At 41.4% G+C, this 144,179-nt stretch overlaps 3 protein-coding genes across 3 annotated transcripts; 2 read left to right on the top strand and 1 right to left on the bottom strand.

The window, feature by feature from the left end:
- Window positions 1-54,207: 54,207 nt before the first annotated feature.
- Window positions 54,208-60,428, bottom strand: mesd (mesoderm development LRP chaperone; the record flags this gene model as incomplete). Its single annotated transcript, XM_079217605.1, has 3 exons — window positions 54,208-54,873; window positions 57,299-57,531; window positions 60,267-60,428. 3 exons carry the CDS (start codon window positions 60,426-60,428, stop codon window positions 54,606-54,608), a joined length of 663 nt encoding a protein of 220 aa, XP_079073731.1. The 3' UTR covers window positions 54,208-54,605.
- A 9,859-nt stretch (window positions 60,429-70,287) lies between these two features.
- tlnrd1 (talin rod domain containing 1) lies at window positions 70,288-71,722 on the top strand (the record flags this gene model as incomplete). The annotated part of the gene is made up of 1 exon (XM_079216659.1): window positions 70,288-71,722. The coding sequence occupies one exon, from the start codon at window positions 70,288-70,290 to the stop codon at window positions 71,350-71,352; it is 1,065 nt and encodes a 354-aa protein (XP_079072785.1). The 3' UTR covers window positions 71,353-71,722.
- Window positions 71,723-86,870: 15,148 nt separating this feature from the next.
- il16 (interleukin 16) lies at window positions 86,871-141,409 on the top strand (the record flags this gene model as incomplete). Its single annotated transcript, XM_079217439.1, has 30 exons — window positions 86,871-87,226; window positions 87,786-87,873; window positions 88,055-88,104; window positions 88,270-88,460; window positions 97,190-97,433; window positions 99,176-99,374; window positions 100,344-100,480; window positions 100,924-101,026; window positions 103,536-103,679; window positions 103,763-103,871; window positions 105,118-105,257; window positions 106,152-106,262; window positions 106,739-106,853; window positions 109,109-109,182; window positions 111,052-111,301; window positions 121,849-121,966; window positions 124,147-124,279; window positions 124,929-125,016; window positions 125,556-125,764; window positions 125,891-126,028; window positions 127,881-128,033; window positions 129,119-129,175; window positions 130,712-130,799; window positions 131,656-132,743; window positions 133,547-133,695; window positions 133,982-134,147; window positions 136,859-136,960; window positions 139,937-140,168; window positions 140,280-140,408; window positions 140,971-141,409. 30 exons carry the CDS (start codon window positions 86,871-86,873, stop codon window positions 141,153-141,155), a joined length of 5,346 nt encoding a protein of 1,781 aa, XP_079073565.1. The 3' UTR covers window positions 141,156-141,409.
- Between the last annotated feature and the right edge of the window lie 2,770 nt (window positions 141,410-144,179).

The following is a 144,179-nucleotide window of genomic DNA, read 5'->3' as shown; positions in this document are numbered from 1 at the left end:
AAACACTTAGATTCTATGATTTCCTGCATTTAATGCATCATAGAATACCAGACATTCAAGTTGTACTATATTGTAAGAGTACCTGATGCTCTCATCATGTTTTACTGCTTTAAGTTGCATTTCCAACTTTTATGCTCCGAAAAGGCTTTTCAGCCTCAACAGAGTCCAAAAGTGCATTTTGTTGTCAAACACTTAGATTCTATGATTTCCTGCATTTAATGCATCATAGAATACCAGACATTCAAGTTGTACTATATTGTAAGAGTACCTGATGCTGTCATCACGTTTTACTGCTTTAAGTTGCATTTCCAACTTTTATGCTCCGAAAAGACTTTTCAGCCTAAACAGAGTCCAAAAGTGCATTTTGTTGTCGAACACTTAGATTCTATGATTTCCTGCATTTAATGCATCATAAAAAACCAGACAGTCATGTTTCATTATAATAAAAGAGTACCTGGTGCTCTCATCACGTTTTACTGCTTTAAGTTGCATTTCCAACTTTTATGCTCCGAAAAGACTTTTCAGCCGCAACAGAGTCCAAAAGTGCATTTTGTTGTCAAACAGTTAGATTCTATGATTTCCTGCATTTAATGCATCATAGAATACCAGACATTCAAGTTGTACTATATTGTAAGAGTACCTGATGCTCTCATCATGTTTTATTGCTTTAAGTTGCATTTCCAACTTTTATGCTCCGAAAAGACTTTTCAGCCTCAACAGAGTCCAAAAGTGCATTTTGTTGTCAAACACTTAGATTCTATGATTTCCTGCATTTAATGCATCATAGAATACCAGACATTCAAGTTGTACTATATTGTAAGAGTACCTGATGCTCTCATCATGTTTTATTGCTTTAAGTTGCATTTCCAACTTTTATGCTCCGAAAAGACTTTTCAGCCTCAACAGAGTCCAAAAGTGCATTTTGTTGTCAAACACTTAGATTCTATGATTTCCTGCATTTAATGCATCATAGAATACCAGACATTCAAGTTGTACTATATTGTAAGAGTACCTGATGCTCTCATCATGTTTTACTGCTTTAAGTTGCATTTCCAACTTTTATGCTCCGAAAAGACTTTTCAGCCTCAACAGAGTCCAAAAGTGCATTTTGTTGTCAAACACTTAGATTCTATGATTTCCTGCATTTAATGCATCATAGAATACCAGACATTCAAGTTGTACTATATTGTAAGAGTACCTGATGCTGTCATCACGTTTTACTGCTTTAAGTTGCATTTCCAACTTTTATGCTCCGAAAAGACTTTTCAGCCTTAACAGAGTCCAAAAGTGCATTTTGTTGTCAAACACTTAGATTCTATGATTTCCTGCATTTAATGCAACATAGAATACCAGACATTCAAGTTGTACTATATTGTAAGAGTACCTGATGCTCTCATCACGTTTTACTGCTTTAAGTTGCATTTCCAACTTTTATGCTCCGAAAAGACTTTTCAGCCTTAACAGAGTCCAAAAGTGCATTTTGTTGTCAAACACTTAGATTCTATGATTTCCTGCATTTAATGCATCATAGAATACCAGACATTCAAGTTGTGCTATATTGTAAGAGTACCTGATGCTCTCATCACGTTTTACTGCTTTAAGTTGCATTTCCAACTTTTATGCTCCGAAAAGACTTTTCAGCCTCAACAGAGTCCAAAAGTGCATTTTGTTGTCGAACACTTAGATTCTATGATTTCCTGCATTTAATGCATCATAAAAAACCAGACAGTCATGTTTCATTATAATAAAAGAGTACCTGGTGCTCTCATCACGTTTTACTGCTTTAAGTTGCATTTCCAACTTTTATGCTCCGAAAAGACTTTTCAGCCTAAACAGAGTCCAAAAGTGCATTTTGTTGTCAAACACTTAGATTCTATGATTTCCTGCATTTGATGCATTATAGAATACCAGAAATTCAAGTTGTACTATATTGTTAGAGTACCTGATGCTCTCATCACGTTTTACTGCTTTAAGTTGCATTTCCAACTTTTATGCTCCGAAAAGACTTTTCAGCCTCAACAGAGTCCAAAAGTGCATTTTGTTGTCGAACACTTAGATTCTATGATTTCCTGCATTTAATGCATCATAAAAAACCAGACAGTCATGTTTCATTATAATAAAAGAGTACCTGGTGCTGTCATCACGTTTTACTGCTTTAATATTATTTCCAACTTTTATGCTCCGAAAAGACTTTTCAGCCTCAACAGAGTCCAAAAGTGCATTTTGTTGTCGAACACTTAGATTCTATGATTTCCTGCATTTAATGCATCATAAAAAACCAGACAGTCATGTTTCATTATAATAAAAGAGTACCTGGTGCTCTCATCACGTTTTACTGCTTTAAGTTGCATTTCCAACTTTTATGCTCCGAAAAGACTTTTCAGCCTAAACAGAGTCCAAAAGTGCATTTTGTTGTCAAACAGTTAGATTCTATGATTTCCTGCATTTAATGCATCATAGAATACCAGACATTCAAGTTGTACTATATTGTAAGAGTACCTGATGCTCTCATCATGTTTTATTGCTTTAAGTTGCATTTCCAACTTTTATGCTCCGAAAAGACTTTTCAGCCTCAACAGAGTCCAAAAGTGCATTTTGTTGTCAAACACTTAGATTCTATGATTTCCTGCATTTAATGCATCATAAAAAAACCAGACAGTCATCTTTCATTATAATAAAAGAGTACCTGGTGCTCTCATCACGTTTTACTGCTTTAAGTTGCATTTCCAACTTTTATGCTCCGAAAAGACTTTTCAGCCTTAACAGAGTCCAAAAGTGCATTTTGTTGTCAAACAGTTAGATTCTATGATTTCCTGCATTTAATGCATCATAGAATACCAGACATTCAAGTTGTACTATATTGTAAGAGTACCTGATGCTCTCATCATGTTTTATTGCTTTAAGTTGCATTTCCAACTTTTATGCTCCGAAAAGACTTTTCAGCCTCAACAGAGTCCAAAAGTGCATTTTGTTGTCAAACACTTAGATTCTATGATTTCCTGCATTTAATGCATCATAGAATACCAGACATTCAAGTTGTACTATATTGTAAGAGTACCTGATGCTGTCATCACGTTTTACTGCTTTAAGTTGCATTTCCAACTTTTATGCTCCGAAAAGACTTTTCAGCCTTAACAGAGTCCAAAAGTGCATTTTGTTGTCAAACACTTAGATTCTATGATTTCCTGCAATTAATGCATCATAGAATACCAAACATTCATGTTTCATTATGATATAAGAGTACCCGATGCTCTCATCACGTTTTACTGCTTTAAGTTGCATTTCCATCTTTTATGGTCCGAAAAGACGTTTCAGCCTCAACAGAGTCCAAAAGTGCATTTTGTTGTCAATCACTTAGATTCTATGATTTCCTGCATTTAATGCATAATAGAATACCATACATTCAAGTTGTACTATATTGTAAGAGTACCCGATGCTCTCATCAAGTTTTACTGCTTTAAGTTGCATTTCCATCTTTTATGCTCCGAAAAGACGTTTCAGCTCCAACAGAGTCCAAATGTGCATTTTGTTGTCAATCACTTAGATTCTATGATTTCCTGCATTTAATGCATCATAGAATACCAGACATTCAAGTTGTACTATATTGTAAGAGTACCTTGATGCTGTCATCACGTTTTACTGCTTTAAGTTGCATTTCCAACTTTTATGCTCCGAAAAGACTTTTCAGCCTTAACAGAGTCCAAAAGTGCATTTTGTTGTCAAACAGTTAGATTCTATGATTTCCTGCATTTAATGCATCATAGAATACCAGACATTCAAGTTGTACTATATTGTAAGAGTACCTGATGCTCTCATCATGTTTTATTGCTTTAAGTTGCATTTCCAACTTTTATGCTCCGAAAAGACTTTTCAGCCTTAACAGAGTCCAAAAGTGCATTTTGTTGTCAAACAGTTAGATTCTATGATTTCCTGCATTTAATGCATCATAGAATACCAGACATTCAAGTTGTACTATATTGTAAGAGTACCTGATGCTGTCATCACGTTTTACTGCTTTAAGTTGCATTTCCAACTTTTATGCTCCGAAAAGACTTTTCAGCCTTAACAGAGTCCAAAAGTGCATTTTGTTGTCAAACACTTAGATTCTATGATTTCCTGCATTTAATGCATAATACAATACCAGACATTCAAGTTGTACTATATTGTAAGAGTACCCGATGCTCTCATCAAGTTTTACTGCTTTAAGTTGCATTTCCATCTTTTATGGTCCGAAAAGACGTTTCAGCCTCAACAGAGTCCAAAAGTGCATTTTGTTGTCAATCACTTAGATTCTATGATTTCCTGCATTTAATGCATAATAGAATACCAGACATTCAAGTTGTACTATATTGTAAGAGTACCTGATGCTCTCATCACGTTTTACTGCTTTAAGTTGCATTTCCATCTTTTATGGTCCGAAAAGACGTTTCAGCCTCAACAGAGTCCAAAAGTGCATTTTGTTGTCAAACACTTAGATTCTATGATTTCCTGCATTTAATGCATCATAGAATACCAGACATTCAAGTTGTACTATATTGTAAGAGTACCGGATGCTCTCATCACGTTTTACTGCTTTAAGTTGCATTTCCATCTTTTATGCTCCGAAAAGACGTTTCAGCTCCAACAGAGTCCAAATGTGCATTTTGTTGTCAATCACTTAGATTCTATGATTTCCTGCAATTAATGCATCATAGAATACCAAACATTCATGTTTCATTATGATATAAGAGTACCCGATGCTCTCATCACGTTTTACTGCTTTAAGTTGCATTTCCATCTTTTATGCTCCGAAAAGACGTTTCAGCCTCAACAGAGTCCAAAAGTGCATTTTGTTGTCAATCACTTAGATTCTATGATTTCCTGCATTTAATGCATAATAGAATACCAGACATTCAAGTTGTACTATATTGTAAGAGTACCTGATGCTCTCATCACGTTTTACTGCTTTAAGTTGCATTTCCATCTTTTATGGTCCGAAAAGACGTTTCAGCCTCAACAGAGTCCAAAAGTGCATTTTGTTGTCAATCACTTAGATTCTATGATTTCCTGCATTTAATGCATAATAGAATACCATACATTCAAGTTGTACTATATTGTAAGAGTACCCGATGCTCTCATCAAGTTTTACTGCTTTAAGTTGCATTTCCATCTTTTATGCTCCGAAAAGACGTTTCAGCTCCAACAGAGTCCAAATGTGCATTTTGTTGTCAATCACTTAGATTCTATGATTTCCTGCAATTAAGGCATCATAGAATACCAAACATTCATGTTTCATTATGATATAAGAGTACCTGATGCTCTCATCACGTTTTACTGCTTTAAGTTGCATTTCCATCTTTTATGCTCCGAAAAGACGTTTCAGCTCCAACAGAGTCCAAATGTGCATTTTGTTGTCAATCACTTAGATTCTATGATTTCCTGCAATTAAGGCATCATAGAATACCAAACATTCATGTTTCATTATGATATAAGAGTACCTGATGCTCTCATCACGTTTTACTGCTTTAAGTTGCATTTCCATCTTTTATGCTCCGAAAAGACGTTTCAGCTCCAACAGAGTCCAAATGTGCATTTTGTTGTCAATCACTTAGATTCTATGATTTCCTGCAATTAAGGCATCATAGAATACCAGACATTCAAGTTGTACTATATTGTAAGAGTACCTGATGCTCTCATCACGTTTTACTGCTTTAAGTTGCATTTCCATCTTTTATGCTCCGAAAAGACGTTTCAGCTCCAACAGAGTCCAAATGTGCATTTTGTTGTCAATCACTTAGATTCTATGATTTCCTGCAATTAATGCATCATAGAATACCAAACATTCATGTTTCATTATGATATAAGAGTACCCGATGCTCTCATCACGTTTTACTGCTTTAAGTTGCATTTCCATCTTTTATGCTCCGAAAAGACGTTTCAGCCTCAACAGAGTCCAAAAGTGCATTTTGTTGTCAATCACTTAGATTCTATGATTTCCTGCATTTAATGCATAATAGAATACCATACATTCAAGTTGTACTATATTGTAAGAGTACCCGATGCTCTCATCAAGTTTTACTGCTTTAAGTTGCATTTCCATCTTTTATGCTCCGAAAAGACGTTTCAGCTCCAACAGAGTCCAAATGTGCATTTTGTTGTCAATCACTTAGATTCTATGATTTCCTGCAATTAAGGCATCATAGAATACCAAACATTCATGTTTCATTATGATATAAGAGTACCTGATGCTCTCATCACGTTTTACTGCTTTAAGTTGCATTTCCATCTTTTATGCTCCGAAAAGACGTTTCAGCCTCAACAGAGTCCAAAAGTGCATTTTGTTGTCAATCACTTAGATTCTATGATTTCCTGCATTTAATGCATCATAGAATACCATACATTCAAGTTGTACTATATTGTAAGAGTACCCGATGCTCTCATCAAGTTTTACTGCTTTAAGTTGCATTTCCATCTTTTATGCTCCGAAAAGACGTTTCAGCTCCAACAGAGTCCAAATGTGCATTTTGTTGTCAATCACTTAGATTCTATGATTTCCTGCAATTAAGGCATCATAGAATACCAGACATTCAAGTTGTACTATATTGTAAGAGTACCTGATGCTCTCATCACGTTTTACTGCTTTAAGTTGCATTTCCAACTTTTATGCTCCGAAAAGACTTTTCAGCCTCAACAGAGTCCAAAAGTGCATTTTGTTGTCAAACACTTAGATTCTATGATTTCCTGCATTTAATGCATCATAAAAAACCAGACAGTCATGTTTCATTATAATAAAAGAGTACCTGGTGCTCTCATCACGTTTTACTGCTTTAAGTTGCATTTCCAACTTTTATGCTCCGAAAAGACTTTTCAGCCTTAACAGAGTCCAAAAGTGCATTTTGTTGTCAAACACTTAGATTCTATGATTTCCTGCATTTAATGCATCATAGAATACCAGACATTCAAGTTGTACTATATTGTAAGAGTACCTGATGCTCTCATCATGTTTTATTGCTTTAAGTTGCATTTCCAACTTTTATGCTCCGAAAAGACTTTTCAGCCTCAACAGAGTCCAAAAGTGCATTTTGTTGTCAAACACTTAGATTCTATGATTTCCTGCATTTAATGCATCATAAAAAACCAGACAGTCATGTTTCATTATAATAAAAGAGTACCTGGTGCTCTCATCACGTTTTACTGCTTTAAGTTGCATTTCCAACTTTTATGCTCCGAAAAGACTTTTCAGCCTTAACAGAGTCCAAAAGTGCATTTTGTTGTCAAACAGTTAGATTCTATGATTTCCTGCATTTAATGCATCATAGAATACCAGACATTCAAGTTGTACTATATTGTAAGAGTACCTGATGCTCTCATCATGTTTTACTGCTTTAAGTTGCATTTCCAACTTTTATGCTCCGAAAAGACTTTTCAGCCTTAACAGAGTCCAAAAGTGCATTTTGTTGTCAAACACTTAGATTCTATGATTTCCTGCATTTAATGCAACATAGAATACCAGACATTCAAGTTGTACTATATTGTAAGAGTACCTGATGCTCTCATCACGTTTTACTGCTTTAAGTTGCATTTCCAACTTTTATGCTCCGAAAAGACTTTTCAGCCTTAACAGAGTCCAAAAGTGCATTTTGTTGTCAAACACTTAGATTCTATGATTTCCTGCATTTAATGCATCATAGAATACCAGACATTCAAGTTGTACTATATTGTAAGAGTACCTGATGCTCTCATCACGTTTTACTGCTTTAAGTTGCATTTCCAACTTTTATGCTCCGAAAAGACTTTTCAGCCTCAACAGAGTCCAAAAGTGCATTTTGTTGTCGAACACTTAGATTCTATGATTTCCTGCATTTAATGCATCATAAAAAACCAGACAGTCATGTTTCATTATAATAAAAGAGTACCTGGTGCTCTCATCACGTTTTACTGCTTTAAGTTGCATTTCCAACTTTTATGCTCCGAAAAGACTTTTCAGCCTTAACAGAGTCCAAAAGTGCATTTTGTTGTCAAACAGTTAGATTCTATGATTTCCTGCATTTAATGCATCATAGACTACCAGACATTCAAGTTGTACTATATTGTAAGAGTACCTGATGCTCTCATCATGTTTTATTGCTTTAAGTTGCATTTCCAACTTTTATGCTCCGAAAAGACTTTTCAGCCTTAACAGAGTCCAAAAGTGCATTTTGTTGTCAAACAGTTAGATTCTATGATTTCCTGCATTTAATGCATCATAGAATACCAGACATTCAAGTTGTACTATATTGTAAGAGTACCTGATGCTCTCATCATGTTTTATTGCTTTAAGTTGCATTTCCAACTTTTATGCTCCGAAAAGACTTTTCAGCCTCAACAGAGTCCAAAAGTGCATTTTGTTGTCGAACACTTAGATTCTATGATTTCCTGCATTTAATGCATCATAAAAAACCAGACAGTCATGTTTCATTATAATAAAAGAGTACCTGGTGCTCTCATCACGTTTTACTGCTTTAAGTTGCATTTCCAACTTTTATGCTCCGAAAAGACTTTTCAGCCTCAACAGAGTCCAAAAGTGCATTTTGTTGTCGAACACTTAGATTCTATGATTTCCTGCATTTAATGCATCATAAAAAACCAGACAGTCATGTTTCATTATAATAAAAGAGTACCTGGTGCTCTCATCACGTTTTACTGCTTTAAGTTGCATTTCCAACTTTTATGCTCCGAAAAGACTTTTCAGCCAAAACAGAGTCCAAAAGTGCATTTTGTTGTCAAACACTTAGATTCTATGATTTCCTGCATTTAATGCATCATAGAATACCAGAAATTCAAGTTGTACTATATTGTTAGAGTACCTGATGCTCTCATCACGTTTTACTGCTTTAAGTTGCATTTCCAACTTTTATGCTCCGAAAAGACTTTTCAGCCTCAACAGAGTCCAAAAGTGCATTTTGTTGTCGAACACTTAGATTCTATGATTTCCTGCATTTAATGCATCATAAAAAACCAGACAGTCATGTTTCATTATAATAAAAGAGTACCTGGTGCTCTCATCACGTTTTACTGCTTTAAGTTGCATTTCCAACTTTTATGCTCCGAAAAGACTTTTCAGCCTTAACAGAGTCCAAAAGTGCATTTTGTTGTCAAACACTTAGATTCTATGATTTCCTGCATTTAATGCATCATAGAATACCAGACATTCAAGTTGTACTATATTGTAAGAGTACCTGATGCTCTCATCATGTTTTATTGCTTTAAGTTGCATTTCCAACTTTTATGCTCCGAAAAGACTTTTCAGCCTCAACAGAGTCCAAAAGTGCATTTTGTTGTCAAACACTTAGATTCTATGATTTCCTGCATTTAATGCATCATAGAATACCAGACATTCAAGTTGTACTATATTGTAAGAGTACCTGATGCTGTCATCACGTTTTACTGCTTTAAGTTGCATTTCCAACTTTTATGCTCCGAAAAGACTTTTCAGCCTTAACAGAGTCCAAAAGTGCATTTTGTTGTCAAACACTTAGATTCTATGATTTCCTGCATTTAATGCATCATAGAATACCAGACATTCAAGTTGTACTATATTGTAAGAGTACCTGATGCTCTCATCATGTTTTACTGCTTTAAGTTGCATTTCCAACTTTTATGCTCCGAAAAGACTTTTCAGCCTTAACAGAGTCCAAAAGTGCATTTTGTTGTCAAACACTTAGATTCTATGATTTCCTGCATTTAATGCATCATAGAATACCAGACATTCAAGTTGTACTATATTGTAAGAGTACCTGATGCTCTCATCACGTTTTACTGCTTTAAGTTGCATTTCCAACTTTTATGCTCCGAAAAGACTTTTCAGCCTCAACAGAGTCCAAAAGTGCATTTTGTTGTCAAACACTTAGATTCTATGATTTCCTGCATTTAATGCATCATAGAATACCAGACATTCAAGTTGTACTATATTGTAAGAGTACCTGATGCTGTCATCACGTTTTACTGCTTTAAGTTGCATTTCCAACTTTTATGCTCCGAAAAGACTTTTCAGCCTCAACAGAGTCCAAAAGTGCATTTTGTTGTCAAACACTTAGATTCTATGATTTCCTGCATTTAATGCATCATAAAAAACCAGACAGTCATGTTTCATTATAATAAAAGAGTACCTGGTGCTCTCATCACATTTTACTGCTTTAAGTTGCATTTCCAACTTTTATGCTCCGAAAAGACTTTTCAGCCTTAACAGAGTCCAAAAGTGCATTTTGTTGTCAAACAGTTAGATTCTATGATTTCCTGCATTTAATGCATCATAGAATACCAGACATTCAAGTTGTACTATATTGTAAGAGTACCTGATGCTCTCATCATGTTTTATTGCTTTAAGTTGCATTTCCAACTTTTATGCTCCGAAAAGACTTTTCAGCCTCAACAGAGTCCAAAAGTGCATTTTGTTGTCAAACACTTAGATTCTATGATTTCCTGCATTTAATGCATCATAGAATACCAGACATTCAAGTTGTACTATATTGTAAGAGTACCTGATGCTGTCATCACGTTTTACTGCTTTAAGTTGCATTTCCAACTTTTATGCTCCGAAAAGACTTTTCAGCCTTAACAGAGTCCAAAAGTGCATTTTGTTGTCAAACAGTTAGATTCTATGATTTCCTGCATTTAATGCATCATAGAATACCAGACATTCAAGTTGTACTATATTGTAAGAGTACCTGATGCTCTCATCATGTTTTATTGCTTTAAGTTGCATTTCCAACTTTTATGCTCCGAAAAGACTTTTCAGCCTCAACAGAGTCCAAAAGTGCATTTTGTTGTCAAACACTTAGATTCTATGATTTCCTGCATTTAATGCATCATAGAATACCAGACATTCAAGTTGTACTATATTGTAAGAGTACCTGATGCTGTCATCACGTTTTACTGCTTTAAGTTGCATTTCCAACTTTTATGCTCCGGAAAGACTTTTCAGCCTTAACAGAGTCCAAAAGTGCATTTTGTTGTCAAACAGTTAGATTCTATGATTTCCTGCATTTAATGCATCATAGAATACCAGACATTCAAGTTGTACTATATTGTAAGAGTACCTGATGCTGTCATCACGTTTTACTGCTTTAAGTTGCATTTCCAACTTTTATGCTCCGAAAAGACTTTTCAGCCTTAACAGAGTCCAAAAGTGCATTTTGTTGTCAAACAGTTAGATTCTATGATTTCCTGCATTTAAAGCATCATAGAATACCAGACATTCAAGTTGTACTATATTGTAAGAGTACCTGATGCTGTCATCACGTTTTACTGCTTTAAGTTGCATTTCCATCTTTTATGGTCCGAAAAGACGTTTCAGCCTCAACAGAGTCCAAAAGTGCATTTTGTTGTCAATCACTTAGATTCTATGATTTCCTGCATTTAATGCATAATAGAATACCAGACATTCAAGTTGTACTATATTGTAAGAGTACCCGATGCTCTCATCAAGTTTTACTGCTTTAAGTTGCATTTCCATCTTTTATGGTCCGAAAAGACGTTTCAGCCTCAACAGAGTCCAAAAGTGCATTTTGTTGTCAATCACTTAGATTCTATGATTTCCTGCATTTAATGCATAATAGAATACCAGACATTCAAGTTGTACTATATTGTAAGAGTACCGGATGCTCTCATCACGTTTTACTGCTTTAAGTTGCATTTCCATCTTTTATGCTCCGAAAAGACGTTTCAGCTCCAACAGAGTCCAAATGTGCATTTTGTTGTCAATCACTTAGATTCTATGATTTCCTGCAATTAAGGCATCATAGAATACCAAACATTCATGTTTCACTACGATATAAGAGTACCTGATGCTCTCATCACGTTTTACTGCTTTAAGTTGCATTTCCATCTTTTATGCTCCGAAAAGACGTTTCAGCCTCAACAGAGTCCAAAAGTGCATTTTGTTGTCAATCACTTAGATTCTATGATTTCCTGCATTTAATGCATCATAGAATACCAGACATTCAAGTTGTACTATATTGTAAGAGTACCTGATGCTCTCATCACGTTTTACTGCTTTAAGTTGCATTTCCAACTTTTATGCTCCGAAAAGACTTTTCAGCCTCAACAGAGTCCAAAAGTGCATTTTGTTGTCGAACACTTAGATTCTATGATTTCCTGCATTTAATGCATCATAAAAAACCAGACAGTCATGTTTCATTATAATAAAAGAGTACCTGGTGCTCTCATCACGTTTTACTGCTTTAAGTTGCATTTCCAACTTTTATGCTCCGAAAAGACTTTTCAGCCTCAACAGAGTCCAAAAGTGCATTTTGTTGTCAAACACTTAGATTCTATGATTTCCTGCATTTAATGCATCATAGAATACCAGACATTCAAGTTGTACTATATTGTAAGAGTACCTGATGCTGTCATCACGTTTTACTGCTTTAAGTTGCATTTCCAACTTTTATGCTCCGAAAAGACTTTTCAGCCTTAACAGAGTCCAAAAGTGCATTTTGTTGTCAAACAGTTAGATTCTATGATTTCCTGCATTTAATGCATCATAGAATACCAGACATTCAAGTTGTACTATATTGTAAGAGTACCTGATGCTCTCATCATGTTTTACTGCTTTAAGTTGCATTTCCAACTTTTATGCTCCGAAAAGACTTTTCAGCCTCAACAGAGTCCAAAAGTGCATTTTGTTGTCAAACACTTAGATTCTATGATTTCCTGCATTTAATGCATAATACAATACCAGACATTCAAGTTGTACTATATTGTAAGAGTACCCGATGCTCTCATCAAGTTTTACTGCTTTAAGTTGCATTTCCATCTTTTATGGTCCGAAAAGACGTTTCAGCCTCAACAGAGTCCAAAAGTGCATTTTGTTGTCAATCACTTAGATTCTATGATTTCCTGCATTTAATGCATAATAGAATACCAGACATTCAAGTTGTACTATATTGTAAGAGTACCCGATGCTCTCATCAAGTTTTACTGCTTTAAGTTGCATTTCCATCTTTTATGGTCCGAAAAGACGTTTCAGCCTCAACAGAGTCCAAAAGTGCATTTTGTTGTCAATCACTTAGATTCTATGATTTCCTGCATTTAATGCATAATAGAATACCAGACATTCAAGTTGTACTATATTGTAAGAGTACCGGATGCTCTCATCACGTTTTACTGCTTTAAGTTGCATTTCCATCTTTTATGCTCCGAAAAGACGTTTCAGCTCCAACAGAGTCCAAATGTGCATTTTGTTGTCAATCACTTAGATTCTATGATTTCCTGCAATTAAGGCATCATAGAATACCAAACATTCATGTTTCATTATGATATAAGAGTACCTGATGCTCTCATCACGTTTTACTGCTTTAAGTTGCATTTCCATCTTTTATGCTCCGAAAAGACGTTTCAGCCTCAACAGAGTCCAAAAGTGCATTTTGTTGTCAATCACTTAGATTCTATGATTTCCTGCATTTAATGCATCATAGAATACCATACATTCAAGTTGTACTATATTGTAAGAGTACCCGATGCTCTCATCAAGTTTTACTGCTTTAAGTTGCATTTCCATCTTTTATGCTCCGAAAAGACGTTTCAGCTCCAACAGAGTCCAAATGTGCATTTTGTTGTCAATCACTTAGATTCTATGATTTCCTGCAATTAAGGCATCATAGAATACCAGACATTCAAGTTGTACTATATTGTAAGAGTACCTGATGCTCTCATCACGTTTTACTGCTTTAAGTTGCATTTCCATCTTTTATGCTCCGAAAAGACGTTTCAGCCTCAGCAGAGTCCAAAAGTGCATTTTGTTGTCAATCACTTAGATTCTATGATTTCCTGCATTTAAGGCATCATAGAATACCAAACATTCATGTTTCATTATGATATAAGAGTATCTGATGCTCTCATCACGTTTTACTGCTTTAAGTTGCATTTCCATCTTTTATGCTCCGAAAAGACGTTTCAGACTCAACAGAGTCCAAAAGTGCATTTTGTTGTCAATCACTTAGATTCTATGATTTCCTGCAATTAATGCATCATAGAATACCAAACATTCATGTTTCATTATGATATAAGAGTACCCGATGCTCTCATCACGTTTTACTGCTTTAAGTTGCATTTCCATCTTTTATATTCCGAAAAGACGTTTCAGCCTCAACAGAGTCCAAAAGTGCATTTTGTTGTCAATCACTTAGATTCTATGATTTCCTGCATTTAATGCATAATAAAATACCAGACATTCAAGTTGTACTATATTGTAAGAGTACCCGATGCTCTCATCACGTTTTACTGCTTTAAGTTGCATTTCCATCTTTTATGGTCCGAAAAGACGTTTCAGCTCCAACAGAGTCCAAATGTGCATTTTGTTGTCAATCACTTAGATTCTATGATTTCCTGCATTTAATGCATAATAGAATACCAGACATTCAAGTTGTACTATATTGTAAGAGTACCCGATGCTCTCATCAAGTTTTACTGCTTTAAGTTGCATTTCCATCTCTTATGGTCCGAAAAGACGTTTCAGCTCCAACAGAGTCCAAATGTGCATTTTGTTGTCAATCACTTAGATTCTATGATTTCCTGCATTTAATGCATAATAGAATACCAGACATTCAAGTTGTACTATATTGTAAGAGTACCTGATGCTTTCATCACGTTTTACTGGTTTAAATTGCATTTCCATCTTTTATGCTCCGAAAAGACGTTTCAGCTCCAACAGAGTCCAAATGTGCATTTTGTTGTCAATCACTTAGATTCTATGATTTCCTGCAATTAAGGCATCATAGAATACCAGACATTCAAGTTGTACTATATTGTAAGAGTACCTGATGCTCTCATCACGTTTTACTGCTTTAAGTTGCATTTCCAACTTTTATGCTCCGAAAAGACTTTTCAGCCTCAACAGAGTCCAAAAGTGCATTTTGTTGTCAAACACTTAGATTCTATGATTTCCTGCATTTAATGCATCATAAAAAACCAGACAGTCATGTTTCATTATAATAAAAGAGTACCTGGTGCTCTCATCACGTTTTACTGCTTTAAGTTGCATTTCCAACTTTTATGCTCCGAAAAGACTTTTCAGCCTTAACAGAGTCCAAAAGTGCATTTTGTTGTCAAACACTTAGATTCTATGATTTCCTGCATTTAATGCATCATAGAAGACCAGACATTCAAGTTGTACTATATTGTAAGAGTACCTGATGCTCTCATCATGTTTTACTGCTTTAAGTTGCATTTCCAACTTTTATGCTCCGAAAAGACTTTTCAGCCTCAACAGAGTCCAAAAGTGCATTTTGTTGTCGAACACTTAGATTCTATGATTTCCTGCATTTAATGCATCATAGAAGACCAGACATTCAAGTTGTACTATATTGTAAGAGTACCTGATGCTCTCATCACGTTTTACTGCTTTAAGTTGCATTTCCAACTTTTATGCTCCGAAAAGACTTTTCAGCCTCAACAGAGTCCAAAAGTGCATTTTGTTGTCGAACACTTAGATTCTATGATTTCCTGCATTTAATGCATCATAAAAAACCAGACAGTCATGTTTCATTATAATAAAAGAGTACCTGGTGCTCTCATCACGTTTTACTGCTTTAAGTTGCATTTCCAACTTTTATGCTCCGAAAAGACTTTTCAGCCTAAACAGAGTCCAAAAGTGCATTTTGTTGTCAAACACTTAGATTCTATGATTTCCTGCATTTAATGCATCATAGAATACCAGACATTCAAGTTGTACTATATTGTAAGAGTACCTGATGCTGTCATCACGTTTTACTGCTTTAAGTTGCATTTCCAACTTTTATGCTCCGAAAAGACTTTTCAGCCTTAACAGAGTCCAAAAGTGCATTTTGTTGTCAAACACTTAGATTCTATGATTTCCTGCATTCAATGCATCATAGAATACCAGACATTCAAGTTGTACTATATTGTAAGAGTACCTGATGCTGTCATCACGTTTTACTGCTTTAAGTTGCATTTCCAACTTTTATGCTCCGAAAAGACTTTTCAGCCTCAACAGAGTCCAAAAGTGCATTTTGTTGTCGAACACTTAGATTCTATGATTTCCTGCATTTAATGCATCATAAAAAACCAGACAGTCATGTTTCATTATAATAAAAGAGTACCTGGTGCTCTCATCACGTTTTACTGCTTTAAGTTGCATTTCCAACTTTTATGCTCCGAAAAGACTTTTCAGCCTAAACAGAGTCCAAAAGTGCATTTTGTTGTCAAACACTTAGATTCTATGATTTCCTGCATTTAATGCATCATAGAATACCAGACATTCAAGTTGTACTATATTGTAAGAGTACCTGATGCTGTCATCACGTTTTACTGCTTTAAGTTGCATTTCCATCTTTTATGCTCCGAAAAGACGTTTCAGCCTCAACAGAGTCCAAAAGTGCATTTTGTTGTCAATCACTTAGATTCTATGATTTCCTGCATTTAATGCATAATAGAATACCAGACATTCAAGTTGTACTATATTATAAGAGTACCCGATGCTCTCATCACGTTTTACTGCTTTAAGTTGCATTTCCATCTTTTATGCTCCGAAAAGACGTTTCAGCCTCAACAGAGTCCAAAAGTGCATTTTGTTGTCAATCACTTAGATTCTATGATTTCCTGCATTTAATGCATAACAGAATACCAGACATTCAAGTTGTACTATATTGTAAGAGTACCTGATGCTCTCATCACGTTTTACTGCTTTAAGTTGCATTTCCATCTTTTATGGTCCGAAAAGACGTTTCAGCCTCAACAGAGTCCAAAAGTGCATTTTGTTGTCAATCACTTAGATTCTATGATTTCCTGCATTTAATGCATAATAGAATACCAGACATTCAAGTTGTACTATATTGTCAGAGTACTGGATGCTCTCATCATGTTTTACTGCTTTAAGTTGCATTTCCATCTTTTATGCTCCGAAAAGACGTTTCAGCCTCAACAGAGTCCAAATGTGCATTTTGTTGTCAATCACTTAGATTCTATGATTTCCTGCAATTAAGGCATCATAGAATACCAGACATTCAAGTTGTACTATATTGTAAGAGTACCTGATGCTCTCATCACGTTTTACTGCTTTAAGTTGCATTTCCAACTTTTATGCTCCGAAAAGACTTTTCAGCCTCAACAGAGTCCAAAAGTGCATTTTGTTGTCAAACACTTAGATTCTATGATTTCCTGCATTTAATGCATCATAGAAGACCAGACATTCAAGTTGTACTATATTGTAAGAGTACCTGATGCTCTCATCATGTTTTACTGCTTTAAGTTGCATTTCCAACTTTTATGCTCCGAAAAGACTTTTCAGCCTTAACAGAGTCCAAAAGTGCATTTTGTTGTCAAACACTTTGATTCTATGATTTCCTGCATTTAATGCATCATAGAATACCAGACATTCAAGTTGTACTATATTGTAAGAGTACCTGATGCTCTCATCACGTTTTACTGCTTTAAGTTGCATTTCCAACTTTTATGCTCCGAAAAGACTTTTCAGCCTCAACAGAGTCCAAAAGTGCATTTTGTTGTCGAACACTTAGATTCTATGATTTCCTGCATTTAATGCATCATAGAAGACCAGACATTCAAGTTGTACTATATTGTAAGAGTACCTGATGCTCTCATCACGTTTTACTGCTTTAAGTTGCATTTCCAACTTTTATGCTCCGAAAAGACTTTTCAGCCTCAACAGAGTCCAAAAGTGCATTTTGTTGTCGAACACTTAGATTCTATGATTTCCTGCATTTAATGCATCATAAAAAACCAGACAGTCATGTTTCATTATAATAAAAGAGTACCTGGTGCTCTCATCACGTTTTACTGCTTTAAGTTGCATTTCCAACTTTTATGCTCCGAAAAGACTTTTCAGCCTAAACAGAGTCCAAAAGTGCATTTTGTTGTCAAACACTTAGATTCTATGATTTCCTGCATTTAATGCATCATAGAATACCAGACATTCAAGTTGTACTATATTGTAAGAGTACCTGATGCTGTCATCACGTTTTACTGCTTTAAGTTGCATTTCCAACTTTTATGCTCCGAAAAGACTTTTCAGCCTTAACAGAGTCCAAAAGTGCATTTTGTTGTCAAACACTTAGATTCTATGATTTCCTGCATTCAATGCATCATAGAATACCAGACATTCAAGTTGTACTATATTGTAAGAGTACCTGATGCTGTCATCACGTTTTACTGCTTTAAGTTGCATTTCCAACTTTTATGCTCCGAAAAGACTTTTCAGCCTCAACAGAGTCCAAAAGTGCATTTTGTTGTCGAACACTTAGATTCTATGATTTCCTGCATTTAATGCATCATAAAAAACCAGACAGTCATGTTTCATTATAATAAAAGAGTACCTGGTGCTCTCATCACGTTTTACTGCTTTAAGTTGCATTTCCAACTTTTATGCTCCGAAAAGACTTTTCAGCCTCAACAGAGTCCAAAAGTGCATTTTGTTGTCGAACACTTAGATTCTATGATTTCCTGCATTTAATGCATCATAAAAAACCAGACAGTCATGTTTCATTATTATAAAAGAGTACCTGGTGCTCTCATCACGTTTTACTGCTTTAAGTTGCATTTCCAACTTTTATGCTCCGAAAAGACTTTTCAGCCTTAACAGAGTCCAAAAGTGCATTTTGTTGTCAAACAGTTAGATTCTATGATTTCCTGCATTTAATGCATCATAGAATACCAGACATTCAAGTTGTACTATATTGTAAGAGTACCTGATGCTCTCATCATGTTTTATTGCTTTAAGTTGCATTTCCAACTTTTATGCTCCGAAAAGACTTTTCAGCCTCAACAGAGTCCAAAAGTGCATTTTGTTGTCAAACACTTAGATTCTATGATTTCCTGCATTTAATGCATCAGAGAATACCAGACATTCAAGTTGTACTATATTGTAAGAGTACCTGATGCTGTCATCACGTTTTACTGCTTTAAGTTGCATTTCCAACTTTTATGCTCCGAAAAGACGTTTCAGCCTTAACAGAGTCCAAAAGTGCATTTTGTTGTCAAACACTTAGATTCTATGATTTCCTGCATTCAATGCATCATAGAATACCAGACATTCAAGTTGTACTATATTGTAAGAGTACCTGATGCTGTCATCACGTTTTACTGCTTTAAGTTGCATTTCCAACTTTTATGCTCCGAAAAGACTTTTCAGCCTTAACAGAGTCCAAAAGTGCATTTTGTTGTCAAACAGTTAGATTCTATGATTTCCTGCATTTAATGCATCATAGAATACCAGACATTCAAGTTGTACTATATTGTAAGAGTACCTGATGCTCTCATCATGTTTTATTGCTTTAAGTTGCATTTCCAACTTTTATGCTCCGAAAAGACTTTTCAGCCTCAACAGAGTCCAAAAGTGCATTTTGTTGTCAAACACTTAGATTCTATGATTTCCTGCATTTAATGCATCATAGAATACCAGACATTCAAGTTGTACTATATTGTAAGAGTACCTGATGCTGTCATCACGTTTTACTGCTTTAAGTTGCATTTCCAACTTTTATGCTCCGAAAAGACTTTTCAGCCTTAACAGAGTCCAAAAGTGCATTTTGTTGTCAAACACTTAGATTCTATGATTTCCTGCATTCAATGCATCATAGAATACCAGACATTCAAGTTGTACTATATTGTAAGAGTACCTGATGCTGTCATCACGTTTTACTGCTTTAAGTTGCATTTCCAACTTTTATGCTCCGAAAAGACTTTTCAGCCTCAACAGAGTCCAAAAGTGCATTTTGTTGTCGAACACTTAGATTCTATGATTTCCTGCATTTAATGCATCATAAAAAACCAGACAGTCATGTTTCATTATAATAAAAGAGTACCTGGTGCTCTCATCACGTTTTACTGCTTTAAGTTGCATTTCCAACTTTTATGCTCCGAAAAGACTTTTCAGCCTCAACAGAGTCCAAAAGTGCATTTTGTTGTCGAACACTTAGATTCTATGATTTCCTGCATTTAATGCATCATAAAAAACCAGACAGTCATGTTTCATTATTATAAAAGAGTACCTGGTGCTCTCATCACGTTTTACTGCTTTAAGTTGCATTTCCAACTTTTATGCTCCGAAAAGACTTTTCAGCCTTAACAGAGTCCAAAAGTGCATTTTGTTGTCAAACAGTTAGATTCTATGATTTCCTGCATTTAATGCATCATAGAATACCAGACATTCAAGTTGTACTATATTGTAAGAGTACCTGATGCTCTCATCATGTTTTATTGCTTTAAGTTGCATTTCCAACTTTTATGCTCCGAAAAGACTTTTCAGCCTCAACAGAGTCCAAAAGTGCATTTTGTTGTCAAACACTTAGATTCTATGATTTCCTGCATTTAATGCATCAGAGAAAACCAGACATTCAAGTTGTACTATATTGTAAGAGTACCTGATGCTGTCATCACGTTTTACTGCTTTAAGTTGCATTTCCAACTTTTATGCTCCGAAAAGACGTTTCAGCCTTAACAGAGTCCAAAAGTGCATTTTGTTGTCAAACACTTAGATTCTATGATTTCCTGCATTCAATGCATCATAGAATACCAGACATTCAAGTTGTACTATATTGTAAGAGTACCTGATGCTGTCATCACGTTTTACTGCTTTAAGTTGCATTTCCAACTTTTATGCTCCGAAAAGACTTTTCAGCCTTAACAGAGTCCAAAAGTGCATTTTGTTGTCAAACAGTTAGATTCTATGATTTCCTGCATTTAATGCATCATAGAATACCAGACATTCAAGTTGTACTATATTGTAAGAGTACCTGATGCTCTCATCATGTTTTATTGCTTTAAGTTGCATTTCCAACTTTTATGCTCCGAAAAGACTTTTCAGCCTCAACAGAGTCCAAAAGTGCATTTTGTTGTCAAACACTTAGATTCTATGATTTCCTGCATTTAATGCATCATAGAATACCAGACATTCAAGTTGTACTATATTGTAAGAGTACCTGATGCTGTCATCACGTTTTACTGCTTTAAGTTGCATTTCCAACTTTTATGCTCCGAAAAGACTTTTCAGCCTTAACAGAGTCCAAAAGTGCATTTTGTTGTCAAACAGATAGATTCTATGATTTCCTGCATTTAATGCAACATAGAATACCAGACATTCAAGTTGTACTATATTGTAAGAGTACCTGATGCTCTCATCACGTTTTACTGCTTTAAGTTGCATTTCCAACTTTTATGCTCCGAAAAGACTTTTCAGCCTTAACAGAGTCCAAAAGTGCATTTTGTTGTCAAACACTTAGATTCTATGATTTCCTGCATTTAATGCATCATAGAATACCAGACATTCAAGTTGTACTATATTGTAAGAGTACCTGATGCTCTCATCACGTTTTACTGCTTTAAGTTGCATTTCCAACTTTTATGCTCCGAAAAGACTTCTCAGCCTCAACAGAGTCCAAAAGTGCATTTTGTTGTCGAACACTTAGATTCTATGATTTCCTGCATTTAATGCATCATAAAAAACCAGACAGTCATGTTTCATTATAATAAAAGAGTACCTGGTGCTCTCATCACGTTTTACTGCTTTAAGTTGCATTTCCAACTTTTATGCTCCGAAAAGACTTTTCAGCCTAAACAGAGTCCAAAAGTGCATTTTGTTGTCAAACACTTAGATTCTATGATTTCCTGCATTTAATGCATCATAAAAAACCAGACAGTCATGTTTCATTATAATAAAAGAGTACCTGGTGCTCTCATCACGTTTTACTGCTTTAAGTTGCATTTCCAACTTTTATGCTCCGAAAAGACTTTTCAGCCTAAACAGAGTCCAAAAGTGCATTTTGCTGTCAAACACTTAGATTCTATGATTTCCTGCATTTGATGCATTATAGAATACCAGAAATTCAAGTTGTACTATATTGTTAGAGTACCTGATGCTCTCATCACGTTTTACTGCTTTAAGTTGCATTTCCAACTTTTATGCTCCGAAAAGACTTTTCAGCCTCAACAGAGTCCAAAAGTGCATTTTGTTGTCGAACACTTAGATTCTATGATTTCCTGCATTTAATGCATCATAAAAAACCAGACAGTCATGTTTCATTATAATAAAAGAGTACCTGGTGCTGTCATCACGTTTTACTGCTTTAATATTATTTCCAACTTTTATGCTCCGAAAAGACTTTTCAGACTCAACAGAGTCCAAAAGTGCATTTTGTTGTCGAACACTTAGATTCTATGATTTCCTGCATTTAATGCATCATAAAAAACCAGACATTCATGTTTCATTATAATAAAAGAGTACCTGGTGCTCTCATCACGTTTTACTGCTTTAAGTTGCATTTCCAACTTTTATGCTCCGAAAAGACTTTTCAGCCTAAACAGAGTCCAAAAGTGCATTTTGTTGTCAAACAGTTAGATTCTATGATTTCCTGCATTTAATGCATCATAGAATACCAGACATTCAAGTTGTACTATATTGTAAGAGTACCTGATGCTCTCATCATGTTTTATTGCTTTAAGTTGCATTTCCAACTTTTATGCTCCGAAAAGACTTTTCAGCCTCAACAGAGTCCAAAAGTGCATTTTGTTGTCAAACACTTAGATTCTATGATTTCCTGCATTTAATGCATCATAAAAAACCAGACAGTCATGTTTCATTATAATAAAAGAGTACCTGGTGCTGTCATCACGTTTTACTGCTTTAATATTATTTCCAACTTTTATGCTCCGAAAAGACTTTTCAGCCTTAACAGAGTCCAAAAGTGCATTTTGTTGTCAAACACTTAGATTCTATGATTTCCTGCATTTAATGCAACATAGAATACCAGACATTCAAGTTGTACTATATTGTAAGAGTACCTGATGCTCTCATCACGTTTTACTGCTTTAAGTTGCATTTCCAACTTTTATGCTCCCAAAAGACTTTTCAGCCTTAACAGAGTCCAAAAGTGCATTTTGTTGTCAAACAGTTAGATTCTATGATTTCCTGCATTTAATGCATCATAGAATACCAGACATTCAAGTTGTACTATATTGTTAGAGTACCTGATGCTCTCATCACGTTTTACTGCTTTAAGTTGCATTTCCAACTTTTATGCTCCGAAAAGACTTTTCAGCCTCAACAGAGTCCAAAAGTGCATTTTGTTGTCGAACACTTAGATTCTATGATTTCCTGCATTTAATGCATCATAAAAAAACCAGACATTCATGTTTCATTATAATAAAAGAGTACCTGGTGCTGTCATCACGTTTTACTGCTTTAAGTTGCATTTCCAACTTTTATGCTCCGAAAAGACTTTTCAGCCTCAACAGAGTCCAAAAGTGCATTTTGTTGTCGAACACTTAGATTCTATGATTTCCTGCATTTAATGCATCATAAAAAACCAGACATTCATGTTTCATTATAATAAAAGAGTACCTGGTGCTGTCATCACGTTTTACTGCTTTAAGTTGCATTTCCAACTTTTATGCTCCGAAAAGACTTTTCAGCCTAAACAGAGTCCAAAAGTGCATTTTGTTGTCAAACACTTAGATTCTATGATTTCCTGCATTTAATGCATTATAGAATACCAGAAATTCAAGTTGTACTATATTGTTAGAGTACCTGATGCTCTCATCACGTTTTACTGCTTTAAGTTGCATTTCCAACTTTTATGCTCCGAAAAGACTTTTCAGCCTCAACAGAGTCCAAAAGTGCATTTTGTTGTCGAACACTTAGATTCTATGATTTCCTGCATTTAATGCATCATAAAAAAAACAGACATTCATGTTTCATTATAATAAAAGAGTACCTGGTGCTGTCATCACGTTTTACTGCTTTAAGTTGCATTTCCAACTTTTATGCTCCGAAAAGACTTTTCAGCCTCAACAGAGTCCAAAAGTGCATTTTGTTGTCGAACACTTAGATTCTATGATTTCCTGCATTTAATGCATCATAAAAAACCAGACATTCATGTTTCATTATAATAAAAGAGTACCTGGTGCTGTCATCACGTTTTACTGCTTTAAGTTGCATTTCCAACTTTTATGCTCCGAAAAGACTTTTCAGCCTAAACAGAGTCCAAAAGTGCATTTTGTTGTCAAACACTTAGATTCTATGATTTCCTGCATTTAATGCATCATAAAAAACCAGACAGTCATGTTTCATTATAATAAAAGAGTACCTGGTGCTGTCATCACGTTTTACTGCTTTAATATTATTTCCAACTTTTATGCTCCGAAAAGACTTTTCAGCCTTAACAGAGTCCAAAAGTGCATTTTGTTGTCAAACACTTAGATTCTATGATTTCCTGCATTTAATGCAACATAGAATACCAGACATTCAAGTTGTACTATATTGTAAGAGTACCTGATGCTCTCATCACGTTTTACTGCTTTAAGTTGCATTTCCAACTTTTATGCTCCCAAAAGACTTTTCAGCCTTAACAGAGTCCAAAAGTGCATTTTGTTGTCAAACACTTAGATTCTATGATTTCCTGCATTTAATGCATCATAGAATACCAGAAATTCAAGTTGTACTATATCGTTAGAGTACCTGATGCTCTCATCACGTTTTACTGCTTTAAGTTGCATTTCCAACTTTTATGCTCCGAAAAGACTTTTCAGCCTCAACAGAGTCCAAAAGTGCATTTTGTTGTCGAACACTTAGATTCTATGATTTCCTGCATTTAATGCATCATAAAAAACCAGACAGTCATGTTTCATTATAATAAAAGAGTACCTGGTGCTCTCATCACGTTTTACTGCTTTAAGTTGCATTTCCAACTTTTATGCTCCGAAAAGACTTTTCAGCCTTAACAGAGTCCAAAAGTGCATTTTGTTGTCAAACAGTTAGATTCTATGATTTCCTGCATTTAATGCATCATAGAATACCAGACATTCAAGTTGTACTATATTGTAAGAGTACCTGATGCTCTCATCACGTTTTACTGCTTTAAGTTGCATTTCCAACTTTTATGCTCCGAAAAGACTTTTCAGCCTCAACAGAGTCCAAAAGTGCATTTTGTTGTCGAACACTTAGATTCTATGATTTCCTGCATTTAATGCATCATAAAAAAAACCAGACATTCATGTTTCATTATAATAAAAGAGTACCTGGTGCTGTCATCACGTTTTACTGCTTTAAGTTGCATTTCCAACTTTTATGCTCCGAAAAGACTTTTCAGCCTCAACAGAGTCCAAAAGTGCATTTTGTTGTCGAACACTTAGATTCTATGATTTCCTGCATTTAATGCATCATAAAAAACCAGACATTCATGTTTCATTATAATAAAAGAGTACCTGGTGCTGTCATCACGTTTTACTGCTTTAAGTTGCATTTCCAACTTTTATGCTCCGAAAAGACTTTTCAGCCTAAACAGAGTCCAAAAGTGCATTTTGTTGTCAAACAGTTAGATTCTATGATTTCCTGCATTTAATGCATCATAGAATACCAGACATTCAAGTTGTACTATATTGTAAGAGTACCTGATGCTCTCATCATGTTTTATTGCTTTAAGTTGCATTTCCAACTTTTATGCTCCGAAAAGACTTTTCAGCCTCAACAGAGTCCAAAAGTGCATTTTGTTGTCAAACACTTAGATTCTATGATTTCCTGCATTTAATGCATCATAAAAAACCAGACAGTCATGTTTCATTATAATAAAAGAGTACCTGGTGCTGTCATCACGTTTTACTGCTTTAATATTATTTCCAACTTTTATGCTCCGAAAAGACTTTTCAGCCTTAACAGAGTCCAAAAGTGCATTTTGTTGTCAAACACTTAGATTCTATGATTTCCTGCATTTAATGCAACATAGAATACCAGACATTCAAGTTGTACTATATTGTAAGAGTACCTGATGCTCTCATCACGTTTTACTGCTTTAAGTTGCATTTCCAACTTTTATGCTCCCAAAAGACTTTTCAGCCTTAACAGAGTCCAAAAGTGCATTTTGTTGTCAAACACTTAGATTCTATGATTTCCTGCATTTAATGCATCATAGAATACCAGAAATTCAAGTTGTACTATATCGTTAGAGTACCTGATGCTCTCATCACGTTTTACTGCTTTAAGTTGCATTTCCAACTTTTATGCTCCGAAAAGACTTTTCAGCCTCAACAGAGTCCAAAAGTGCATTTTGTTGTCGAACACTTAGATTCTATGATTTCCTGCATTTAATGCATCATAAAAAACCAGACAGTCATGTTTCATTATAATAAAAGAGTACCTGGTGCTCTCATCACGTTTTACTGCTTTAAGTTGCATTTCCAACTTTTATGCTCCGAAAAGACTTTTCAGCCTTAACAGAGTCCAAAAGTGCATTTTGTTGTCAAACAGTTAGATTCTATGATTTCCTGCATTTAATGCATCATAGAATACCAGACATTCAAGTTGTACTATATTGTAAGAGTACCTGATGCTCTCATCACGTTTTACTGCTTTAAGTTGCATTTCCAACTTTTATGCTCCGAAAAGACTTTTCAGCCTCAACAGAGTCCAAAAGTGCATTTTGTTGTCGAACACTTAGATTCTATGAATTCCTGCATTTAATGCATCATAAAAAAACCAGACATTCATGTTTCATTATAATAAAAGAGTACCTGGTGCTGTCATCACGTTTTACTGCTTTAAGTTGCATTTCCAACTTTTATGCTCCGAAAAGACTTTTCAGCCTCAACAGAGTCCAAAAGTGCATTTTGTTGTCAAACACTTAGATTCTATGATTTCCTGCATTTAATGCATCATAAAAAACCAGACAGTCATGTTTCATTATAATAAAAGAGTACCTGGTGCTCTCATCACGTTTTACTGCTTTAAGTTGCATTTCCAACTTTTATGCTCCGAAAAGACTTTTCAGCCTTAACAGAGTCCAAAAGTGCATTTTGTTGTCAAACAGTTAGATTCTATGATTTCCTGCATTTAATGCATCATAGAATACCAGACATTCAAGTTGTACTATATTGTAAGAGTACCTGATGCTCTCATCACGTTTTACTGCTTTAAGTTGCATTTCCAACTTTTATGCTCCGAAAAGACTTTTCAGCCTCAACAGAGTCCAAAAGTGCATTTTGTTGTCGAACACTTAGATTCTATGATTTCCTGCATTTAATGCATCATAAAAAAACCAGACATTCATGTTTCATTATAATAAAAGAGTACCTGGTGCTGTCATCACGTTTTACTGCTTTAAGTTGCATTTCCAACTTTTATGCTCCGAAAAGACTTTTCAGCCTCAACAGAGTCCAAAAGTGCATTTTGTTGTCGAACACTTAGATTCTATGATTTCCTGCATTTAATGCATCATAAAAAACCAGACATTCATGTTTCATTATAATAAAAGAGTACCTGGTGCTGTCATCACGTTTTACTGCTTTAAGTTGCATTTCCAACTTTTATGCTCCGAAAAGACTTTTCAGCCTAAACAGAGTCCAAAAGTGCATTTTGTTGTCAAACACTTAGATTCTATGATTTCCTGCATTTAATGCATCATAGAATACCAGACATTCAAGTTGTACTATAGTGTAAGAGTACCTGATGCTCTCATCACGTTTTACTGCTTTAAGTTGCATTTCCAACTTTTATGCTCCCAAAAGACTTTTCAGCCTTAACAGAGTCCAAAAGTGCATTTTGTTGTCAAACACTTAGATTCTATGATTTCCTGCATTTAATGCATCATAGAATACCAGAAATTCAAGTTGTACTATATCGTTAGAGTACCTGATGCTCTCATCACGTTTTACTGCTTTAAGTTGCATTTCCAACTTTTATGCTCCGAAAAGACTTTTCAGCCTCAACAGAGTCCAAAAGTGCATTTTGTTGTCGAACACTTAGATTCTATGATTTCCTGCATTTAATGCATCATAAAAAACCAGACAGTCATGTTTCATTATAATAAAAGAGTACCTGGTGCTCTCATCACGTTTTACTGCTTTAAGTTGCATTTCCAACTTTTATGCTCCGAAAAGACTTTTCAGCCTTAACAGAGTCCAAAAGTGCATTTTGTTGTCAAACAGTTAGATTCTATGATTTCCTGCATTTAATGCATCATAGAATACCAGACATTCAAGTTGTACTATATTGTAAGAGTACCTGATGCTCTCATCACGTTTTACTGCTTTAAGTTGCATTTCCAACTTTTATGCTCCGAAAAGACTTTTCAGCCTCAACAGAGTCCAAAAGTGCATTTTGTTGTCGAACACTTAGATTCTATGAATTCCTGCATTTAATGCATCATAAAAAAACCAGACATTCATGTTTCATTATAATAAAAGAGTACCTGGTGCTGTCATCACGTTTTACTGCTTTAAGTTGCATTTCCAACTTTTATGCTCCGAAAAGACTTTTCAGCCTCAACAGAGTCCAAAAGTGCATTTTGTTGTCGAACACTTAGATTCTATGATTTCCTGCATTTAATGCATCATAAAAAACCAGACAGTCATGTTTCATTATAATAAAAGAGTACCTGGTGCTCTCATCACGTTTTACTGCTTTAAGTTGCATTTCCAACTTTTATGCTCCGAAAAGACTTTTCAGCCTTAACAGAGTCCAAAAGTGCATTTTGTTGTCAAACAGTTAGATTCTATGATTTCCTGCATTTAATGCATCATAGAATACCAGACATTCAAGTTGTACTATATTGTAAGAGTACCTGATGCTCTCATCACGTTTTACTGCTTTAAGTTGCATTTCCAACTTTTATGCTCCGAAAAGACTTTTCAGCCTCAACAGAGTCCAAAAGTGCATTTTGTTGTCGAACACTTAGATTCTATGATTTCCTGCATTTAATGCATCATAAAAAAACCAGACATTCATGTTTCATTATAATAAAAGAGTACCTGGTGCTGTCATCACGTTTTACTGCTTTAAGTTGCATTTCCAACTTTTATGCTCCGAAAAGACTTTTCAGCCTCAACAGAGTCCAAAAGTGCATTTTGTTGTCGAACACTTAGATTCTATGATTTCCTGCATTTAATGCATCATAAAAAACCAGACATTCATGTTTCATTATAATAAAAGAGTACCTGGTGCTGTCATCACGTTTTACTGCTTTAAGTTGCATTTCCAACTTTTATGCTCCGAAAAGACTTTTCAGCCTAAACAGAGTCCAAAAGTGCATTTTGTTGTCAAACACTTAGATTCTATGATTTCCTGCATTTAATGCATTATAGAATACCAGAAATTCAAGTTGTACTATATTGTTAGAGTACCTGATGCTCTCATCACGTTTTACTGCTTTAAGTTGCATTTCCAACTTTTATGCTCCGAAAAGACTTTTCAGCCTCAACAGAGTCCAAAAGTGCATTTTGTTGTCGAACACTTAGATTCTATGATTTCCTGCATTTAATGCATCATAAAAAACCAGACAGTCATGTTTCATTATAATAAAAGAGTACCTGGTGCTGTCATCACGTTTTACTGCTTTAATATTATTTCCAACTTTTATGCTCCGAAAAGACTTTTCAGCCTCAACAGAGTCCAAAAGTGCATTTTGTTGTCGAACACTTAGATTCTATGATTTCCTGCATTTAATGCATCATAAAAAACCAGACAGTCATGTTTCATTATAATAAAAGAGTACCTGGTGCTCTCATCACGTTTTACTGCTTTAAGTTGCATTTCCAACTTTTATGCTCCGAAAAGACTTTTCAGCCTAAACAGAGTCCAAAAGTGCATTTTGTTGTCAAACAGTTAGATTCTATGATTTCCTGCATTTAATGCATCATAGAATACCAGACATTCAAGTTGTACTATATTGTAAGAGTACCTGATGCTCTCATCATGTTTTATTGCTTTAAGTTGCATTTCCAACTTTTATGCTCCGAAAAGACTTTTCAGCCTCAACAGAGTCCAAAAGTGCATTTTGTTGTCGAACACTTAGATTCTATGATTTCCTGCATTTAATGCATCATAAAAAACCAGACAGTCATGTTTCATTATAATAAAAGAGTACCTGGTGCTCTCATCACGTTTTACTGCTTTAAGTTGCATTTCCAACTTTTATGCTCCGAAAAGACTTTTCAGCCTTAACAGAGTCCAAAAGTGCATTTTGTTGTCAAACAGTTAGATTCTATGATTTCCTGCATTTAATGCATCATAGAATACCAGACATTCAAGTTGTACTATATTGTTAGAGAACCTGATGCTCTCATCACGTTTTACTGCTTTAAGTTGCATTTCCAACTTTTATGCTCCGAAAAGACTTTTCAGCCTCAACAGAGTCCAAAAGTGCATTTTGTTGTCGAACACTTAGATTCTATGATTTCCTGCATTTAATGCATCATAGAATACCAGACATTCAAGTTGTACTATATTGTAAGAGTACCTGATGCTGTCATCACGTTTTACTGCTTTAAGTTGCATTTCCAACTTTTATGCTCCGAAAAGACTTTTCAGCCTCAACAGAGTCCAAAAGTGCATTTTGTTGTCAAACACTTAGATTCTATGATTTCCTGCATTTAATGCATCATAGAATACCAGACATTCAAGTTGTACTATATTGTAAGAGTACCTGATGCTGTCATCACGTTTTACTGCTTTAAGTTGCATTTCCAACTTTTATGCTCCGAAAAGACTTTTCAGCCTTAACAGAGTCCAAAAGTGCATTTTGTTGTCAAACACTTAGATTCTATGATTTCCTGCATTTAATGCAACATAGAATACCAGACATTCAAGTTGTACTATATTGTAAGAGTACCTGATGCTCTCATCATGTTTTATTGCTTTAAGTTGCATTTCCAACTTTTATGCTCCGAAAAGACTTTTCAGCCTCAACAGAGTCCAAAAGTGCATTTTGTTGTCGAACACTTAGATTCTATGATTTCCTGCATTTAATGCATCATAAAAAACCAGACAGTCATGTTTCATTATAATAAAAGAGTACCTGGTGCTGTCATCACGTTTTACTGCTTTAATATTATTTCCAACTTTTATGCTCCGAAAAGACTTTTCAGCCTCAACAGAGTCCAAAAGTGCATTTTGTTGTCGAACACTTAGATTCTATGATTTCCTGCATTTAATGCATCATAAAAAACCAGACAGTCATGTTTCATTATAATAAAAGAGTACCTGGTGCTCTCATCACGTTTTACTGCTTTAAGTTGCATTTCCAACTTTTATGCTCCGAAAAGACTTTTCAGCCTAAACAGAGTCCAAAAGTGCATTTTGTTGTCAAACAGTTAGATTCTATGATTTCCTGCATTTAATGCATCATAGAATACCAGACATTCAAGTTGTACTATATTGTAAGAGTACCTGATGCTCTCATCATGTTTTATTGCTTTAAGTTGCATTTCCAACTTTTATGCTCCGAAAAGACTTTTCAGCCTCAACAGAGTCCAAAAGTGCATTTTGTTGTCGAACACTTAGATTCTATGATTTCCTGCATTTAATGCATCATAAAAAACCAGACAGTCATGTTTCATTATAATAAAAGAGTACCTGGTGCTCTCATCACGTTTTACTGCTTTAAGTTGCATTTCCAACTTTTATGCTCCGAAAAGACTTTTCAGCCTTAACAGAGTCCAAAAGTGCATTTTGTTGTCAAACAGTTAGATTCTATGATTTCCTGCATTTAATGCATCATAGAATACCAGACATTCAAGTTGTACTATATTGTTAGAGAACCTGATGCTCTCATCACGTTTTACTGCTTTAAGTTGCATTTCCAACTTTTATGCTCCGAAAAGACTTTTCAGCCTCAACAGAGTCCAAAAGTGCATTTTGTTGTCGAACACTTAGATTCTATGATTTCCTGCATTTAATGCAACATAGAATACCAGACATTCAAGTTGTACTATATTGTAAGAGTACCTGATGCTGTCATCACGTTTTACTGCTTTAAGTTGCATTTCCAACTTTTATGCTCCGAAAAGACTTTTCAGCCTCAACAGAGTCCAAAAGTGCATTTTGTTGTCAAACACTTAGATTCTATGATTTCCTGCATTTAATGCATCATAGAATACCAGACATTCAAGTTGTACTATATTGTAAGAGTACCTGATGCTGTCATCACGTTTTACTGCTTTAAGTTGCATTTCCAACTTTTATGCTCCGAAAAGACTTTTCAGCCTTAACAGAGTCCAAAAGTGCATTTTGTTGTCAAACACTTAGATTCTATGATTTCCTGCATTTAATGCAACATAGAATACCAGACATTCAAGTTGTACTATATTGTAAGAGTACCTGATGCTCTCATCATGTTTTATTGCTTTAAGTTGCATTTCCAACTTTTATGCTCCGAAAAGACTTTTCAGCCTCAACAGAGTCCAAAAGTGCATTTTGTTGTCAAACACTTAGATTCTATGATTTCCTGCATTTAATGCATCATAAAAAACCAGACAGTCATGTTTCATTATAATAAAAGAGTACCTGGTGCTGTCATCACGTTTTACTGCTTTAATATTATTTCCAACTTTTATGCTCCGAAAAGACTTTTCAGCCTTAACAGAGTCCAAAAGTGCATTTTGTTGTCAAACACTTAGATTCTATGATTTCCTGCATTTAATGCAACATAGAATACCAGACATTCAAGTTGTACTATATTGTAAGAGTACCTGATGCTCTCATCACGTTTTACTGCTTTAAGTTGCATTTCCAACTTTTATGCTCCCAAAAGACTTTTCAGCCTTAACAGAGTCCAAAAGTGCATTTTGTTGTCAAACACTTAGATTCTATGATTTCCTGCATTTAATGCATCATAGAATACCAGAAATTCAAGTTGTACTATATCGTTAGAGTACCTGATGCTCTCATCACGTTTTACTGCTTTAAGTTGCATTTCCAACTTTTATGCTCCGAAAAGACTTTTCAGCCTCAACAGAGTCCAAAAGTGCATTTTGTTGTCGAACACTTAGATTCTATGATTTCCTGCATTTAATGCATCATAAAAAACCAGACAGTCATGTTTCATTATAATAAAAGAGTACCTGGTGCTCTCATCACGTTTTACTGCTTTAAGTTGCATTTCCAACTTTTATGCTCCGAAAAGACTTTTCAGCCTTAACAGAGTCCAAAAGTGCATTTTGTTGTCAAACAGTTAGATTCTATGATTTCCTGCATTTAATGCATCATAGAATACCAGACATTCAAGTTGTACTATATTGTAAGAGTACCTGATGCTCTCATCACGTTTTACTGCTTTAAGTTGCATTTCCAACTTTTATGCTCCGAAAAGACTTTTCAGCCTCAACAGAGTCCAAAAGTGCATTTTGTTGTCGAACACTTAGATTCTATGATTTCCTGCATTTAATGCATCATAAAAAAACCAGACATTCATGTTTCATTATAATAAAAGAGTACCTGGTGCTGTCATCACGTTTTACTGCTTTAAGTTGCATTTCCAACTTTTATGCTCCGAAAAGACTTTTCAGCCTCAACAGAGTCCAAAAGTGCATTTTGTTGTCGAACACTTAGATTCTATGATTTCCTGCATTTAATGCATCATAAAAAACCAGACAGTCATGTTTCATTATAATAAAAGAGTACCTGGTGCTCTCATCACGTTTTACTGCTTTAAGTTGCATTTCCAACTTTTATGCTCCGAAAAGACTTTTCAGCCTTAACAGAGTCCAAAAGTGCATTTTGTTGTCAAACAGTTAGATTCTATGATTTCCTGCATTTAATGCATCATAGAATACCAGACATTCAAGTTGTACTATATTGTAAGAGTACCTGATGCTCTCATCACGTTTTACTGCTTTAAGTTGCATTTCCAACTTTTATGCTCCGAAAAGACTTTTCAGCCTCAACAGAGTCCAAAAGTGCATTTTGTTGTCGAACACTTAGATTCTATGATTTCCTGCATTTAATGCATCATAAAAAACCAGACAGTCATGTTTCATTATAATAAAAGAGTACCTGGTGCTGTCATCACGTTTTACTGCTTTAATATTATTTCCAACTTTTATGCTCCGAAAAGACTTTTCAGCCTCAACAGAGTCCAAAAGTGCATTTTGTTGTCGAACACTTAGATTCTATGATTTCCTGCATTTAATGCATCATAAAAAACCAGACAGTCATGTTTCATTATAATAAAAGAGTACCTGGTGCTCTCATCACGTTTTACTGCTTTAAGTTGCATTTCCAACTTTTATGCTCCGAAAAGACTTTTCAGCCTAAACAGAGTCCAAAAGTGCATTTTGTTGTCAAACAGTTAGATTCTATGATTTCCTGCATTTAATGCATCATAGAATACCAGACATTCAAGTTGTACTATATTGTAAGAGTACCTGATGCTCTCATCATGTTTTATTGCTTTAAGTTGCATTTCCAACTTTTATGCTCCGAAAAGACTTTTCAGCCTCAACAGAGTCCAAAAGTGCATTTTGTTGTCGAACACTTAGATTCTATGATTTCCTGCATTTAATGCATCATAAAAAACCAGACAGTCATGTTTCATTATAATAAAAGAGTACCTGGTGCTCTCATCACGTTTTACTGCTTTAAGTTGCATTTCCAACTTTTATGCTCCGAAAAGACTTTTCAGCCTTAACAGAGTCCAAAAGTGCATTTTGTTGTCAAACAGTTAGATTCTATGATTTCCTGCATTTAATGCATCATAGAATACCAGACATTCAAGTTGTACTATATTGTTAGAGAACCTGATGCTCTCATCACGTTTTACTGCTTTAAGTTGCATTTCCAACTTTTATGCTCCGAAAAGACTTTTCAGCCTCAACAGAGTCCAAAAGTGCATTTTGTTGTCGAACACTTAGATTCTATGATTTCCTGCATTTAATGCAACATAGAATACCAGACATTCAAGTTGTACTATATTGTAAGAGTACCTGATGCTGTCATCACGTTTTACTGCTTTAAGTTGCATTTCCAACTTTTATGCTCCGAAAAGACTTTTCAGCCTCAACAGAGTCCAAAAGTGCATTTTGTTGTCAAACACTTAGATTCTATGATTTCCTGCATTTAATGCATCATAGAATACCAGACATTCAAGTTGTACTATATTGTAAGAGTACCTGATGCTGTCATCACGTTTTACTGCTTTAAGTTGCATTTCCAACTTTTATGCTCCGAAAAGACTTTTCAGCCTTAACAGAGTCCAAAAGTGCATTTTGTTGTCAAACACTTAGATTCTATGATTTCCTGCATTTAATGCAACATAGAATACCAGACATTCAAGTTGTACTATATTGTAAGAGTACCTGATGCTCTCATCACGTTTTACTGCTTTAAGTTGCATTTCCAACTTTTATGCTCCGAAAAGACTTTTCAGCCTTAACAGAGTCCAAAAGTGCATTTTGTTGTCAAACACTTAGATTCTATGATTTCCTGCATTTAATGCATCATAGAATACCAGACATTCAAGTTGTACTATATTGTAAGAGTACCTGATGCTCTCATCACGTTTTACTGCTTTAAGTTGCATTTCCAACTTTTATGCTCCGAAAAGACTTTTCAGCCTCAACAGAGTCCAAAAGTGCATTTTGTTGTCGAACACTTAGATTCTATGATTTCCTGCATTTAATGCATCATAAAAAAACCAGACATTCATGTTTCATTATAATAAAAGAGTACCTGGTGCTGTCATCACGTTTTACTGCTTTAAGTTGCATTTCCAACTTTTATGCTCCGAAAAGACTTTTCAGCCTCAACAGAGTCCAAAAGTGCATTTTGTTGTCAATCACTTAGATTCTATGATTTCCTGCATTTAATGCATCATAGAATACCAGACATTCAAGTTGTACTATATTGTAAGAGTACCTGATGCTGTCATCACGTTTTACTGCTTTAAGTTGCATTTCCAACTTTTATGCTCCGAAAAGACTTTTCAGCCTTAACAGAGTCCAAAAGTGCATTTTGTTGTCAAACACTTAGATTCTATGATTTCCTGCATTTAATGCAACATAGAATACCAGACATTCAAGTTGTACTATATTGTAAGAGTACCTGATGCTCTCATCACGTTTTACTGCTTTAAGTTGCATTTCCAACTTTTATGCTCCGAAAAGACTTTTCAGCCTTAACAGAGTCCAAAAGTGCATTTTGTTGTCAAACACTTAGATTCTATGATTTCCTGCATTTAATGCATCATAGAATACCAGACATTCATGTTTCATTATAATAAAAGAGTACCTGGTGCTGTCATCACGTTTTACTGCTTTAAGTTGCATTTCCAACTTTTATGCTCCGAAAAGACTTTTCAGCCTCAACAGAGTCCAAAAGTGCATTTTGTTGTCGAACACTTAGATTCTATGATTTCCTGCATTTAATGCATCATAAAAAACCAGACATTCATGTTTCATTATAATAAAAGAGTACCTGGTGCTGTCATCACGTTTTACTGCTTTAAGTTGCATTTCCAACTTTTATGCTCCGAAAAGACTTTTCAGCCTTAACAGAGTCCAAAAGTGCATTTTGTTGTCAAACACTTAGATTCTATGATTTCCTGCATTTAATGCATCATAGAATACCAGACATTCAAGTTGTACTATATTGTAAGAGTACCTGATGCTCTCATCAAGTTTTACTGCTTTAAGTTGCATTTCCAACTTTTATGCTCCGAAAAGACTTTTCAGCCTCAACAGAGTCCAAAAGTGCATTTTGTTGTCAAACACTTAGATTCTATGATTTCCTGCATTAAATGCATCATAGAATACCAGACATTCAAGTTGTACTATATTGTAAGAGTACCTGATGCTGTCATCACGTTTTACTGCTTTAAGTTGCATTTCCAACTTTTATGCTCCGAAAAGACTTTTCAGCCTTAACAGAGTCCAAAAGTGCATTTTGTTGTCAAACACTTAGATTCTATGATTTCCTGCATTTAATGCATCATAGAATACCAGACATTCAAGTTGTACTATATTGTAAGAGTACCTGATGCTCTCATCACGTTTTACTGCTTTAAGTTGCATTTCCAACTTTTATGCTCCGAAAAGACTTTTCAGCCTCAACAGAGTCCAAAAGTGCATTTTGTTGTCGAACACTTAGATTCTATGATTTCCTGCATTTAATGCATCATAAAAAACCAGACATTCATGTTTCATTATAATAAAAGAGTACCTGGTGCTGTCATCACGTTTTACTGCTTTAAGTTGCATTTCCAACTTTTATGCTCCGAAAAGACTTTTCAGCCTTAACAGAGTCCAAAAGTGCATTTTGTTGTCAAACACTTAGATTCTATGATTTCCTGCATTTAATGCATCATAGAATACCAGACATTCAAGTTGTACTATATTGTAAGAGTACCTGATGCTCTCATCACGTTTTACTGCTTTAAGTTGCATTTCCAACTTTTATGCTCCAAACATTCATGATATAAGAGTACCCGATGCTCTCATCACGTTTTACTGCTTTAAGTTGCATTTCCATCTTTTATGCTCCGAAAAGACGTTTCAGCCTCACAGAGTCCAAAAGTGCATTTTGTTGTCAATCACTTAGATTCTATGATTTCCTGCATTTAATGCATAATAGAATACCATACTTTCAAGTTCTACTATAATGTAAGAGTACCTGATGCTCTCATCACGTTTTACTGCTTTAAGTTGCATTTCCATCTTGTATGCTCCGAAAAGACGTTTCAGCCTCAACAGAGTCCAAAAGTGCATTTTGTTGTCAATCACTTAGATTCTATGACTTCCTGCATTTAATGCATCAGAGAATACCAGACATTCAAGTTGTACTATATTGTAAGAGTACCTGATGCTCTCATCACGTTTTACTGGTTTAAATTGCATTTCCATCTTTTATGCTCCGAAAAGACGTTTCAGCCTCAACAGAGTCCAAAAGTGCATTTTGTTGTCAATCACTTAGATTCTATGATTTCCTGCAATTAATGCATCATAGAATACCAAACATTCATGTTTCATTATGATATAAGAGTACCTGATGCTCTCATCACGTTTTACTGGTTTAAATTGCATTTCCATCTTTTATGCTCCGAAAAGACGTTTCAGCCTCAACAGAGTCCAAAAGTGCATTTTGTTGTCAATCACTTAGATTCTATGATTTCCTGCATTTAATGCATCATAGAATACCAGACATTCAAGTTGTACTATATTGTAAGAGTACCTGATGCTCTCATCACGTTTTACTGTTTTAAGTTGCATTTCCATCTTTTATGCTCCGAAAAGACGTTTCAGCTCAACAGACTCTAAAAGTGCATTTTGTTGTCAATCACTTAGATTCTATGATTTCCCGCATTTAATGCATCATAGAATACCAAACATTCATGTTTCATTATGATATAAGAGTACCTGATGCTCTCATCACGTTTTACTGCTTTTAGTTGCATTTCCATCTTTTATGCTCCGAAAAGACGTTTCAGCTCAACAGAGTCTAAAAGTGCATTTTGCTGTCAATCACTTAGATTCTATGATTTCCCGCATTTAATGCATCATAGAATACCAAACATTCATGTTTCAGTATGATATAAGAGTACCTGATGCTCTCATCACGTTTTACTGCTTTAAGTTGCATTTCCATCTTTTATGCTCCGAAAAGACGTTTCAGCCTCAACAGAGTCCAAAAGTGCATTTTGTTGTCAATCACTTAGATTCTATGATTTCCTGCATTTAATGCATCATAGAATACCAAACATTCATGTTTCATTATGATATAAGAGTTCCTGATGCTCTCATCACGTTTTACTGCTTTAAGTTGCATTTCCATCTTTTATGCTCCGAAAAGATGTTTCAGTCTCAACAGAGTCCAAAAGTGCATTTTGTTGTCAATCACTTAGATTCTATGATTTCCTGCATTTAATGCATCATAGAATACCAAACATTCATGTTTCATTATGATATAAGAGTACCTGATGCTCTCATCACGTTTTACTGCTTTAAGTTGCATTTCCATCTTTCATGCTCCGAAAAGACGTTTCAGTTTCAACAGAGTCCAAAAGTGCATTTTGTTGTCAATCACTTAGATTCTATGATTTCCTGCATTTAATGCATCATAGAATACCAGACATTCAAGTTGTACTATATTGTGAGAGTACCTGATGCTCTCATCACGTTTTACTGCTTTAAGTTGCATTTCCATCTTTTATGCTCCGAAAAGACGTTTCAGCCTGAAAGAGTCCAAAAGTGCATTTTGTTGTCAATCACTTAGATTCTATGATTTCCTGCATTTAATGCATCATAGAATACCAAACATTCATGTTTCAGTATGATATAAGAGTACCTGATGCTCTCATCACGTTTTACTGCTTTAAGTTGCATTTCCATCTTTTATGCTCCGAAAAGACGTTTCAGCCTCAACAGAGTCCAAAAGTGCATTTTGTTGTCAATCACTTAGATTCTATGATTTCCTGCATTTAATGCATCATAGAATACCAAACATTCATGTTTCATTATGATATAAGAGTTCCTGATGCTCTCATCACGTTTTACTGCTTTAAGTTGCATTTCCATCTTTTATGCTCCGAAAAGATGTTTCAGTCTCAACAGAGTCCAAAAGTGCATTTTGTTGTCAATCACTTAGATTCTATGATTTCCTGCATTTAATGCATCATAGAATACCAAACATTCATGTTTCATTATGATATAAGAGTACCTGATGCTCTCATCACGTTTTACTGCTTTAAGTTGCATTTCCATCTTTTATGCTCCGAAAAGACGTTTCAGTTTCAACAGAGTCCAAAAGTGCATTTTGTTGTCAATCACTTAGATTCTATGATTTCCTGCATTTAATGCATCATAGAATACCAGACATTCAAGTTGTACTATATTGTGAGAGTACCTGATGCTCTCATCACGTTTTACTGCTTTAAGTTGCATTTCCATCTTTTATGCTCCGAAAAGACGTTTCAGCCTGAAAGAGTCCAAAAGTGCATTTTGTTGTCAATCACTTAGATTCTATGATTTCCTGCATTTAATGCATCATAGAATACCAAACATTCATGTTTCATTATGATATAAGAGTACCTGATGCTCTCATCACGTTTTACTGCTTTAAGTTGCATTTCCATCTTTTATGCTCCGAAAAGACATTTCAGACTCAACAGAGTACAAAAGTGCTTTTTGTTGTCGAACACTTAGATTCTATGATTTCCTGCATTTAATGCATCATAGAATACCAAACATTCATGTTTCATTATGATATAAGAGTACCTGATGCTCTCATCACGTTTTACTGCTTTAAGTTGCATTTCCATCTTTTATGCTCCGAAAAGACGTTTCAGCTCAACAGAGTCTAAAAGTGCATTTTGTTGTCAATCACTTAGATTCTACGATTTCCTGCATTTAATGCATCATAGAATACAAACATTCATGTTTCATTATGATATAAGAGTACCTGATGCTCTCATCACGTTTTACTGCTTTAAGTTGCATTTCCATCTTTTATGCTCCGAAAAGACGTTTCAGCCTCAACAGAGTCCAAAAGTGCATTTTGTTGTCGAACACTTAGATTCTATGATTTCCTGCATTTAATGCATCATAGAATAGCAAACATTCATGTTTCATTATGATATAAGAGTACCTGATGCTCTCATCACGTTTTACTGCTTTAAGTTGCATTTCCATCTTTTATGCTCCGAAAAGACGTTTCAGCCTCAACAGAGTCCAAAAGTGCCATATTCCGTGAGTCATATTCCGTGCCACGATGTCACTCAAACGCTTTCACACGTACTCTAGACTGCTACGCTTCGACGACCGCGAGACGAGAGCCGCGAGACGCCAGACGGACAAACTAGCAGCCGTGAGAGAGCTCTGGGACGCCTGCGCGGAGCGGCTGCCCCTCCTCTACAACCCGAGGCCCGAAGTGACGGTACATGAGCAACTGGTTCTGTTCAGAGGTACAGGTGCTAGCTCTGCTTTTCGTTATAATAATAATAATAACAATAACAATGACGATGATATAACGCTCACGTTCTCTGCCCTCCTCTGCTCTCCTCTGCTCTGCTCTCCTCTGCACTGCTCTCGTCACCGCTCGCCCCTCTCCTATCCTCACCTCTGCTTTTCTCTCTCTCTGCTCTGCTCTCCTCTGCTCCCGTCCCGTCTCTTTTCTCTCCTCTCTTCTCCTCTCCTCTCCTCTCCTCTCGTCAACTCTCCGCAAACAGGCCACTGTCCTTTCCGGTCGTACATGCCCAGCAAGCCGACGAAATACGGGATCAAGTCGTGGGTGGCCTGGGACGCCAGATCCAGCTACGCTTGGAAGATGCAAGTCTACACCGGAAAGCCGAGTGGCGGACGCCCAGAGAAAAACCTGGGGTTGTGGGTCGTGCTCGAGGTGACGAAGGGGCTGACTGGGCGCAACGTCACGTGCGACAATTTCTTCACCACCTACGAACTCGCGCGGCGGCTCCTGCTCAGGAACAACACCGTGGTCGGCACGGTTCGGAAAAACAGGCTAGAGCTCCCGGCCGCGCTGCTCTCGCTGGTGGTCTTCCACAACATCCTTGACGTGTCGGCCTACAACGCCTTCATGATATGGAGAGAGGTCAACCCCGACTGGATGCCCGGCAAGCGGACCAAGAGGAGGGTGTTCCTCGAGCGGCTGGGAAAGACGCTCGTGGCTCTGTTCATGGCAAGAAGGGAACGTCTCCCCCGCATTGAATCGTCCGCCGCCGTCGTGAAAGCCGCGCAAAGAACGCATGACGGGCCCGAGGATCGGGCCGCCCCGGCCGCCGCAGCCGTGCCGCACGGGGCTGCGAGCAAGCGGAAGAGGTGTGATTGATGTCCACGGTGCCTCACACACGGTGCCTCGCAGTCTGGAGGTTAAATTGCTGGTTGGCTTACTTTCACAGTGTTAGTTAGAATTTCAGGACCAAGAGATAACACTTGGCAAAAACTGAAAGTATTCCTGAAAATCAGTCAGAGTCCCAAAAAGAACCAGAGTTCCGAGTTATGGACCCAGGAAAACTTTTCATCAAGAAATACCCGTTATTTTGGGTTTTATGACCTCGGTAGAAAAAAAATATTCGTGAAAATCAGTCAGGCCCCAAAAAAAAAAACTCGGAAATATTTCTTTCTTTGTTTAATATATTTCTGATACCAAAAAAAAAAGAAAATCCTCAAATGAACCAGAGTCCCGAGTTATGGAACCGTGGCAACTTTTCATAAAGAAATACCCGTTATTTTGGACTTTACGAGCGTTAAGATAAGCAGCCGTGGCCTCCGCTAGGTCAAGTACATTCCAAGGTCCCTGGTCTGGGAGTGAAAATAGCCACTGGGCCCTCTCCAGACCGACCCCGGGGTCAAGTACATCCACTTTTACAAACGGCATTACCCACGTTATGTGTTTTCCGACCATTTGAAAATGGTCCTGTGGCCCTCGGCTGTGAAATTGTGCACATTTTGTGAGCTGTTCTGGCCGTGAAAAAACGTGCCTCTATCCAAATCAAACTATTTCTCTCCAACCAAGTCAATGGGGGCCTGACATGACTAACGTTACTGCTGTATGACATCGCTAACGTTGCTGCTGTGTGACATGACTAACGTTGCTGCCGTGTGACATGACTAACGTTGCTGCCGTGTGACATCACTAACGTTGCTGCTGTGTGACATGACTAACGTTACTGCTGTGTGACATCACTAACGTTGCTGCCGTGTGACATCACTAACGTTGCTGCTGTGTGACATCACTAAGGACAGCGTGATGTCATGTCAACGTGATGTCAGGACAACGTGATGTCAGGACGGCGTGACGTTACGTCAACGCCACGTCAACGTCACGTTGACGTTTATTCACACATTGTTATGTGTGAATAAAGAGCTTAGCGCTGTTCACCCTCCCTCGGTGTGCTCGCGCTAATCGAAGGCTCCTTAGCAAAGGCAGTTTGACCCTGCAGGACACGGGGTGTATACGGGATGAGTAAAGGCCTACACGAGGGTTAATTCATACAGCGCTTTTCCAAATGCTCAAAGACGCTTGACAGACAAACAGAACAAAAACAAAAGAACAATTATAACAGTATAATTACAATAGAGCAAACAAAACAAACAATCCCAAAAAAAAAAATTTAAAAAAAAAAAAAGTTGAAAAATGCTCAAAGACGCTTGACAGAGAAAAACTGTACAAAAACACAACAGAATTATAGTAGTATGATTACAATAGAGCAAAAAAAAAAAAACAATCCCACACAAAAAAAAAAAGACGCAAAAAAATGAAATAAAAAAAGGCAGTTCAGATGAGTCTCCTTCGGGATGCAAACCACCAACCATTGGGTTAGGTTCCAAGATTGGGTTGGTTTAGGATAATTCTGTGTGCTTAGACCACTCAGCTACAGATGGAACTATGGAAATGGGAAACTTGCAATAGGGTATTTATATAAGTCATTGGACCGTGGCTACTTGAAACTGGGCTTTTAGATGAGTGGATTATCTTCGGCTTGTTGCGGGTTTTTTTTTCTGAATGTCGCACAGACTTGAAAGTCGGCTCCCCCACTAAAATGACCAATGCAATTCCAACGGTACCATCCGCGAGCTAATAGGACGTTGGCAAGGCACTTTTCTGATTGCTAATTGAGCTTCTAACACTTTTGTTTGATATTGACATGAGGTTATGTGTTGATGGGCGAGTGGTTGAGGTAGAGGAAGAGGGATTGGGAAAGTACATTCTGGAATAGTTCATATGCAAGAATATACACATCAACTGAGGCAAAACACTGCTAACTCAAGATGGTTCAAATGAGTCTATCTCAAGGTGCTATGCTCTGATCCTCAGTTTCTAAGAAAGAAAGAAAGAGATATATATTGCTCTGACAGCAGGGTTCCTAAGGTTTGATCCCAAGGTTCCATGCTTTGATCCCAAGGTTCCATGCTCTAATCCTCATGTTAACGGTCAGTTGGGGGAAAAATGACTTCCAGGGCATACTTTGTCATACGTTACCCAGGTTTGAGGTCACGTTCTCTCGGTACAAGTTGGGGAAATGCCCCTCTCCAACTGCATTGAACTAACAAGTCCCACTATCAAAGCACCAGGGACACTTGGGAACTTAACGGTCATTTGGCGGAAGATGACTTCCAGGGCCCACATGGTCTAAATGTACCCAGGTTTGGGGTCACGTTCTCTGGGTACACGTTGGGGGAAATGACCCTCTCCAACTGCATTGGACAAATAAGTCCCACTAGCAAAGTACCAGGGACACATGGGAACTTAGCGGTCATTTGGCGGAAGATGACTTCCAGGCAATGTTCCCTCTGATTTCTTTTTCTTTTTCTGAGCGCACATTTCAGCACTGTGAGCAATTCGCAACCACGCGACCTGCCGAAAATGACCACAAACCTGCGTTAGCCATAGGGGATTCAAAGAGATGACAGCAAATGCATCAATATATATACAAGGTTGATATTGATTCAATATCCTTTATAATGGCTGGACTTTGGGAACATTTTAATGATGGTGTTTTACCAGTCAGTTTAGTTGAACTTAAAGGATCTTTGTTGAACTTCAATAAGGGGAGGTTATGACTGGTTCACCGGTTATGACTGATAATGATATATATAAAAAAATAAAAGTATCAAAGGTGTTTAGTCATTTCTCAGCAGGTACAACATTTAAGTGGAACTTCATTGAAAGAAAAATGCTTATGCAGTGCTTAACAATAATGTTAGGCCTATTAAATTGACATGATGTCATTTTTCCTAAAGGTAGCCTATATAAACAATTTAATAACGTCATATTCTTCATATTTAAATATGTCTGAAAGTGTCATCCTACCTGTGGCAGTTTGGACTATTTCATCTAGCCACTCATGTTTGAACGTTAGGCAGACCTTTTTCTGGGGCACCTGCTCTGCCTTTCTTTTTGCCATGGTAGCCTATAACTGCTGGAGCAGGGCCCGCCAAGAGTAGCCTAAACAGCGCTGGCCCTAGCTCAATGTGGCGCTCTGGGCGAGCTTCACTCCTGGCGCCCGGAGGAGGACAGCAGGGGTGGGGGCTTCTACCGGAGGCAGAGCACTAGCAGAGGTACAGAGAGCGCGTGTCGAGAAATGGGACGCTGATTGGCCAAGAAGACTCGACACGTCACATCAAAGATCTTATTATTGTGGAGATGGCTCACTCCTATCTCAGAAACACTTGCGCAAAAAAGATTTTTAACCCCTGAAAAAAAATTGTTTGTGCGGTCTGAAAAATGTGCGCGGTCTGAAAAATCTGGCAATCAGAAAAATCCACTTCGACTGGCCTGCGCGGCCGTGCAAGCGCACAGCTTAGAGGGAACACTGCTTCCAGGGCACACATGGTCTAAATGTACCCAGGTTTGGTGGTGGTTTAAGGCTCTGGGTGCTTAAGAGGTTAAATAAATCAGTCTATAGGATTACAATTTAACACACTAATGACTGAGCACACTAGCCAGAGGAATGCTATTATTCCTTACCAGTTTCTCAATGAGTCTGGAAATTGTGTTCCACTATTTATACTCATTGGTCAAGCAGCTGCTAGACATACCCTTCATACCGGTAGATCTGTCTTTGTGCACACAAGATTTGTGGAATTTGAAGGACCACTGGAGGGATCTAGAATACACTGTTGACGTCATCTGTATTGAGTGTGGAATTGGCCATTTTAGATTGTAATTAGCTATTTATTGCATTACATGTTGAATCTTTAATATAATTGTGCTATTAATACAGAATGTCAAGTATATATTTGTGTTAGCAAATTTTACATACATTGTATCATCTTATTTAAAATAAAAATTGTACCTGTCACTTCTGTCTTTTCAAATCCTGGGAAGTAGTTTCATATTTCTGAGTCTGTTTAATGTTTTTTTGCAAAATTATCTGATGACATTGTAATATAAGCATATGCACTTACATGCAAGTAATCTGGCAGTAATCCATGTCCCTATTCTTGATGAAAACCACTACACCACAAATTAATATTCATTAGCTGATATTCCTCGACTCGATGTTACTGTAACACTTACCACTTTATTGAATAAAGGGCATGAAAAGGAGAACAACAAAATAAAATATCAGAAAAAATTAAATAAATAATAAATAAAATAAATGCAAAATACTCAATATATACAACAAAACAAAACAGTAAAGCCTAATAATTTAGGAAATGAAACAATAAAGAAAGTGCAAAAAGGCAAAGTATGTGCAGTGTATATGAAGTGTATAAAGAATGTACAGTGACTAACTAGACAACAAAAGCGGTGCAAGGGCTGTTGTTGATGTTGTTTATGGGTCAATTTACGGAGGATCTGGCTAGGGGTGACTTATTGTAAAGCCTAATAGCAGTGGGCAGGAATGTTTTTCTGTATCTGTCTATATATATTTACAATTTATATTTACAATATGCCCGATTATTTGCATGACAAGCTAAACTATATACAATACAATACCCAAATATGTCCATGTAAATCTAAAATACTAATGTTCCACCTTGTCAGAGGTGAAGTGTTCATAGATGTTGAACACTGTGTTCCAGACCTTTGGACGTGGACATCAACTTAACAGGGCAGAAAGTCTTTCTCTTCTTATACTTTTTATGTCCCTGGGTCGGTTGGCCACAGCACGAACAGACGGGGAGATTGTGCACCCGCAACACCTTGACTCCTACTGCTGAGGGCTGTTCCACACCCTTGCGCTTGTACTGCGTCGATTTTACCGAGGATGGCGAGCTTAAATCTTGTGCAGCAGGCGTTGTGGGCAGAGTTGGAGGGATGGATGGAGTTTGCAAGGCAGGCAGTGTGGGCCGTGTGGAGGGGCTGATGGAGTAAGTAAAGCAGGCAGTATGGGCCGTGTGGAGGGGCTGATGGAGTAAGTAAAGCAGGCAGTATGGGTCGTGTGGAGGGGCTGATGGAGTAAGTAAAGCAGGCAATATGGGCCGTGTGGAGGGGCCAGCAGTCTCAGCAGTTGCTGTGGATGCAATGAGGCAGGGCACAGGTCTGGTGATGGTACAGGTGGCAGGTTCTTTTTGAGGTGATGGTAGGACAAGTGGGAGTGGTGGTTGAGACCGGGAGAGTGGCATTAATATGTATGTCTTTTCCTTCAACCCTTTGGTCCCTGCAGTGCTGGGTGTGGGCACATACATCAGAGGGTAGAGGGGTGGAGGGAGGACTGCCGGCTGGTGTGGTGCTGGAGGGAGGGCAGCAGATGAGATGGAGGCCGTTTTTGTGACCATGGAGGACTGCTTGGTGGCGTTGAGGTTCAGGAGGCGCTCTTGGCTACGGATGAAGTCGCAGAGGAATGTCCACTTTGCAGAGGATTGGATCCTCCACCAAAATTCGGTGCTGTACTCTGTTGTACGCCTTTAAGGTTGTGTTCTTTTTAGGACTGCCGCGAGAGCCTTGAGGTGAGCGCAACCACAGCAGTTTCACCAGCGTGTACATCAGCCTGTTGTCCTGAGTACTGACATATTGTTGTGCTGGTGCGTAGCTGGTGCGTAGCTTAGCCACTTTTAGCCTCTGTATCACCGCAGCATGAACAAGATTGTCCCTCTTTGTGCGGCAGTACAGGGTGTGTCCTGTACAGCTGGTTGAACTGCTGCAGCTGCTTGTCATCCTTTTTCCTCTGCTCAGTGGAAAGAGTCAGCTTGTCCTCTATCAGGCTAATTTCCACCAGAGCAGAGCAGAACCTCTCGAACCTTTCGAAGTCAGGAAGGGGGTTTGAACTGCAGGCATCCTCCTGTTGAAAAGTTGTCATATAAATATGATAAGTTCAAATGTATTACATTTCATTCTACCAGATCCACAGTTACTACAAAGGCCGGAGGGTTAACAGTGGCGGTTTCGTCGCTGGTGAGTGTAATGTGGGGCAGGATGGCATCCAACACGTCACCATGTGCTTCCCCGTCGCTCTGGTACGCCTCGTCGGCCTCTGGGTTTGGATCGGGCTGCCCATACTGAACCACCTCCTCCTCTGGTCCATTGTTCACCATGTCCTTCAGAGAGAAGGGTTCAGAGCCACCCGTGCTCTGACTTAACAGGTATTCCAACCCGAGCAGCTCGTCTGAAGCAACATTGGCAGGGGCTCGGAAATTCTCCTCCACAGTCTCCGAACAGCTGGCGACAGCGGGTGTTGAGTCGGCCGATCGGCGGTGGTCCTGTGGTGCCGTCCTTTGCCACCAAACATGGCATCTGAGCTCCTGTCTGAATTCCACCGTGCGATGCCACTTAACAGGTAAAACTGACAGGGCCGTGCTGCGCAATGGGGACCTGAGTCCAATAGAACGGAGCAAAGTTCAGCTTCAATGAAAACTACACATAAACACAAGCACACAGTTATCTTGAGGTGAGCAAATTAAACTGTGTGCTGGCATGGTGGAATATAATTTAGTACATGTAATAGAGTACTGTACTTAAGCACACATTATTTTTACTTTACTAGAGTTTTTCCATGTTATGCTACTTTATACTTCCATACCAATACATATCTGAGGCAATTATTGTACTTTTTGCAAGTTTCCTGGACAGCTTTGGTTACTTTTCAGACTATAATGTGTCATCTCCATCCTGTCCGGGGGAAACCACGTTTCTCCAGATGTGTTACTGTCGCATGTTTGTTGTACATTGTAGGATGAATTGTTCGTTTATGTTTCATCAGTTAATTAGGCCCTTGTGCATCTCTTTCAGGTGTCAAGTTGTTGCTTGTTGAACATCACAATAAAAAGGTAATCGAATAATGACAAAGTCACATGATTCATTTAACTATTCTTCAGCACTTGGAATCACCTGGAATCATGTGTGGCAGAGATTTATGGAATCCCTCCAGGCTTCGACGCAGACATTTGTAGTCAGGCACATCCACATTGTTGATGGTGGTGGTACGCACCACCCTGTACATGTGTATGCCTAGTGGATCCTGGAGGCTGCTGCCCTGCCCACATCTCATCCATAGCCTCTGTAAATACACATGCATAAAGTGTGTTATTTTCACTTTGTATGCAACACAATCTGTATTAATGTTCTAATAACTGTTTTTGGATGAGGTCTTTTGTACTTTTTACTACTAAGATAAGCATATTTCAGGCTTCCTATGGGATAATAAGCAAACGTGGATAAGTAAAGTGATGCTACAAAGACATCGATCTCTTCCTAATTTCAGATATTACTACTGGGCAGCAAATATACAGAAAATAATATACTGGATTAAGCTCCCTCAAGTTGTTAGCTTGTTCCCTTGTTAGCAGCATGTACAACTAACCTGGTTAGCAGAATGTTAAGTAACCTGGTTAGCAGCACATAAAACTAACCTTGTGAGGAAGAGGTCTGGTTAGCTCTAACTCTCGGCTGTAGTTTTACGTGATCGATTTGAACTATAAACACGTGAAGGTTCAGAGAAACAAGCAAACCTTCCGCATGCTAACAAAGGGAGGCTACATGTCCACACCCACGCGTCACAGCGGGGCGGGGCTTCTCTCATGCGCTCTATCCACCCGAGAGAAGTATAACATGTGATTTAATAACCAGAATGTCGGGATGATGAACATTTTTAAGTTTGAATGGAGTTTCTACATGAATGGTACCTCAGTAGTAATGACTTCATGAACTTCTTCAATGGTAAGATTCTGGCTATTAGAGACAGGATCGGTGATCTCCTGCCCTCGACTACTGCCGGTCCATCCTCAGGTGGGATGGCCATGGAGGAGGCTGTGGGCCTTGTTGTGTGTCTGGATGGATTTTTTTACCATCAACCTCGACCAACTGTCTTCAATGGTTTCTACTTCTAAATCGTCTACCCGTCTCCTGGACCCTGTTACGACTAAGCTGTTTAAGGAAGTTTTACCTTTAGTTAGTGCCTCTCTACTAGATATTATCAATGGGTCTTTACTAATGGGTCATGTACCACAGTCTTTAAAGTAGCTGTAATTAAACCTCTTCTTAAGAAGCCCACTCTGGATCCAGAGGTGTTGGCTAACTACAGACCTATCTCTAACCTTTCCTTCCTCTCTAATATACCGGAGAAGGTAGTCGCAAACCAGTTGTGTGACTTTTTACGTAAAAATAGTTTATTTGAGAAGTTTCAGTCAGGATTTAGAAAGCATCATAGCACAGAGACAGCACTCGTGACAATTACTAATGATCTTCAAGTTGCATCAGATAAGGGACTTGTCTCTGTACTGGTCTTGTTAGACCTTAGTGCAGCGTTTGACACCATTGACCATGACATCTTATTACAGAGACTAGACCAGTTGATTGGTATTAAAGGTACAGCACTAAGATGGTTTAAGTCGTATTTATCAGATCGATCTCAGTTTGTATTTGTAAACGATGAGGCCTCGGTTACCACTGCCGTTCGCCATGGAGTTCCACAAGGTTCTGTGCTTGGACCAGTTTTATTCACCTTATATATGCTTCCTTTAGGCAATATTATCAGAAAACACTCCATAAACTTTCACTGTTATGCCGATGATACTCAACTATATCTGTCGATCAAGCCAGATGAAACCCACCAGGTCGCCAAACTTCAAGCGTGTCTTAAAGACATCAAAACCTGGATGACCTGCAACTTCCTGCTGCTGAACTCGGACAAGACTGAAGTTATTTTATTCGGACCAGAACACCTCAGAAATCAAGTATCTGATGATATGGTTTCTCTGGATGGCATTGCTCTGGCATCTACCACCACCGTAAGGAATCTCAGAGTTATTTTTGACCAGGACCTGTCCTTTGGCTCTCACGTGAAACAGATCTCAAGGACCGCCTTTTTTCACCTACGGAACATTTCAAAGATCCGGCACATCCTGTCTCAACGCGATGCAGAAACATTGATCCACGCATTTGTTACCTCAAGACTGGATTACTGTAACTCTGTATTATCAGGCTGCTCCGGTAAGTCCCTTGGTCCCTCTCCAATTGATCCAGAATGCTGCAGCTCGTGTACTAACGAGGACGCGGAAGAGAGATCACATTACTCCTGTACTAGCTGTTCTCCACTGGCTTCCTGTAAGATCGACAATCATATTTAAAATCCTTCTCCTTACCTCCAAAGCCTTAACTGGTGATGCACCATCATATCTTAAGGACCTTATAGTGCCATATTACCCCACGAGAGCATTACGCTCACTGAATGCAGGGTTACTTGTGGTTCCCAGAGTGTTAAAAAGTAGGTTCGGGGCTAGAGCTTTCAGTTATTGGGCTCCTCTTCTGTGGAATCAGCTTCCACTTTCAGTCCCGGGGGCACGCACAGTCACTTCATTTAAGAGTAGACTTAAGACTTTCCTCTTTTGATAGCGCTTATAGTTAGGGCTGGCTCAGGTTTGCCCTGGTCCAGCCCCTAGATATGCTGCTATAGGCCTAGACTGCTGGGGGACATTTTAGGATACACTGAGCTCCTCCTCTCCTTCTCTTCCTCTTTCGCTCCTCCTCTCCTCTTCACCTCTTCTTTCTCTCCTTCTGGATAAATGATTGTCTCTTCAATGCATATTACTAACTCTACTTTCTTTTTCCATGGATTTGTGGCTGCCTGGAACCAAGTGATGCAACCATGGCCCTGCTGATGCAACTGGCCTGGAACCGGTCCTGCCTACTACCATGGCCCTGCTGATGGAACCGGCCTGGAACTAGGCCTGCCAGCTGCCATGGCTCTGCTTTCTCCTCCCACTGCCCCTTGGATGCCCCTCCTCTCTACCTCCTTCTGCTTAATGGATCATGGCTATCTGGATCATGGACCATGCCTACTACTCATTATATGAATAATTTCTGTCACATTCATTGAATGTGCTGTAACTCCGTTACGTTATTCATTCTGGCCAAATGACATCTATTGCTTCTGTCCATCCGGGGAGAGTGATCCTCCTCTGTTGCTCTCCCTCAGGTTTCTTCTCCTTTTTTCCCTGTGAAAGGGTTTTTACTATCTTCATTGGGGGAGATTTTCCTGATCCGATGTGAGGTCCCGGGACAGGGATGTCATGTGTACAGATTGTAAAGCCCTCCGAGGCAAACTTGTATTTGTGATGTTAGGCTATATAAAATAAACTGAATTGAATTTAATTGAATATATGACTGAGTAGATAGAGGTTGAAAATCCATGAAAATATGTGTATCATCAAACATCCAATATAACCTAGTCACCACACCATTTAGGGGACAGCATGTGTATACATATTATTTGGATTCTTGCAGCTTTAAACCAACAACAGCGTCACCACTAGAACACCTTCAGCTCAACGGGGCCAGACGCCATGTGACGGCGGTTGAGATCCATCATGAGCGGTTTTAGATAATGCTGGGCCATACGATGATATATATTGACAAAACGATATAAAAATGTCTGTGTTTGCTATTTTCCAATATCGTTTCTGTCGTTGAAAAACTTGCGGCAATATGTATTCATTTTGGAATTATTACATTGTGTTAGACACGGGCCAGAAAGCTTCTCCTGCTAGTCAGCCGCACAGAGGCGCCTCCATGTTGACGCTGTCGAGGAGAAGGAGACCCGAGGGAACCTCCAGGGCTCCAGACTATGACCAAATGGTTGCATTTTGCGCCTAAAATTAGACACAGTGCTAAATGTTTCATCTACTCGCGCGTGCGCGACCAGTAAATTAGCTTTTTTTTTGTTTTTGTTATTAAATATTTTTGTTGCTGACAAACTTGTTCTACACTTCAGCCCACTATAGTTAGCGGTAATGCCTGAATGATTGGTTTCCCAACCAACATTAACTCCAGAAGAAGAAAGGAGACGAAAGCAGAAGAAGAAGAAGAAGAAGGCTGGCCAATGTGTGAGAGCGAATGACCACTGTGATCGGCTAATGTGTGAAAAGAGGCGGGTCTTGGGGGTTATCCCGCGAATCTACAGATTTCACATAGCGGTGTCTCCTGTAAACAATGGTGAAGCGGACTATCAGTTCGTACTTTCTTCCTAAACATAATGATCTAGAGAAGACAAATCCCGAGATTGAGTCTGACTCAGATTGTGAGGAAACAGTTGTGGCGAAAAAAGGCAGGAAATTCAGCTTTCGCGATGAGTGCCTGCGCGAGTTCACCTGGCTGAGGCGTTTCAGGGAGACAAATTCAATGAACTGCAAATTCTGCTGTCGATACCTACAACATGCGGGGAACACGAAATTTGTTGATTAGACTGGCACTACACAATTAAAACACGACACGCTGATCAAACACAACGGCAGTCAGAAACATAAAATGTGCCGCGACCTGTGCAATGAAAGTGCAGCTCCACTCCCAGTAGCTAATTACAAGGGCTGGCCAACACAGGCACCTTATCCCCCACCAAGGGGCGATCTTTTGTAGGAAGTGTTAATGCACAAGTTATGTCTACAACTTGTTCTGTTGTTGTCAGTAGAGCATAAATATTAATTTTGTATTTTTAAGCTGTATAACTGGTGTATGTTATTACAACTATTGCACAAGTTAATAAGATTGTAGTTTATGCATGTATTGTCAAAGTATTTATCAGCAATACAGTGAAAATGATAGAAAAACTTTGCAAGTCGATTTATAGTGTGCGCCCCTACATTTTCAGCTTGCGCCCCTAAAATTTTAAGTTTGGGGCCACTGTGCTCCTCTGGAGCCCTGACCTCATATCCAAGTTCTGCTTGGGCCTTTCAAATCGAGGGACACTGTGTAAGATGTGGTGATTTGCAATGTTAAACTCCTCATGGGGGCCAATACATATTGTTCTATTGACATAACCAATTAATGCACTTTTTTTCACTTTAAAATAATATAAGTTGATGTAGTTATCAGTTGGAGCAAAAAACATACTGAAATTCAAATCTAAGTTCAAATGATCATAATTAAGATTACTTAATTATTGAGTTGTTAAGCATCTGTGGCATGAGTAAAATAGAGATTGGTCTGTGATTTGAAAACCTGGTTAGATTTACATTTGTTTACTAATTGAGATAATTTGTGATAATGCAGAGAACATGACTAATGTGGAGATGGGTGAAATGTGTGAGAAGTCTCAAGCTGTCTGCATTCCTCTGAATACACTGACTGCTCAGTGAAAGACACTCTCATGACTGAACATGAAAACACATGGTGAACCCTGAGTGTTAATGGAGTGTGTTCACAAAGCCTCCACAGGAACTACTTCACTGGCCTCATTGACGTAGCACAGTTGGTCAGACATGAGCTGTATGCATGGTACCACTAGAGGGCAGCGTAGTCCTGGGCATGTCTCATCTGACCCTTTACAGCTTACCATAACATGTGTGACAAAAGCAGATGTGTGAAACGGTTTCACTTGAACTGGTTTGACTTCACATGGAACGCCTCAGTGATTAATTAATGAGCATTGAGCATTACAACAACATCGTCAAAGTGAAACAGAAACCCATTCAATCTGACGTTGGTTTGATCAGGTGACCTGCTTCCTGCTGGTCACGCCTCAATCTACTAACTGAACAGTAACAGCTGCTTCTACGTTTGGTCATCACATCTACATTATTAATACAAATATATCTTCTGAAGAAATCTCATATGATTGTATAAAATTGTTTTATTTTCATATTCAGTGAACCATCAAACAGAACATGTGGGTGCTACTTTTGAATCTAATTTAAATGCTGATGTGAACAAAGACTACACTTTCCTGAACAACGGCTTTGAAATCACCTTTCAAACTATATCGGAATTTATTGTTTTCATTTGGTGATAATCAACAAATATGCAAAGAAAACAGACAGCATTCATTTACAACAGATTTGAAAGATTGGTAAATTATGATTTTGAAAAAGTACCGTCCCTGCAATGTGTGTCAGTGGGGAGACCCAGGGTTCATGTGCTCCCAGGAGGGTTCAGGTCTCAGACCGACTCTGAACCACGTGGCGTCCTGCAGCCCCTCGGTATGCTAAGGCCTAATTTATGTCTAAGGCCTTCCTCTGGTATTTAATCACAGCTCCTGCTTCAGATGCCTGGCACTGTTTCCCTCCAAGTCGGGCTTCTTGGTCTCCGCCTTCTTCTTGCTCTTCTTCTTGGTGTGGACTTCATTCTGCTGCTTGTATTTGGCGTCGTCCTTCTCGGCAGCCTTCCCGGGGAACACCTGTCCCTCAACGGTGACGTCCAAGCAGCGCTGCTGGGTCACGAGGAAGTCTTTGACCTCCCAGGCCACGCTGCCGTCCCGCAGCATGAAGATGGCCCGGTTGGAGCCCACCACGAACCTGCAGGGGGACAGGTGACGACCGCAGGTTCAGAACGAGAACAACGTGCTTCACAGCTTCATCAACTCCTACGCATCATTAGGATAATTTAGGCTTTTCATTTTCCATCGTGTCGGCATACCTTTTTGCAAGGTTGTGAGTCTCACGTACTAAAATGAGTCTATCATAAACATTCAAACCAAAATACAGACACAAAAATGTCAGCAGCTCTAAGTGTTCTCACAAAATCATTGCATTCTCATGAATCAGGCTTTCAGCCCACTTGTTTTGACTATTTTCTTGTGTTTGCTCTATGTACAGCGGGTACAATAAGTATTGAACACATCACCACTTTTCTCAGTAAATATATTTCTAAAGGTCAGAATCAGAAACCGTTTATTTGCCAGGAATGTTTACACAAACGAGGAATGTTTCTAGGCGGAAGGTGCATAAACATAAGACATGAGACGTTAGTGTTATTGACATGACATTGTCACCAGGTGTTGGTAACAACACAAGTAACCATACATACAACCCGTCCTTATAGCTGGGTGTGATGTGTTTAGGCAGGACCGGCCATGGGGAGGACCTTCTATCCCCAGTTAACGTCTCCCTACCTGATGAGATGTCTTGTGTGTTAATGTCTGTACCTCTGCCAAGAAACATGTCCATGACCAACTAAAAGCCCTCCTGAATCACCACGCAGACATACTGAAGCAATTGTAAATCGGGGATTTTAATATCAACTGGGATGTGAAGACAGACAGACAAATCCTTAAACAAACCATGGATCATTTCTACCTATCCCAGCTGATTGAAACCCCACCAGGTTAACCAACCACTCCAAAACTAGACTTCATTTGCTATTTTCAAACAGACCTGAAAGAATTGTAGCCACTCATAACCTTCTCACAGGTCTCTCGGACCACAATGCAATTATTTTCTCCAGAAAATTAACTAAGTCACGATTCTCCAACTCCTTTTCAAAACCAGTTAATTCCACGCCCAGTTATGAATTCATACCAAACAACCAGCATCATAACCTACACGAATATGACTGGGCCAAACTACTCACATGAATGAACCCCAAGTGGTGGTGACATGTTTAACAGGTCAGTCAAAGATCATGGCCCCTTTCATCAGGAGAAATAAGGTGAAGAAGGGTAACTCTACCATGAGGAATGTAGAGTGCTCATGTCTGCTAGAGGCACTGTTGAAACAGAGCGGCCTAGATACCGACAGATTACAATCTACAACCAGCAGAAATAAAGTTACTCAGACGTAAGGCTAAAGACAACTTTTCCTGGAAATCATCGCAAATGCACAAGTGAATGAGATAGCCGAGCTCTCCTCCTCTCCTGAATGCAGCGAGAGCCAGGTCAACTCTATCCAACCTGTCTTTAAGATGAAATAACTCAAGCTCATTAGTGTTATGAGAAGCTCCAAAGCCACGGATGTCTTTGGCTTTAACACAACATTCTTAAGGAACACAAGGAATCCCTGGTCCAACCCGTCACTCATCTGGTAACCTATCCCTCCAACATGCAGTGGTCCCTCAGCCTGGAAGGTGGTAACCCCAATCTTCAAGTCTGACATGTCTGACTACAGACCAATCTACATCTTACCAATAATATCAAAAATAGCGGAGAAATGGGTTGCCCAACTTCTTGTAGAGCATCTCAAAGACCACCCTGTTGCATCCTATGCAGTTTGGTTTCCGTGCCCATCGCCCGACTGAGACGGCCTGTGCGTCCTTGTTGAAAAGATCAAGGGTCTGTTGGACAGGAGTCGGCCCTGACTAGTCACCAGAGGAGACTGTGTCATCTCTCTCTCTCTTTCTCTCTCTCTCTTTCTCTTTCTCTCTCTCTCTCTCTCTCTCTCTCTCTCTCTCTCTCTCTCAGTTTAACCTGGTTAGCAGGGTTAGTGTGGTCATGGATATGTATTCATGTTATATGAATGAAACCTTAAATGTGAAAATTAATGAATGCCCTTATGTGCAATATATCTGTGTGCAATATGATGAATGTGAAATGTCTTCATTACACTGTGATATTTTCTCTTGTTTCTTTTATATATATAAAATTATATTAAATGAACTTGACCTATTTTAGCACAAACGGCAAGAGCTCAATCATTCAACTACCAATGTATTTCTAACAGCTGTGTTCAAAAATATTAATGTATTGGAGGCATAGTTCAGATGTGTAAATATATACATAAAAATATGTAATATTTTTTAACAAAGCAATGTACAGACGTGGATGTAGATTATAAACCAACAGTCCACAGCTTGTCTCCTCCCGTCTGTTTCTAAAAACTCCTTCTACTGTCGTCCGTATGCTGACCACCTCATAAACCACACCACTAACTCTGAACTCTCTTCAACTGACAGACCCTTCAATACATCAGTAACTGGTAGTAGGTGATGTTAAAAGAGAGCAACTACCTCTGAATATCAAAGTTGGCGTTGAAGAGGCTGCCCTGCCACAGCCCGGTGATCTCCTCCGTCTCCTTCTCAGAGGGCTCTTCTGACACCGTGGCAAACACCATCAGAGTCTTGCCCTTCTTGGACATCTTCAGCAGCTCTTCTGGCTTGGAGGGGTCAACCTTGGCAAAGTCGATGGAGGGAGGAGATCTCTTGTGCTCTGGGAGGTCACCTTCCTCAATGTCATCATCCTCCTGTGGAGCAACAGCAGAGCATGAATGTACAGCGAGTAGTCGGCTAAGATGTTACAAACGGTACTGTTATTATATACCCAATACAACTCAACATCTTCAAATGTAAGTGTGTGTATAATGTAATGTAGTTGTTCATTCTGGTCACATGACACCTGTCCATCCTGATGGAGGATCCTCCTCTGTGGCTCTCCAGGAGGCTTCTCCCCTGTTTCTTGGGGAGTTTGTCCTCTTCTGATGTGAAGGTCAAAGGTCAGAGGATGTTGTATGTGTACAGACTGTAAAGCCCTCTGAGACACGTTTGTAGTCAGGACCAAGACTTTCCAGCAGCAGTCGGGTTCATCAACACAGACCAGGACTGACTGACTCTTACATCCCTGTTCAATTCACTTTATTTTATATAGCCCAAAATCACAAGTTATCCTCAGAGGGCTTTACTCTGTAACATAACATCCTGTCCCGGGACCTCACATCGAACCAGGAACAACTCCCCCAATAAAGATAGTAAAAACCCTTTCACAGGGAAAACAAGGGGAAGAAACCTGAGGGAGAGCAACAGAGGAGGATCCCTCTCCCCGGATGGACAGAAGAATAGATGTCATGTGACCAGAATGAACAACGTAACAGAGTACAGCACATTACATGAATATGACAGAAACTATTCATATAATGAGTAGTAGGCATGGCACTTTTACCACCACAACTACCATTACAACTTCTACTATTACTACTGCTGCCATTTCAATTACTACTATTGGTGCGACTGCTGCTACTGTTTCCACTACTATTTTTTTGTGATCAAATGTTTTTATTGATTTTCTAGATATGCATATAAAGAAGAGGTTGTGTACAATACATGCATATAAATCATAAAAATAACAATACATAGGAATATACCCGCATATACACATACATATGTCTATACGCCGATACACACCCTCATACACACACACACACACACACACACACACACACACACACACACACACACACACACACATATACACTCACCTAAAGGATTATTAGGAACACCATACTAATACTGTGTTTGACCCCCTTTCACCTTCAGAGCTGCCTTAATTCTACGTGGCATTGATTCAACAAGGTGCTGAAAGCATTCTTTAGAAATGTTGGCCTATATTGATAGGATAGCATCTTGCAGTTGATGGAGTGGGATGCACATCCAGGCCACGAAGCTCCGTTCCACCACATCCCAAAGATGCTCTATTGGGTTGAGATCTGGTGACTGTGGGGGCCATTGTAGTACAGTGAACTCATTGTCATGTTCAAGAAACCAATTAGAAATGATTGGAGCTTTGTGACATGGTGCATTATCCTGCTGGAAGTAGCCATCAGAGGATGGGTACATGGTGGCCATAAAGGGATGGACATGGTCAGAAACAATGCTCAGGTAGGCCGTGGCATTTAAACGATGCCCAATTGGCACTAAGGGGCCTAAAGTGTGCAAAGAAAACATCCCCCACACCATTACACCACCACCACAAGCCTGCACAGTGGTAACAAGGCATGATGGATCCATGTTCTTATTCTGTTCACGCCAAATTCTGACTCTACCATCTGAATGTCTCAACAGAAATCGAGACTCATCAGACCAGGCAACATTTTTTACAGTCTTCAACTGTCCAATTTTGGTGAGCTCTTGCAAATTGTAGCCTCTTTTTCCTATTTGTAGTGGAGATGAGTGGTACCCGGTGGGGTCTTCTGCTGTTGTAGCCCATCCGCCTCAAGGTTGTGCGTGTTGTGGCTTTACAAATGCTTTGCTGCATACCTCGGTTGTAACGAGTGGTTATTTCAGTCAAAGTTGCTCTTCTATCAGCTCGAATCAGTCGGCCCATTCTCCTCAATACAGCTAAAAATATATATATATATATATATATATATATATATATATATATACGTATATATATATATATATATATACGTATATATATATATATATATATATATATATATATATATATATATACGTATATATATATACATATGTATACGTATATATATATATATACACGTATATATATATATATATACATATATATATATACGTATATATATATATATATATATATATATATATATATATATATATATATATATATACGTATATATATATATACATATGTATACGTATATATATATATATATATATACATATGTATACGTATATATATATACATATGTATATATATATATATATATACATATATATATACATATGTATATATATATATATATATATATATATATATATATATATATACATATACGTATATATGTATATATATATATATATATATATATATATATATATATATTTTTTTTTTTAGCTGTATTGTCTATTTGTATTGTTCTGTTTTTAAGGCCATTGAGAACAACTTAAAAACCCGTGCTAAAGCCTCGTACACACACATTTGACCAATAGAGCTGACTCCTTGTGTTTACAGAGTATGTCTCCATATACCAGTTAGCGCTCACATGCTAACACACACTGGCTGAGGACGCCTCCAGGAGGCCCGTCGCGACACTACCGGTAGTCATCCCTCCACCAGGATGCTGGTAACCGGGACACACATGCGGCTAATGACCGGGAGAACTGACTGTGTGCTGGGTACGATAGCTTCATGTTCCTCACGACGTTCATCCACGTCCCACTAGCTAGCTACAGACCTAGCCTGGGTTAGCTAGGCTAGCTCTGTAGCTGAATGAAAGCACTTTACCTCCCATTGCTCCAGGAGCCGGGCCATATCTGCGTCATTGTAGTCTCGGATGTCTTTCTTTTTCTTGGGCTTTTCTTTGTCGTCAGTCGCTAATAAACAAAGTATAGATGTGCACAGAAGCAGCGCTACCGCTACACATCTCCACCTGAAGTCAGACGCCATGTTTACAGATGGTCTCCCTGTGATTGGCTTTGAAGTCTGCCGGTCACGAGACGAGAGGGGCGGGTCAAGAAGCTGACTGCCAAACCCCGTGTGATGGAATGTCAAAATAAAGCCAGAATTATTTATGTGGTTATATTGATATTGCAAAATATCTTCATATCTTTTTTATTTCCCTCCTTCTGACTGTGACTTATTTCCTCAAATGTTAAAGTTTCGTTATTTCTTGGGACTCCACTTCGTTTAAATTCAAAGTAACATAGATAATAAGTCTGAGTAAATAGGCTCGTTCGAGATGAGCCAGTTCTGCGCAGAATCGATCGGCGGCGATCGGCGCGCAATGCATGCCGGTTAGATTTGTGTCCGACTTGCTCCCGACTTGCTCTGATGTCATGCACACGTGGTCAATGATACTCTCACGAGACTAAGTCGCCGTCGATTTCAGAGTTAAGCCTAGTTTATGGTTCTCCGTCAGGTCGATGGCGTAGCTACGGCGTAGGTACGCCGTCGACGCAGACCCCTACGGTGTAGCCTGACGCGCACCTCCAAAAAATCCTAACTACGCGTCGCGTTGACGCGGACCGTAAGCGCTGTGATTGGTCCGCTCAGAACGTAATTTCCGGCAGTTGCTTTTTCCCAGCCTCGACCGGTTTACTGGTCGTACAGAGCACCACCGCAAAGGTCTTCTCTGTCGCCTGCGCTTCAACATTTGCAATATAAGCATTTGCTCTTCAATATTGATGAGCTCCAACTTTAATGCAGCCGCTCCAACTTGGTCGCCATTGTTTACTGTGACCGGAATTCGGCTATAACCCCTGAAACCACACAGCCACACAGCCACACCCCCGCGTTCCCTCGACGCAGAACTTCGAATGCGACGACGACGTCACGTCGACGGCGTAGGTATGCCGTCAACGTGACGGAGAACCGTAAACTAGGCTTTAGCCGCCGCAGTTGCTTTCCAACGACTGCGTGTCCCAGTGCATGATGGGAAACGCCTGGCTGTCGCCACATCAGAGAGCTGATTGGCTCTTAGATCTGACAGCAAACACCACGTGTTGTAGAAAATTCTTTTTTTATGTGTAGTTGTAATGCTTAACGCTGGATTATTGACTATTAGTCTCATGTTTGATCTAAAAACATTTATTGTGTTGTTGTTGTTAATACAAAATCGTATTTATACAACACACATCAAAACTACTAGTAATGTATTTCACAGGCAGACATCAAAAGACCAAAGGATGCAGCTACACATTCATTTTTACATAAATATATATTTATAAACACATATAATAAATCCAAACGTGATCTGTAAACTACAAGTAAACAAAAGTTCGGAACTAACAGGAAGTACTTTTTTCTGTGACTTCCTGTGTCTACTTTGAAGGCAGCTAACAACTGTCCGACTTGATTGCAGTTTTTTGACAACGCCTCCTGCTGCGGCTGCTCTCAAAGACAGGAGAACGCAGGACGGTCTTTCTGCAATTGGAACAGCAGCTGACTTGGTGATGTCACCACCTCAGCTGTTGTTGTCATGAGTAACTCTGATTCTTCACTGCAAAGTATTTTTACAGTCAAACAAAATATGACAACCCTGCTTTTTTTGTACTGGTTTCACAGACATACACATATCATTGTATATATACTGTGTGTATATATATATATATATATATATATATATATATATATATATATATATATATATATATATATATATCCATCCATCCATTATCAGCCGCTTATCCGGGGTCGGGTCGCGGTGGCAGCAGGTTCAGCAGGCCGACCCAGGCTTCCCTCTCACCCGCAACACTTTCCAGCTCATTCTGGGGGATCCCGAGGCGTTCCAAGGCCAGCCGGGAGATATAATCCCTCCAGCGTGTCCTCGGTCTTCCCCGGGGTCTCCTACCAGTTGGGCGTGCCTGGAAAACCTCTAATGGGAGGCGTCCAGGAGGCATCCTGACTAGATGCTGAACCACCTCAGCTGACTCCTTTCGACACGAAGGAGCAGCGACTCAACTCCAAGCTCCCCCCTGATGTCCGAGCTCCTTACCCTATCTCTAAGGGTATATATATATATATATATATATATATATATATATATATATATATATATATATATATATATATATATATATATATATACACACACACACACAGATACACATCTCATTGTATATATATTGTGTTTATAAATATGTATTATATATATACTTATATATATACACACATATAATTGCAAACAATTCGGTAAAAAGTAATAAGACACCGCTGTAGTTCAAAGTAAAAGTTAAATTAAAATCTTAAGTTACAAACCTTAACCTTTCCCTCAGTCAAACTGATTTAATGTGACTGTGAATAAATAATAATGATTACTTGTTAAATCCTCGAAACAGAATTATATCTCATGTTTAATCGAAACGGAGACATCGGAGCCAGCGGATCATTTCAAAAAGTCCAGCCGAGATCAGGCTGCTCTCGGCGGGCAGCAGAGCGCTGACGGCCCGGTGCTCCGGGGCTCACCGGTCCCGCGAGCAGGACCTCAACTCGTCGGCGTATCTTTTTAAGTAGGCCGATTCTTGAGAAAGCGACCACAGATTTGATGCTTAAACAACTAACTTCTCGCCTGAAAACATCCTAAAATTAAATTTTGTGACTCAACAACGGTAGTATTCATAGAATGTCAACTTTCAGTTATGAGTTTTCTCATCCGTCATTGTTCCCCGTTTGCTGGTCCGAAATGCATTCTGGGATATTGGCTCTCTCAAGTACGCTCAAGTCTGCTCTGACGCATCCCCGGTAAAATGGGCGGATCAAGTCACATCCGGGCATTTTCACCGTTCTTGGCGAGAAGCTGACTTTTGAATTGGAACAGTACTTGGGCCGCAACTGATGACGTTTCACGAGTCCACGAGAACACAAGTACAGAGAAGAACGCTTATTGAGAAACGGCCAAAGCAAGCAATAAGGCTACTGTGCGAGATTCACATGGCTGGAAATCCCTTTACCATTGTTTTAACCTTTTTTTTATTATTAAATAACTTGTCCATACATTTATCTTCAGTAGACTGGACTACTGTAACGGTGTGTTCACAGGTCATTTATCTTCAGTAGACTAGACTACTGTAACGGTGTGTTCACATGTCATTTATCTTCAGTAGACTGGACTACTGTAACGGTGTGTTCACAGGTCTCAGAGGAAAGTGGATCACATCACTCCAGTTCTGAGGTCTTTGTTCTGGCTTCCTGTCAAACAAAGAATTGACTTTAAAATCCTGCTGCTGGTTTATAAAGCACTGAATGGTTTAGGGCCTAAGTATGTTTGTGGTCTGCTGCTGGTCTGGGACTGGTCTACCTTATGAACCATCCTGACCCCTCAGGTGGTCTGGGACTGGTCTACCTGTGATGCCTACTGCTAAAGTACCGCAACATCCTCATCATTGTAGTTGCATGTTATTGTTGGAAACAGCAGGAAGAGCACCGGCTTTGAAGCAGATTCAATATAGTGGCCAACAATCAGCTTTAATGGCCATGTAAGTTTGCACATACATGGAATTTGACTCTGGTTTCACTTTGCTCTTTGTACTTTTTCAAACACAATATACAGTAAACAAGATAAATATGAAAAAAAAGACATTAAAGACAGTAGTCTGTCTGGTGGTTTTGGCGTACAGAGCTCTGTAGCGCCTACTAGAGGAGAGGAGGTGAACAGCTTTTGTCCAGGGTGTGAGGGTCTGCAGGGTGTAAGGTTCTACAGCGTGTGAGGGGTCTACAGGGTGTGAGGGTCTGCAGGGTGTAAGGGTCTACAGGGTGTGAGGGGTCTACAGGGTGTGGGGGTCTGCAGGGTGTAAGTGTCTACAGGGTGTGAGGGGTCTACAGGGTGTGAGGAGTCTACAGGGTGTGAGTGTCTACAGGGTGTGAGGGGTCTACAGGGTGTGAGTGTCTACAGGGTGTGAGGGTCTACAGGGTGTGAGGGGTCTACAGGGTGTGAGGAGTCTACAGGGTGTGAGGGTCTACATGGTGTGAGGGTCTACAGGGTGTGAGGGTCTGCAGGGTGTGAGGGTCTACAGGGTGTGAGGGGTCTAAGGGTGTGAGGGTCTACAGGGTGTGAGGGGTCTACAGGGTGTGAGGGTCTACAGGGTGTGAGGGTCTACAAGGTGTGAGGGTCTACAGGGTGTGAGTGTCTACAGGGTGTGAGGGGTCTACAGAGTGTGAGGGTCTACATGGTCTGAGGGGTCTACAGGGTGTGAGGGGTCTGCAGGGTGAGGGGGTCTACAGGGTCTGAGGGGTCTACATGGTGTGAGGGTTTGCAGGGTGTGAGGGGTCTACAGGGTGTGAGGGTCTACATGGTGTGAGGGTCTACAGGGTGTGAGGGTCTGCAGGGTGTAAGGGTCTACAGGGTGTGAGGGTCTGCAGGGTGTAAGGGTCTACAAGGTGTGAGGGTCTACAGGGTGTGAGGGGTCTACAGGGTGTGAGGGTCTGCAGGGTGTACGGGTCTACAGGGTGTGAGGGTCTGCGGAGTGTGAGGGTCTACAGGGTTTGAGGGTCTACAGCAGGGGTGCCCAATACGTCGATCGCGATCTACCAGTCGATCGCGGAGGTAGTGCGGGTAGATCGCATGCCATTTTAAAAATAATAATAATTAAAAAAAATTTAAAAAACTTTAGCAACAAAACCCAGCTCCCAGTGTGCAAATTAATGTCAATCACTATGGACGCTGCGCCCGCAATGGTTGGCCGCTTGAATGGATGTATTGCCAAGTACAGGGAGATGTTTTCCCCGACTTCCTTCATTACCACTGCATAATACACCAACAAGCATTATGCGCTGCAACGCTAAACATGAAAGAGATCACGGATGTGGCAACAAAGATCATCTAATCGAGCGAGAGCTCTTCAAAGACGGATGTTCTGTGCGCATCTGGAGAAGGACTGCAGCCACTCTGACTTCCTGCTGCACACTGATGTGAGACGGCTTATAGAGCTCTGTCCGGAGATACAGGAGTTTCTCCATGTTGTTAAACATGCAGAATACAACCAACTAAGAGTATGTCAATATGCTCACGTTTCTGAATTACAATTTAAAACGTGTGTAAATTGTGTGTTCCCCTGAAGGAGGGAGCAGCAAGACGTGGGACTGTAATGAGTCATTTTGATTTACTTTTAAACCCTTGCGCTTTAATTATCGGGTAGGATGGACAATTTTTTTAAACTTTTGGACTTTGAATGGCACTTGCAGCCCAGTTATTCTTTAGTTATTTTGCACTTTCAGAGGCTTGATTGCTATGTTGAGTTACCTTTAAAGCTTTATTTGTGCTTTTTCTTTACTTTTAAAGCATATTTGCACTTTAATTTGTATTACTATTTAATTTATTTGTTATGATGATGTTCTGATGTTCAGATCTTGTTACTCAAATACATTTGAAGTTCAAATTCCAACATTTTGAGTTACTATTCTTAATTTGCTATGGGAAATAGTCATTAGATTAGTCGATTAATCGAAAAAATAGTCGATAGATTAGTCGTTTATGAAAATAATCGTTAGTTGCAGCCCTAGAGTCAGCCTTTTCCCACATGAAAAAGATTAAGTCCAAACACCGTTCCACCATGACTGATGATCATTTGGTCTGCCTGACGCTGACTACCAGCAGCTACTGTCCGGACTATGCAACCCTGCTGGTTCCATGCAGTGAAGTCATCAGAGCAAAATGTAATGACCAAAAATGTACAAAATTGTATTGTGTCATAAGGGTTCATGCAGTTATGCAAGGTACACCAATATTGTAAATATAAAGTATACTCTGTATATTTATACATTAATAATGCTTTATATAGATATAAGCATTATTAATGTAGGTAGATCTTTTTGACTTGGTCATTTTAAAAGTAGCTCGTGAGCCAAAAAAGTGTGGGCACCCCTGGTCTACAGGGTGTGAGGGGTCTACAGGGTGTGAGGGTCTGCAGTTATCTTTCCCCGCCCGCTTCCTGACTCTGGAGGTGTGCAAGTCCAGAATGGAGGGGAGGCTGGAACCAATGGTTCTCTCTGGAGACCTGATGATCCGTTGGAGTCTGACTTTGTCCTGTTTGGTGATCCAGAACACAGTGATGGAAGAACAGAGGACAGACTGGATGATGAAGAACAGAGGACAGGCTGGATGATGGAAGAGCAGAGGACAGACTGGATGATGGAAGAACAGAGGACATACTGTATGATGGAAGAGCAGAGGACAGACTGGATGAAGGAAGAACAGAGGACATACTCGATGATGGAAGAGCAGAGGACCGACTGGATGAAGGAAGAGCAGAGGACAGACTGGATGAAGGAAGAACAGAGGACAGACTGGATGATGGAAGAGCAGAGGGTTGAAAACTTTTGCTGAATTGTTTCATTTAGATCTCTATTTTATGCATGTTTATGCAAATGTTCAAAAGCATAATAAGAGGGAAATATCCATAAGTTGTAGTCAGGGAGGATTGCCCATTGTGTTCAGAGGCAGGAAACACAGATGCTAGCAGGCCATTATTAGATTACATTAGTCTACTGAAACCTTGCTGCTGCAATCCTGAGCGTACCACGATGAAAGCGTTATTTCCCCCCAGTGTGCATGCTACTGAGACGCTGTGGAGGTGGAGCTCAGAGATCATTACTAGACGCTGTGGAAGTGGAGCTCAGAGAAGTGGAGCTCAGAGATAATTACTAGACGCTGTGGAAGTGGAGCTCAGGGAAGTGAAGCTCAGAGAAGTGGAGGTGGAGCTCAGAGATCACAGCGACAGGAAGTGGAGAGGCTTCCTCTCTGCGCCCCACCCAGTGGCCCTCTGCGCCCCACCCAGTGGCCCAGTGCCTGCAGCTGCAGCTCGACGTGTTCATCACCACCTCCCACCGAGAAACACGCAACACACAGCGCTTCATCATTCCCTAGTCTGGAATATATTCTTAGTCTCACAAAAAAGTTGTTATTTTAGAAACTTTTGCAACAATTTCAATGTTTAGTTAAATGGAAGACAAGATTACACATATGAAGCTTTTTGCTTTATTAGTACTTTTACTTTGCGTACATTGCTGATAATACAAAAACATCTTGTACTTACTTGGAAAAGATCACACAAAATCTCACACTGGGAAAAATGTATAAATATGATTATACATTTCAATTTGATGCAAAATAATTAACTTAATGACAATGACTGAAGGATTCAGTTTAACAAGGTTGATGCTCCTGTTATAAGCACTTTAGGAAATGGTAAAGACATATTGTTTAGAAGTCAAAAACACATCATATTATTGTGTCACATATTAAATACAGGAAGGCCCTCCCACCTACAGACTGGATTATCCCTTCAACTCCTGTGATTGGACATCGTCCACCTGCATTAATGATTGGACAATGACTCATTAAGTTCAGTTAGGGTTCACATTCCCCGTGACATCAGCAGAAGTAATGCAGCGCTGATGAGGGAAGTATCCAGGATGTCACTTCAACAGTGTGTGTGAAAGAACTGTCGTTTACTAAAAAGAGTGAATCCAAATACTAAATGATATGATTAGTAGCGTGTATAGCCTACACTAGGAACCAGTTCATATGAATCCAGACTTCATCTGTACTGGAGTCCTCAGAGGAGCAGCTGGCTTACAGAAAACAGCTCATCATTCTCCAATCTTTTGAATTGTCTGTCAGCTGTTTGACAAACATTACAAGTTCCTTTGTGATGTATTTCATGTTCATGGGTGTGCCTTAACCATTCTGTTCAGCCATCAGACCATGTTATTGACAGGTTACATGTGTTCCCATCAAAGATCCAACGTGTACACATTTATCACAAATAGGTTTCAGTCTTAAAATAACTGAAAGGTTATTTAATATACAACCAATTCAGTGGGAGAAGCAACATTTGGTTACATGTTATGTTGTTTATGTTCCAACCTTTTTACATAGCTAAACCTTATAACGCATAGATATTAGACAGAGAGGCTCCTTCCTTGGTATTGAAGAATTGTTTCAGAAATAACACTTTGTTCTTAATTACTTGTATCCAACTAATGAGGATATTTAACCAAATGTTCTTTCAAAATCAGCATGGAATCAAATAAAGCAATGTTGTTCATGAGGTCTTCAATAATGTGTTTAATAGTTTAATCATATTAAGATCTACCTTGAAAAAAGCCACACTGATCTGGATTGATAATATTAGGCAGTACCTTTTAGAATATATTTGCAAGACATTTATCTAATATTTGTATATCATAACATTGGAATGCAATTCATCACGTTAATGTTGTTGGATCCATAAATACCTTCCACATGAACCTTGTTTAAACAAAAGTGAGATTCGACCTTCGAGTTCACTAAATGTTAACGTTTGTGTTGGGAAACTAAAATAAATACAAAAATATATATATACATATACATACATACATATATATATATATATATATATATATATATATATATATATATATATGTATATATGTATATATGTATATATATATATATATATATAGATATACACACACACACACACACACACACACACACACACACACACACACACACACACACACACACACACACACACATGGTTTTAGAACATTCTCTCACTGCCATGAATACAATTCTAGATGTAAATTACACAATAATGTTTTCACGAGATACATATTCCAAAGTGTTATTATTGAATAATTTAAACTCGGTGTTCCTAAAACATCCCCATGGCGCCGGGGAGTGCTAGCCAACTCGGCTTTTATTTTGAAAAGACACGCTTCCGGTGTCACTTTAGCTAGCTCGGCTGACGTCACAGGGATGGCTCATGGCAGATTAGCAGTCAGTCCTAAAAGTAAAAGCAGTCAGAACTCCTCGGTGTGGCTCGGTTCTTCCTCCGTGCCTCCGGCAGCGTGACCCCCGCCTCTCAGCCGGGTGGACCGGGACTCTCAGCCGGGGACTTTGGCGGAGAGAGCCTGGTTGTTTCGCTTCAACGTCTCTGCGTCGCCGCCGCTGCGCGCGGCCACACCCTCCTGCTTCCTCATAGTGCGGCAGCGGGAGCGCGCAGCGCCGCTTTGAATCTCTGGAATAACGGCCCTTCTTCACCGTGTCCCGGTCCGAGGCGGCGGAGCCTCCGTACACGCGAGTGGACTGTTCGAGGACCAGAGACGGACATGAGAAGCGAGGCTCCTCCGAAGACATGCGGGGCTTTTCCATACCTGGTCCCGGGTTGAGACGCGTAGCTTGTGAGCCCGGGCTGAGTGCAGGAGAAGCGGACTGCGGGGGACTTGACTCGGGAGGACTCATGGAATGATGGTGCTGGAGGGACACGGTCCCGCCGGAGCCCTGTCGACCAGCAGGAGTCCGCCAGGCCGGGAAGCACCGGGAAGCAGTCGGACCAGACCTCGGTGCTCCAGGCTCCTGGCTCCGCTGCGGGTTCCGAGATGAGACCCTGCTGGAGGGAAGACTCACGTCCTCTAGGAGCTATTGAACACGTTCTCTAGGAGCTAGTGAACACGTCTCTCAGTGTGTTTATGGGTTCTCATGAAACAATGGGAATATTGACTTTGATGTAGTTTGAGGCATTTCATTAACATGGAGCAGCTCCTTACACTGACCTCTGACTCTGTGGACGTGTTATAGTTAATAGTTAATAACCAGCAGAGCTTGCATGGTGGTTTTCTTACTGAGGAAACAATCCTCTCAGAGTAAATGCAGTTATTGAGCTCTTCATGTTTACCTTGAGAACACAGTATGTGACCTTTACTCTGAAGCTGTTTGGCCAGTTATTTAAACAAGTTAGTAAAAAGCAGGGAGGCTTATCTTAATGTCTTAAACGCTGGGATGCAGCAGCCCAGAAGTACAAGGAAGTGAAGAAGAGCAGTTATCATGGCCACCGGTGGCTCCGGCAGGTCGGCGAGCGAGGGATCCCCCAGCAGCCCCGGGGTCAGCCTGCAGCAGAGGAAGCGCCTGTCCTCCACCTGCGACACCTGCAAGGGCCGCATGCAGCTGGTGGCCGACCTGCTGCTGCTGTGCAGCGAGACGCGGCCGGTCGTGACCTCCGAGGGCGCGGCGCTGGCCGACACCTTCGACCGGTGCCGCGACACGGTCATCGCCCGCACCAAGGAGCTCTCCATCCTCACTCACGACATCCAGAGCCAGCTCAACATGGGCCGCTTCACCGAGGTGGGCGACCGGCTGCTGGAGGTGGCCGACCTGGTAGTGTCCCTGACCGAGTGCTCGGCCCACGCCGCCTACCTGGCGGCCGTGGAGACCCCGGCCTCGCAGCCCTGCCTGCCGGGCCTGGTGGACCGCTACAAGGTGACCCGCTGCCGGCACGAGGTGGAGCAGAGCTGCGGCGTGCTGCGGGTCACGCCGCTGCCGGACCTCACGCCACAGCTCCTCTTGGAGCTCTCCCAGAACATCTCCACCAACCTCAAGAACCTAACGGACATCTCCTCGCTCGCCAGCGAGAGGTCCAGGGACCGCTTCGCCAAAGAGCAGTTCAAGCTGAGCGTCAAGAGCATGAGCACCAGCGGCACGGCCTTCCTGGCCTGCGTCAGAGAGCTGAAGACGCAGCCCAGCGAGCTGACCCGGAGCCGCTGCGTCCTCTTCAGCGCGGCGCTGGTGCAGGCGGTCAGCGCCCTGGTCGGGTTCGCCTCGGAGCCTCAGTTCCTGGGCCGAGCCGCCAGCATCTCCGCAGAAGGGAAGGGCGTGCAGACCGCGGTGCTGGGCGGCGCCATGAGTGTGGTGTCGGCCTGCGTCCTCCTCACGCAGGGCCTCCGAGACGTCGCTCAGCACCCCGAGAGCAGCTCCAAGATGGCGGACTACCGCGAGCGTCTGCGTAACTCGGCGTGCGCCGTGTCGGACGGCTGCACTCTGCTCACCCAGGCGCTCAGAGAGCGCTCCTCTCCCAGGACGCTGCCGCCCGTCAACTCTCATTCTGTGAATTAGTTTAGGAAGAGGCCGCACGGGGTCCTGTCCTGACCTCCCAAAGAGACTCGCCCAGGCTCTCCCTGCTCCTCAGGGTCCCAGCAGGAGGCGGTCTGCGGGTCGTCCCTGTGGCTCGGGGTCAGGGTCGCGCTGGATGCGGCTCGGACCCGGTTCCTCCGCTGACCCGCTCTCACCGACAGACGGCGCTTCAGACCTGAAACGTTTACCTCAGTTTTCAGCGGCCGTGGTGACGGCAGCCTCACTGTGAAGCTGCTGCTGACCTCATGATGCTGCTTTGTGAGGTCGGAAAGATCTGAGTCTCAATGCTTGTTTTGTTTTTCCTAATTGGTAAAAAGCTGCTGTGAGTGTGTGCCATAGGTTTTACACTATTTACCAGACTTCCCATAGTATTTTAAAGTGTTTGATCATGCATGTAATGGAGTATTTATTTCAACAATTAAAAATGTTGTTTCTGACATGCTGTTGTTGGGTTAATGCTGTTGGTAAAGCCAGGTGGTAGAACGGCTCTCTTCACTCATAGCACCTGGGGTCGCGTGTCTCTGAACCACTAAGGGTCCATAGCACAGGAAAAGACTAGAATAGTTTCTAACACTGACCCAGTAGAACGGTTTTCTGAGATTAAAGCGATGACAGCTATTGGTTAATAAAAGAATGCTTCGTGGGTGAATTACAATCAGAACCATTGATTGCCATGTGTGCTTTCACATACAAGGAGTTTGTCCTGGTGGGAGGTTCATACATTTAATATTTAACAATAAACAGAGGGCAATAACGGGAGCATGAATATTCACAATTATTAGAGTATAGTAGAACATAAAACTTAAAATAAAGTGCACAGTCAACAGATAGCAGTACTTTAAGGTGTGATGTAAGTGTTATGTGAAGGGGACAGGTGCATTTATATGAGCTGTGCAGGGGAGGGATGTGTAATGTGTGTTTAACCTTTAGTTCATGAAGACTGACCAAATGGATTGTTTCACACCCTAGCAACTCCAATGTTGTTCTGTCTGTTTCCAGCATCAATACATGCTGTAATGGGGACATGTCCTCAACACAGCATGTATTGGGGTTTGGGTTAGTTCATATCTGTTAGTTTCAGCTTCTCAATTGTGAAGATGGACCTTTGGTCTTTTATATTATTGTTCTCTTTCAAAACATGAAATCTTGTTTAGCTTGTTAGCTAGCATAGTGTCATAGCATTGTGCACATAGTGTAATGACCTTATTACATAGTGTAATGACCTTATTATTACATAGTGTAATGACCTTATTATTACATAGTGTAATGATGTTGGTGACTGGTGACGTGAACACGTGTGACATGATGACGTGAACATGTGAACACGTGATGACGTGAACATGTGAACATGTGATGACATGAACATGTGAACACGTGATGACGTGAACCTGTGAACACGTGATGACGTGAACATGTGAACACGGGACAAAGGGATAGAATCCTAGCCAAAATAATTAATTTATGTTTCTTTATTTTTAGCAAAGACACATTTCAATAGAGACACACACATCAAAACAAGTTGTGCCTGAACCCTCCCGTTCACTACAGCCAGCTAATAGACAGAAGAAGTTCTCTATAGTGAGCAGTGGTTTGAGTATTAGGATAGTTATGAATCATCGAATTACATTACTTACTCTTTGCTGCTACTCTGTCAAGCTGTCAGAGCTACGTTATCGTCACTGACCTGAGAGAAATATCATATTATAATATTTAGTTTGTTCCAAATAAAGTGCTATTTGAGAGAAAGCAGACTGAAGGTCCATTATGTGTTTGAAGGATGCATGGGGATGAAAACAAGTTCAAAACCACCACGTCACCTGGAGATCCAGACAGAAGACAACGACATGAAGGAACAACAGTTAACTGTTACAATTATTGAAAGACCTTCAGTAGCTAGCATAGCATAGAAATGCTAAAGCTGGCTATGACGTGCACCACTAACACGTTATAAATGCATATCTCCTCCAACCTCTCCGGGTAACGAGTGTCACTGTTACACTGATGTTACTAGGACTAGCTCCAATGCTAACAGCCTGACACCACTAACATGTTATGAATGCATATCTCCTCCTCTCCGGGTAACGAGTGTCACTGTTACACTGATGTTACCAGGACTAGCTCCAATGCTAACAGCCTGACACCACTAACATGTTACAGGGCTCTCAAGTGTCACGCATTGAGCGTAACTGTCACGCATTTCGGTCTTAAGTCACGCCCTCCCGCCACACATCGTATTTCTCACTCTGAAAAAAAACTCTAGGCTATTTAATGTGCCGCAGCGCGCAAACATGACCTGGTCACGCTGCCCTCACCATGGAGGAATCAAGCACGTCTCCCCCGAATCCCCTGGACTCATCAGCCAATCAAAAAAAGAAATGGGCTACACGAATAGCCAATCAGAGAAACGTATCTGTTGTATCTGGGTGAAATGTAATCCAGCAACCAATGAAAATGAAGCTAATAATAATAATATGGGTGGGAGGGGGGCTGGTCTGTGGGCAGGGGTCACTCTTACCTGTCTTAAAATCTTGAGAGCCCTGCATGTTATAAATGCTCCTCCTGCTCTCCGGGTAACGAGTGTCACTGTTATACTGAAGTTACCAGGACTAGCTCCAATGCTAACAGCCTGACACCACTAACATGTTATAAATGCTCCTGCTCCTCCTCCTCTCCGGGTAACGAGTGTCACTGTTACACTGTGGTTACCAGGATTAGCTCCAATGCTAACAGCCTGACACCACTAACGAGTCTAGAGATAGCTGTCCACCCTGGTCAGAGTTGGATGATGCTAATCTGTGATTGGCCAGTCTCCGTTGGAGGGCGGAATTTATCAAGGGTTTATTGTATTTTGGGATTGTTGGCATTATGTAGTGTGAATGCCATGGACTGTACTTTTTTCATTTATTATGGGATGATATAGTAAATACATGTGATACTCATAATAGGTCACTCCATAGTGAACCAGGAGCTGCAAAGACCTGCTGCTCTCCGTGAGAAAGCATTGACCTGAACAATATTAGCATGAATCACAGGAGGATGTATAACAGTCACTGTATAACATAGCTATATGTACTTCTACTACAGTGTTGGACACTTCAATACAGCTCATCAGTTGACTGCAGATACCAAGCCGAAGGGCTCTCAGCTCTTGACCCAGCACTCCCTGGTAAAGCCCAAACTGTTGGCCCACAACAGGAAACCTGCAGCCTGTGCTATCAGGAGCAGCTTCCTCCACACAACAAAATGCTAGAGTCATAATTTCGGGCGAGGTTTTGTCCATTTCCTGCTGCAGGAGGGAAGCACTTGTCCATCCTCTCCCCCGGGGGAGCTCCACCCTGTGAGCAGCAGCAGCTGCAGTGGAGGAGAGACTGGAACCTTCAGACGCTCAACACATGCAGACCTGGTCTGAATGCCTGTCTCAACTCCTATGTTGATGGGGCAGTTTGTGACAGTAAAGAGCCAACCGTCGATAGATAAACTGTTTTGAGATATTCTGTTTAATTTCAGGTATTTTAATCTTGTAATTGTTATTGTAAGTCTGGCCTTATCCACGGCAGTATTCTCCCTGCTGGCTCGCAGGCTAGCAGTGAAGGTCTCCAGGTGTGTTGTAGTAACCCGAGCAGAGCAAACTGATCCTGGATGCATCATTTATTTATTTGGCAGATTAATTGACAGTGCTATATTTCTCTGACACAGGGGACGCTACAAGAAGAGATCGTTAGAAGCAACCTCACCCATACCCTGCACTAGAGTTCACATAGACTTGTAATCACAGTTACACAAGCGGCAGCAGGGTTGGATTGTTGGATAGTGCTGACCAATGAAATGATCATTTTTCAATTCAACTCAATTTATTTTGTACAGCCCACAATTACAAATTTGCCTCAGAGGGTTTTACAATTTGTACGACATCCTCTATCCTTTGACCCTCACGACAGAACAGGAAAAACAAAAAAACTTTAAGGGGAGAAAAAGGGAAGAACCTCAGGGAGAGCAACAAAGGAGGATCCCTCATAGGTGTCAAACTCAAGGCCCGCGGGCCGAATCTGGTCCGCCACATAATTTGATGTGGCCCGCGACTTTGGGGTTAGTCATTAATGACAAATGTGCACAGAACAATTCACAAATATATTCAATTTCAAATGCACACAGAATGGTTTACAAATACATTCCAATGATTTATATAAATGTAAAAAGAAAATTACAAATATATTTGTGCATTTGTATGTATTTGTGCATTTTTCTATTTCTTTGTGGATTTGTATGATTTATTTAAGAATCGCACTGCATTTCTTTGTCAGACTCCACTTTCACTAACGACGTAGTTATGAAGCGACAGTAGACGATGTTATGACGTCAGTCTGCAGCGTGGAACTACAACACTGTAGTCCATCTCTACCACAATGAAGCTGTAGTCCATCTCTACCACAATGTTTATGTTGTTAATAAAGTAATAGTATGTACCGGGTTGTTTACGTCATTAATAAAGTAATACTATGAACCGGGTTGTTTATGTTATTAATAAAGTAATACTATGAACCGGGTTGTTTATGTCATTAATAAAGTAATACTATGATCCAGGTTGTTTATGTTTTTAATAAAGTAATACTATGAACCGGGTTGTTTATGTTGTTAATAGTAGTTTAATAGTAGTTTAATAGTAGTTCCTGTCCTCAGCGAGCAGCGGGTGCTGTCGCGAGTCTCACAGGAGCCTCGCTCTCCGCGTCCAGAGTGAACATATATCCAGAGTGAACATTAATCCAGATGAACATTAATCGCGTAAAGCCGCCGCTGAGATACCTGTTAGCTGTCCTTCACATCTCCACCTCATTCAACCAGACTTCAGTGCTGTTGTTCAAGACAACATAGACTTTTCTCACTGAGTAAGAAAAACTGAAGAGGAGGGGGGGGGGCAGTGACTCGTCGAGAAGCTGACAAACTATGATCATTATGGGTTTTAAATTAAAACCCATAATGATCATATTTCGGGGTCCGGGGCATGCTCGCCCGTAAGAAAAATGTAATTATTCCATATTTTAAAGCATCAATCTGATGCATTTTGAGATGCTTTGTTTGCCAACCTGGGGAGAGCTGGAGAAACTTAACTTCAGGCATGAGTCAAAAAATATTATGGCCTGTCACTGGGTCTAACATGTACAGTATATGAGGCACAATATGGTAAGGGCACCACAAATGGCTTAATGCATAACCCCCACAAGAGATGGTGGACATGCTGTAACTTAACTTGTCTACTCTTAAATCATGATTGATAGCCAATACAATGTAATTCAGATTGTAATACATTTTATTGGCAAAGATAACAATTTACAGTTCGTAATACTCTCAGAACCAGATTATTTTTTCTTCTTTGCCTGAACCACCAGTGTCTCCATCGCCCGCTTTCGCTGTTTTGCCACATGTCTCAGCCTCGCCCTTTTCTCTTCTTCAGCAGTCTGTTTCTTGGCCTGCTGAGCACTGCTAGATGCTTCTGATGGTGGTCTGCACTGGTGATGCAAGGTCCTTCGCGTTCAGTGTTGGGGTAGTTACTCAGAAAAAGTAACTAGTTGCAAGTTACTAGTTACTTCTGAAAATTGTAACTAGATTACTTTACTAGTTACTGCATTTGAAAAGTAACTACACTACTAGTTACTTTACTTTCCATTTTTTTAAGCAAATGTACAAATTAACCGTAAAGATACCTGGACAAACATCATGGCCCTTTCATCACTTTATTTTCAATGTTCAATAAAGGGCATCTCTTAGCCTTTCCACATAGTGTATTGTAATTGTAAACATGTAAAACAAAATGGCATATAAAACTCAGCCATTAACTTGAACGAACATCAACCCTGTTCACACTGTCTGACCAAAGAAATATGCCTCACTTTAGAATCCACAAACAACAGGATACAAGAGGCTGTGTATGGTGGGGACATTCAGGTCGGTCAAACAGCATAACACATTGAAAACAGGCGTTTGGAAACATGAGACTCCACTAAACCAAATGGGGGCCGACTCCTAAGAACAAAACCAGCTTGTTATAGGAATCATTGTAGTGGTTTAAGAAAGATAGAAAAATAAATGGTACTTTTGGTGATTGTACGCTGCAGCTGAGCGGACTGATCGCTGGAGTTTCATACTAGAGTGAAGACGATCACAGATTAAACTCAAGTTTTATATTAAATCTGTTAAAGTATTCACCATCTGGTTAAAATATGTTCATTGTAGGTCTGAACCACAAAAGGACCACAAACTACTGTCTTCTAAGATTGTATCTGTTGTTTCCCTCAATAACTTGTATTATGTATGTCATTAAAATCAGAGAGCTGGAGAGAGGAAACACTTTTTACAACACGTAATGAAGAGAAACTATATTTATATTGTGGGTTATTTTAAAATGTCACAATCAGACTCATTCCGCCAGTAGAAATGGATCCTGCGCGTATAAGCAGGACACATCACAGTATATAAATACTCAATGCAGATTATTAAACGGTAACAGACGACAGAGAAAACATCTCCACTCTGACACTCATGATACCTGTGTCTTTATTAATGTAAGTAGTAGTTTAACACCACTAAATCAACTATTTTAAGTGCATTTTTATTGGAATGTTCTCTAAAAACTCTCCGGACAAAACTCCGCCAGCTGTTAAAGCGACTAACAGCTGATCAGATGTGATCCGCTGTCAGTCGGTCGCAGTCATCAGAAACCTACGTCGCTTCACGTGACGCTTCAGAGGAAAGGACGTCTCATGTCTATTAAAACATATTTCCTCGCGTCTTCTCTCCGCGCTTGGTTGAGGGAAACGGGGATGCAATTTAGAGACTTGCGACGTACCCTGTGATAGACTGTTCATCAGGAAGTGTCGTGTGACTCGGGCGCCACTAAAAGAAAACTTTTCGGACTGGTAAAAATGTCTTGAGTAACGCAGGAACGTGCGTTACTGAGGTAGTAAAGTAGTGTAGTTACCAATATGTTGAGTGTTTACTTTGATACCTATAATAGTAATTACGTTACTGTAATCCGTTACTTTGTAACTCGTTACCCCCAACACTGTTCGCGTTAATATTTCCATGCACTCGCGCTCCCTTCTGGCACACGCACCTGTTTGCAGTTCACTGAATATAAATACCCCCCGACAAAAAAATTCGCATCGAATCTACACGATTCACGTAGGTCACCTATTTTGGCTTCAAAACGGCGAATTTCATGCACACCTCTCTCTGTGTGACAGTGATTACAACCGCATAACTCTATGGATTATAATTAACTAGAGGATACACTTTTTCCTACACGTAGATCTTAGACCCTTAAATATAAACAGTAGCCCGGCCACCCTACGGAGGAAACTCATTTCGTTTTTTTTTTATTAAAATAAAAAGTTGGATAAAATCTCCATTGTCCTCTCCTTATATGTAGTGAGGTGTCGGTAGGTAGAACTTATATGTAGTCAGGTGTCGGTCGGTAGAACTGAGCCGCCGCTGAGTCGCCGCTCTCCTGTCTGACGCCACACGCTGCCACGGACTCTCCGCTGCCAGTAATCTCACTCGCTGTCTCTCCAACAACGTTAGCTAGCTGACTGGCTTGCCATTAAAAAACTGGTGGGAGGGGAATGAAGCCGCTGTAGACATCTTAACGCTGATTGGCCAAGACTCGACAGTCAAAGATCTTCTATTGCGAAGATGTTCATGACCCCCCGCCCCCTCCCAAAAACAATATGGTAAGGGCACCACAAATGGCTTAATGCATAACCCCCACAAGAGATGGTGGACATGCTGTAACTTAACTTGTCTACTCTTAAATCATGATTGATAGCCAATACAATGTAATTCAGATTGTAATACATTTTATTGGCAAAGATAACAATTTACAGTTCGTAATACTCTCAGAACCAGATTATTTTTTCTTCTTTGCCTGAACCACCAGTGTCTCCATCGCCCGCTTTCGCTGTTTTGCCACATGTCTCAGCCTCGCCCTTTTCTCTTCTTCAGCAGTCTGTTTCTTGGCCTGCTGAGCACTGCTAGATGCTTCTGATGGTGGTCTGCACTGGTGATGCAAGGTCCTTCGCGTTCAGTGTTGGGGTAGTTACTCAGAAAAAGTAACTAGTTGCAAGTTACTAGTTACTTCTGAAAATTGTAACTAGATTACTTTACTAGTTACTGCATTTGAAAAGTAACTACACTACTAGTTACTTTACTTTCCATTTTTGTACAAAATGTACAAATTAACCGTAAAGATACCTGGACAAACATCATGGCCCTTTCATCACTTTATTTTCAATGTTCAATAAAGGGCATCTCTTAGCCTTTCCACATAGTGTATTGTAATTGTAAACATGTAAAACAAAATGGCATATAAAACTCAGCCATTAACTTGAACGAACATCAACCCTGTTCACACTGTCTGACCAAAGAAATATGCCTCACTTTAGAATCCACAAACAACAGGATACAAGAGGCTGTGTATGGTGGGGACATTCAGGTCGGTCAAACAGCATAACACATTGAAAACAGGCGTTTGGAAACATGAGACTCCACTAAACCAAAAGTAGACATCTTAACGCTGATTGGCCAAGACTCGACAGTCAAAGATCTTTTATTGCGAAGATGTTCATGACCCCCCGCCCCCTCCCAAAAACAAAAACTCTTCGCATCTACACGATCCACGTAGGTCACCTATTTTGGTTTCAAAACGGTGAGGGATTTTCATGCCTGTAGAATAAAATAGTCTATAACATCTGAAAATAAATGCAATATTGAATTGAATGACCAGTCATATAGAAGCATAACAAAAAAAATACATCTTTTTTTTCTTCCCGAGCATATATTTTTGATTTATATTCTGTTGTTAACTTGCTGTTGCTCCAGAGTGTTACATTGTTCTGATAACATTACTTTAAAGTAAAAGCGTGCAATACACTAGTTTTTACTTCATTATTGAATTTGGCGCATAATGCGATTAATCAGCTAATTTTTTTCAACTTTGCCCAGCCCTAATATATATATATATATATATATATATATATATATATATATATATATATATATATATATATATATATATATGAAGACGATCACAGATTAAACTCAAGTTATACACTCACCTAAAGGATTATTAGGCACACCATACTAATACTGTGTTTGACCCCCTTTCGCCTTCAGAACTGCCTTAATTCTACGTGGCATTGATTCAACAAGGTGCTGAAAGCATTCTTTAGAAATGTTGGCCCATATTGATAGGATAGCATCTTGCAGTTGATGGAGATTTGTGGGATGCACATCCAAGGCACAAAGCTCCCGTTCCACCACATCCCAAAGATGCTCTATTGGACTGAGATCTGGTGACTACGGGGGCCATTTTAGTACAGTGATCAACTGTACTCATCACAACTCATTGTCATGTTCAAGAAACCAATTAGAAATGATTCAAGCTTTGTGACATGGTGCATTATCCTGCTGGAAGTAGCCATCAGAGGATGGGTACATGGTGGCCATAAAGGGAAGGACATGGTCAGAAACAATGCTCAGGTAGGCCGTGGCATTTAAACGATGCCCAATTGGCACTAAGGGGCCTAAAGTGTGCAAAGAAAACATCCCCCACACCATTACACCACCACCACCAGCCTGCACAGTGGTAACAAGGCATAATGGATCCATGTTCTCATTCTGTTTAAGCCAAATTCTGACTCTACCATCTGAATGTCTCAACAGAAATCGAGACTCATCAGACCAGGCAACATTTTTCCAGTCTTCAACTGTCCAATTTTGGTGAGCTCTTGCAAATTGTAGCCTCTTTTTCCTATTCGTAGTGGAGATGAGTGGTACCCGGTGGGGTCTTCTGCTGTTGTAGCCCATCCGCCTTAAGGTTGTGTGTGTTGTGGCTTCACAAATGCTTTGCTGCATACCTCGGTTGTAACGAGTGGTTATTTCAGTCAAAGTTGCTCTTCTATCAGCTTGAATCAGTCGGCCCATTCTCCTCTGATCTCTAGCATCAACAAGGCATTTTCGCCCACAGGACTGCCACATACCGGATGTTTTTCCCTTTTCACACCATTCTTTGTAAACCCTAGAAATGGTTGTGCGTGAAAATCACAGTAATTGAGCAGATGTTAAATACTCAGACCGGCCCGTCTGGCACCAACAACCATGCCACGCTCAAAATTGCTTAAATCGCCTTTCTTTCCCATTCTGACATTCAGTTTGGAGTTCAGGAGATTGTCTTGACCAGGACCACACCCCTAAATGCATTGAAGCAACTGCCATTTGATTGGTTGATTAGATAATTGCATTAATGAGAAATTGAACAGGTGTTCCTAATAATCCTTTAGGTGAGTGTATATTAGATCGGTTTTCTGGTTCACGATCTGGTTAAAATATGACAAACACAACAAAAGGACCACAAACTACTTTCTGCATTTATAAAAAGATTTGACATGTCCACTCTGACAGTGATGTCTTTATTAATATAAGTAGTATTTTAAGTGGTTGTTTATTAGAATGTTTGATAAAAACTTTCCGGACCAGAAAACATCTCTGTTACACTGATCATGTGTTCAGACACAAACTCCATTATATGTCTCCAGCTGTTAAAGTGACTGACAGCTGATCCAGATGTGATCAGCTGATCACAGAGGGAAACAGGGATGCACATCTGTGCTCAGATAACAAGGATCAGGGCAGTTTGATGACATCTGGTGGAAGAAAGGAGAATTGCAATACAGCTTGAAATTAGATGCAGCATTCTGGAAACATGGGAATGTGGCTGGAAGAAGGATAGAGAGACGAAAAGGGCAAAAAGTAAACAAAACTGAGAAAGCAGTGATGAAAAATAAATTCCAGTTCAATGCACAAAGTTAGTCTACCATGATGACAAAGAGGGAGGGGAGTGTACTATTGTTTAAATGTAGGCCCACAGAAGGGGTATACGGGAGGCAGGGTCAGGTCAGCGAGAACAGACAGGATGTTTACCTCTGAGGGGTGGTCCACTTCCTCCACAGTCCAGTACAGAGGAGTGACACAGTGACCCACATCTTTTCTGTGCCTCCCTCTAGTGGCTCACCTGCGTCAATGTGGTTCTCCTTCAGTGGAGAACCACATTGAGGAGTTGGATTTTGTAAGGCAAGGCAAGTCAATTGAAAGTGCTTCACATAAAACCATTAAAAGCATCATAAAATAATGCAAAAATAAAACAAGGTTTAAGAACAATTAAGGACATTCATTAAAGCATTAAAAAGAGTCAGTAAAACATTAAAAAGCACAACAAAATAGAATGAAAGTTGCAGTGCAGTGCAGTTAAGAAATAAAATGCAATGAATGTGGTTATAATTAAAGGCAACAGCAAACAGAAAAGCCTTCAATCTGGACTTAAAGGAGCTGAGGGTCTCTGAGGGTCTCAGCAGACCTGCAGCTTTCAGGGACCTTGTTCGAGATGTGTGGAGTAGAAAAGCTGAACGCTGCTTCTCCATGTTTGACTCTTGGAACAGGAAGAAAGGACAGAAACATAGTAACAGGCACTTTGTTTTTATATAACTATATTCTTGTAAAGAATGTAACTATTTCTGTGGACGAAGCATATATTATTAGTAACACTGGATAGTTTTGTCTGCTATACAACAACTGTATAAAAAGTAAGACTCAAAACGACTCATCTACTGATTCAGTTATGTGTGTTGTAATAGGTTACATCCATTTCAACGTATTTGTCTGGTGGCCAATATACTGTGGGGTCACAGCACAATCTGATTGGCCGGCTAGGAATTTTCCTCCTCCCACTGACATTTAAAGGTAAAACTTGTGCCCCCGAGTGAAATAGGCTCATTTATCAAGATGGCGATGGTCGTAACGACTGAGCAGCGTGCACGGTGCCCTCTGTAAACATGACTAGTCAGCACCGTGCAGTAAAGTAACCGTGAGCTAAATGTGCTCACTCTGCTAGCGTAAATATGCTAAAACAAAGTTGAGTTAGTAAATACACTTACCCATCTTCAAATGGATCCCTTCTGTCTGCATATTCCTCTTTCTCGCACGAGTCGAAGCCTTCAGGGTCTGACGCTCCTGTGTCATCGTCGCTACTCGCCAAAATCCCCACCACAGCTTCCTTCGTAGTAAAGTACGTCCTCGCCATAATCTCTCTTCCTTAGGACTTTAGCATGTTTACAAAGCTCAGGTGCTTGTTCTTTGTGATTTTCTTTTGTGTTCATTGGTCAGTATTTTCACAAAATGTCGACAGACATACGAATTGACAAATCACGGTGAAGGATTACTTTCGGCACCGCGTCACCGACACATCAATGCTCCTCTTCTGTGGGAATCGCCTTAGAGCTCACGGGACGAAGGAAGCAGAAAGCCTACAGATTCCTCTAGAATTTTAAACGTATTTTTGCGCCGTATTATCACGGAAATATGAATATACATTGTAAAACGCGGATCTGCGTCACGAGTTTCGGAAACGTTAATGAATGTTCTTAATTGTTTGTGAATCTTGTTTTCTTCTGCATTATGTTTTGATGCTTTTAATGGTTTTATGTGAATTACTTTATTTGCTATACAAATAAACTTGCCTTTATCAAGACGCTGAATCCCCAGTTGCTCCCCGGGCGCCTCACAGCAGCCCACTGCTCCTAGAATGCTAAGGATGGTTTAAATGCAACAACTTATTATTTAAATAGAAGAACTCTGAAATAAATAGGCCATGTCCACATTTAACCCACGTAATGTCCTCCCGTTTGCCATACACCTTTTGTCCTCTAGGGTCAAAAATGACCCCGCCTGGTTTCACTGACAATTTATACTATATGATTTAAATAACAATCAATTCTCTTTTGCACCTTTGGTCTCACTTCAGTCTAACCCATCACCACAATTTGTTCCCTTTGTTTTTGAATGTAGGGCCAATAGACCTTGTTTATATAAAAGTGTAGCCGGTTTTTGAGTGGAAATGAAACAATTAATTATTTTGACTTTATATTATTTTGACTATTTAACTTATTACAGAGTGGTACATGTCAAAGTTTAGTGAGGATGTTGCTTTTGAAATATTAAAATATGATATGCTTTTCAATATTTCTAATGGCAGAACATAATCACACCTGTTGACCCCATCTGGTTTGACTGTTATTTAAAGAATATAAAGTGGATACTTCCCCAGTTCTGTGTTACATCTTAATAACAGCTTCATTCAAACACAATCACAGCATTTCTTTATTCCATTTTAAATTTAAGGCCAATAATACCTCGAGTACATGAACTTTCACCTTGTTTATGAGTAATAAATAAATACAATTATTCTGACTATAGTTAATGATCAGGGTGTTGATAGATCATCATAGACTAGTATATGTCAAAGTTTAGTGAGGATGCTGTTTTTAAAACACTTCAATTTTTCTAATGGCAGCACATAATCACACCTGTTGTCCTCTGGGGTCAAAAACGACCGCATCAACAACAGTATCACCTCAAACTATATGGATACAAATCCAAGTCAATTGTTTTGATCATTTGAAAAAAGATTTGAACCCGAAAATTCAAGTTTTGGGTTCTTGAACTTGAAATTCAACAATGTATTCGGATAAAAAAAAAAAAAAAGCGGTATATGGAATACGTTTTTGTGTGTTAAATATCATTTTGATTCACTTGTGTTTTTTTCTTTTGATTCAAATATATTTGATACATTTTCAAGCAGATTTTATATTTTCAACTCTTTTTTTGTACAGTTCCTAATCTTATTTTATCGAGTTCAAATCTTTTTTTCAGTTTCAGGTCGTCTTTTTTTTCGGTTTCAAACTTTTGTTTCAAACTTTTTTTCAATCTGGCATCAGCACGCCGGCAGGGCTGGAGGCAGCGCCAAGAAGGCAGGGCCCAGGATGCAGGAACAAGGAGGCAGGGCCCAGGATGCAAGAACAAGGAGGCAGGGCCCAGGATGCAAGAACAAGGAGGCAGGGCCCAGGATGCAAGAACAAGGAGGCAGGGCCCAGGATGCAGGAACAAGAAGGCTGGGACAAGGAGGCAGGGCCCAGGATCAGTGGCGGCTGGTGACATTTTTTGGGGGGGAGGGGCGCAGTTGGGCGCCGCAGTTGGGCGCCGCGGTGTAAATAGCACTCAACACCTGAAGTGGCACCCCTCATTACACTGGCACCGTCATATGCCTGGCAGATGAGTTTACTTTTCTGCTCACCTGGGAGGATGGCAGCAAGGCATTCTTTTAATGCCACGGCAATGGTCTCTGCTGTAGCTGACTGCAGAGGGATGAACTCAAATAATCTTTCCTCCACATTAGCACCATTGATGTAGCGAAGCGCAAGCACAAGTTGGGTTTGTGTGCTAATGTCCATGGTCTCATCTGCTTGGATCGATAGAAAATCGCTGCTATGAGCTTCACTTATGATCTGTTCCCTCACAACAGACAGCATACAGTCAAGAAGCTCATTCAGTCGCGCTCTCGAGATGCTCTTTCAGTGCACTGTCAAGTGAGGCAACGACGTCCACCAAGCCACGGAATATCCCTGGGTTATCAGAGCTCTCGCTCTCATCATGACCACGCAGGGCCAACTCAAATGCACCACAGAACTTCACACAGTCCATTATTCCAAACAGGCTTAGCTTCATGCTGTTAGCTAGATGGCTGCAGCAAGATTCGTGCTTCTTACACTTCTCGGTGAAGTGCTTTAGATTCCTCATCCCTGTTGTAGTCCAGAGTGTTTCAGTCCCAGGACTTTGGAACAACAGACAGGGGAAGAAAAAAAACGCATTACTCACTGAGCATCCAACTAACCAGCTCCGGTTAGCATATCGGCTTGAGGAGAAGCTCCGGGTGTACGTCCTCCCGCGGTCAGTGCTTTGCTGCTGAATTTTTAAATCCGGACGTTCGGGTCCCAACTCTTTCAGCCTCTTCTCGTCAACATCTGACTGTCGGTTGAAAGGTGTTTCGCGTAGAGATACCACAGAGTTTTCAGTCGCCATGATAACATAATTAAAGTCTCCGCTAGTGTTGCTCGCGAAGCTACGTGGGAGCTATATGGGATGTGAGGGAATGATTAAAGGTCTCTGATTCGACGAATAGTCCAACCACGTTGCAATAAGAAACAATGTCATTGGCTGGGGGCGCACTTTTGTGCGCTCGAAAATTTTCTCGTTTCATCCGCCAATGAGAAGCTGTCCTCGCCGTAACGCCCCTGAAATGTTTGCTCGCTTCCATAGACTTCCATTTGGCCGGCGCCCCGAGAGGGGAGGGGCTTTTCTCAGTGATGATGAACGGCGATATATTATATTTGGTCACATTTAACTGGTTGTTGACAGGGGCTTACGGTCTCCCACACACATTTAGCGCGTCAACACGGTATATTTCTTATTTAAATTATTTGGTATACAATGTTTTTTGACAATATATATATATATTTTTTTTTTCTTCTTTTTTTTTTTTCACCGCAAAATTTTAAGAGGCGCGGCGCCCTAGCGCCCTCTATTGACGCACCGCCACTGCCCAGGATACAGGGCCCAGGATGCAGTGCCCAGGATGCAGAGACAAGGAGGCAGGGCCCAGGATGCAGGGCCCAGGAGGCTGGGACAAGGATACAGGGCCCGGGATGCAGGGCCCAGGATGCAGGGCCCAGGATGCAGGGACAAGGAGGCAGGGCCCAGGATGCTGGAACAAGGAGGCAGGGCCCATGAGGCAGGGACAAGGATGCAGGGCCCAGGATGCAGGGATAAGGATGCAGTGCCCAGGATGCAGGGATAAGGTTGCAGTGCCCAGGATGCAGGGACAAGGAGGCAGGGCCCAGGATGCAGGAACAAGGAGGCAGGGCCCAGGATGCAGGGATAAGGATGCAGTGCCCAGGATGCAGGGACAAGGATGCAGGTACAAGGACGCAGAGACAAGAATGCAGGGCTCAGGATGCAGGACCGTCTCCAGACACAGCCACTTACCATGGAAACTTGAGAGGCTGAAATAACAAAGACTCCAGGGAAGAAGTAGAGTTAGTGATAGCCCCCATCCCTGGTTTTCATCTGTTATTTTTTACTGTTATTTACCGAGCACATTGTACTGCACTTTTACTGCTTGTTTTTGCACTTCTGGTTGGATTCTAAAACTGCATTTTGTGTACCTAGTACACTGAACATGAGTCATACACACACATATACTCAAGTGAGGAGTATAGGGTTCATGTGGACCACAGAGAAGGTATTCATCCTCATGCCCCCCCCCCCCTCTCACACACACACACACACACACACACACACACACACACACACACACACACACACACACACACACACACACACAAACACAGAACCTTGTAAAAGCCCTTGTAGGTGTCAGTGTCAAGCCCAGCTAAGTACGTGTGTTTTCCTCTCTGGAGCAGGCTCACAGGAAAGGGAGAGCTGTGCTTCGACTGAGACACTGTTGTGCTCTCCAGACAGAGGGGGAGGAAAAGGAGGAAGGAGGACGAAGGAGGTACAGGCATATTACCCCAGATGAATCCCAGTGAGGAAGGCACGCTGTGGGTAATGCATCATTTTCTGACCTAAAGTTCTGTCTGGATTTGTGGCTATCTGTCTGGAGTGAAGCCTCTGCATCTCCAGTCCAAGCTGTAAACACGTCTGAAAGACAACATCATGGACTCTGGTGAGTAGACAGAGGGATGTTTATAAGTGTTTTTAATTATTGAAACCGTGTGTCTCTCAGACTGGTATCCAAGTGGACATTAATGACTGTAAAGACTTTATGACAGAAAGGTAAGAAAGAAAATGTTGTTTGTTTGAGCATTGTGTAACTATCAAAAGTATTCGCAGAGCAGGGATCTGAAATGAGGTGTTTTTTTGGCCCGAGGGGTGTATGAGTGTACAGAGTTCCCTTTATGAAAACCCAAATTACATAACATTGTGTATGTCCATTCCAAGGGACCTTTCGAGCACCAATAGCTCAGTGAGGCCAGCAGTAGATGGGCAGGGCTTCCTCTGCTCTCCCACAGTACACGACCACATGGCAACACAGCCTACACTCCCATTCCACACTGACACAACCGAGGCTCCTAGAGAGGGAGATCTTAGCCTCACAATTCAGAATTCAACATCTTCATTTACCCTTCAGGGTCTGCAGCCTTTTTCTCGATTCTACCTTATTTCTTAAAATTCACCTTTTAAGGACTTGCATATGAGATATATACCCACGTGTGACATCTAAAATGAGGAATGACTTCATACTACAGATCAAGCTTCATGGGGTGTGTGCAAATGAAAAATTCATATTACAACAGTTTTTGTTTTCAAACAAAATATTGACTATATATTTGAGTCAAAATATGTACTATAGAAAAAAAAAACTCTTCACAATGTTTACAACTGGGATTCCCAACACATAGTGCGGGTAGATCGCATCCCATTAAAACAAAAAAAACTTTATCACCAAAACCCAGCTCCCAGTGTGCAAATTAATGTTAATCACCACGGACGCTGCGCCCGCAATGGTCTGCCAAGTGTAGGGAGGACGATGTTTTCCCCGACTTCCTTAATTACCACAGCATAATACACCAACAAGCATTATGTGCTACAATGCTAAACAGGAAAGAGATCACGGATGTGGCAACGAAGATCGTCTATTCGAGCGAGAGCTCTTCAAAGACAGCTGTTGCGTGCGCATCTGGAGAAGGCTGACTCCACTCTGACTTCCTGCTGCACACTGATGTGAGACGGCTTATAGAGCTCTGTCCAGAGATAAAGGAGTTTCTCCATGTTGTTAAACATGCAGAATACAACCAACTAATCAGTGGCTGTAGACTTGGCATTTTTAACCGATCTGTTGAATGAACTTAATTTGAGCTGCAAGGGAAAGACAAAACTGTGGTTGATATGATCAGCTCAGTTAATGCTTTCAAATGGAAAATGCAACATCTGTCCTCAAAGCTGCAGCGCCATGATTCAAGGAACTTCCAAAGCCTGGCGTCAGAGCTGGAGACGCAACGGAAGACGTGTGCACAACTTGACAGAGCAGCTTGACAAGTGTCTGTTAGAGTTTATGAGAGACAGCCTTTTCCCACATGAAAAATATTAAGTCCAAACAGCGTTCCACCTTGACTGATGACCATTTGGTCTGCCTGAGGCTGACCAGTAGCTACTGTCCGGACTATGCAACCCTGCTGTTCCATTCAGTGACGTCATCAGAGTAAAATGTAATGACCAAACATGTACAGAATTGTATTGTGTACATGTTCATGCAGGGTTCATGCAGTTATGCAAGGTATGCCAATATTCTAAATATAAAGTATTGGTATATTTATACATTAATAATTATCACATTATTAATAGAGAGAGAGAGATTTAGCATTATTAACGTAGGTAGATCTTTTTGACTTGGTCATTTAGCTCGCGAGCCAAAAAAGTGTGGGCACCCCTGGTTTACACAATGTGCATGTTTCAATTTCAGTTTTGTTTTTACAAGAACAGTTTTCAGAACAAGAACAACATATGTACTCTGTATGTGTGTGTGTACTATGTACTCTGTATGTATGTGTGTATTATGTACTCTTTACCAGTGCATGGTCGCGTCGTGCAGAGTAAAACAGCGGAGGGGAGCAAAGGTGCCGTCTCTCTGCAGCAAGTCTTGTGTTTTAGTTCACTGCAAGAAAACGCTGCCCAGTCCCAATCTCCACCTTACGGACTCACCGACTTTGAGGCGCTCCCGCGAAGTCCCTGAGGGTTCAGTTCTGTCCGACTGTCACATTGTAGAGTGCTTGAGTCTCTGACAGATATCCATAACTCAGCATTAGATGCCGACTTTGCTCAAGGGAATTACCCACAGTTCATATTAATGTGACGTTAAAAAAGAAAAAGAAACATGCACTTTATTAGTAGCCTTGGGGAAATTCTTCTCTGCATTTGACCCATCCCTGGTTGGGGAGCAGTGGGCAGCCCAGTTTCCAATGGAAGAATGGAGAAGTAAACAAAGAGACACGTGTGCGTTCAGCCCAATACAATACATTTACACTACAACATTACGGATTAAAGATGGAACATAAAAACACATGAAATCAGAGGAATGCAAGCAGAAATTATATATATATTTTACATTCATCAAACATTTTGTTTTGACAAAACGAGTAGATAATTTAAATGACTTTGAAGACGTTCAACTCAGTAAATAAAAAGTATAAAATAAATACACAATTGTACACACTATTGTTGTATGTAGTCACGTGATATGTTGCAGCAAAGTGCTGTCATTCATATTCACACCATCAAGCCCTGAAGCCTCTCACACTCAGCCACTAAGCAGCTGCTGTCAGTGAGTCCCTGACGGTTCAGGGTTTGAGGGTTTAGGGAAAGATTGGGATTGGGTCTTTTTTTCTCAGTTGGATTGGTCCTGAGGGATTTCCTGAGTGTTCATTGGTAGTTTAACACAAAATGTCGACGGACACCTGAATTGACAAATCACTGTGAAAAGCGGAGCTCCACCCAGACTCCACAGAGTGTCAGCTCCTGTTACAGCCACTTAAGAGCACACAGAGGAGGGGTGCGGAAACTCCAGAGTTTGGCGAATCTAACAGCAGCAGATTCTTTTACGAAGATATGCATATTTAAAAAACGTAAATACTTTCAATCACGCCAGCGTGATTCAAGACCCCAGAAGGTTAATAGATGATCTCAGTGATTGTACACATTGTGAAAGTGGTGGATTATTCATAGCATGACTCACTTCAGGTGGCTCTCTTGGCTGTTCTCTGAAGGCCCCGCTCCTTCTCACAGACTGGAAACAAGAATCCTGAGTGAAACCTCGAAACAACACTCACGTTGTTCAGCCGAGCTGCACCAGCCCCCCGAGCAGCCCCCAACCCTGCTCTCTCAATCAGGGTCTGTTCCACAAGCTGCCCTGAGACACTGCCTTCAGATGTTACTGCAGTCAGTGTTTCTGTGAGGACGTGTACACACACATGAACACACACATACATACATGAACACACACTCATACACACACAGATACACACGGTTTCGTCCCCTTTTCAGTCTAATGCCGTGTTCACACCGGACGCGACGCGAATTTGCGGCGCGACCAGTTTACATGTAAAGTCAATCCACAGACGCGCTGCGGCGCGAATTTGCGAATTTGCGGCGAGATAGACGCGTTGGAGGCGGCGCGAACAGAACGTTTGACCTGGGGCAAACAAAGCGAAGGACGCGGCGCGAATTAGCGTGAGTTGAATTATCCCAACTCTGGCAAAGAAATCGCGTGACGCAAAGTTGCGGCAGCCAATCAGCGTTGAGAATCAGCGTTGAGAAGCTCCGCCCTTCACCACCGCCGTCTCCCCGTTTCTGAATGAAACTGCTGCTGCTCCGCCTGAACCAGCGCTGGTAGCGGCTTCATTGAGACGCTGTTGTGGGACTACTGATACTATTTTGAACCCAGACACCATGGAGTTTGATGTTCCGACATATGTGGAGTTTACACAAAAAGTATAAAGGGGGTTATTTCCATGGTGGATGGCATAATCGGTATCGTTTTACGGAGATACGCGAGACGCTGTTCCTGAAGGAGTCGGTGAAATTCACCGAGCTGTGTGCGGCTACGGATGATGTTATGAACCCAAATACGAGGGCGTTTCATGTTCCGACATGTTTGGGACTTTCACAACAAGTATAAAGCAGAACTAGTGGTTATTTATTCCATGGTCGATAGCGGAAATGAAAGCTTCGTCATTTGTCTCTTACAGAGGCAAGCAACAGAGCTAAGCCACGCCCCTTTGGTCGCAAATTCGCGTTGCGTCCGGTGTGAACACGGCATAAGGGGGGACGAACATGACAGCCAAAGAAAGTGAAAGAAAGTTAAAAATAGGAGCAGTGTTGGGGGTAACGAGTTACAAAGTAACGGATTACAGTAACGATATTACTATTATAGGTAACAAAGTAAAGTAACGCATTGCACTCAAAATATTTGTAACTACACTACTTTACTAGACCTAAGGAACGCGCTTTCCTGCGTTACCCAAGACATTTTTACCAGTCCGAAAAGTTCTCGTTTAGTGGCGCGCGAGTCACACGACACTTGATGATGCATGAACAATAGCAACAAGCTGCTAGCTAGCGCAGCTGCTGCTACTGCCCGCTGCTGCTGTTACTGCCCATCTGCCCAAGTCGGTTGTCGAGCCTGGTTCCGCTACCTTCGGAAGTCTTCGGGGAGCTAGCGGAAGTTAACGGAGAGTTAGCGGAAGTTAGCGGGGAAGTGACGGAGCGCTAGCAGGAGCCACAGCCGGCTACAGCGGGGAGCTAACGGGGACTCTGACCGAAGGTAGTAGCGGCTCGTAACCCGACGTTTACGGTAGATTGTTCATGCAGGAAGTGTCGTGTGACTCGTGCGATTATTATTATTGGAAATTATGTTAATTAATAATAATAAATTATTATTGAAAATTGAAAATAAAGTGATGTTTGTCCATGAATCTTTGCAGTTAATTTGGACATTTGCTTAAAAACATGGAAAGTAAAGTAAATAGTAGTGAAGTTACTTTTCAAATGCAGTAACTAGTAAAGTAATCTAGTTACAATTTTCAGAAGTAACTAGTAACGTGTAACTAGTTACTTTTTCTGAGTAACTACCCCAACACTGAATAGGAGTAACGTTTTTTAAACAACATTTATTCGCACTGCTGGTGGTTAATAAAACCAATGTTCTCCATGAAGTGGGAGAGATTGGGACAGTTTGTGGTCGTGCCAAATAAATAGAAATCACAATAACAAAACTAGGCCTGACTGAGGACCTCTGGAAAGGAAACAAGCAAAAAGGCTTCTCAAGCTTCTCTAAAAATGATTGACCAAAACAGATACAGAGAGAGCTATCGTTCACGGCAAATGTGCTTAACGGCGGGCAGGATAAATTCTTCACCAATGTTAAAAGGTTTCTTCGTCTTAGCGATACGGTGAGCCAACAAGTACGATGTTCTCAGTGCACTCGCATTTGTTGACGCGGTGGCCATCAATAATTGCGCTCTGTTCTTCTTGTTCACGTTTCTTTCTTTCGAAAAACTCAAAAGGCTTGTCATTCAAAGCAGGGTGCTTGGTCTCCATGGGCCCAAGCAGTTTTGAAGGCTTCATTGCATCGTTTGCTAGCCTGTCGCCACATATTACGCAGAGCGGATGAGGCGTGTGAGGCTCACCTGCAGCGATAAACCCTTACTTTAAGTACGACTCCTGATAGTGTATTTTGAATGCAGCTTTCTTCTTTTTGGACGTCGTAGGCTTTTCTTCTTCTTCTTCTTTTGTCTCCTTATTGGGCCTTTTCCCCTTGCCAAAGACGTTTGCTTTTTTCACTCATTTTCGCTAGCTTGTAGGTTTGCTATAGCTCGTGGGTTCGCTAGCTTTTGTCAAGAGATCACGTCTTACGTAGCTCCTCCCATCAGTATGAATGTTAGTTAGTCCTGATGGACAGGTGGTACCTTCATGGTAGCTCCTGCCATCAGTGTGTGAATGTTAGTTAGTCCTGATGGACAGGTGGTACCTTCATGGTAGCTCCTCCCATCAGTGTGTGAATGGGTGAATGATGACATTAAGTGTTAAAGCGCTTTGAGCGGTCAGCAGATTAGAAAGGATCTATACCAGTACAGGTCCATTTACCATTTACATGAATGCATTGAAATGTAGGTGTTTAAAAGTTTGAGGTCTCTCAAAATGGTAACACTCAGGTAGAGAGAAACTAACTTGTTTGTCATTTAGTGTGGAGAAGACCCTCAAACATGTCCTTAAGGGTGAGTTTATTATATTTATCATTGTGTAGCTTCCCAGTCGTGTTCCTTATATTCAAATCAGAAAATTCAGATTTTGGTCCAAGTACATGTGTTTTAGCACCATAAGGCTATTTTCCAAAAGCCGTCTAAAAGTTTTTTCCCAGTGCGACCTACGTATCTGCATTTTGACACTGCTACATGTGATATATGTACATACACTACATACATTCATCAGTGATGCAGGTTGACTACCAGTTTGAAGAGGCAGACAGGTTGACTGGCACAGACGCTTTAAGAGCTTCCAGTTCGAGCAGGGGTGGACCATTAATTTTCCCAAGGGGCCACATGAGAAATTGGGCCCGTTGTGGAGGGCTGAACCAATAGACTGAACTTAATTCAATGAACTCAATATGAATGAAATTACTTTATTAAAAAAACTGTAAATTATATGGTTTTGAGCTGCTACTGGTAAGAATACATGTTACGATAAGGCTATGAATATATGTAAAAAAAAAAATGATTTTTTTAAAGATACCTTTCAACCTTACCTTAAATATGTATGTTAAAGACCAGCAATTGATGAACTTTATACAAAAGCAATACGTTGTTTTGATGTTTTCAGTTCAGTTCAGTTGTTCTTACTTAGAGAAAAGTCCAGTCTGTGTTGACTTGAACAAGAGCATGAAGTCTGGTTGAATGAGGTGGAGATGTTTGTATATTTGGAGATTGATTTGCGTCCTGCTGTAAGTATGCTGGCCCACATTCAGCCTATGAAAAAGGGAGGCGAGAGGGAGATCTATGTCTCTGTTTCCTGTCTATCTGGCCAACACAACAAGACTAATGCTCCTTAATTAATAACACACTTCAGGATCACAGCCACGGATTCACCAGAACAGAAAGTCTTTCTTCAATACTGGAAACTGGTTTACTTCTTTATTCAGCAATGCATGTATCTGATTAGCTACTTGATTAGGTATTACAAATAAACTAATATAATGATAACAACTAACGTAACTAATAACTAATACACTTAATTACATTTAGTTTCCAATCAAATATCTATTTTATAATAATAATACTAATAATGAATCTTTTTCTGGAGATAAAACTGAGACTCCAACTGACTGCCTTGTGGTCAGCCCATCATATATATATATATATATATATATATATATATATATATATATATATATATATATATATTCCAGCAGCATAACCAGTCTCTTCCTCCACTACTCGGTGAGATTTGCAAACAAATTCATACTTTTAGAACATGGCAGAAGTTTGCCTTCAGGTTTTCTGCCAGAAATCAGAAACAGGTTTAGGCAACAAACCTACCTTAGGTTTACCTGTTTAGGTTTAGGAAAAGATCATGTGTATTCTCCTGTGTATGGAGGATAATATGGATACTAGAGCACACTGTGCACTTCAGGCCTTTCATGTCCAACTCATCATAACCCTATAAGAGAGAATATAAGATAATCATGTACAGGATGTACAGCAGCGTAGGGTAACGTTCAAACAAGAGACATAGCCAATATTTCAAAACAATTGTTATAAATAAGCAAATAAGCAATACAAAACAAATAAAAAAAACAGTACATAATCCACAATAAATGAAATCTGGGGGGGTGAAGCAGCTGATGGCTGAAGGAGCGGCACAGAGTCCTGCAGGAGGTGAAGCTAGGGCAGCCGGTAGAACCCATGTATTGTTTGCATGAGACTCCTTTGCTCGTGGAGTGAAGGAGAGAAACCGGAGGTCCGTCCTTCCTGCGGAGTTTACACTGAACAACACGCTTCAGTTGAAACTGACAATTCATCGTACAATATCAATGAAATCAAGATTCCCTTTGTACAACAATGTAGATCCAATGGTTCCGTTCTATTTTTCTTTTTAACAGTTTAATAATCTATCATCAGCTTGTTTTATATTTTACTGATGTAGTTACGATGTTTTACTGTTATTGAGAATGATCATTTGTTCATTGACAGTTTGCTTTATTTAGTGTTCATATTATTTTGCATTCAGTTATTTATTTGTTTTACTTAGTTGTTGTATGTTCAAAGTAAATGAATACATATAGTATGAAACAAAAGGGTTGTCATTGTCTATTCATATTCTTCAACAGTAATCCAATTAGTTTATGACTGTATGAAAATAACATCTGTGAAACATAAGCATATCGTCTGTCACAATAAATGTTGACGCCGCAAAGACTTGTGGGGCGACATTATCTCATTCCTTTGGTAAAGGAAGTGTTTCCTATGCTAAAGGAGCTAAGTAAGGAAGCACTTCTCCATTATGTTTGCGATCTAAAATCCTCATATGAGCAGATCTGACAGACGAGGATGCTTCCCAACAAAAAGACCAGCCGGTCCAGATGTGTTAGTATCTCTCATTCACCACATGTGTTGTTGGTTGTGTCAAGGGAAATCGAACAGACGGTTTTCACCTCCTTTCCAATCGCCTATGAATTTGTACAAGTGTTAAGAGACGGCGAGCTACGATTGACCAGAGTCCAACCTGTAGCCTGCTGTGTCCATCTGCCAAGTCACTGCCATCTCTTGATCTGACCCAGTGACATCGCCAGAGACAGAGATGTCATGCCCCATGATCCTGAACCCTGTGATGGTTTTCTCTGTTTTTGAGAGGCCTATCATCATCTCTAAAACTAATGCTACAGCAGCCACACAAGTTGAGCTAATGAGAGAAATGATCCCGACCAAGAATGCCGAGGGCAACCCAAGCACCAGCATGCAGCTAAAGAGCTGCTCAGTCACTGTGAGCGGATACGCAACATCATGATGTCAGACCAAAGGCCCGATGGGTTTCAGTGCAAGCACCTCTGCATATTGTTTACTAAGTGTTTCATGGCAAATAAGAGAGGCCATCTCCACTAGAATGTATAACACATACGAGGGTCATATAGTGCACTCTGAAGCGTACAGACCATCATTCACTCCAGCTCAGTTCCCTGCTTTTCAAAGCAGGGAAAGAAAAGCGTTTTTATCTGCACTGGCCTCCATAATTGCCTCAGCTGTTTCTCAGAACACTTACACACACAGATGCAGTCAGACTGTCCTAACTGAGTGTTCTAATTGCCCTCCAGAGCGTCCCTCTCCATTAAGCTTCGTGCCGGCTGGGCAGAGTGGGATGGTCCCAGAGCTCCAGCCGCACACACACACACACACGCTGACGGCCATGCCTCAGAGATACTCCCACCATAAGAGGAGAACCAGCACAGCGGCTGCTAGAAGGACGGAAAGGAGACGCAGGGACCAGGGGGAAAGCAGCAACAACAACCCGACCAGCAGCCACAACCACCGCTCCAAGAAACTGGCCATGCTCTCCAGGTACCAGCACCACTCAAAGGCACAGCTGACAACACTTCAGTTAGGTCACCCTTTGTATTGGCAGAAATAGTATGCAACTGTCTTTACAGGCTGGCGTCCATCTTTATGATGAAATAGATAGTTTGATTTGTATTATCCCAAAAGGGTTGATGTGTTTGTATGCATTATATGTTCCTCCAGAACAAAAATACATATACAAACAGCATGTATGCCTTCGTACAGAAACAAGTGTGTTGTTGTGATTAGCGGGCTATGAAACTGTTGGAAGAAAGAAAATATTTACTCTTAATCAATTACTGTTTCACAGTTATATTATTAATCATATACTGTGTAAAGGCTTGTGGCTTCTCATGTGACCTCCTCTCCTGTTAAAACATGCATATGCTTTAACAGTGACCTTCTGATAGTCTTGAGACTGTGGATGCCTCCATGTCTCTGTGTGAAGAACGTGGTGCTCCTTGTTAGCATGACCATGCCGATGCAAGCCAACCTAAAGACGTCATGAGGGCTTCTGTGATTGTGTCATTAATGTATTTAAGAGGTAACTCTCTCATTCATGGGGCAGTCCAGGATACACAATTCACATATCATGTTGGGATTCTGACTCTGTTCCTTCTTCGAAGGATAAATGTCCTGATAAATGATTTTACCACCAGGTGTCGAGTAAATATTTGTATCAGAAACACACACAGCTAAAATGCTTTTCAGCACGTTCTCTCTCCCAGCTCATCAAACAGCGACCTATAGTGGCCTCATGCTTCAAACTCTGATGCTTCACGGAGCTCACTTCAGTTTTTCCGTGGTAGGGACGGAGTTACATGTATACAGTTTCTTATCAACTTTCAAAGTAGGTTAGTATTCAGTTTACTTGGTATTTCAGTTTACTTGGTTTGGATTGTGGACTGTTGCATAAAATAAGTATGCTTGTACTTCACTAACGGTGCACAGTTACATTACAGATACATAAGGTGAGGTAGGTACCAAGGTAAAATAAGTCAACGATGACTTGGTTTCACATTGGACATGAACTGCTGCCTCCCGGGTGAAAGTCAGTGTTTGACTCACGATCCACCCTGAGGACGTTCCTGCTCTTTATACTTACTAGTATAAACTACTAGTATAAACTACTAGTAGTTGTTCTGAGCGTCTAATCAAGACATGGATGGGTTTACTGTGGAGTTAGTTGAAAGCCACTATGGTGCATCTCAAATCTAAAGAGTGCCTTGTTGTATTTGGGAAGTTGTGAGACAGGGGTGGCCTTTTCCCATCTACGTGTCCAGTATCTGGGCCAAGAGTAGAGTGACAACAGGTTGACAGGGAGGCGGGTCAGGGTTATGTGCTGCATGCGAGTGACGGCTCCTTATTGTAATCATGCCATGTCATAGTCGGGAATATGCTACTAATCGATTTAGTTTTGCCTCATGATGACCAAAGATAACTGGTTAAGTACTAACTTTATTTCAGTTTTTATTTCTGATATGCAGCATGTACTTTCATGAATTCATGGCTGAATTACTCCAGTTGTATAGTCCTGCTATTTATTCAATCCAATTTCCAGTTTTCAATTTATTTACACATCCCAAAATCATGAATTATCCTCAGAGGGCTATACAATCTGTACACATACAACATCCTCTGTCCAAAGACACTCACATTGGAAAATGACACCCACCCCCCTAAAGGACTATCCGTTTCATTTAATGCCTAAAACTGAGCGTCTGACTTTCACTGACTCTGTCCAGGTCCCTGATCCTGTGCCGCTCTAAAACGATGGACGAGTGTCCAGGAGAGAGGCGTGCTGTGTCAGATGGGTGCAGGACGTGGGGCGCAGGCTGCAGGGCAGACGTGACCGCTGGGGATCAAACAAGCAACGGACACACTGAGTCAAACAAGCAACTCAGGCGGAACAGAAGGAGCATGAAGAGGTCCTTCAGCATCAAGGTACGGCAGCAGCAGTTTGTGCTAGGGATCATGTGCAAATATATTATGAGACTGATTTTCACCCATACTCTTCTTTAAACTGAGGAAGCTCACTGTTGTTGCCTGTGTTCATAGTCATTATTTGGCCATACTAGCGGCACTAATCTAGTGATGGACTGTTGATCTCTTTTCTAGTCTTCTGACCACTCAGAGCTCTTTAACACTACATGTCATCATTCACACATTCACACACTGATGGCAGGAGCTACAATGCAAGGTGACACCTGCCCAGGACATCAGCACTAACTCACGTTCATAACCATTCACAGTATGCAGGAATTGACATGGACTAGCCGGCGATCGATCCGCCGATGCTCTGATTGAAAGCCGACGCTGCTCGACCACTGAGTTGCCTGTTATTATAATGACTCCTTCATGCTCATTATTTATTTGTATTTATGTATTCTCTTTATTTAAAAGGGACCATGTACAGTTCAACATAAATGTACCAGATTATAGCTTCAGATAATTTGCATCTGTAGTCCCTTGACAGACCACAACAAACATAACACAATAGCAAACAGTACAGGATGAAAGACACAATACAACATTATATGTGGTGAGAAAAACACATTTGTTTCACATGATAACATGTTCACCTTTGTGGTTGCACCATATTTAAAGTAATTGACAAAAAGGTAATACATGCAAACCCACTTAAAGATCACATCCATTCTGTCTGTATTGTATCATTTCACAAACTGTACAACCCTTGAAGAGCCATTGAATCCCACCTGGCCCATCTTTCTGCTGTTCTTCTCTTTCTTTGCTGTCGCCTCACTCAGATGCTTGATATGCTCGTGAAGCTGCGTTCTACCGGCCTGTACAGAGGTTCTCATCTGCATGTTCACTGTGTGTGTGTGTGTGTGTGTGTGTGTGTGTGTGTGTGTGTGTGTGTGTGTGTGTGTGTGTGTGTGTGTGTGGCTGTAGGAGAGTAGCATCTGGAGGATGTGTGTAGCCACAGGGCCGGCTGAGGACGTGTGTGGACCACACATGGCCGATAACAGCATCCAGACCGAGGACAAAGACCCTAAAGTGGAGCCAGGGAATGAAGGGAACCTGCACAGGTACAACAACAATACAAGAAATCACAGGATCTCTAAGTGCTAGAAAAAATGGTAAAATTGAAATATCAGAAAACACATGGGTCTTAACAGGATGCATGCTAAAGCTAGCAGGAATGAAAAGCATCCAATCCTCACTCAGAGAAAAAGCATTTCCACCTGTTCTTATCTGTGTCTGCATATCCCATGTTTATCAGGAAACATGTATTCTGCACTCAGAATGGCCAGACCTCAAAAGCTTTAGATGTCTCTGTGTAAATGAGGTCTATATAGTTTAGAGTCACGTGGTGGACAGGGTGCAGGTGAACCAGCATCTGTTGTAAACCAAAGCACTGTTAAACATAGCAGTACGTGTGGTGATAAACCACAGAATACCTTTCATCTGATACAAAAATAAATGTGGGTTTTAGTGTTCGACTAAAATGAAATGTGACTTTTTTCTTCAGAGGCTGCAGCTTCCTGAGCCCAGACAAGCTGGCACCCTTTAACGGACAGTGTGTAGACGGCAGCACTTGGATGAGGAGCGCTCCCATTAAAGCCTTCAGTGAGGTAACAGCAGCTTCCTCTCTTCCTGGTTCTTAAGAGAAGCCAGCAGAGCTCTGCAGAGCAGACGCAGATGTTGTACATGTGCTCCATGTTGGTTAATGGATCGGGAATTTCACAATGTCAACCTTTTCCTTCAATTAATTCTGGCGCACATGATTTGTAACACCTTTCATTTGCTCCATTACAATCAAAACTGTGTATTATTAGCAAAAGGTCCAAAAAGGTGAATAACCAGCATGATGTGGAAGTCAACATTCAGATTTTTACATATAATCACAGTCTTCTAGTAGTTAAAGACATTCATCAGTTGTACCATCCTGAGTACTATTTACATTGAATTGAATTAAATTATAAACAATGGAAACAAATGTCTCAATGATACTTGGCTCAGCACCCTGAGACCGTCAACGGGTCTAAACGGGTCTGACGGGTCTAACCGGGTCTAAACGGGTCTGACGGGTCTAAAGGAGTCTAACAGGTCTGATGGGTCTGACGGGTCTGACGGGTCTAAACGGATCTGACGGGTCTGACGGGTCTAACAGGTCTGACAGGTCTAAACGGGTCTGACGGGTCTAAACGAGTCTAACGGGTCTAAACAGGTCTAAACGGGTCTGACGGGTCTGACGGGTCTGACGGGTTTAAACGGGTCTGACGGGTATAACCGGGTCTGATGGGTCTAACGGGTCTAACGGGTCTAAACGGGTCTAAACGAGTCTGACGGGTCTGACGGGTCTGACGGGTCTAACGGTCTAAACGGGTCTGACGGGTCTGACGGTCTAAACGGGTCTGACGGGTCTGACGGGTTTAAACGGATCTGACGGGTCTAACGGGTCTAAACGGGTCTAAACGAGTCTGACGGGTCTAACGGTCTAAACGGGTCTAAACGAGTCTGACGGGTCTAAACGGGTCTGACTGGTCTGACGAGTCTAAACGGGTCTAAACTTTAGACCCGTTAGACCCGTTTAGACTCTAAACGGGTCTAACGGGTCTGAAACAAGTCTAACGGGTCTGACGGGTCCTAACGGGTCTGACGGGTCTGACGAGTCTAACAGGTCTAAACGGGTCTAAACGAGTCTGACGGGTCTGATGGGTCTGACGGTTCTAACGGGTCTAAACGAGTCTATCGGGTCTGATGGGTCTGACGGGTCTAACGCGTCTAAACGGCCACTCACGCAGAGCTCTACAGTGTTACACAATGTGTCAACACAAGCAGAGAGAGAGGAAGTGTAGGAACATCATGTAGACTGTGCTCCTGAATTTCTGGAATAACAGAGAAGGAATTTTTTACATTCTGACATTTGGGAATCTCTCCAGCCAGTCATGGAAAGTCAGGGGAATGTTTCGTAAGTTTGTATTAGGTCCTCTGTAAAATCTTTAAAATGTATTATTTATGTCATTAATCATATATGGAGAGTATTAGCTTTACACCTGCATCACCTGTCATGTGGGAGTAGAGGTGTGTCATTGCTCCTCAGGGCCACAGGGGCCCAGTGAGGAGCTTTCCTGCTGGGCAGTGAACGCATCGCCATGCTGCCAAGGCTCCTTGAGTCACTTTAAGAGGCTGGAAAACCCAGAAGGAGAAATGGAGAAAAGGAGCAGTGGGAAAGAATGTTGAATATGTGACGACTGAGCTCAGCTGAGTCTGTCCTCAATGCTGTCTCTGTTAGACTCTTTCTCTTTTCATAATGGCTCCCTTCAGTAAAGAAACGCCCCTTTCACGTGGTCCAGAGACTCCAGAGGACAGTTAGAGACCATGTTGCCACAACAGTCAGGGTCTGCTAGCATAAACCACCAGTAAGCTGCTGGTTATACAGGCCAAGTAGGTATGTAGCAGCAAAAGCTCTGATGGTATAGAACTGCATGTTTTGCTGATTATAATTACTATAATCAGCAAAATACATTTTCCAATAAGGACACATTTCTCTGGAAGATTTCATGATCTCTCTTTAAGGTTAGGGTGTGGCCTTAAAGGTTCAAACAGCTGACTGGACTTTCAGGACTGGCAGCTGTTGATACTGAGGTTAACATTCTATACTGCACTATGCTACTGGTTACCACACTGTACTCTACTACATCAGTGTACAATTATACTATACTGCTTAATAGTATATTATACATCACTGCCTTGACTGTACTCTACCACCTATTCTCTGCTCTACTGTAATATGTTGTACTATTGACACACTAATGAGCTCCATTACATAACTCTCTATAATAAACAATACTGCTTCTTCTATAACTACACTAATAACTACACAATAACAACACCACACTTCACTCCCCATTACTTTGATAACATGTTGATTTGATTACAACCCCTTTCACCTCCGTGGGTCTCAGTTCTGCTGAACGGGTGTTCCTCTGGTTTAGGCCGACACACTAAGACTGACTCCAATGGTCTTTGTAGTACAGCAGGGTTTAGCACTGTACAAGCAGAGAGGACCATGGGAACTCATGAATTACTAAAGTAGACTTTAATACGTTCTCTTCACTGGTGTTCTGTGTACTTTAGGACACTTCCACATGTGAGGACATTCTACATTCACAAAGCCGGACTGTAAACCCACTGCATCCAGCTCTTATTCCCCCATCTGAAGCTCAGCCATTGCCTGGATACACAGATGAAGAACATCTTGCCAACAACAACCACCTCAAAGTAAACTAATCTTACGCCCTGCTACTTTATATCTATATCTATATGCCATCTCACATTGCAATATGACATAAATGTGTGTGTAGTTCTCCATCCCAGAGGTGAATGAAGAAAGGGGGTGCTGGGACACAGCGGAGTCTGAGCAGAGCCCACCAGGACGGATGGCCAGCAACAGGACCCGCTCCCACTCAACCAGTGTGTTTTATACCATTTTCACTCAATAGTACAATTTACAATCACCTCTAATCCACCAACAGCAGTGAGAACCATTAACTGGAGGCTGCTGTTCTGTAGCTGAATCTTTTAGAGCGTAAAGTAAAGACAGACGGTGGAAGGAGAGAGACGGTGATGGTAAAATTGGTTATAATATGTTTATTGTCTTCAGGGAGGTGTGAGGCCAGGGAGTAATATCCTGTTAGAACCAGGAAGCCACACTGCTTATGGGAAATGTGGTCGTAATTGTGAGAAATGCATGCACTTGGAATTGGAAAGAATGTAATGTAAATGTCAGCGTATATTTATCGTGATACAAAGTATAACATACACTCTCAGTAATCAGGAAACTTCTCTACACTGTCATCCACTCCATTACATCGCTTTACTTTTGGTAGTCACATGACCACAATCGGACAAATTTGTTTTCATCACGGATTGGAAAAAAGCATTTGGTACACAATTTCAACAGTGTGCTACCTATAGGAAGGCATTACATATCAAACAATTAACAATAATCTCAATATACCAAGGTGAACAGTAGAGATCTTCATGTAGTGACGACTGTGGCTCAGTATTGAGCGGTTCGACCCCCGACTACGCTAGTCCATGTTGTGTGTATGTGTCCTGAAAGAACCCCATAGGCTGTTAATCCCATGTGCTTGAGGTGTGTGGGCATCAATGTTAGTTGCAGGTGTTACCTTCATGGTAGCTCCTCCCATCAGTGTGAATGTTAGCTAGTCCTGATGGACAGGTGGTACCTTCATGGTAGCTCCTCCCATCAGTGTGAATGTTAGTTAGTCCTGATGGACAGGTGGTACCTTCATGGTCGCTCCTCCCATCAGTGTGAATGTTAGTTAGTCCTTGTTATTGTGCGACAGTGTGTGGCTGGTATTGTTTTCATGACACATTGTGGTCCTGGACATGGCAGAGGGGTCATTGTTCCCCCGTCCTGATTTGCCGGATCCCAACATCTGTCAACAAACAGAAAGCGATCCTGTGTTCCTCTGGTAGTTCCTGCCACAGGAATTTTAACATGACGACACGCACACAGCCATACTAAGTGAAAATAATACCAGCGTAACTGGTAACTAAATTCTTTCGAGTATCATAATACAAAACTGTGTCAATGTCAATGATGGTCTAAATGCTGCTTCTGCCTTCTTTCTACCGAATAATTGATTTGAATTTAAACTTGATGTTCATCTTGATGACACTGTTTAACCAGGTGTTCATCCTTATTGGATTGGGGATTTGGACAGCATCATCATGAAGACCCCAGAGCTGTATACCACTTATCCTGCTGGTTTCTATGGAAACAGGAAATTTCTGTCCCAGCAGCTGGAGTTTCCTCACACCACTCCACAAGTATGTGATTGTTCTGATATTCTAAGATCACACCTGGTGACCACTCACTTGTGCTCCTCATATGAAGAAGACAAAGACAGCAATGCTACAATTAAGGCAGAGGACGAAAACCACTGATACAAACTAAGTGTTATAAGTCCATTTTAGTTTGGTTAAATAAGTAAACAAGCAAAAGCTACTTCATTCTCTGCAGTCTATACTCTGTAGTGCAACACCCTCTCATCTCTTGTGACACACCTGGTGATGTCTTCTGAAGCGTGAGACTGATCTGATCTTGACATACTTGGCTTGATACTTCCCAGCACTACCAACTTGGCGAGCGAGCGTATGCTCCTGCGCTGAAAACCCTCAAAGTTTTAGTGTGTGACCATTGGTGTGACCATTTATGAATGTGCCCTGCTAGAGCACAATACATGACATGAGCAGGTCTTTGAGGGGAGTCCTCAGGCCTTCTGTGATTTAAGTATTGGTTTGTTCTTTCTGCTTACATCAAGTAAGCATGTTCTTAAAGAAGTTGGTATTTTATCAAATAAACCCACAGCAAGTCTGGGACCAGTCACTATTCCAGCACAGACAAACAGAGAGTAGGAGCAGTGTGAAGTTTATGTAATATGGACACAATATTAATCCAGCCATGACTGGAGCAGGAAACTCCCACACTCAACCAGATTGCTAGAGAGAACGTCAACAGAGGTTCTCTCTGGCGTGAAGGTGGTAGAACAAAGGTTTGCAATGCTACTACTTACTGGGAAAGTAAGTAAAGTACTTAAAGGAAATAATTGAACCATGACATAATTCCCTGCTGTGTGTGTGTGTGTGTGTGTGTGTGTGTGTGTGTGTGTGTGTGTGTGTGTGTGTGTGTGTGTGTGTGTGTGTCACGCTGTGCCTCTCCAGCCTGTTCAGCGTCCCTCCCGCTCTCTCAGCTCTGCCCAGCTCGTACACTCCTGCAGCAACATGCAAGCCTTCATCATCTGTAATGTGGTGCTGATGAAGGGCCATGGCAAGGTAGGAGCCATTCACCACAACTGTGGCTTTAAATCATCTCTGAACGTTCTATCATATTGCGAGCAAGTGTTCCCACATGTCTTCTTTCCCTTCAGCTCGTGAGCACATATAATATATTTATTTCATGCTCTTAGACTTTTAACTGCCTCTAGTTTTTATTTTATTTTTTTTATAGTGCAATCTGTCTACATTGCAGGTTGTTAATAGTAATAAACAACGTAAATGTATTCACACTGCTTTGTGTGATCGTGAGCAAACATCATCTTCTATTCTTTACACTGTTCCCTCTTCACACAACTAGTGTTCTAGTCTTAGTCTACTTCTGCATCCATTGCGCACCAGTATTGGTCAAAATGTGAAACTGTTCCTACTTTTATGATTATGATATATATGATTCCAATTATGATTATGATTATATTGTTATTGATGTGAATCAGTGGTAATGCAAATAATAATATTTCTGCTGCTGTTCCCAGGGTCTGGGCTTCAGTATAGTGGGCGGGAGGGACAGCATGTACGGACCAATGGGAATCTATGTCAAGACCATTTTCCCTGGAGGGGCAGCAGCTGCTGATGGACGGCTGCAGGAGGGTAAGGGACGACGTTCTGTCCATGAAGCTCACTTTAGGACACCGTTTTTTTTCGATAATTGTTACCCGGCTACTCTCTATTACAAATTTTTGTAAAACACCTATTTCTTTTCACTTTTTTACAAACATATATGGACGAGAGTGCATAGAGAAATGAATGCTCACCTGGAAGAAAATGTGTGCTTTTAGTCCTCTTTAGAACATGGGATAGTGATGCTCTTCAGCCTCTTGTGGCCAAAATGAGTATTACAACAACTATTTTTTTCACCAGTTCACCAGTCACAAGAGAGAAAAAAGTTAGCTCAAACTTAGAATATGGATCAGCAGAACGTTGTATTATTTCACTTCTCTCTCAGGACTTCTGTAGCAAGTAGTAATTAAAAGCAGTTTAACTGTTTAATGAAGACTAAGAGGTGAACATAGAGGAAATGCCAGTTGAAAGGTAACCAGATGTTATCCATCTATCCATCCATTGTTTTCCTGGTTCCTTGATTGCTTGTAAGATAACCGTAACCCTATAAAATAAAATAAGATAATCCTTTATTAGTCCCGCAGTGGGGAAATTTACAGGATTACAGAAGCAAAAGGGGTAAAGTGCACACACGAGACACATAGTGAAATCTGGGATCGGGTCATGTGGCAGCAGGCTCAGCAGGTTGACTCATACTTCCCTCTTCCCCGCAACATTTTCCAGCTCATTCTAGGGGATCCCGAGGCGTTCCCAGGCCAGTTTAGGGATATAATCCCTCCAGCGTGTCCTGGGTCTTCCTCAGGGTCTCCTACCAGTTGGACGAGCCTGGAAAACCTCTAATGGGAGACGCTCAGGAGGCATCCTGACTAGATGCCCGAACCACCTCAGCTGACTCCTTTAGACACGAAGGAGTAACGGCTCAACTCCAAGCTCCCTTCTGATGTCCGAGCTCCTTACTCTATCTCTAAGGCTGAGTCCTACAGAGGAAACTCATCTCCTTACTCTATCTCTAAGGCTGAGTCCTACAGAGGAAACTCATCTCTTTCCTCTATCTCTAAGAGAGGAAACTCATCTCCTTACTCTATCTCTAAGAGAGGAAACTCATCTCCTTACTCTATCTCTAAGGCTGAGCTACAGAGGAAACTCATTTCGGCCACTTGTATCCGAGACCTCGTTCTTTCGGTCACGACCCAGAGTTCGTGACCATAGGTGAGGGTTGGAACGTAGACTGACCAGTAAACTGAGAGCTTCTCCTTCCGGCTCCTCTCTACCTCCAAAGGGAGGTAGAGAGGAGGGGGGAGGGGGCATCAGCAGGGCCATGGCAGCAGAGAGGCGATCCCGAGACTCCCGAACCTGACATTCTCCACCCCCCCGGCTGCGCCTAGATATTCTGTCCCTGAAAGTCAGGAACAGGACCGGTGATAAAGGGCCGCCCTGGCAGAGGCCAACACCCACTGGTAACGTGTCTGACTTAATTCCAAGAATACGAACACAGCTCCTACTGCTGTCAAACAGAGATTGGATGGCCCGTTCACCCCCCACAAAACACCCAGAGGGACCCGATCGAAAGTTTTCTCTAAGTCTACAAAGCACATGTAGACCATTTGGGCAAAACTCCCAGGACCCCTCCAGTGTGAGGGTAAACAGCTGGTCCACACTTCCACTACCAGGACGGAATCCGCACTGCTCCTCTTGATTCTGAGGTTCGACAAACGGTCGGAGCCACTTTTCCTGCATAAGCTTTTCCCGGGAGGCTGAGTAGTGTGATACCCCAATATCACACTCTCCCTTTTTGAAAATTGGAACCATCACCCTGGTTTACCAGTCCATGGGCACTGTTCCCGACTCGCATGCGACATTGAAAAGGTGTGTCAGTCAAGACAGCCTAACAATGTCCAGCGCCTTCAGCATCTTAGGGCAGATCTCATCCATCCCCGGCGCCTTGCCACCAAGGAGCTTTTTGACTACTATAGCGGCCTCCGACAGGGACATGGGCGCAAACCCCCCAAGTCTTCAGGCACTGGCTCCTCTCCAGGGGACATGTTGGTCGTATTTAGGAGGTTCTCAAAGTGCTCTTTCCACCTCCCTACGATATCCACCGTCCGGGTCAGCAGTTGTCGTAAATTAGTAACGATAAAGTCTAGTGTAAAAGTGTTAAAAATGATGGGAACTCTTTTCCATAGGTTTTATCCATTTCAGATGTCTAAACTGTGTCAGTTGACATGTTGCCGAGTAGATATACAGTCTTTAATGCAGTAATATCTTCTGTTTCTGTGTCTATACAGGTGATGAGATCTTGGAGCTGAATGGAGAGTCACTACATGGTCTGACTCATGATCAAGCCCTACACAAGTTTAAAGTAAGGCTACTACATTATGATCCTAATATCAGTACTGTTTTTTTTTCAATGCTCAAAAAAAAAGCAAAGGTGCATAACTGTAACTTACAGAATCCAATTTGTTGATCTAAACATTTAAAAAAAATACTGACCAACCTTCTGGAGGAGTCTGCAATGCTGCTTTCACCTAAATGACAGGACTGAACACAGAAGCTCCAATACAATGGAGCTGTAAATCAGCCAGTAGACCAAACACTCAAAGACACATTTTCTTTTTGTTGCATTTATGTGGTTAGTCTAGGAGTTTTACTGTTATTTTTGTTGTTAAAATGGATTTGTAGTTTTTGCACTATACTAACATTGTATGATACTGTATTCCCAAACCATATGCCTTAGTAACCATTGCTTCGTGAGACACGAAGTACCACATATGCGTGCACATGCACAACAGAAGGACCTTTCAAATTAATATATCCAACTTTGTATCCTAAATTATGTATATGCTAGTGCTGAGCAAAGATGAAAAGATTTAACTGATTAATCGCATGATTTTTCTGTGATTAACAATGATTAATCACATTATGCGCAAAATTCAATAATGAATTAAAAACTTGTGTAGTGCACGCTTTTATTTTAAAGTAATGTTATCAGAACAATATAACAGGCACTCTGGAGCAACAGCAAGTGAACAACAGAATATAAATCTGTTTTCTTTTTTTTCTGAACAAGTACCAGAAGAAACATTAGTCTTTTATCAGGGAACAACATAAACAGTCTATGTTCCGTAGAAGGGTCCCTCCCTGTTACAATGACAAGCGACTCCTTCTTTTGTCCATGTTCCATTTCACTTGCTGGACTGTGTTTAATGTGGCCCACAACTGTTCTGCATGTGGCCAGGACATTGTCCAACTCACTGTTCTGCAGAGACACTGTGCCAGAGCGCTGGAGAGTGAGCGCGACGAGGGGACAGCAGCAGTTCTCGCAGCAGCATCATATTTTTTGCACTCTCCGTGCTCAATGTGCTGACTTTTTTGGAAATGTTCCACTGCTGCAACATGAATAAAATGTTCCGCGCACATTTCTGCAAAATGTCTGTCTTCTGTTTTCATGACTATTTTAGGCATGTACATACTTATTCTGAAACGGTTTAACATATACAGAGTGTGTGCATGCATGTGAAGGGCAGACAAGTGGAAAGACAAAACAGTGAAGGGAAATGTGTACATGAATGAATACATTTAAAGGATTTATGTCGCTTAATATAAAGAGTTGTGAGTTTTGCATAAAAGGGCTCCGAGCATAAATTGTTGTTGTACACTTTTATATTGAGACTTCTCTTTGTGAGCTGGAGCATCCTTTCGGGTGTGTCTAGTGCTTATACACACATTTTTTTTTTTAACTGTACAGCACAGTGGGACCTCTTTTGTCTGTGAAATGTGCTTTATAAATAAAATGCTGATTATTATTATTATTATAGTGCTCACTGGGTAAAGCCATGTTGTATTTTAGTGTATAAGCTGTGCTTTTGCCCATTCTCTTAACCACCCTGATGGCTATGTGCTGAAATATGTTGGCTGAAAATAGACCAGGCTCTTCCAGTCAGTTAGTGTTCTTTCATTATGGAGCATTTGGTTGGCTGATGAATTTACCAATAGTTATTATCTAATAACTATCACTTTGGTTTAAAATATATTTTCATTTAAATACTAAAAGTATTTTGTTTATTAGGACGACACACAAAAAGTATTCTTACAGATTACCTCATCAATTTATCATATTTAGTTTCTGGTGGGCGTGGGAGGATAATAGAGGCCCACAGATCAATTTTAGCCAGCCGACATTTCTACAAGCATTTAACATTGCTTTGAAATATTCAATGTCTTTGTGCAGCAAATCAAAAAGGGCCTGCTGACTCTGGTGGTGAGGACAGGCCTGCGTGTAGGGGTCCTGTGTGGGCAGTCGCAGGTGGCCCAGCTATGCAGGTCCCGCTCCCTCAGCTCCACCACAGGCATGTCCAGGGCCAGTGCTGACATGGGAGACTACAACTACCTGAACAACACCTGCAGTAACACACAGAGTGTCCCGGGACAGCCAGCTAAGCCCAGAGACCGCATCATGATGGAGATCATTCTGCAAAAAGGTCAGACACAGGGGAGGGGGGGAGAGGGGGGGGGCTACAGGGGCTCGGCAAGACTCCTTCCTTGCTTTTAGAGAGCACACCTTGGAACAGTCTAGCCAGTGTGTTGGTTTGCAGGAGAAATAAATCATTTTACATTATCATTTCTAGTCGGAATAATCATTTTGGATTCCTCAACACAATATACACAGTAACTATGTACTATTAAAAAATAAATAAAACCACCATAGATCTATATGATTATTATATTTGATAAACCTACGAAACATACAGCACAATTCATTTGCTCTCCTTTCCTCTGCAACAAGACGCTATTACCATTAACAGTCATTTTACTTTCAATATTACAAAACATGCTTCATTCAAACTAAACAGAAAGAAAAGAAAAAAAACTGTATTGGTTGTATTATCATTACCACTGTTCCAACATCACAAGTATTTTGCTTTTGAATTATTCCTGGCTTAATTATTCTGGCTCAGTCCAAAGAAACTATATGGAGCAGCCACCCTGTGCACTCACCACCCACAGGGACAAGCATCGGGGCTGGGTGCTATGTAGACCCGGCGGCGGGCCGAGCAGGAGACCCGGGCAGGAGGCCCGGGCAGGAGGCCCGGGCAGGAGGCCCGGGCAGGATGCAACCAATAGCATCTTTTGGGTATACTGTCCTGGAAACAACCACATATTTACACCAAACTCCCAGGGTGTGATTGAGGCTTTCTGCACAGGTCAGTCTTCACAAAGGTCCTCACACTCCTCACTATGGTAAACTGGTATGTAGTGGTGAAATCAATTGTGTTTTCGGTGGAGGAGGTCAGAGGGGTTCAGGGTTGTGAATGGCTTTGTAGGTGATGAGCAGAATCTTGAACTGGATTATTTGCTGTATGGCGAGCCAGTGGAGGTTTTGGAGGACTGGGGTCATGTGGTCTCTGGTTTTGGAGTGCAAAAGGAGACAGTCAGATGAATGCGGTGTCGGAGTGGTGGCCTGTATGTCACAATAGTCAGAATGGGGAAACTGCAGATGAGGGGATTAATGACAGATCGGGCCAGTAGGGGTAGCTGTCACTTCATGTGAAGAGCGGTATCGAGCGGCGAGACCTGGGGTGGAAGGGGTCCTCAGGAAAGACTGGCGGCGGATTGGATGGTGGAGGAAACTGGGAGTCCCTCACCCGAAAAGGGAAGTCCTGGAGGGCAAGGATGTCGTATGTATTCTCCAGCGGGACTTTGAAGTGATGAGTGGCAGGAGAGGAATGCTTGTGTTACGGCTTAACAGGCGGCCCTGTTAACTAGCGACTTTTTTGAGAATAGCAAGAGAACACGTAGCTGTCCTCATGAATGCTGTATTGTTTAATTCTGCAATTCTATGTCAAACCTTCTGGTATACAGTCTCTGGTCTAAACATACCGGACTAGACGTTGTAGAGTCTTTTGAGGGAAAGAGTCCACTCAAGTTGAAATGTCGCGTGTTGTTTATGTGTTGAAACAGGAAAGTTGCCTTTTTTACTGCCCTTCCTTTGAAATAAAGTTGGTAAAAATAAGACATGAGAAAAAAATGAATATATATACATAAGTTGTATTCACGGGATTCAAACTCATATCATTGAATGGAAAAACAGTTGAAGGTCAGAGACCTTAATGTAGTATACGGGAGCTTGATCACTCTTTGGGCCTTAGTTACAGGGCCATCACTAGCCAATCACTGTGAGCAGCATCATATAAATGCGGTGGGGATTGACGTCAAACACGTGTCCTGCTTCCGGTCTGCCCGACTTCCATTGCGGTTGCAGGTATGAATGTAACGGCCCGATAACCCAAGGACCCAAAAGCACAACTCAGGAAGGCAGAGGTACAGAATATGATTCTTTTACTTAACAGGTAACTACAGGTTACACACAAGGAATGCTGGAGAGCTAGGTTCAAGAACACAAGACGATCTGGCAGAGGACACATGCAAGTGAGGGGACCTAAATAGTGAGCTAATGAGGGAACGGGCTGCAGGTGAGATGGGTGTGAGGCCAGGTGACGGTGATGAGTGGTAATCAGGTGTGGGTGGCAGGATCTGGAATGACAGGACAGTTAGTATACAGACAGGATGAAAATAACTTAAAGAACAGTGTGGCGCTGAACCGTGACAGAATCCCCCCTCTAAGGGACGGCTCCTGACATCCCAAAGCCATCGCCACGCTGGCGAAGAGGATCTGAGGGAGGACTAATACTCCTCCGACATCTCCGCCCTCTCCTCATGGGCGGGTGAATTGTCCTGGTCGGAGGACGGCTCCTCCTCGATGTCTGACTCTGCCGACGGAAGAGAGGGAGCAAAGTTCGGCTGGGTAGCCCCCGTGGGCACAGGCCCCTTGGAGGGCTGGTCAGGGTGGCTGCAGTGAAACTCTCTTATGAGAGGGGCATCCAGAATGTGTCGGGCTGGGACCCAGCATCTCTCCTCTGGGCCGTAGCCCTCCCAGTCTACCAGGTATTGTAACCCTCTCCCACGACGGCGGGAACGAAGTAAGCGACGAACCGTGTAGGTAAGACCTCCATCGATGAACCGCGGTGGCGGTGGAGGCTGTACTGCAGGGACCAGTGGACACTCCCGAACCGGCTTGACTCTGGAGATGTGGAATGACGGATGGACCCGCATGGCCCGGGGCAGCTTGAGCCTCACCGCTGCAGGATTGATGACCTTCAGGACCTCGAATGGTCCGATGAACCTGGGTGCCAACTTCTTTGCCTCCACTCGCAAGGGTAGGTCCCTGGTCGACAGCCACACCTTCTGACCAACCTGGTAGGTGGGGGCCTTGGAGCGGCGCCGGTTGGCCGCTGCGGAGTACCGGTTGGCTGAGCTGAGGAGCGCAACTCTGGCCTTGGCCCAGGTACGGTGGCAGCGGCGGACGAAAGCCTGGACCGAGGGGCAGGAAACCTCCTTCTCCAAGGCCGAGAACAATGGAGGTTGAAACCCGTAGGCACACTGGAACGGGGACATTCCAGTGGCAGAGCTGGTCAAGGTGTTGTGAGCATACTCCACCCACAGGAGCTGCTGGGACCAGGATGCTGGAGTTTCGGAAACCAAGCACCGTAGAGCTGTCTCCATCTCCTGGTTCTTGCGCTCCGTCTGGCCATTAGACTGTGGGTGGAATCCCGATGACAGGCTGGCTGTGGCCCCGATTAGCGTGCAGAACTCCCTCCAGAAGACTGACGTGAACTGAGGACCCCGGTCGGAGACTACATCCGTGGGAAGCCCGTGAAGCCGGAAGACATGCAGCAGAACCAGCTCAGCAGTCTCCTTGGCCGAGGGGAGCTTGGGCAGGGGGACAAAGTGGGCCATCTTGCTGAACCGATCTACCACCGTTAGGATGGTGGTATGCTTGTTGGACAGCGGGAGACCGGTCACAAAGTCCAGGGAGATGTGAGACCAGGGCCGATGCGGCACAGACAGAGGTTGCAGGAAACCAGCGGGAGCCTGGTGGGAAGGTTTGTGCCGGTTGCAGACAGGGCAGGCGTTGACGAATTCCCGGGTATCCTTCTCCAGAGTAGCCCACCAGAACCTCTGCTGCAAAGCATCCTTAGTACGCTGGCTCCCAGGATGGCACGTGAGCTTGGAGCTATGGGCCCACTGGAGGACCTCGGACCTCAGGGTCTGGGGAACGAACAGGCGGTCAGGGGGACAGGAGCTCGGCCCGGGATGGGCCTCCAGGGCAGCCTTGACCTTACTGAATACCTCCCGAAAGTCATGGTACTCCGTAGGCACTCCTGACAGATCCGACGCAGAGCTGGGGCAAGCTGACTGCGGAACTGCAGCAGCTTGTTTCAGGCAGATCAGATGGCATGATGCACTCCACTCCCTGATGGCCCCTGTGGCCCAGTTGATGTGGGGGTTATGGCGACGGAGCCAGGGGTGTCCCAGGATTAGTGGATGCTGGGGTGACCGCAGGATAAGAAACCGAATGGTCTCCAGGTGGTTACCCGACAGGAGCATACGAACTGGTGCGGTCTGGTGAGTCACTGTCCCCAGTAGGTGGCCGTCCAGAGCGTTAGCAGGAACAGGGCATGGCAGCGGTACCCGCTCGATACCCAGCTGACGGACTAGGTTCTCGTCAATGAAGCTGTCATCAGCACCAGAGTCAATGAACGTAGCTAGGGTCTGTGATCCGTTCACGAGTAGCAGCTGAGCGTGGAAAAGGGGTCTTTGATTGGGAGAGAGTCTTGTGGTTCGGCTCACCAGTACCTCCCCTGTTACGGGCGAGCCATGTCTTTTACTGGGCACCGGGATACAAAGTGACCAGCCTGGCCACAGTAGAGGCAAAGACCTCCCCGGCGACGGCGCTCCCGCTCCTCTCGGGTGAGACTGGTGCGCCCTACCTCCATGGGTTCAACCTCCACTGGTTGAGAGGCCAAGGTGAGGCTGGTGGCTGCCGGAGGAGCTCGACGCTGGTTGAAAGCGCGGCGATCTGTCTCCCCCTTGCGTCGCTCCTGTCGCCTTGCCTGGATGCGTCTGTCCACTCGGGAAGTCAATTCTATTAAGCCATCCAAACTGGCAGGCAAATCAAAAGAGATCAGTTCATCTTTAACATACTCCGCTAGCCCAGTCAAGAACACCTCGCACTGGGCCGCCTCGTTCCAGTCGCTAAGGCGTGCTCTTGTTCGAAACTCCAAGGCATAATCTACCACAGTCCGGTCTCCCTGACGCAGCTCCGCTAGTCCCCCGCTTGGATCTGGGCCCTTGGAAACTGCCCCGAAAACCTTGCGAAGCTCTGCAGAAAACAGCAGGAACGAAGAGCAGGCCGGCGTGCGTCTCTCCCATTCAGCGGTACCCCACAGTCGCGCTCTGTCAGTCAGGTGGTTGATGGTGAAGGCTACCTTAGCCTCCTCCGAGGCGAAGGTGTGGGGCTGCAGAGAGAACAGGATGGAGCAGTTCGTGATGTATGGGTTGCAGCCCTCAGGTTCTCCAGCGTAGCGCTCCGGGGTACCCACACGAGGCTCGTGTGTTGGCACAGGCGCTGGTGAGACCGGAGGTGGAGAGGCCGGACGTGGAGAGGCAGGAGACGGCGCAGCGGCTACCAGCTGGGTCAGGGCCGTCGTCAGTTGTAGCATCTGGGCGGTCATCGCCGTCATAGCCTGCTCCTGGACTGCTGCAGACTGCCGTGTCTCCGCAGCGAAGCGGACCATCTGCGCCTCGTGCTGCTGGAGGGCATTCTCGATCCTCTCGAACCGCTTGCTGCAGAAGGTTGTGCTGGGTCCATAATTGGCCAGATCGTAATGTAACGGCCCGATAACCCAAGGGCCCAAAAGCACAACTCAGGAAGGCAGAGGTACAGAATATGATTCTTTTACTTAACAGGTAACTACAGGTTACACACAAGGAATGCTAGAGAGCTAGGTTCAAGAACACAAGACGATCTGGCAGAGGACACATGCAAGTGAGGGGACCTAAATAGTGAGCTAATGAGGGAACGGGCTGCAGGTGAGATGGGCGTGAGGCCAGGTGACGGTGACTCATCACCGTCACCTCTGGATCTGGAATGACAGATCCAGAGGTGACAGGACAGTTAGTATACAGACAGGCAGACAGGATGAAAATAACTTAAAGAACAGTGTGGCGCTGAACCGTGACAATGCAAGAGTGTGCCGTGTTGTTTTGTCAGTCATGCTGTTTATGTATTGGCTTTCTGTGGGAGTGCAGACGATCTATTGGGTTCACCTTCGTCTGCACCGGTGACTCACCTGCGGATCAGTGTCGGTAGGTCTCGATTACTCCTGATTTTATTATATTATGGTGTCAGGTTCGTAACTGCATTTTGTTTACATAGCTGCCGGTAGTCCACCTCTCCACTGGTAAGCAGCAGCCGTGCACATCTCTTTGTAAATACTTGTATACGGCTCTTTTATTGTTAGTAGTTGTTGTGTCTTTAATGATCCATTGTTTTGATTATTGAGTAAGAATAAAGATAGATTGTTTGTACTGGAACCACGTCTCCTGCTCATTAGTATAATGAATCTGCGTGCCCTTTTTGAGTTCCTGATGCTGTGGGCAAAACTTACTCTTTAGGTGAAATCCCTGAGGTGGTTGCTGTCCCCGTAAAACTCAAACCAATCACGCCCTCGTCCTACCACATTACCACTACACCAAGACCAGCTCTTTCTACTATGTTGTAGGGATAAAGTGAAATGACGTACAACACAGTCAGCAGTCTCCTAAAGGCAGAGGGCAACCAGATCAACTTGTGATCACACTGCCGACTACCATGGAGCATGTTGACTCGAATTACGGAGCAGTTTGCAATTTTTTTTTAAAATATACTTTATGTGCACAATACAGCGACAGGGATCAGCGAACAAGTATTTTTTTTTTAGTGTGTGTTGTTCTGTTTGCAGTAGTACTGCATAAAGTGACAGGAAGGTAAGAGCAAACAGACAACGTAAAGTGAAAAATTAGAAGAAATACAACTAATAAATAAAAAAATTAAAAAAATAAACAATTGAAAAATAATTAATCATAACACGCCCACCCACAAACCCACCCACAACCCACCCACAACCCACCCACACCCATGGCCTTTACATTTGTTCACAGATTTTTGTAGTACATGGATTTGGTTGCAATAAATCAGACAGATGGACAGAACCCAACGCGCCTCAATCATTGGGCAACACTGACAGGTCTTGGAAATAGGAAATGAAAGGCTGCCACTTCCTCGTGAAATGGTCATTACAGCCTCTAAGTGTAAATTTGATTTTTTCCAGACTCAGGAAAAACATTACATCCTTAAGCCAGGCAGACTGAGATGGTGGACCTGGAGACTTCCAAGCAAGCAATATTCTGCGATGAGCCAGAAGAGTAGTAAAAGCAATGATATCATTAGGGCCCGAGCACTGACGTAGTCAGAGTCGAGGACCTATTGAAATGCTAATGTTTATTTATTAGGGCCCGAGCACTGACATAGTCAGAGTCGAGGACCTATTGAAATGCTAATGTTTATTTAGTATTAGGGCCCGAGCACTGACGTAGTCAGAGTCGAGGACCTATTGAAATGCTAAGTATTATTATTATTGTTATTATTAGGGCCCGAGCACTGACGTAGTCAGAGTCGAGGACCTATTGAAATGCTAAGTATTATTATTATTATTATTATTATTATTATTCCCGACCAATGCGCAGGGAAAAGAGGTGCTTGGGATAAACCTACATTCTTCAAAATGTGCACACCCATCCGACTCGGCGAAAATTGTGATATAATTTGGGTGTCGACCAAAAGTCTGAGAAAATGTCTCTATAGCGCCCCCTTTAGTTGTGAAAGCCCACTCTTTTTGCCAACTATGGCCGATTGACTTGAAATTTTGCACACATGTCCGGGTGGGACTGCTCTACAAAAAACTCATCCGTGAAATTAAAATGCGCCTAATTAAATTTTCGGCCATTTTGAATTTTGTAAAAAAACACATTTTTGCCCATTGCTCCTAAACGCTGGGTCCGTTTCTTACGAAAATTTCTGTGGATAATCATTGGCTCAATGTGATCAAAGCATATCTCCCACTTTGTTGATATCTCATTGCGTTCAGAAGTTATTAACCAATTAACCTCTTAGGGGCGTGGCTCAATATGTCAATACACATAACTTCCAAATTACTTGAGACATTTGCAGGGAAAAGTTATTTCAGGATTTTCAAAATATCGAACTATGTGAGCGCAGAGCAGCGGCAAAGAGACACCATTTTCCATGAAAATGGAAGTTGTTTTAACTCGGTCGTACATGATGGAATCTACTCCATATTTCTCATATGCCATGACCTCTTGACTTTGAAGACATCCATATGATCATTTTTAATCCTAGTCATAGCGCCACCTAAAGGCAACAGGAAGTTACATGTTTTCTACTTGTACACCATGCTCCTCACAGATTATTCAGATCCCTCTCAAAATGCGTCGGAAGAGACTTAAGACATTGATAATGCATCATCTTGAAGATTGTAAGGATCCGTTGAACGGCGTAGCATCGGTCCATCGCAGAAGTTCGATCCTTCGCCATGACCGAATAAACCGATGTAACTCGACTCCACATGATAAGATCCTTTCCAGGTTTCACATGTTTGATCAGCCTCCAGGCCTGAAGACATGTGCAGTCTAATTTTTAATTAGAGTCATAGCGCCACCTAATGGCAACAGGAAGTAAATATTTCTATACTTTGGCTTGCTTCTCTTAGTCGGTCAATCAGATCAACTTCCAATTACTTCTAGACAAACATAAGACTTTCATGATGCCAGCCCCTAAAGCTTTTGATTTGTTGTGTAACGCTGTTGCCGTGGCGCCCCATCCTTGCGGTCAACAACGAAGCTACTTTTGAGGGACTAAGCATGCTCGAAACGTAACTAAACTTGCCAAACACATTTAAAGGCAAAGATGTATGTGTTTGATATGACTTGAATGACTCAAAACTGGAACTTTGGTTCGATAGCGACCCTCCTACAATTATTCAATTAAGCAGCCCCAGCGCTACGGCTGACTTACATGTATGAAACTTGCTAGGAATATGTAACAGATGTAAACTTAAAAATAACTCTCTTGGGACCATGCTCTAAACTGTACAGGAAGTCAGATAGCGCCCCCTAAAAAAACATGTTTTTTTTGACAACCTGTGAGTTGTGAAAGCCCACAGTTTTTGCCCCCTATCACCAATTGACCTGAAATTTGGCACACATGTCTGGTTGTGTCTGCTCTACAAAAAGTACATGGTCACACTAAACTCCGCCTACTTAGAATTTCCCCTATTTTGAATTTTGAGAGAAACTATTTTCCCCTCAAATCTTCCTAAACGCTGGCTTCGATTTGTACAAAATTCTCTGTGGATCATTAAAGGTTCAATTTCATGAAAATATATCAAATGCTTGTTTGTATCTCATTGTGTTCAAAAGAAAAGGACCCATTAACTTCTTAAGGGTAAATTCAACTAAATTCAACAAAGCAGTCCTTGCAGTACGTTCAACATAGATATACAACATTTGATAGGCGTATGTACCACATATAAACTTAAAAATAACTCTCTTGGGATCATGCTCTAAACCGTACCAGAAGTCGGCCAATTTCATTTTCTTCGTTCATTTCTAGTTCAAATTGCCATAGTTTCCCAGTAGGTGGCGCTCTGACTATGAGTTAATATTGACATGCAGAAGTCTTCAAGCCATGCCTCTCATAAAGCATGTTAACTTTGGAACAGTTTTGACAAAGTACAGTTGAGTTACAACAGCTTGCTGTAAGATCAAGAACCATATGAAATAGTTGCACACCATTTCCACACCGTTCCATGAAACCTCAAGCTTTTGATCACTTTTATTACATATTTTTATCTGTATAGATATTTATATACATATTTACACATCTAAAATATATATATATATATATATATATATATATATATATCAAATACATACAAAAAAAAAAGTATATATATATATATATATATATATATATAATTTTTTTTTTTATATATAACATATACACAGAGCACTAACTAAAAGCAAAGCTGAACAGGACCTCCTCTCTCTCCCTGAGGTGCGCTGCTGCTCCGGCCCAGCGCTGAGCTGACCAGTTTTTGAAAGAGAAGGACCGACCTCTTCATGAGCTGAGTGACACACTATGGTTGGCAGACCTGGCCTCTAGTTGATCTTATCATCATCTCACACTGAACAAGAGCCTGCAAGGCAAAGCTGCTTTTCCAGAGGTCAACCTTTCAGCGATAAAAGAGGAAATATGTGTCTGTCATCACATTAAATGACATAACTCAGTCAGAGCTTCCCAGATCTTTCTGCCATTGAGAAAGAATTCAAGCTGTTCTCGACTCCCTTCCTTTTTTTTTTTTTTTTTTTTACTCCAACGTTATTTTTACCAACTTTATTTCAAAGGAAGGGCAATTTGCTAACTTCCTGTTTCAACATATAAACAACAAGCGACTTTTTTCCCTCAAAAAGTCTTTTGAGGGAAAGAGTAGACACTACAACGTCTTGTCTGGTATGTTTAGACCAGACACTGTATACCAGAAGGTTTGACATGGAATTGCAGAATTAAAACAATACGGCTACGTGTTCTCTTGCTATTCTCAACCGCCGCCGTAACTACAACAACAACAGACACATACGGCCGAAAGTCGGCAGTTAACAGGGCCGCCTGTTAAACCGTAACACCTGCCTCCCGAGCTGCTGTGAGCACGGACCAGGGCTCGTGGTCGGAAGGAGTGGAGCTGACCAGGGCTTTAGGCTCAGCCCAAGCCGGAGCCAGGACACCTCAGGGACTGTGACCGGAGGAGGCGAGGCGACATCATGAACACGGTCGCGAGTTGTTTCGGTTTGTGCTGGAACAAAGATGATGGTGTCCATGAGCTTCTCGGCGTCCTGATTCTGTACGGTGTGGATATTCTTCCATCCAGCTCTGGGACTTTATCAGCCAGGAGCAGCTGACACATTCAGCTTCATGTTAAATCTCTTCAAATCAAACCTTTAATCAAAGAAATTATAATTATGACTCATATTATAATCAACGTTTATGAATGCATATGTAATTTTCCAGAGACTGGTGTTGGTCTGGGTATTGGACTATGCTGTGTTCCATCTGGTGCCAGGTGCCCAGGCATCTACATCCACACCCTCTCTCCTGGATCTGTGGCTCACATGGATGGCAGACTGCGGTAAGCATACATCACTCCAGTACACACATTTCTCTCCTGTAATTAAGTTTGTACAGTAAGTCAGTAACACAGTGTATGAGTTCCCATTTCCCAGGAAAAAGGAAAATGTGTGCGGTGTGCAGTGAATCAAATCCTTTGCATTTGATTGGGCGGCTAAAAACGTGGGCGGGCTTAGAATACAGTGCGATATGGAGCTGCAGAGGACTGAGTCACCATACATCTCCCTTGATGCTAAAAGTTGCAGATTGATGGATGGCTGTATGTCATGATCATATTGGTTGAAATTGTTTGGTAATGTCTTACATAAGCACACATCATATTTACGTAGTTTTACAAGGAGAAAATATGATTGAAAGACTTGTTATGTTTTGTGTGACTGTTTTGTGTGACTTCAATACAATTAGGAGTATGTTTTTAAATAATGTACTGTATATATCATTTGTAAAATATACTGCCTGACAGATCATTGGGCAAGCCACCCATTGCTACACTACGTGTAACATGTTGAGTTTCATAGCGGCTCCCCGGCAGTACCTGCAGCAGTGGAATGAGGTGCTGGTGCAGCTCTAGTGTGTCTGTGTGTCCTTAGCGGGCTTCCTGCTGCTGGGAGGTCCAGCTGACCTCAGTGTGAGCTGATCCTTGCTCTGCAGACCAGAGTGAAGGTGGACACTGGCTGAAGGGCCTTTATAGAAACAATTATTAAGTGCACATGAATCCACATTTCCTCACTCGGGTTTCAGTGATGTGTCCCCAATAGTTTTGTGCCATAACAATAGAATTACATTTTATATTTCCAACATATATTAAAATGGTTAGTAACACTTTATAATAACTGCACGTTATGCGTTAGCATTAGTTAAGCAAATACTTAATTCTTCATTTATAAAGCATTGTTCCAACATTTACACAATATGCAATTTATAAACACAGTTATAAATGTTTTATTCTTGATTAATAATAAGCTTGACTATTATGCGTTTCATGATTGGGTTTTCATTCTTTATAAATGATGGATTCGCCATTTGTAAATTAAATAATATATATTACAAACCAATCATTATGGACTTATAGATAATGAATAAGAAGTGTTAGTAATTGATAAAACAAATGTATTAAAATGTCAATTCATTCATTCATGTTTATATATATATATATATATATATATATATATATATATATATATATATATATATATATATATATAATGATTTAGATATGCACTAATGGTTAGGGACTATGTTAACATGTGCTTTATGAACGCGTTTTACTACCGCAATTCATGATTAATTGCTGCTAACCCTAACCGGTCGGGGGGGGGAATGACCCGGACTGGAGGCATCGTCGGGCTGTGGGAAGAGCACTTTGAGAAACTCGCTGTGGCTAGATTGCTACATTGTCGGCCGGCTTTCAGTGAGCAGTGTCCCGCTCAGGACTGCATGAAGCAGGTCAATGTTCTGGAGCTATGGGCCGTGTACCTAGAGCTCAAACATTTCCTGCCATACTTGAGAGGAACACGTGTACTTGTTCGGTACAACACCTCGACCGAGTTCCTCGTAAACCATCAGGGAGGCACTAGGTCTGCAAAGCTGTTACAGGTGTCCTGTGCCCTTCTGACTTGGGCAGGCCTGACCAGCCTTCAGGCGATGTATCTACCAGGAGAATGGAACTAGGTCGCAGATTCCGTCTCACGTCACAAGCCTCCATCGGGGGAGTGGCGGCTTCGTCCAGTGGTGGTGCACAGCATCTGGGATCTCTTTGGCAGGGCCCCCACTGGTTCTCCATAAGGGAGAGGACCAGTCCTCTGGGTCAAGATGCCCTGGCTCACTCGTGGCCAGAGGGCCTTCTCTATGCTTTCCCTCCATTTCCTCTCATCTTGCCAATGCTCTTCAGTGGTCTTCAACAAGGCCACAGACTTTGATGTTGGCCCCTCTACGGCCAGCCAGGATTGTGGGTGGTTTCCCCCATTGCACAGACTCTGCTAAAGCGGGACGGCATGGAGCTTCCCCAACAGGAGGGACCTCCTATTGATAGGCTAACATGTTTCCTCTTCCTAGCACACTGGGTAGGAGTTATGCAGGCAAGCAGTGTTGCAGTACATTCAGCACTTCATTTTGTTTCTTCAGTGTTCTTCTTTTGTTTCTTTCAACATCTTTTCCTGAACTTTTCCCCTCTCCCTTCAGATGTGGAGATGAGATCATGGAGATCGACGACACTGTGGTTTACAACATGCTGCTGAATGATGTCTACACAGTACTGAGCCAGTGCACACCAGGTCCAGTCCACGTCATCATCAGTCGACACCCCGACCCCAAAGTATGCAACACCTCTACCTCAGTTAACATGTTAATGTGGCTTCTTAGTGTACTTACTTTATTGTATACATGCTGCTGTAGCAATTTCCCCTTGAGAGATTCTCAAGGAGAATTTTTTGTCTTCGCTACAGCAGCATTTATACATACAGGTAAGCAATAAAATATAGAAAATGAAAAATATGTACCAAATAGAATAGAATAATAAGAAACATGCACAATATATACAAAAAGAATAATAATATTAAATGAAATTAACTAACAAAACAAACAAAACAGTCGTGTCGGCAAACAAACAGTGTTCAAACAATGATTCATGGGTTACACTGCAGACCTCAAACAAGACTGCATCTAAATCCATGCTGGCTCTGTGATGATTACAGGTGATTACAGGTGATGACTGATGATTGCAGGTGATTGCAGGTGATTGCATGTGATTACAGGTGATTACAGGTGGTTGCAGGTGATTACAGGATGATTGCAGGTACATTCCGACAGCAGTATGAGCAAATGAAAGCATGTAAACAGTAGAAAACCAAAGTACAAGGATAAGCCTGCAAGATATGTCTCCTTTAAAATGTTTGTGAAATGACTCAAGAACCAAAACATTTCATCACCCTGACTTATTCATTCCAACCTTCTGTGTGTCACAGGTGTCAGAACAGCAACTGAACGATGCCATCGCTCAGGCAGTGGAAAACAGCAAACTAAAAAAGGATAAGAGCCAGTGGAGCATTGATGGTGAAATATGTACTTGGTCGTTATTCATTTTCCAGTCACATGGACCTGGTATGGCCGGTTGTCAGCTCTAAAAACAGACTCCAAGTTAAGACTTTCTAAGTATCGTAATTTACATAGATATTTCTTTAATGAGCAAGTCTAATGAGCTGAGTTTTAAAGTTCATAATACTATTCAATACAAATGATCATATAATGTGTTCTGTTGATTTAATGGTGTTAAACTACTACTTATACTAATAAAGACCCAGTTTAATAATATTCATACAGTGAAGATAACTGTATTTATTAGTATTAATGCAGTGATGATAACTGTCTTTAATTAGTATTAATACAGTGATGATAACTGTGTCTTTATTAGTATTAATACAGTGATGATAACTGTGTCTTTATTAGTATAAGTAGTAGTTTAACACACAAAAAAACCTCTATTGACACATTAATCAGCATCACACACAATTTTCTCAAGGAATGGGTCTCTGGTTGTCATCATAATTTATAACTTTTTTTAATTGTTTTAATCATTTCATCTTTTCTCCCAGGGCTGCGTAGACCGGAGTCTTGCTCTCACAGCCGGCCCCGATGTGACCGTTGTCTGGGGAGGAGTTTCAGTCAGCTGACGGTTGGACGAGCACAGAAGGCCACGACCCGCTCCTGCAGCGACCACAGCAACGGTGCCACCCACCCCCCCACACACAGCCCACACAGCCGTCAGCCATCAGCCCGCGTCCACAGCCTGGACACTCCCAAGGTACCCAGACATGCAGCCGGTTGTATGAAGAAGGTTCCAAACACAGTTCATGGGATCAGATGAACATGGAAATCGATCAGAATCCAAGTGTTTCTCGTCTTATCCTGTCCCGTTCTTGTTGTGTAGTCGATGAGAGAGACGTGGTCTGAGAACAGACTGTCGGTGCCCGTGTATCCTGATGAAGACTATAACCTCCCATACAACTCTGCTGCTGCCGACCTGTCCAGTCAGCAGGCCCTGGATCTGGCCTCAAGGGGCTGCAAGGTAACCATCCATCCAATTCAAGTCAATTACATTACTTGTGTTTATTTGGACAGCCCAAAACTACACATTTGCATCTGAGGGCTTTACAATCTGTATACATACAACATTGTGGACGACTGTGGCTCAGTGGTGAGCAGGGTCGTCCTTCAATCAGAGGATCGGTGGTTTGATCCCCGTCTCCGCTAGTCCATGTCGATGTGTCCTTGAGCAAGACACTTAACCCTACATGTCTCCCGTAGCTGTTCTGCAGTGTATGAATGTTGATAATGATGTGGCTCCTTCATGGTAGCTCCTCCCATCAGTGTGTGAATGGGTAAATGATGTCATGTAGTGTTAAAGCTTTGAGTGGTCGGAAAGACTAGAAAAGATCTCTACAAGTACGGGTCCATTTACATCCTGTGACCGTTGACCCTCATATCAGAACAGGAAAAACTCCCCAAAAAAACCTTTTAAGGGGAGAAAAAGGGAAGAAGCCTCCACAGAGCAACAGAGGAGGATCCCTCTCCCCGGATGGACAGAAGCAATAGACGTCATGTGACCAGAATGAATTACGTAGCAGAGTTACAGCACATTCAAGGAATATGATATGAATTATTATACTAGTATTTTAGTAGGCATGATGAAAAAGTTACGATCACCAAAAATAACAGTAGATATCGTATAATAATAATGTAACAAGCAGCGGGTACGGGCCCTAGCACCTTTGCGTGTGTCTGGGAACTGTCGGGATGTCCGTAACTATCGGACAACGCGTCCACGGGTTTGACGTGTGTTTCCTCCATAGACTGTTATTGTGAATATATGTCGTGTACATGTCATGTAAATTATGCTGTTCGTCACATAACACTGGGTCCTGTTGCCAGTAGGTGGCGCTATGTGACTCTTAGTGACAATTGGCTCATAGACATAGGGTACATCCCAAGTCCCTAAATTGTCGTTTCCTCGCTCCTCGCTCCTCGATTGAACCGGAAGTGGTTCTGCGCCGCCATCTTGACGGCCATCCCAAAGCTCTTATTCTGCTCGGAGGAGCGAGGAGCAAGGAGGGAAATCGGGGGAGCCATGATCGAGGAGCTCCGAGAGCAAGCTTCCAGGAAGTGTTTTTACGCTGGACACGCCCCCTCGCTGTTCATCTGTTATGTGATTGGACGCTGCAGCTGAGCGGACTGATCGCTGGAGTTTCATACCAGAGACGATCACAGATTAAACTCAAGTTCTATATTATATCTGTTTTCTTATTCACCATCTGGTTAACATATGTTCATTGTAGGTCTGAACAACAAAAGGACCTCAAACAACTGTCTTCAAAGATTTGATCTGTTGTTTCCCTCAATAACTTTTATTATGTATGTAATTAAACTCAGAGAGAGCTGAAGAGAGGAAACACTTGTTTACAACACGTAATGAAGAGAAAACATTTTTATATTGTGGGTTATTTTATAATGATGTCACAATCAGAACTTCAAAACATACCGACGTAAATAATAAATAAATAAATAAATAAGAAGCATTCCGCCAGTAGAAATGGATCCTGCGCGTATAAGCAGGACACATCACAGTATAAATACACACACTGTGTATAAATACACATCACAGTATATAAATACTCAATGCAGTGTATTAAACGGTAACAGACGACAGAGAAAACATCTCCACTCTGACACACATGATAACTTTGTCTTTATTAATATAAGTAGTAGTTTAACCCCGTTAAATCAACTGAAAACATACGATCATTTTTATCAATATTTTAAGTGTGTCAATAATGTTACTTCTTCACATTCTTTTGATAATGTCGGTTCAATTTCTAAATGGTTTAAACCGTAATGCCTGTAACAGAGCGGTGTGTCTGTAGTCCAGCTGCAGGGTGCGTGCTGCTCCTCGCCGGTCTTGCTGGTCTCAGGATGTGACCAGTGAGGAGGGTTACCATGGAGACTCCAGTGGCTCCAGTAGAGGGTCCCCGGTTAGAGATGGAGGACTGGAGTCGTCAACACACACCAGCTGCCAGGTACACCACTCTAAATACAGCTGCTCTGCACTTTATTTTCCTTGTGCATACTTGATGACTTTATTGTTTAACACTCTAGGGTAATTTTCTTGATTTTACGTCATTTTTAAATTTCTCTTTTTAACCTTTTAAGCATCAAGGCATTTTTTAGGATTTAGCTCGAAATAGCATACCCAAACTAAAAAGGGTGTATCTCTGCAACCACAAGGGCTATTTGAATAATTTTGGTGTTATAATAAAGGCAACCCTTGTGAGCTTTTGGTCAGATGTGTAAATATTAGTATATATGTTGCTGGCTAAGAGTAAATAAAGATTGAAACACAGAACAAATAGAAGTTCCACGTCCGCCTATTGAAAAAAGCACTTTCAGGATGATTATCTCCTTGAAATGATGCTTCACTAAGCCCTGAGGCTCTCCCAAATCATCTTCTGACTCACATTGAAGCTTTGCACACGTCGTAAGACACATCCATGTACAGATGTTCAGACGCGGAAGTGGAAACCATATCCGCCAGATTTTAAACCATATCTCTGTGACGTATTATTAAATCCCAAACCAATCCAGATCCAGACCCTTCATTTGGATCTGGCAGGTGTTGGTCAGATATCTTTTGTGTTATTCCAATGATTTCATTTCAGTGTCAAGATGTATCAAACAAATCTGAAGAAAATACACATCACAATCACTCTTCCATCACTCTCCAGTGATACATGAATATATCAAACTTGCAATGACTGCATTGGAGAGCTGGACCAGATCAAGCTCCAATCAGAATCCTTTGGATGCTAATCAAGAAGTGGGATGGGTATATGGTAACCAATGTAACATGTTCTACATTAAAGAGACATTGAGGGCGTCGGCTGCAGCTATACCAAGTCTAAGAGATGCTGCCCAGAACGATCGTTTGTTTTGACCATAACAAGATGTATAAAGTATGTCTGAGGTGTGAGAGATGACAGGGAGACTGCTATGTTCCCAATGTGCTGATCCCCATTATGGTAATCATGTTTCCATCAATGTACTAATCATGCTTCTTCTGAAAAGAGTGATATGTAAACCACGTCTCTCCTTCCACTGTCGGCAGTTCTTCAGCAGTATGTACAAGGCCTTGAGAAAGATCCTGAGGTTCCTCTTGAGGAATGTATGTGAAATGATGTGGCTTCCAGTGTTTTGCTAGTGAATGCATGCTGAACACCTTTGACATGTTATGATTTAATGAAACGTAAAGCTGTCAACCTAGTATCTGAGTTTTAAATTGCCGTAGCTTACTGGTACTACTCTAATAAAGCACCACTTTTATTGGGATTGGATCTAAGGGCTTAAAAAGGGGTGACTTGATAAATCAGTTACTGTATGAGCCATTTGGAAAATGTATTATTACTTACTTACATTACTTGTGGAACGCTATCCCAGTGGATGCTGTCATTATTGCACATGGTTGAACAACCCAATCAGGCAAGAACATTGGATCTCCCAGTGAGTACCAACCAGAATGTTAACGGTGATTTCTATCTTAAAACTGGGTTGTAAAAGGTCTGAAACACACTCTTATTTTACATCAATGTACAGAACTGCTCCTGTACGATGTCCTGGAAGCTTCTTGATGGCAGCATACAGTCTATAGTTTCACATGCCATTTCATAAGAAACATTTCACCTTTCTTTGTGTAGACCAGCAAATTATCAACATTTCAAACTAATTAGTGTTGATGTTGTACAACTGGCTTTGAAAACTCAGGTGTTAGACTGTAATACGGTCCTCAAATACCCATCGTGTGTTCCAGTTGTCCTTCTCATGCTTTCCACATGTCTGCATGTCAGCATGGAAGCAGTGCATGTCATACTCCTGACGTCCAATCAGCTACGCTCCTTCAGCGTTGACAACTCTCACATTTGTATTTGTTTTTTTCTGCCGTGTCAAGTGGATTAATACAGGGTTACTGCTTTATTGCAATTAGATTTGTATTTTAAATGGTTGCTTCATCTAAATAACCAATAAATAAAACATTACAAATTTGTATACAATAGTGCTGAAGGGAATGTATTTAGTGGTTCAGCGCTATGCTGCGTGCACACCAAAAGCGAAGCAAATTTCGCGAGAGTTTATGTGGTTTATACGCGTCATTCGTGCCCAGAAAAGGGGTGTGGCTTATCTCCCTAAAACAGTTTCTGTCAAATAACCACTAGTTCTTCTTTGTACTTGTTGTGAAACTTCCACAAACATCGAAACATCAAACGCCCTCATGTCTGGGTTCATAATATTATCTGTAGGATCTCATAATATTATCAACTTTATTGTCATTGCAGAGTACAAGTACGAGGGAACGTAATGCAGCTTTAGCATCTGACCAGAGGTGCAAAAAGAAGCAATAAAAGTGCAGTATAATGTGCTTGATAAATAACAGATAAATAAGTCATAATAAAACTATCCCACCTTTACTAAACCCCCCAATCTCATTGGACAAGGCCTTCCCTCCCCAAGAAGCTCCATGTGCCGCTGGCTGTATGCATCACGCTTGTTGCTTACTTTATGGGCCCGTTGCTCACTCAATCACATGTTGTGAAAGCAGTAGCAGTTATGTGGATGAATGTCTGAACGGAAGCAGGGTACGATGTTGCACCTCTCTGTGGTTGATACAAGAGAAGCTGTCAAGACACAATACTTCCTGTTTTTGTAGCAGGAAGGAGAACGAATAAGAGAGTCAGAGGGGCTGAAGGAAGCCTTCACTCATCCTGTAGCCTGCACCAACGACAGACTACACACAGGTAGGCGATACGTACTACTGCCTCACATGTTAGCACCTGAATGCAACTTCAGAACCAGCTGAATAATCAGGCAGTTTGATTCAAAGTGACATCAAGCTGATCGTGGTGCTGTGGTTATCAGTATTTCAGTGAAAAGCAACTGAGGTTCCACTTCCTGTTTAAGGCAGGGTTTTTTCGTGTTCGTAAATATAATTAAATCAGATGACAGAGCCCAACCAGGGCAGTAGCAACAGCCTAGTCATAAAGCATTGTACGTTTCCGCAAACCATGGATGCATTGAATGTGGACATGGCTGCGTTTGGTCATAGCGGGTTACGTAGGCCGTAGTGCAGCTGCAGTATCGGGTGAGTTGTAGGCCAAGTGCACTGAGCTTAACAAAGTAGTTGTGTTTCCTAAGCCTAACCAATCCATTCACAACATCAACCACTGGATATCCTATGTTTCTACACGCGTGATACAAGGCTGATATATAACTTATTTATGAAAAATATTTTTGGTTCAGAAACGTCGTAAGCGTGCAATGCCAAAATCTTTGGCGACTCAGTTGGCAGCAATGTTGACAATCACTTGCTTAGGTTAGACCAAAACATCGGCTTAAACATGGCTGGAGACTCCTGGTCTTGTATTGTTTTACTTCCATGATAACCTGTTTTATTAAAATTTGTTTATAAACGTTTAATAGTTTGATATAAATTTATTTGAATGCATGACAAGCAGAGGCCCGGATGATGATTATTTCAACTAGCATGTAGTTCACTGTGAATACACAGTAATATTGTAAATGTGAGACATGAACATGTTTGAACAGAAAACGCCCTCTCAGAATGTTCTACTCTGGTCTGTGTTGCGTGGACAGGTGATTCATCAGCTGAGCTCTGCTTACAGCCGAAGAGAGGAGCTCTCAGGAGGCAGGCTCGTATCGACCAACACGCCCAAGAACAGCTTCAGGATCCTTGGGTTCGCCTTTCAGACAGCTCCTCTGAAGAGCTGACCAAGATCAACCACCACCGCACTTCAGGAAGAACACCGCCTGTCAACGTCCACAGCAAGCTTGCCACCATGAGTGACGAAGAGAACGTGTCCGAGCTCAATGGCTCAGCCACTGATTGGACATCAGACCCTCCGTCCAACATGACACCTGAAAACACGTTGGAAACTCCTTCAGGAGAAAAGTTGGGGCCCCCGGTGGCACCCAAGCCTGTCTGGTTTCGCAAGAGTCTGAGGAAAATTCGTGATGAGCAAAACCAGAAGATACCAGCGAAACCTGCAGAGCAGAGGTCTGCTGTGGGCTTCAACAGAAGCTTCGGTGTCAGATCTACCTCTTCTGCAGCCAACCTGTCCATCAAACAAAAGATACACTCATTTGAGACTTTTTCCAGTCCAGAGGTTCCAGATCAGGGGTGTAGCAGGAGGCCTGTGGCCCCTTCCAACTCTCCTCCTCTGAAGACGGAGTCCAAGAGTCACCCTGCCTCACATGGAGGTCATGGGAAGGGCAAACATGAAATCCCAGAAGAGATCCAGGCAAACCAGTCTGCATCTGTTAGGGAGACAAACAACAGTGTTTCTGCTACACACTCTGCTATCACCTTATCCTCTTCTGAAGATTGTAGTCAAACACCAGCCAAGTCTTTGGATGATGAACCTCCCTCTATCCAATCCCCCACAGATCTCCCACTTTCTGACACCTGTATCATTTATCTGGACTCAGGGACACAGGACTCTGAGCTAGAAGGAGTGGATCTTAACAGGTCCACCGAGTGCAAAGTCCTACCCTCTCTGACATCTATGAGATCTAATAAAGTCGAGGGGGAAAGTCCTCCAGATGGGACAGAGGAAGATGGAGCACAGAGCCAAGAAAGGAGTGCTGTTCCATCCACAGACAGGAACCCTTTGGGAGGCCTGGAGGGAGAGAGTTTAGGGAAAATCCTCGCCTTTAGTAACCAGGTAATCTCTCATGTGAGGAACTATGGGAATGCCATAATGTGACATGTGAACATTATTTAAAGGGAAATTTCAAGTTATTTTAATATTTGTTTTATTCTACCATTTCCAGGAATATGGCAACACTGTCATAACAAAGTCTAATAGTTTAAAATGTGTGAGATCACAGGGTTGTAAAAGTAACAATTGATCCAGATTATCAAAACATTCTCTCTAATGTCCTAATGTCCATCAGGGGGTGATTCCTCTGGTTGTATAGAAGTATTTGCTTCATGTGTTAAAGCTGCATTCTCTCTCCTGACCACCAGGGGGTGACTCCTCTGGTTGTATAGAAGTATTTGCTTCATGTGGTAAAGCTGCATTCTGTCTCCTGACCACCAGGGGGTGACTTATATAGTTGTATATGCTTCATGTGTTAAAGCGGCAGAAAATGACTCTGTTAATGTTATTGTTAATTGTAACGTTCTTTTGATTGTCTAAAAATGTCACTTCTGGTTGCAAAAACAAGATGGCGACGGCTAAAATGCAAAACTCGAGACTTAGTAGTACTCAAATCAGTAGGTGACGTCATTACATCCACTTCTTATATACAACCTATTTTATATCTCAATCTCTCTCTTTTGAGTCTTCTTCAGTACAGCATTGTGTTCATTTAGTAAATGATGCTCCATTTCAAATGCTACTTCCTGATTCTGATCTACCACGGCATTGTCCGGTCTGGGAGTTGTCTGTGTTTTATTCTTCAAACTTGAACCCTTTCATACAATTTTAATTGTATCTTCTCTATGTGTTGTTTTTTGTTCCAGGTTTCACAGGCGCTGATGCGCTCTCTGCCCACGCACCCCTGCCATGAACACCCTGGCTCCCCAGACCTGCAGGACTCTGCTGTGGACTGGACTAACCCTCGGTGGTCTGAGCAGGCCCTGGACAGCCCCGACAGAGGGTTCTCTGTCAGGTAAGACTACACTGAGGAGTCTGGGTGAACATGACATGTGCTGCTTCATTATTTAAACAAGGACTCACCACCAGAAAGTATACAGGGCATGTGTTGTATTCATAAGGAAGTGGTTCAAGTTGGAAAAAACTAAAACACTTCCTGTTTTACTCGAGAAGCATTGACAAAGTTTAGAATAGTCAGAAGAGATATTGAATGCACTCAGTTACACACTGCTAGCATGAACAATGCTCAGGTGTACCTGGCTTTACGCCCTCTCTGAAGTGTTCTCATCCTTTAAACACAGCCTGGCCACGCTGAGGGAGTGCACCATTGAGCGAGGGGAGGGGGGGTGTCATGACGAGGCAGCAGTCACGTCTGCCTGTGCTCACTCTGTCATCTCAGCCATCCCCTCACAGGAAATACAGAGGATGATCCAGGAAGTCAAAGGTCTGGACCAAGAGACCCTGAAGGTAATAAACCTCACAGAATGTTCTGGACAGGTTAAACATCTGTTGTTCTGAGTATATGTACAAACCCCCACTTATAAACATACTGCATCATCATCATCATCATCATCATCATCATCATCATCATCATCGCACACACATCACATATGTTATATTTTGTCATATTTAGTATTATAGAGGTACTCAAGACACATGTTGTAGCAGAGACCCACCCAGAAATTATAAAAATAAATAAACATTCACATTCCTGAGGACATAGAGGGCATCCAATTATAATAAACAACTTAAAGAATCCTTTACTTCATATTCTAGGCCTAGTCGTAGTAAGCACTATGTATACACACGTACATATACACACACACGCACACACACGCATACACACACACATAAATATATTCATTTAAATTACATTTATTTTGTATAGCCCAAAATCACAAGTGTGTGTGTGTGTGTGTGTGTGTGTATATATGTATATATATATATATATATATATATATATATATATATATATATATATATATATATATATATATATATATATATATATATATATATCTCAAAAGCCTTCGTTGGTAACGACGGCTTCCTGTTTGGAGAAACTCATCCTGCAGTGCTCAGGTGGGATTTTGGCCTCTACACACACACATCTTGAAGCTTCCGTGGGCCTCTTGTATGAACTCTGATCTTTAGTTCTTTCCATAGATGTTCTTTTGGATTCAACCTTATTGTTGCAACATAACGATGCATTGGTTACAGAAGGATTTCTAAACGTCTGAATGTTCCAGTGGGCATTGTTGGGGTCATAATCTGGAAGTGGAAAGAACATAATTTCTCCATAAACCGGTCACGACCAGGTGATCCTCGCAAGATGTCGGACAGAAGAGTGAAAATAATGATCAGAAAAGTTGTGCAAGAGCCAGGCACCACTTGTGACCTGGAGTTAGAAGGTCCAGTTGTTTCAAAGAAAACCATAAGTAATCCTCAACACGTGGCCTGATGCACGCTCACCACCATCCATCTGAAGAAAAAACAGTGAAGACAGTGTGTGTGGAAGAATGAGTCAAAAGCCCACCCGAGCACTGCATGAGACGAACTTCTCATACAGGAGGTGCAACAAAGGCGTTTGTGGTGGCAGGAGCGGGGTTGGGCTCGGCTGCAGGGGGGCTCGGCTGCAGGGGCTCGGCTGCAGAGGGGCTCGGCTGCAAGGGCTCGGCTGTACTCGGGGGAGTGCGGGGTTAGAGCCGGAGCGAATGGAAACGATTAGGAACCTGAATACCTGCTGTGCTGGTGTCATTGTGCAGAGGGGAAACTCAGTGGGAAACGGGAGTGCGTTACAATACTTTAAGCATTAAATACATTTCAGTAAGCGCATACAATACTCTTTACCTGTGTCATTCCATTGTATTAGACATAACTTAATTTCCAAACTTATTTGTTTGGTTTTTGTTGTATGTCTGGCTCACTTGGATTGTGAAAAATGGTGACGTGTTCAATGCTTATTTTACCCGCTTATGCATACACTCACCTAAAGGATTATTAGGAACACCTGTTCAATTTCTCATTAATGCAATTATCTAATCAACCAATCACATGGCAGTTGCTTCAATGCATTTAGGGGTGTGGTCCTGGTCAAGGCAATCTCCTAAACTCCAAACTGAATGTCAGAATGGGAAAGAAAGGTGATTTAAGCAATTTTTGGCATGGTTGTTGTTGCCAGACGGGCCGGTCTGAGTATTTCACAATCTGCTCAGTTACTGGGATTTTCACGCACAACCATTTCTAGGGTTTACAATGAATGGTGTGAAAAGGGAAAAACATCCAGTATGCGGCAGTCCTATGGGCAAAAATGCCTTGTTGATGTTAGAGGTCAGAGGAGAATGGGCCGACTGATTCAAGCTGATAGAAGAGTAACTTTGACTTTCATCTCCACTACAAATAGGAAAAAGAGGCTACAATTTGCAAGAGTTCACCAAAATTGGACAGTTGAAGACTGGAAAAATGTTGCCTGGTCTGATGAGTCTCGATTTCTGTTGAGACATTCAGATGGTAGAGTCAGAATTTGGCGTAAACAGAATGAGAACATGGATCCATCATGCCTTGTTACCACTGTGCAGGCTGGTGGTGGTGGTGTAATGGTGTGGGGGATGTTTTCTTGGCACACTTTAGGCCCCTTAGTGCCAATTGGGCATTGTTTAAATGCCACGGCCTACCTGAGCATTGTTTCTGACTATGTCCATCCCTTTATGGCCACCATGTACCCATCCTCTGATGGCTACTTACAGCAGGATAATGCACCATGTCACAAAGCTCCAATCATTTCTAATTGGTTTCTTGAACATGACAATGAGTTCACTGTACTAAAATGGCCCCCACAGTCACCGGATCTCAACCCAATAGAGCATCTTTGGGATGTGGTGGAACGGGAGCTTCGTGCCCTGGATGTGCATCCCACAAATCTCCATCAACTGCAAGATGCTATCCTATCAATATGGGCCAACATTTCTAAAGAATGCTTTCAGCACCTTGTTGAATCAATGTCACTAGAATTAAGGCAGTTCTGAAGGCGGAAGGGGGTCAAACACAGTATTAGTATGGTGTTCCTAATAATCCTTTAGGTGAGTGTATATACACTACATGACCATGCCGATCTGAACAATGCTTGGTGTGAACAAGAGATATATACTGCAGAAGTAACTGTGTGTCTTTTTCCATAGCAACTGGTGGACATCCATGTTGTGATTCTCCATAAAGAGGAGGGAGCTGGTCTGGGCTTCAGCATCGCTGGAGGGTCTGACCTAGAGAGCAAAGCTCCCACAGTAAGCAGCGCTCTATGTTAGTGCTCAACATAGCACCAATGGACACACATGTGCAATTCATACATACGTTGGAATGCCTTTTTAACTTTTAAGGACAAACCTGTGTTGCAAAATGTCGATACATGTATCGGCATTTTGCAACACGGGTTACACAAATAAATGCAGTTGTAGTTTGTTGGTGCTACACAAGAACAATGTGGCACTGTCTGCGCCCATGAGTTAGACATTTTGTTCCTCCATGGAGTGTCGCTGGAAATGATGCTTTGCAAATAGTCCAACAGGTGATCTGAATAACCTCCAATCAATGCAGGGGAATGAATGATGGACCACTGCAGCATTGTATACTGTAAATATAGTTTAGACTGCATGCTATAGTAAGTCACTACATATCCACCAGAAGGGTTGTTTTCATTCAATAAACCGAACATTAGATATTTCTATCATTTGTAAGTTCAAGTCATCTCAAATACAGTGATCAGTACTGTGATGGTGGAGATCACAATGTACACTACTTTATAATACGGGTAGATCAAATCAAGCATTCTGATTGGTTGAGAGTGAGTCATGGGGTGTACTTTATTCCGCCATAAAGTACTGTACAGCCTGTTTACATTTAGAGCGTTCCATATCAGTGCTCTTAAAATAAAAGCTAGATTTAAATTGCGCGACCGTTAGTTGTCATTTCAAGATTGACAGTTAAAAACATGTTTGTGTAAACTTTGATATTGTAACGTCCGCAGTAACGACTCGCAGACGTTGGTTTCCTTAACTTGCAGGTGTATTGCTTGAGTGTTCACTATTGCAACGGGGCTCTTCGCTAACAGTAACGTTAGCTCAAACGGAACAGCTAACAAGCTCACTTAGCATAACGAACGACAACACACATATCACTTCCTCCCTAAACACCCGCCTACCCTCCTACTCCACCAATCACAGGCCGCAACCCTACCAAGAAGCACGCTGCTTCCCTGTGATTGGCCGGAGAGAGTGAGAGGCCCCTGACCGACCCCTCCCCACCAACAGACGCCTGTACAGGGTCACTACAATGTTTTGGGGGGAATGACTTTTGAGGAGAATGTCAGTGGTCCCTGTTCCTGCTGTACAGTCAAACGTTGATACTCACCACCAGGAGAGCAGAGCAGATAACGCTCTGAGAGAGACTAGTTAGCGGGGAGCGAGGGCATAAAACCAGAAACTAAGATGAGGAATGAAAAGGGTTTGATCACAAAATCGTGATCATTTCCAGTGAGAGATAATTACGTCGGTAATTTCCCGATGCGAGGCAAGTTCTCTAAACATCATGGAGGAGAAAAATGACGGAGAAAAGACGGACAGAAGCAGCGAGAGCACTGGAGCTTGATAACTGAAAGCTCTGACTCCCATCCTACTTTTGAAGACTCTGGGAACCACAAGTAACCCTGCATTCAGTGAGCGCAACGCTCTAGTGGGGTAATATGGTACTATGAGCTCTCTAGTGGGGTAATATGGCACTATGAGCTCTCTAGTGGGGTAATATGGTACTATGAACTCTTAAGATATGATAGTGCATCATGAGTTAAGGCTTTGTAGGTGAGGAGAAGTACTTTAAACTTGATTATCAATCTCACAGGAAGCCAGTGGAGAGCAGCCAACACAGGAGTAATGTGATCTCTCCTCGTTATATAGATCTAGTCCTTGTTAGTACACGACCTGCAGCATGCTGGATCAACTAGAGAGACCAGTTAAATGTCCTCAAACATCCCTGGGAAAAAATTGCGAAATACAAACGTTCACTAACCAATCTATACACATACATTTCTTTACAATTAGGAATACGCATTCATTCTTTTTCAGATCCCCTTTTGCAACAGCGTTCGTCCTCAGGTCCACATAAAGTAAAACACACTGATATGACATACAAACATGAATACAAACATAGACTGTCTTGCGCTAGATTTCATAGAGTCAAAGCAATCAAAATATCAATCAACAACAATCCTTGTACAGAGGTTCAAACAGGCCAAGGTCCAGATATATACTTTGAGCAGCATGAGGCAGTCGGTCTGAGGTCAACAGTGGGATAGCCTTATACTGGAAGCTATTTAATTGAGTTTCCTTCGAGCAAAATTAGTTGAGTGGATTTTAGAATCCTAACATGTCGGCGGTGTATATGTCTAGAGCTTTCATTGTGAAAGGTAAGAACATAAAAAGTAGATCTGGTCTGCGCTGCCTTTGTCAAGGTTGAAAGGAACAATACAGATTGTGGGTCTGGTTAAAACTAGAGGATCTCCATGTTGTTGTTGTACTGATTAAATTAAACTCAACTCATTCCTCATAGCATGGCTGGATGCCTTGAGGTGTAATATGTTCCTTTTGTGTAGAAGTATTCATTTTGAAAAAATATGACGTGCAAATTAAACGCACAAAAGAAAAGCCCCGGCATGTACAGGCCCGTCTGTACAAGTTGTTTACCCTTCTACAATTTTAACGGTGGCTCACTTTTCAATGCTTTCAAAATGCATGCAATGACTACAGCTTTCAAAAAACAGTTTTCTTAAGTGAAGGAAATATGTTTAAGGGCATTGAAGGAAATTATCCTGGGGATGTGAGAGTCAGTTAGTGGGGGTCCTGGTCTTTGTTGATGAACCCGACTGCAGCTGGAAAGGAACTGTTCTTGTGGCGTGAGGTCTTGGTCCTGATGGACTGAGGTCTTGGTCCTGATGGACTGTGAGGTCTTGGTCCTGATGGACTGTGAGGTCTTGGTCCTGATGGAGCGTGAGGTCTTGGTCCTGATGGAGCGTGAGGTCTTGGTCCTGATGGACCTCAGCCTCCTGCCAGAGGGGAGGGACTCAAACAGTTTGAGTCCAGTGTGAGGGGTCAGCTACAATCTTCTTTGCTCGCTTCAGGGTCCTGGAGGTGAACACGTCTTAGAGGGATGGTATATTGCAGCCAAATTAACTTTATTGATCTCCTGTGTGAGACGCTCATTGTCTTCAGGTCCACAGAGTGTTTCCCAGCGGCCTGGCAGCCCAGGAGGGCACCATTGAGAAAGAAGATGAGGTGTTGTCTATAAACGGTCAAACACTGCGTGGCGTCACTCACGCCGACGCCACCGCGGCTCTGCGTCTCGCCCGCTGTCTGAAGCAGGCGGTGGTGGTGGTCTGCAAGAGAGCGGGTGAGGGAGAAAGAGAGGGAGGAAGCTGCAGGAGCGATGGGCCCAACCCGGCAGGTGAGTCCCAACACCTTGTTGTCTGAAGCCAAAAACACGTCCATGTTCACGTAGGCCTAAAAGGTTCCACATGAAGGACGTCGACCATGTAAGTTGTGTTTTGTTCTGCAGTGGAGGAGCAGGGGGCGCCGCTGAGTTTGGAGCTGGAGAAAGGAGCTGGAGGAGTTGGCTTCACTCTGGAGGGAGGGAGAGGCTCCATCCTTGGAGACAGACCTCTAGTCATCAACAGGATCTTTAACGGTACAATGGTTTCATTCTACTTACAATAAACTAATTTAAACGTATCAGCGCTACAAAGCCACCTGTGGTTTTAAAAAGTGTTTCAAAAAGTTGTGTTTGTTTAATGAAGGGGACAGAAAGGTGAATTCTGAGAGTTCTGTGAATCAATGTTTCCTCATAAAGGAGGAGAGGTACTAGTTCCCTATACAACTGTAAACTACTGAAGTGATCACGGTCACATCTTATCCTCTGCTTCCTTGTTGAGTCATGGAGAATCCAAACCACCTGGAAGCAAACACATTTGAGGTAGAACCGGGTAGTAGTGCACGTCACCTTCCTGTGACCAGAACTAGTATTACAACAACAAATACTGATCCTGTTTTCACAGGGGAAAGTGAAGTAACTTAGAAAGATTATCCTGGAAAACCTCTTTACTTGTTGAGCACAGGAGAGAAAACCATGTTTCTCTCAGGGCCTCTGTACATTTTCACTGAAGGGAACTAAAATAGTGAAAGTCGGGTGGTTTCCCCGTACGGACACCGGTCAGCAGCAATCACCCCAACAGTGTGCCTCTGTGTCTCAGGTGGAGCAGCAGAGCAGAGCGGTCTGCAGCATGGAGACCAGCTGCTCCAGGTCCAGGGGATCAGCCTGCAGGACATGACCCGCTTTGAGGCCTGGACCATGATCAAGGCCTTACCTGAAGGACCCATCAGCCTGGTCATCAGGGGGCCGCTGGGGGCAAGAGGTCAAAGACATGAAACCCAGTAACAGCACTTCAGTCAGTGATCCAACTTCTCAATAATTTATATTATAATTATAGCACATTTATGATCAGTTTAAGTAATAATAATAAGTTTGTAAAAAATAGTAAATTCAACCAAATCCTCTCAAACCCCTCTCACTTTGACCACGTCCCAAACACAGATAATGATCAGAGGCTCCAAACCCACGAAGACTACGTCCCAGTCCACTTAGCGGTTAGCATATCAGCAGCTAATGTTAGCACTTCTATGCTACGCTAGCTCCTGAAAGTATACTGAATGTATTGGTATGATTGTCACAGAGAATAAAGATCTTTACAGCAACACTGTTGAGCCTTTTTTATGGGCTCAATTGCCAGGTGGTGGGCGGGGCTTAGCCAAGGCCAAGAGGATTGTTTCAGACTCGTATGTTCCCAACCTTTCCAATAACAGAGCGTTGTAACGTCCAAAACTCAAGATTTACAGAACAAATATAGAAAATATATATATTCACAACATATTCTTTATCTCACAAAATAATCATCATTGGGCAAAGAAATGACGACACATACTTTGTGTCTTTGTAATTGATGGTTGAAATGTCTCATTATGCAAACTAAATAGCTTTCTGTGGTGGCAGGGTCGTGGTTAGCTCAGCTGTAGAGGGGGGAGGGGAGAAGCGACTCAGGGAACAGGTGTCGGGATGAAACCTCGACGGAGGAGCGAGAGAAACGCATGTCCCAATAAAGACATTGCAAAACAGCACCAGGGTCTGCATGTGTCATTTGGGCTGGGGGAGACTCGGGGAGGTAATGAAGCCTGTTACACTGGCGCCCAACGTGGGGCCCCCTTAAAAGAGCACAAATGACACACGCAGACCTTGGTGCTGTTTTGCAATGTCTTTATTGGGACCTGCATTCCTCTCGCTCCTCCATCCATGCTATGGCAAGACACACAACACACACACAATCTGCTCCAGCTGAGGCCAATTAGGGCTCATCCCGACACCTGTTCCCTGAGTCGCTTCTCCCCTCCCCCCTCTCCAGCTGAGCTAACCACGCCCCTGCCACCACAGTTTCCTTTTCTGCATAACACCTGACATCTTAAATGTAGAAAGAGATAACGAGACAAAGTAGAAGAGTAAAACATCTGGTCCCGCCACAGCAGTTCATTCTCTCCATCACGAGGAAACAGGAAACACTTCAGGACATGCGAGTCATGTGAAGCTGCAGGTCACATGTTTTCTCCCTCTCACAACATGTGTGACTGCGTTCAGACATGTTGCTCTACTCTGAAGAACAACAACACTATCATATAGAACATCTGTGCTGCTGTTGAGCTGGTCATGAGATCAACGCTTTAGTCATCCCAGCTGGTTTAGTACTCCTTACCTTGAGTCTAGAGAAGAAGGAAAAGAAGGGAGTACAACTCTATTGGAGGATGTCCAGTGGGACTGAACCACAACCACAAGATGAGGTAACTCTTCTGTCATCTGTGACGGGTCATTGCTGTAGTGAGCGATCAACAGACACGATGTTTACACATTTATGTAAATGTAGAAAGAAAATGTATTTATTATGCACAAACATGCACAATATTAACCCTCTTAACACTTAAATGAACAATCTGGTGTTTGGCAAAACTTTCCATACAAATAAAACTCAAGACTCAAATATCACCAGGATGTCTCATATATTATATATAATTATATAACACCCACTTGCCCAGGACGTGGTTGTGCATGTAGGATGCAATGACACTTCCAACCAGTCCTCTGAATTACTGAAAAAGAATTTCAGCATTCTCCTGGACTCCCTTGAGGTCCTTGATAGACAGGTCTTTATCAGTGGTCCTATCCCCCCGCACAACCGAGGCATGGGCCGTTTCAGCCGCTCGCTGAGTCTCCATTCGTGGCTGAAGTCCACCTGCACAGCGCAAGATGTTTTTTATAGACAACTTTGATCTCTTCTGGAAACGTTCTGCCTTTTTCCGCCCTGATGGCGTCCACCCAGATGGCTTAGGATCACGCACCCTATTGGACAATATATTTTACTTCATCCTGACCTCACCATCACATTGACTACCTCACCCTGCATTTCCTCACCTGGTAGCCAGCCAACACAAGCTCTTCCCTCCCCCCAGTATAATCAACAATAGCTCTCCCTGGTGGCCTGGTGGGTCTCCTACTACTCTCCCTCTAGTCTCCACCTTAACTTCCGCTCCCCGACCCATGAACATTCCAGTCAGAATAGCAGGCTCCGCCTCTAAAGTGAAGCAAAGCGGTCTGAATCCAGACTGCTTTCCAGACCGAAATCAGAAAATTCCGAAAACATAAACTTTTCAAAACGGTCAATCATGCCCGGGTGCTCTGGGATATGCATTCAAAACCTAAAGGACTGTTTTGGGGGGGGCATTTGAATATTCGAAGTCTCTTGCCTAAAATGGATCAAATAAAACATCTTGTTGATTCAAACCTGGACTTTCTATGCCTCTCAGAAACATGGCTACATATAAACTCGCCCTCTGATGCTTTGAATATACGTGGATACAATATGTTTAGAAGAGATAGATCTAGTGGTAAGGGAGGAGGAGTAATGTTTTACATTAAAGAACACTTTATTTGTAGTCAGATTGAGTGGTCAAGTGATATTAAATTGGAATGTATTGGTCTGAAAGTGACACTATCAACTCAAATGTCTCTTACCCTGATCTGTCTCTACAGACCACCATCGTCCAAATGTGAATTCTATGACCATCTTAATTCCATGTTAAAGGAATGTGACTTTGACAAAGAGGTTATACTCATGGGAGATTTCAATGTAAATTGGGAGGATAAATCTGGAAGAAAATCCCTAAAACGTACAATTGATTGTTTTAATATGACTCAGTTAGTGAACAACCCCACAAGGATTACTCACTCTTCTCAGGCGCAGATTGATTTGATTTTTAGCAATAAACCAGAAAGAATGATCAAAACACACAATATGGTAACTGGTATGTCTGACCATAATTTAATACTTTTAGCAAGAAAACGTACAAAGAAACAATTTAA

The sequence above is a fragment of the Taurulus bubalis genome, assembly GCF_910589615.1.
Source record: "Taurulus bubalis genome assembly, chromosome: 4".
NCBI lineage: Eukaryota > Metazoa > Chordata > Actinopteri > Perciformes > Cottidae > Taurulus > Taurulus bubalis.
Note: the sequence above shows the minus strand (reverse complement) of the source record. Positions and strands in the feature narration are given on the sequence as shown.